Consider the following 144,179-nt stretch of genomic DNA (forward strand, 5'->3'; position numbering starts at 1 on the left):
AATAATAATTTTTTTAATAAGAGCATGTCCAGTTGTAATGGGTTTGTGCTGCAAATCCATTTCCTTGCTTTCAAGGACAGTGCTGGGTGCAGATGTAGGCCCTGCTGCTCTGCCCCCAATCCCCATGCACATCTGTCTGCTGGCACTCAGGTGACAAGACAACCCTGTTCATGTTCCAGCAACTCAGCCTGGGCTGTTTAAGCAATCACCTAGAGCAAGGTGAAAATATACCCAATTAAAAAAATCTATTGATTTCTACTTGAGATAATGGCACTACCCACCAAAAATGCTAAAACACTACCCAACTGTTAACAGAATATTTTGGACCTATTCAGTCAAATGATTTATTACTCAAAAAGAATCATCTTGGTGTTGGGAGTGAGTTTAACTCGGCAGTAGAGTGCTTGTTTAGCAAGCACAAGGTCCTTGATTTGGTCCTTAGGCAGGGTGGGAAGGGTAAACTCACAGATTATATATACCAAAGTCTATGAAATGATGTTACAGATTAATAGTATCAACTAAACAATAAGTTTGATAAGTTTGGACTTTGTACAGATGAAGTACCTGGGCATATATACATACACACTCAATTAGTGATATATAAACTTCCATACTGATAGATTCCTAAGGAAGAATTTTAACTTTCTAATGAATATCTACAAAAACAAACAACAGGGAAAAAAAAAAAGACTTCTTACCTTAAACTCCAAACCATCTATTGGCCTATGCACAATTCTACACAGCTAGAGCTGCCATTTCTGCAGCGATAGATACTTTGTTTCATTCTCAGCCATCAGAAACCAATAGTTACAAGGTCGGGGAGAGAGACAAGCTGTCAAGAACACTTGATACTCTGTTTCAGAGTACCTAGGTTTGGTTCTTATCTCCTGTCTCCCACATCTGGCAGCTTGCAGAGGTGGGCAATTCCAGGGGATCTAATGCCCTTTTCTGGCCACACACACAACTTTATGAGTCATTATGGCCTGGCTGTCTTCACAACTTTCTTTGCAGGAAGTTAGGAGGGGCAAGAGGATGTTCCTCTCAGCCAGTAGCTTTGGTTGCATATTCTGGGGGTTTTCACCAAACTTTTACAGAAAACTAAATGCACTCTCTACATTTTACAGACCTTTGGCTGCACCCTACACCTAACCCTTGACTCCACTGATGAAGCAATTCCTTATCAGAGCTGGGCGGGAACTGACAAACTCTTCCCAAACACTGCCATTTTTAAGAACAGGGCAACTACAGTCTTGAGGGAGAGGAAGAGGCCTTGAGGTCCCGGGACTTCCTGCCGAAGTTCCATTTGTTCCCCAAACAGCTCTCCCTTGCAAGCCCGAGTTTAACATTGTAAGAGCCACAAAGTCCCCTTGTTTACCTGTGTGCCTGCCCCTTCCTCTGCCTGGAAAATGGACAGAGAGAAAAATCTAGGCAGTGGTTCTCAACCTTCCTAATGCCGTGACCCCCTCATGTTGTGATGACCCCCAACCATAAAATTATTTCGTTGCTACTTCATAACTGTAGTTTTGCTACTGTTATGAATCATAATGTAACTGATACCAGCCACAAGTTGAGAACAGCTAACCTGCTAATCTCGTTTGCTGCATCTTCTTTGAACGCAAAAGCGGGACCAGGAGTGTGAGAAAACTGTAAAGAAAGGGTCCCAGGTAAGTGATCAAACTCCAGGCTTTTCCAGGAGGTCTCTCAACAAATCTTCACTGAGAGCATACTAGCAAAAACTACATATACTCGGATTGCCTTGCTCTTCCCTTGACCAGCTGTGACACTTTAGGCGAGTCACTCAACTTCTGAATATCAATTTTCAAATCTGGATTATGGAGAGAATATCCAGGATTTGGCAGCATTGGATGAACACAAAAGTCAGAGATCTAACCCAGTAGGCACAGACCTTAGTGTGGTTATTATCATTCTGGGGCGGCTAGACCTGGGATGCTCTGTAACATGATGTGGGAGCAGAGGGTGCAGGTCCCACAGATCTACCTGGGACACTTTGGTCCCCTGCAGAGATTATGAGCTGGAGGGAGGCCACCAGGTAGTCTCCTGACCGAGCCCGGGGTTCCAGCGTCTAGGAGCCACCTGGTCACCTGGCAATTGCCATCCTCGTGGAGACCGTCCCCCGGCAGCCATCTTGGCCGCTTGCACCCAGCAAGTTTCGTCACGCGGTGGTTAGGGACGCGTGGCAGGATGCGTAATGCTCCCTCCCATGGGGGAGAGGCGAGACCAGCTCCACGCGGGGCCTCCCTAGCCACACGCGGGAGCCGAGGACCCACGAGGTCCCCGGGTGTAGGGCACCCGCCCCAGTATCCCCAGCGCGCGTAGCGGACCCCGCTGGGTCCCCCGCGGAACCCACGACCGAGCCAGCCCACGAGCCCCGCAGCCCCCCCGTCACTCACCGCCTCCCCGGCAGCTACCCGCACCGCTCTGTCTCGCTCGGCGCCGCCTCCCGCTGCCGGAAGCGCCACGGTCCCGCGCGCCGCCCCCAGGAGCACGGCCCCGACGCGCGCTCACGACGCGCGGCCCCGCCCAGAGGCTCCTGCCTCTGCCTCGGTGTCACTTGCTGCCTGGGCTGCAGAGCTCCGCGGTCTATGCACGCCCCTCGTGCTCGCGCATTTGCTTCTGGCCTTGCTAGGAACGCCCAAGTTCATCCTCGCCGCGCCGTGTGGCCCAGGTCAAACCCACTGTAGTTCAATTTGATTTCCCTTAGGAGACTACCCTTCGTTATTAGTTTATCTACTACAGCAAGTCCAATAACCCGCTCCTTCATTCGTTTTGGGTCAGTGTTTCTTCGTTTGACACAACTGTCGCTCTAAGGAAACTTAGATGATAAAAGTGCCACCACCTTCGAAAGAGTCACTGACTGCTGGACTGAGACCCGAACGTGCAGACCAGAGGCCTTTTCTGGAGTTATGGAGGCTACTGAGCTTAGTCAGGTGGAAATGTTGGTGGCAGACCTCCTTGGACTAAGAAGAGGGATATATTGAATCCTGGACACCCCACCTCTCTTCCTCCCCCCTCCGTGTGTGTGTGTGTGTGTGTGTGTGTGTGTGTGTGGTGACTTTAAAATGTATATGAGAGAAACAGCTGAAGGAGTAGATTGTCCTCCAGTTACAAAATTTGGCACAGATCAATGGTAAAGAAGGGAGGAAGTGTGTTTGTACCAGGATCAATGAGGAGCTCCAGTCCAAACAGACATGCCAGACCCGGTGGAGAGATGGGAAAGGGATCACACTCCTGGCAGGAGCCTCTGCCTACAAGGCTGGTCGGAGAAGTCTCTAATAACACTGTAAAGAAAAGCAGTGTTCCTTCTGAGTGTGGAGGGCAGAGGAGTGATGTGACCAAGCCCACCGATCAAATTAGCTGCCAGAGGGTATGGAAGCGCTGCTGCCTTGGAGCCCGCTGAATGCCATGTGACCCTCTGCTTCAAGCTCTCCTTGCCTTGACTTCCCCAGTGTGATGGACTGTTCTTTTGAGCTATGTTCTAAAAAGAACCTTGCTCCTCTGGGTTGCTTGTGTCAGAATGTTAATCACGACAACAGAAAAAGAAACCAAGACAGGTCCCACATTAAAACCTGGTCTAAATCAAGAAGGCAGTTTGTCTGTGGCTGCATTGGTCCATTGTACTATATTCATTGAACATGCCCCTTCCTACTCAGTACCGGTTTGTGTAACTTCTTTTACTGCCCACTAATTCCACACCAAAAGATGTGGCTCCTGAATTGCTGTATCACAAGGCAAAGGTGAGATGTTTGCTCAATATACGGCGATCAGGGGACTCCCTGCCTTAGCCATCATAAAACTAACTCAATTGCAGGTGAATTCATAAATCAAACATGGAAAGTAAAACTCTGGGCAATATTCCATGGATATTTAGAATAGTATTCATTGTTCTCAGAACTCCTGTCTATCCTTAATCTGATTATAAAATGGATTAAAAAAGGATTGCAAAGGAAAACAAAGGCCCAATCCTTGACTGTTTTATGTCAAGTTGACACAAACTACAGTCATCCAAGACGAGGGAGCCTCAATTGAGAAAATACCCTATAAGATCAGGCTATAGGCAAGCCTGCGGAACATTTTCTTAATTAGTGATTGTTATTGGCGGGACTACCCATTGTGGGTATTATCATCCCTGGGCCAATGGTCCTGGGTTCTATAAGAAAGCAGGCTGAGCAAGCCATGAAGAGTAAACCAATAAGCAGCACTCCTCCATGGCTTCTGCATCATCTCCTGTCTCCAGGTTCCTGCCTTGTTTGAGTTCCTGTAGTAACTTCCTTTGATGATGAATAGTGATGTGGAAATGTAAGCCAAATAGATGCTTTCCTCCCCAAGTTCCTTTAGTCAAGGTGTTTCATCACAGCAATAATAACCCTACTAAGTCACCTCCCCCCTCCAGCAAAGCACAAAAGAACCTTTCAAAGAGCTAGTGGGCAGAAAGGAGAGAAGGCAAACAAGTATTTAAGACAAATGGTATTAAGCAAGTGTAAAACTTGGCAACTGTAGAATTTCTAACTTGACATCTTTGCAACAGTATCTGTAACTACGGCTATGCAAGCCAGATAGGGGCCACCAGATTGGCTGCAGAGCAGAAGGCGTAGTAGATAGATACAACTCACTAGTTTCCTGTTGCTACAGGAACCACATATCATAACTCCACATCCCCAGGCTGTACAACAGTAACAATGTGCTTTAATACTAAGTCTATGGCTGGCTGTGTGTTTCTGCTTCGTTGACCTGTTCTCTGCTAGCTTACTTCATCCCTAGATGGCTAGGGACTTTGCTCATCTCTGCATCTGAAGCGTTAGCTAGAGCAGTTGACTGCCTTTGCTCTGTTCCAGTTTCTTTTCCTGCATGGACGGTCCTGGGCATGTTTGTATAGCAAAGGAGCAGATGGCAGGGAAGACAGAAGAGGCCACTTGCACTTCTGCTGCAGTCTGTGGGTCCAAGCAAGCAACAAACAGATCACATTCATGCCAAGCAACATTGTGAAGGTGAAGAAATGGGTGTCCCCTGAATCCTGTTGTAAATGGATGTTTCCTATTCTGACTGCCCAGTCCCAAAAATCCAGTAGCCACTTCCCAAGTAATTGATTTGGAGGCTTAATATTATTTATAAATGCTCAGTCTATAGCTCAGGCTTGTTGCTAGCTAATTCTTACATTTTATGTTAACCCATACTCCTTATTTATGCTCTGCCATGTGGTGGTACCTTTATTAGCATGGTACAGTCATCTCCTGCTTCTTCTGGGTCTGGCTGGAAACTCTTTTTTTTTTTTTCTGTTTTGTTTTTTGTTTTTTTGAGACAGGGTTTCTCTGTCTAACCTTGGAGCCTGTCCTGGAACTCGCTCTGTTGGCCTCAAACTCACAGAGATTCGCCAGCCTCTGCCTCCCAAGTGCTGGGATTAAAGGCGTGCGCCACCACTGTCCGGCTGGCTGGCAACTCTTGCCTCTACTCTTCTTCTTCTCCAACATTCTCTCCCGCCTAACCTTATTCTGTTCAGATATTAGCCAGTCAGCTTGCTTATTAAATCAATCACAGCGGCAAATCTTTCTAGTGTACAAAGGGATTATTCAGCAGCACCCTGTCATATGTCTTTGCCCTTTCAGCACCTTGATTCTTCTGGGAATAGATGCTCTCCCTCTTTCCATTCAATCTGTCAGATGATCCCTTATGGGGCTTTCTCCTCTCAGATCGGCCTCAGCTGCAGGTATATGGCCCATACTGGATCAAACAGACTCCTGGCCCGAATTTGTATTAAATACTGTGGAAGACACCGATCCTCTCCAGTCTGTCTGCCACACATGAACACAGACTGAAGGTGCTAAGCTGAGGATTTGAATCAAGGGAGACAAGCAGCCCTTTTGTCAGTCAGAAGTGAACACGTTGAATGATTAAGAGGGGGATCAGATGTCACATCAAACCTTGGGCCTAGCCAGGCCTGAAACTAGGTCCATCCCTGGGCTTCTGGTTTTAGGGACAAGACATCATCTGTACCTCTCCATCCTGAGTATGTCTTTTGAGATGGATTTCCAGCCCTAGTTGACTGGGGATTCATGATAAAATCTGAGGTGAGGGGCTGGAGAGATGGCTCAGAGGTAAAGAGCATTGCCTGCTCTTCCAAAGGTCCTGAGTTCGGTTCCCAGCAACCACATGGTGGCTTCACAACCATCTGTAATGGAGTCTGGTGCCCTCTTCTGACCTGCAGGCATACACACAGACAGAATATTCTATACATAATAAATAAATACTAAAAAAAAATCTGAGGTGAATAGAACTGAATTTGAAAAAGTAGAAGGCATAGGTGGACAAAGGAGGGAGAAATGAGAGGGGGCATAGGAAGAGGAAGTGGCATCCCCACATGCTTTCAGCATTGTTTTAAATGGCTGGGCTTTGTTGTTTGGTTGGTTTTCCCCAGAAGTAGCTTTTGAGGGACTAAACCTCCTGTGCTTGGTATTGAAACAAAAGGCCCAGGGAGTTTTGCTCTCCAGCTCTGCTGAGGCTGTGAAAACTTTGCACTTGAATGGACTTTGAGCCACTCAGGGGACAGCTTCAACAGAGCGGCAGTGATGTCAGCAAAAGCGGGGGGGGGGGGCACATTTCTGAGCATCATAAAGTTTAGTGATCTGAGTGAAGATGTTGCTGAACATAGTGCAGTGTCAAGGTTTCAGGGCGTGGTCACTCATTGAGAATCCGCTCTGCACCTTTTGTGAATGAAGCCTTCCGTGAACACTTTCAATTCTGGCTTACATAGTCCAAGATACTTTTGATAATAAAAGAAATATATAATCATATAACCTTAACGTCCTAGTCAGGGTTACTATTGCTATGATGAAATGCCAAGATCAAACACAACTTGGGGAGAAAAGGATTTATTTGGCTTATACCTCCATATCTCTGTTCATCAAGCAGTCAGGACAGGAACTCAAGCAGGGCAGGAGCAGACCACGGAAGAGTGTTACTTACTTGCTTGCTCCTCATGGCTTGCTCACCTACTTTCTTGTAGAACCCAGAACCACTAGCCCAAGGATGACCCTACCCATGACAGGTGGGACCCTCTCACATCAATCACTAATTAAGAAAACACCCTAAGAGCTTGCTGAAAGCCAAATTTTACGGAGGCTTTTCTCAATTGAGGATCCCTTCTCTCAGATGGCTGTTGCTTGTGTCAAGCTGCTGAAACTAGCCAGAATACTCGAGAGGCATGGGAAGAGAACAGGTGCACGGGACCTCCCAGAATCTCCCTGGAAGAGCACAGGTGCATTTTCACCAGGACCTCCCTGAATCTCCCTGTTAGTGTTTTAGGCTCTTTCTGTAAACTAAAGCCACACCTGCGTTAAAGATTCCACATGAAACCGGCTGGCTGGTTAGAAGTTGGTAATTGCACAGAGTTGGAATGTTACAGAAACAGACACTAATTAACTTTAGTCCGGTTAATAGCACCCCATTGCTGCAGCCAGCGCAGCCTGGATAGCCAAGACTGGAGGGGGGTGCCGGGATTGAGACACGGAGGCTTCTTTTCAGGTGGAAGAACAGCAACCTTTATTTTGCCCAGCAAACTTTTATACTTCTACTTCTTCTGTGGAGACCCACCAGCCAGAAAGAACACAAACATCTTTGTCAATTACAGACCACAAGGAAGTTCCCCTGCCGGTCAGGAGGAGTGAGGGCAGCTGGATCACAACACTCGTTAGCCATAGCATAGTAAAACCTTTCAGAAGGTAAAGGCAAGAACGCTCAGATGGTTGTTGAGGCCAATAGCAGAGGCTTCCCTACCTTGCTGGGACCATCTAACTGATGTTCCCATCAATGTGTTTGAAAAATGCGGCAGTTTGTGACTTTCTTTTATTCTATATTTGTTAGAAAAATCGTGAAACAGTCTCCACATTGGAACGTGTTATTTGGGGCAAACTGTCTGTGTTTCTAGGTCATGGTGGCTCATATTTGGCTCAAAAATGAACTACCTCTTATTTCTTTTAAGGTAAGGGCTGCACTTAAAAAATTAATTTAAAATTTATGTGCATGTGTGTGTGCCTGCACAAATGTATGTGCACCACGTGCATGCAGGTACTTACAGAGGTCAGAAGAGGGTGTTAGATTCCCTGGAGCAGGAATTAAAGGCTGTTGTGAGTTGCTCAGTATGGGTGCTGGGACCAAATTCAGGCCCTCTGCAAGAACAGTTCACATTCTTAACAGGTGAGCCATCTCCCTAGCTCAGAGAATGGTGATTTTTTTAAAAAAATTATTACACTTCCTTCCAATATTTCCTTTTCTAACCCTTTAAACGTCTGTTCACTGTGCGAATATTATCACCTCTAGACAGCCATGGACTGTTCTATTCACTCTGTCTGAATATATCCCCTCTAGACAGCACTGTGCCTGCTGTGGTTTGAATGTGAACTGCCCTGTTAGGTAGGCTCACATGTTTGAATGCTTGGTCCCCAGAAACTGGTGCTGTTTTGGAAGGTGATGCAACTTTAAGGAGGTAGAGCCTTGCGGGCCGAAGTGAGTCCCTGGGAATTGGCCTCCAGGATTTAGTTCCTATCCTTTTCTGCTTCCTGAGTGTGGATACAGTGTGACCAGCCAGGCTTTTGCTACAATGCCTTCGCTGCCTTGATGGACTGTCTCCCTCTGGAACAGTAACTCAAAACAGACCCTTTCCCTCTTAAGTTGCTTTTTTTTTTTTTATCACAGTCAGGAAAGTAACTAAGTAACGAAAGTGCCTTCAGCAAGACAACCTTGCAGGCAGGCTGTCTTGGCTTCTGAGTCCACCTCTGTTTTGATGTCAATGAAACCCAGACCAGTTGGTACCTGAACCTCTCCATGCCTTGGTGTTTTCAGCCCTAGGGTGAGTTAAAGCACATATCAGGGCCTAGTGTGAAGATGACCAAAGTTGTGGACATCGAAGATCAGCAGGGCACCAGGCTCCAGGGAGTAAGGATTATTCAAAGTGTTTGTATGAGAAACTTTAAAGCACAGGGATTAGACAGAACTTAGTCCCTCACACACGGTAGGCGAGTGCTCCATTGGTAAACTATAGTTGGGATCTGTAAAATCCGTTTAAAACAAGACGCTTAGTTTTTTTGTCCAGCTTTATATCCCTACAGTCAAACAGGACATCCCTTGGATTAAACACGTACTTGTAAAATATGATGTTAGACACACACCTGTGTTTTATGCTCTCCTTCCTTTCCTTGAGTTAGAGTTCAATATAATTCTTTACTGTTCACTCATGATTTATACTCATGGATATGAACCTGCTCATGGCAAATGCATCATCTCATGGTGCATCTTCCAAGTGCTGGAGGAGCTGCCCCGGATGGAGCAGGTTTAAGCCCCTGTGTTCAGGCAGATCTTAGACTTGGAAGTGAAAACAGTATAAGCACAAAGGGAAGTGAGACGCACAGCATGCTAGCAAGGGAGCACCTGTCATCCACAGGTGAACAAAGGGGGAGGGGGCAGGAATTGTGCAGCTGGCCCCATGGGGAAGGTTCCCGACCTCCTGTGAAGAGCTGTAGAGAATCCCATCTTATCTTGGGAGGGCTATGTTGGTTGGTTGTTTTCCCTCCGGTGATAGAGCAATCTAAATGTTCTGATTCCAGCAATTCAGCAGAGCCTAACAGATAGGAGGAGACTGGCAGGAAGCAGGTGCCCACCGTGGGTGGGGCATGTACTGTGATGAGCAATTTCCTCTAGTTAAAACATAACCATTCACCAAGGTAAAGGACTGAAGAACTGGTCTATTCACAGAACTGGATTTACGCTGCTTCTAGACTTTTCTTCACAGGAAATACATGTATAGTTTGTGGATGTTAGGATAGGCTATTTTTGCTCTAGGAATGATAAAGTTGTCACTCATGCTAACTCAGTGGTAACAGATTATGCGGTGTAGAGGCATTTCATTTGTATTTTAATAAATAAAGTTTTCCTGAAGATCAGAGAATAAAACAGCTGCCCTGGTCAGCCTTACAGACCAGGCAGTGGTGACACACACCTTTAATCCCAGTAGCCACACTAGTTTGCCATAGAAACTGGGCAGTAGTGGTGCACACCTTTCATCCCAGGCCTGGAGAATATAAAATGGGAGAAGACAGCTCTCAGTCAGTCTCATTCTGAGATTCCTGGAAGCATTTTGTACTGAGGTAGAGGTAAGAGCCAGTGGCTGACTGTTTTGCTTTGCTGACCTTTAGGTTGAACCCCAATATCTGTCTCTGGGTTTTTATTAATTGTGCTACAATGCATTTTGTTATAAATGATTTTATGAAGTTTGATATTTTAAGACATAAGTTGGTATGCATATATATACTATAAAATTATTAAGCTAGAACCAGTATTTTTCATAAAAATCTAACAAACTTGCTAAATTTTGAGTCTCTATGACTATCGACTATTAGACTTAATATTACTAAAATATATGCTATCTAATTAAGTCTCTGAGCAGACTTACTATTACTACAATATAGTCTATATAATCAAGTTTCTAACAGATGCAACATGATAAAAACTCACTAGAAATGTTACTTTTTATGGTTTTGAGATGTTATTTTAAAGAAATATATAATGTTTATGTGTATAAATGATACCCATAATTTGTCTGAAGTATGTAGTGAAAAAGCTCATAAACTAAATCTTAGAGGCTGGAGAGATGACTCACCGGTTAAGAGCACTGGCTGCTTTTCCAGAAGTCCCAAGTTTAATTCCCAGCAATGGCATGGTTGCTCACAACCATCTGTAATGAGATCTGGTGCCCTCTTCTGGCATGAAGTTGTACATTTAGATAGAGCACTAATATACATAACATAAATAAATCAAAAAAAAAAAAGAAAACAAGCTCAGTAAGAAAGGTAAATCTTAAAAGAAAGATTTATATGAAGTTAAGTCAGTAATAACCAAAATGTTGTTTACAACAAATCTTAAAATGCTTTGTAATAAAGCAATTTGATGGTCCACGTGCAGTGAAATTGAGAAGGATCTGTCTCACTGTGTTAACTGTCTTTAACAGCACAGGCTCAGTCTTATACTAACCAGCACAAGCAAGGTTAATCAGTATCACAGGCTGGAGGTCAAAGGCTCAGAGGCTGAGCAGGGTCAGGATAATGAGAGCCACACAGGACATGGTTCTGGGCCAAGTGAAGATGGCACAGCCACCACCCAAGGACTGGGTGTGCACAGTGTCACCGTGGGAATGAGGGATTTGCTGTGACCACCTTTTCTGATTTGCTCCAACAGAAGCCATAGATCAGGACTTTCAATGCAAAGTTTTCTAGTGTTTTGAATGTTGGCAACTAAGTTATTATTAAGGTGATATGGCTCAAAGTTGTCACATACCAGGCTTGTGACTCTGGGCAGTAATTTGTGCCTTGCATGTAGGGTTTTCCTATATAAAATATGCATCCCGATAAACCTTATTTGGAAAGAATAAAAACAAAAATGATGAAAATAGGCTTGCTTGTAGCTATAATGCTGATTGGCCTGTATCCCAAGGCCCAAACTCTCAGTTCCTCACTGCCCCATGTCAATCATGATGTTCTAAGATGTTTATCTTAGGTGAGGCTGAGCTCAGGGTGTTGGGAACATTGGGGTGAGTTAGATACAGTTCCCCAATCAAGTTATTCATACTGAAGGAGCAAGGGATGAAAACCCAGACTAGAATCAGGTGATCTCAGCAGAAGACAGGCCTAGAGGAACTGGTCCATCCTGGGAGTGTACTGGGGAGGATTCTGGGAATAGGGGACAGATTAGCCAATGGTCAAAGGATAAACTGGAGAAGAGGTGGGGAAAGGGACCAACCAGCATGTGTGACTGCCTGAAGCCCTGTGGTGGTAATTCATTTGTATTTTAATAAATATAGCTTGCCTGAAGATCAGAGAGTAAAACAGCCGCCCTGGTCAGCCTTCAGACCAGGCAGTGTAGATTAGTGAAGGATTTTGGAGATAGACGCTTTCTTTAATCAGTCCTGCCTCTTATTAGTGAGTGATCTCAGGCAAGTGTCTTCTCCTTTGAAATAGGCTGATAAAACTTGCACCAGAGTTGGTCCATAGAGGACACTAATGGAACAATATTTCCTTCTTGCTGCTTTTTTTTTTGGTATGTGATGTGTTTCATTTTAACCAATATGAACAGTAATAATGACATTTATCACACTGGGGTGAAAATAAAATATTTTTATGCTGACTTTGACTCAGAAACCCCCATCTTCGGGAAATTGGCTTTGCTTTGATGTAGTTTCATACAGCTAATTAATTCTGTAATTTGTTCGTTAGCTTAATGACCTCTTACCCTGCCATTGAATCTTATACACTAGTTATATGCTCAATCTGGATTTAGAAATAATGTGTACTGATACGAAGCCTGTTTCGTTTCAATTTATGAATTTGTTTTCACTCTTCCAAGTAGTCAAAAAATTCTAATTAAAAAAAATGATGTTGCCTCCTTGTCCGAATCTGTGTGTTTGAAGAGTTAGTTTTGACTCTCTAGGGATTGATAGAATACTTACTCTGTTATAGTTAAGGATTGCCGCAGATATGGCTTCATTGTGTCCCCACAGGTTCATGTGTTAGAAGTCTCCAGTGCGCCATGCTGAGCCAGTAGAACCTTAAGGATATGAAGCCGAGTGGGAGGTCAGCGGGTCCTAGGTCATTGCTGTAGGAAGGGTTAACACGGCTCTTAGAGAGACTGGCTTAGTTCCTGCAAAACTGAGCTGTGGAAAAGAGAATGCCTGGGCCTCCACTCTCTCACTCCCTGCCTTCTCCTGTGACCTTTCTTTCTTGCACACACACCCGCCTTCAGACCTGTCACTTTGTGATAGAGTCAGAGGTCCTCTCCCAAGAGCCAAGGAGACAAGCACCCCATGCTCCAGAATCCCCAGGACTGTGAGAAAATTCCATCTCGGCTCTGTTTAAATATAAACCTGATCTTAGATATTCATTGTAGCCATGGAAGACGAACCAACACAGCTTCCTCTCTTCGCCAAGTGGAGATTGTGTCCACAGAGTCTTAACCAGAACTTTGTTCTGTGGCTTTGGGCAGACACATTTCCTTTTCATCCCTCCATCTTTCCATCCACACAGGATTCTTATGGAATATTATGTCACGGCTAAAACCCAAGACCTTGCAGGTCGGTGGTTTTGACTTGTTACTGAGCTGGGGTGCACACATGTCACCCAGGGAAAAGTAAATTAAGGATGCTCCTTGCTTCTGCCACATCTTGCAGCAGTCAGTTTTTCAGCTGATCTTCTTAGGCAAAAATGAGCCAACACTGGCTGCCTCAGGCCACAAGAGGGCTTCATCGTGCAGGTGACGGATGAGTCCACAGGCCAGAGAGGAGCTCTGGTCCACCAGGCCTTACTGACTAGCAGCAACACCCTGGGGGTGCAGCAACAACACCTAACAGGGGGTCACTATTGTTGGTTCAGTTCTGACATCTTTTTTTTTTATCTTATTGTGATAAAATAACACAAAATTTACCACGTCAACTGCTCGAAGCACACTCACATTGCGGTGGCCTCATCACTGCCAGCTGCCACAGAACTCTGTTAATGAGAAAATGAGACCCCCCCCCCCCCAGTATCTGTGTACCGGGGTCAAACACAGGCAGTTGATCGAGGGAAGGGAAAGACACACTGCTTGATTGTTTAATCTATTGCATGTGGTTGATGTTAAGGACGGAATTTTATAAATGAGATCGGGAAGATGTGTTAGCAGGTAAATTATGCAGGCTAACCTGTCAGGGAGAAATCCTGGGACTCTTTGTATTCAGCTTTTCTCTTTGCTGCCTAGGCAAATGAAAACAATGCTCGCAGTTCATTTAAATAAAAGTAAAACACGACATATGCCCTTCCTCCTCCTCCTCCTGATCAGAGGCTGCTTTCTGAATGTGAGCCACATGAGTTCACCGTGGCTATGCTAAGCACAGGGGACTTCACTGGATGGTCATACTAGCTGGAGAGGTGGCTGGAAATGGACCAGGAAGCAGTGAGCAAACCAGATGCAGAAATGGTTTTCAAGACCTCAAGGCCCACCTCTAATGACCAACTTCCTGCAGCGAAACTCCACCTCCTAAGATTTGACAACTTCCAAAGGAACCGTGGGAAAGGCCTGGGAACAGGAATTGCTTCCAGAACCAAAGAGTCCCTCTGGGGACTGTCACATATCTTTTGGGCCCAGTGGAAACGCTCGTAGCTTTAGTTTCTCCACAGAGCATCCATTTCCAGCCTGAAGAGTTCTGTTTCAGCAGTATGTTCGCAAGGATTCCTGTCAGGCACCATATTGTCCATAATTGGGTACAAAAGGCTCTCTGTAGGGTCTGAGACAGTTTCTGAACACAGTGTAAAAAGCTTTTGTGAATTAACATTTATTGTATCTTGTCTTAGGTCTTCCTTCTCTTTCTTTTTTTTTGTTTTTACTAAGCTCCTTCTTTGCGTTTTACACAAGAAGGACCCGCACTGTCCTGTGTGCAAAAGGTAGCTGTCGTCTAACACTAAAATAGAAACTCCATGATCATGGAGATGTTTGCTTTCTTAGGGCTGTGATCTTAGCACATGCTAGCTGGCTAGTAACAGATGCTCAATGACATTTATAGATGATGACATGCTGACATTTGCAATGGTTATATCTCTTATTAAAGAACTGACTATGCTCCTGACCCCCAAAGCCAGTCTAGGCCAAATAAGATTCTCCATCTCTCAAACTAAGGGATTTAGATGGGAGACAGAGAACTTGGGTGTCCTTACCACAAGAGGGGCCAGGGCTAGGATCTGTGTAAGAGCAGGTCAGGACCATGAAATGGCAGAGCTGTGTCAGCAGAAAAAGAAAACCCATGGGACAGCAAGACAGCTTAGCTGATAAAGGCGCTTGCTGCTCGGTGGGACAGCCTTAGCTTAACTCCCAGAATGCTCACCCACCGTGGAAGGAGAAATGTCCCATGAGTTGTCTGTCCTCTGGTCTCCACATGTGTGCTATGGCACATGAGTGCCTGTACAGGAATATATAGATGTAAAACATGTTATTAAAAGAAAAAATCCAAATGAGAACCCATATCCCCAAGCTGTGTTGTTCACCCCCCAACTCCAGTTGCCCTTGCCTGCCAAGAATCTTTTGCCTTTTTAGGTTTAAATAAAAAAAATGTCAAGAATAAAATGTAAAAGTTGAGATCTTTCTTTGCTTTTTGACATCAAACAACAGAGGACAGTAAAGTTCCTTTAGATAGGAACCCAGGGAGGACAGTGATTCCCCCAAGATGGGAGACCAGGGAGGTGATACCGGCAGACAGGTACATCCACTTCCTGCTTCAAGAGAAGTTCCCATCCCTGATGCAGTATGGAAGACTCTCCAAACTGAAGAGTCAAAGAAAATGTCTAAAATTGCAAGAGAGAGGGGAAGGGAGAAAAACAGAGAGAGAGAGAGAACCTCTTTTGAGTTCATCAGGGAACTAACCACTCCATGAGAATGAGGGAATGTAAAGGAGAATTTGATGGGCACTTACAAAGGGCCATGGTCAGTACCTGCTATCAACAGCCAGACTCGAAAACCCCTCCACTCAAGGGGCATAGGGCAGAGGGACACAGAAAAATCCATCTTGTCTCCCTTTTATAACAAAAGCCGTGGATCAACAATGGCCTTCTTCTACTCAATAAGTCTTCAATGCAAGATCTGAAATAATCAGGCCTTTTCTGGGTAACTCTAGGACTCTTGGAGTTAAAAAGGTCCAACTTTTGAGGTATAAATGTTTGAGGAGACCCGGACGAACGCCATTATAATGCCCTTTTGTATCTATGGGCTAACCTGTCAGTTGGATGTAGGCTGTTAGAAGATGGATTTCTGCATCTCTATGATGCAGACTCAGAAGGTATCACAGACATATAATGGCTTATAAAAAATAAAATGATAAAGGAGATGCAGTGACATTATACAACAACTCAGGTTTGGAATGTGGCTCAGCTGGAGTTTACTTGCCTAGCGTGTGAGAGGTCTTAGGTTCAGTCCCGGGCACCTCCAAAACCAAAATCAAACCTTAGCTAACCCTCTGAAAGAGAAAAAAAGAACGAAATAACCATAACAAAAACAATATGCACTCTAGCTGCCAAGACCTACCCAAAGGGAAGTGTACTGATTTAAAGCTATCAGATAGTCACGGAAGCAGAAAACAGACTAGGGACTACGGATCCCAGTGTCGTTGTATGTAACAAGCATTCTAGTTACTTGCTGATGACCAAGCCATCTACTCTCTTCATAGCACTGTAAGCGATCGTTTTAGGTATAAAGCCACTTTTAATAATCCCAAAGCTGCCTGCATACATCACGTGAGAACACTCGTCAGTGCAGGTGTCTGACAGTGCCTTCTGTACCCACTGACCTGTACAATCCCCAAATAAAAAAGTTATTATTTAATCTCTACCTCCTCACCATGCATAAATCACAGTATAGCTTCAAAGACATGCTGATTTGGGAGACAAAGATGCTTTTGTGTTAGTGTCTACATTCCCAGCAAGATCAAATGCTAATATCTGCGTGCATTTATATTCATGTTCTTACTGTTTGTAGGGAGATTTTTAAAGAACAAAATGGAAGCTTTGCTTCACTTTGACTCCAAGGGGGGCAGGCGGGGAACAAAGCAAAACAAAACAAAATAAAAAACCCAAATCTCTAGGCAAACTTTGGGATCCTCTGACAATCACACCTTGCACGGTGAAACCCTGAGATTCAAGCTACCCTTTATTCTTCCCTGTTCTAGTAATTGCATTCACACGTCAGTGAGCTGAGCTGGCAGGAAAGGGTCCTGGGTTTCTGTTTCTGAGTTACAGAACTATAGGGGACTAATCCAACACTCTTGTTTCCTGCAACGAGGAACAAATCACCCCTTCAGGAGCACATTGCTTCTTCTCTTCCTTCTCTGCTCTTCCCAGGCATCTTCTGTTTGCTGGCTTTGATATAGAAAAGGAGACATTTTGATGCTTTGACATGGAAAATGGCTGACATTTTCTTGTGGTAGGGCGTTACCATGAGCAAAGTGACACCCGACACAGGGTTGGGCTGCTTTTAATAACTCAGAGACATTTTAGAACAGAGATCTCTCTGAACAGCTGCCAGTGTTGAAAGAAACCATGGTTGCCCAGTGCACCACGACCAGCCTTTCTTCCCAGTTTACGTGAATGCTTTTGCCGGGGACTGGTATTGCAGGCAATGCGATGCCCCCTGAGAGTCCTGTTATGGTTGTCACCCTACTTTTAATTTAAAGAGCAGTGATCATTTCCAGGGTTGTTGACTTGGGAGCTCAAGGGCAGCCCTAAAGGGAAGTTTTACCCCTCAGATTGTCCCCATTGCCATCTCCAGCTTCTGTTGCTATACTCTTAGGAATGTTACTGTAGAGCCTCCCCTCCAAAGGAGTGTCACTGTGCATCCCCCACCCAGAGCGTCACTGTACTGCCGTCTCTTCTGCAAGTGCTAGCTACAGGAGTGCTTTCCCTCCCTAAGGAGTTCTTCCTCTTACAGCATGCTCCTCAGTCCTGCCCTAAAGGACCCCAACGCTTCCTGTGCTGTCAAAGGTGCCCTTATCTTGCTCATTCCAGACAGTGGCGGGGTAGGCAGAGTGTGAGGAGTTACACAGTTTCAGACTCACCCGGCCATCTTGGATGAGAAACATCCTAATCTGTGTGTACTGATAAGAAGGGAAGAAAGTATAGTGAACTGAATTTCCAATTGCTTAGAGAGTGACTGTCAGGGGGCTGAAACTTGGGGATGCTGCACTGTGCTGGCTTAAGGCTTTAAGGCAAATGGTTGTCAATTTTCCTGACACCGCGGCCCTTTAATACAGTTCCTTATGTTGTGGTGACCCCCCAACCATAAAATCAGTTCACTGCTACTTCATAACTCACTTTGCTACTGTTATAAATTGTAATATAAATATCTGACATGCAGGATGTCTGATATGTGACCCCTGTGGGGATCATGACCGACAGGCTGAGAACCGCTGCTCTAAAGGGGTTCTTGGGGCATCTATCTGATGGCTAGCCCGTGGAACTTGGTGTGCGGCAGCAAGGATACTGGTGGGAGGACAGAACTACGTGCCCAGGTGGAGGAGCATCTGTGTCAACCACATGGGTACTGCACCTAAACCCAAGATCAGATTTCTGCTGGCTAATTAGGATGGCTGTTTAGATAACTGAGAGAAAATGTTGGCATTCACTGGGGTGTGTGGTTCTCATGGAGACAGGACTATTCTTTAAAAATAAAAATGATCTCAGAAGGATTTCTGCCCATGAAATCCTTGTCTAGGTCTGTATCTGGTGCCCCAAGCCTTCTGGAATAAGCATCTCATTTAATACTTAGAGCAGCCCTCATCAGTAAGGATGAGAATCCAGGCAGAGTGACTTCCGGGTCCCATGGTTCATCTCTTTTCACAGAGATAGGAAGACTCTCTAATGTCTCCTCCAAGCACTGACACATTTCCTGGGGCCAGGTATTCCCGTCTCCACTTTGCCCTTGTGGTAATTGTTCAGATTTTGGATTACATACTAGACGTGGTCCTGTTGAAGAACATGCAAGCGGAGGTCAGACGGACAGGTCACTATGCTCGCTAGCTGATGTGTTAACTTTGAACAAGCCCCACATATTTCTGAGCATCGTTTTCCACAGTTGAGCTAGAGATGTGCAGGCCTGAGAGGAAGGAGTTTTGCCAGATGTTCAATGTCAGAGGGTGTGTGCACACGTGTGTGTGTGTGTGTGTGTGTGTGTGTGTGTTTGGGGGGGCACAGAGGCTTTTGAGTTTATGCCAGGTCTTTGTTCACTTGCAGAGTAAGATGACACATTGTTCATTACTGCTCCAACCCTGGCACACAGTGGGCACAAAGGCGAAATCCTGGCTCAGTGAATAACATGCTAGCCGAAGGGACGTCCTGCTCTTGTAAGTTTTAGTGGTATTTCAAGTGAAGGAGTTCAGAATGTGGAAGACCGTGCCTCTAATCTTTCAGATTCTGGTAGTCGGGGATGGGGGAAAGCAGTGTCTAAGCCCTGAATCTTGGGGATACCATAGGCTGACGTCTCTGTGATCTGCTCCAGTTAGGGCGCAGGCGGGGTGCAGGAAACCATAGGCGCCGGCAGAGGGCGCCAGATTCCCGCAGAGCATGTGGCACGGCGTTCGGGGTGCTTGCGGGGCGCGGGTCACGGGCTGCACTCGTGAGTTGACCGTAGAAGCGCCTCGGCGGGCGGAACACGCAGAGAGCGGCCCGGGAGCTGGCGCAGGTTTGGCAGAGTCGCGGAGCGTGGCCTCCCGGAGCGGTAAGCACCCGTGTCCCGGGGCTCCTCGTACCCCAGTTGCGGGGCACTCGGAGACAGCGCAATGACTGAAGCGGGCAGCTGTCCGGGGCTTGCGAGGCGTGGGTGTGGGCAGCGTCCGCTTTAACCCCGAACTTTGGATGGAACTTGGGGTTGACCTGGAGAGGCGCTGAGTGCAGGGACCCAAGTTCGGCTTACTAAAGATTTGAACGTCAGGGTTTGTCCCTTGGGTTCTGTCTTGATCCGGGGTTCCCAGGGTGGGCGAGGTAGCCAGAGGAGGCAAAGCGATCACGTAGGCGTCCCAGAGCTCTGCTCCAGCTGCGCCATCAGGGAACCACGTGTGGCTGTAGCCCGCCACTCTGCCTGTCAAGCTGAGCCCATCCCCAGGGCCAGGGGGGGATGCAGAGGCGGGTGGCCCATGCCCTTGCCTACCTGCAGCTCTTGCCACTGCTGATGGGGTGCGCCACGGGGAGGCTCGGGGGTCCTTCCCTAAGACCTAGGAGCCGAAGGGAGCCAAGCACTGGGTTCCCTCAGACAAAACAGAAAGCTGTCCCAGCCCTGGTGGTGCCTCTCTGAGAGCTCCCGGGGCAGCGATGTGTAGGTGGCCAAGGTAGCAGGAGGGCACAGCTTCCTTCGTACCTGGTCTGGGATTCCTTACCCAAATCCAGCCCAGAGAATTTTTTTTGTGCATCAGGAGGGGAACCACTTGCTAGGCCGCCTGGACTCACTTTGGGAGCTCCAGAGGTTTTGGGAGAGGCGACCCCAAAGCAAGGTAGGTGGTCTTGACAGACTCGCCCAGGAGTTGATGAACTGGTATTTAACGTTGCTAAACATGCGAGCTGTATATCATCTTGGTGAACGACTTTGTATTTTCCTTTGCTTTTTAGGGCATCGTGATACATGGGGCTCCAGGGACTTGGGGGAGAAATACATGTATTTTAGGCTGTGTCTCAGAGGAAGAGACAGCAACCCTGAAAAGTGACTATAATTGACCAGGAAGAGGCTGCAGATTCTCGAGTTAAAGGCTTAGTATATGCTGAAAAGCCAGTGCTATCCTTGGGGAATCTAGGGATCAGCCAGTGCCCGGGAGAGCGACCTGGAGCACGGAACCCAGAAGACAGATGGAAAGCAAGAAGGTCCTTTTCCCGGCATGGCTTGGGTTGCTACAGGGAAGCTCCTGATGGAATACCTCTGTCCATTACTTTGGGCAGTAATTGGGTCTGGGCAAGGGGCTGCTGCCTGGTGAGTGACCAGAGGAAGTCTGGCTAAGCCTGCTCAAGAACACAAGGACCAAGCCACCCAGAAGTGCTTTCTGTCTAGAAAATGGCTCTGAACACTTCTACCATGGATGGAGCAGGGCTGGCCGTGGAGAGGGATTTCTCCTTTCGCATCCTTACGGCCTGTTTCCTGTCACTGCTCATCCTGTCCACTCTCCTGGGGAATACCCTCGTCTGTGCGGCTGTCATCAGGTTTCGACACCTGCGGTCCAAGGTGACCAACTTCTTTGTCATCTCTCTAGCTGTGTCAGATCTCTTGGTGGCTGTCTTGGTCATGCCCTGGAAAGCCGTGGCTGAAATTGCTGGCTTTTGGCCCTTTGGGTCCTTTTGCAACATTTGGGTAGCCTTTGACATCATGTGCTCCACTGCATCCATCCTTAACCTCTGTGTGATCAGCGTGGACAGGTACTGGGCTATTTCCAGCCCTTTCCAGTACGAGAGGAAGATGACCCCCAAGGCAGCCTTCATCTTGATCAGCGTAGCCTGGACTCTGTCTGTCCTCATCTCCTTTATCCCAGTGCAGTTAAGCTGGCACAAGGCAAAACCCACGTGGCCCTTGGATGACAATGCCACTTTCCTGGAAGACACCGAGGATGCCAACTGTGACACCAGATTGAGCAGGACGTATGCTATTTCATCCTCCCTCATAAGCTTTTACATCCCCGTAGCCATTATGATCGTCACCTACACCAGTATCTACAGGATTGCCCAGAAACAAATCCGGCGCATCTCAGCCTTGGAGAGGGCAGCGGTCCATGCCAAGAATTGCCAGACCACCACGGGTAATGGCAACCCCGTGGAATGCTCTCAATCAGAAAGTTCCTTTAAGATGTCCTTCAAGAGAGAGACTAAAGTGCTGAAGACCCTGTCGGTGATCATGGGGGTGTTTGTGTGCTGCTGGCTCCCCTTCTTCATCTCGAACTGCATGGTCCCCTTCTGTGGCTCTGAGGAGACTCAGCCCTTTTGCATCGATTCCATCACCTTTGATGTGTTTGTGTGGTTTGGGTGGGCAAATTCTTCCTTGAACCCCATTATCTACGCCTTTAATGCTGATTTCCAAAAGGCATTCTCAACCCTCTTAGGATGCTACAGGCTCTGTCCTACGACGAATAACGCCATAGAGACAGTTAGCATCAACAACAACGGGGCTGTGTTTTCCAGCCACCATGAGCCTCGAGGCTCCATCTCTAAGGACTGCAATCTGGTTTACCTGATCCCTCATGCCGTAGGTTCCTCCGAGGATCTGAAGAAGGAGGAGGCAGGTGGAATAGCTAAACCTCTGGAGAAACTGTCCCCGGCCTTATCCGTCATATTGGATTATGACACCGATGTCTCTTTAGAGAAGATCCAACCTGTCACACACAGTGGACAGCACCCGACCTGAATTCTGGGTCCTCATCTCTGAAGCTAGGATTTCTCTCGAGCTTGCTCTTAAGGAATTACGGTCCGGTGGGACTGTGAGCCACCATGAGATTCCTTCTGCTGCTTCTGAACAATTGCAAAACTTTCCAAATGCATCACTTCCAGTGTGTTTTCTAGGGACATGCCAAGAGCTGCAGGGGAAGTGACTTTGGCTCTGAAATCATTTTTGAAACTTATTGTCTCTAGGATGTTACAAAAAAAGCTAGAGTCAAGAGTGAACCGTAAACAGCTTCACTTAGAAATCAAAACTTTCCTAGGAAGGAAGGGAGAGAGTTGAGTTTGCTGTGTCCAAACAGGTGCTAAAACTGTCCGAGCAGTTTTCAGATTGAAAAGGTAGGTGCACGCCTTCGTTAATTATTTCTACAATAATCGAGCCTTACAGCAAGAGTGGAATTTCTCTTTTTCAGGGTTGACAGATATTCTGTTGGTAATGGTTTTATTTATTATTTATTTATTTATTGCATTATATGGATATTTTAAATTTATCATAGTGAATCTATATTTACCATATTTAATAGAACAAACCAGTGTGTTCCGTGACTGAACAGTCCATTGTACTAGCACTTATGAGCCCGTGAAACAAAGACACAGACTCTGAGATTCTGAGTTGTGAATTGCTTCTAGAAAACACAGCAAAGACTGATGTGGTGGCTGCTTAACTCCACACGGACACGAATACATACAAGATGAGAAGTGACTAATGCCACCAATGCTCTCGACCCTAAAAATATTTTGAAAAGATTTTTTTTTTAAAGAAACTACTATTGTGTTCTGAGTGTCTTAAAAGGCAGGGGCTTTCCCGGGGTGAATTTGCACTTCTGTAAATATCTATGTAAAAGGCAGCTCAAGAAGGATACAACTTTTCATTTCTGTCTTTGGATGGTGAGGAAGAGCATATGCCACTTTGTATTTATGTAAAATAATTGGCCCTCCCTGTCGTTCCTCATTTCATGCTTGAAATAGCTTTCTGAAACAAGCAAATGGCTGTCCAGGATTAAGATCTGCAGTGGGCATGAGCTGTAAATTCATGGGTCACAGCTGCCCCTCTGCTGGGAAGCGTTCATCACTGGTTCTTCAGCTGCTCGTGTCTAACTAAGCCGGCTGCTCAAGGGGCTACTTTTGTAGAGATTTAATCTGAATTTAGTATCCCCTTTTCGAAAAAGTTCTTCAATGTTGGTGGGAAGCTAGCTAATGAATGGTGCCCCATCGTCACATAAGATGCTTCTGCTGGTGGGAGGACCAGAAGAGGCCCTTCCCCTGTGTCTTGAGCACCCCAGAGTTATCAGCATCCCTAGTCACAAATGCTATTTTTTTCCCTCGGTGGTTTTGAATCTAGTTTTCACGTCACAGCCTGGACTGCAAAAAGTACCACCAAGTCCCCTCATGTGGGGATGCAAACTCATGTGAGGCATGCAACAGTTTCCTTTCTGAAATGTTTACAAGTGTTCTAGCTAAGCAGTTGGTTCCATGTGGACCGGACTGATGAAAAGGGAAGAGCTTGCTGTCAGCAGCTCCTGCCTCGGGTCTGTGTCATTCTGTATTTCGAATGTTTTCTCAGCTCTGCTGCTTGTATGCTTTCTTACAATAAAAAATATTTTGTGAATTCAAATCGACCTCAGTGGAGCTGTGTTGCATTTGTTAAACACATATTAAAAGCTAGGCTGTTTCAGGTCGACAGCTAGGGGAGTGAGGCCGTCTCAGATACGCTTTCCTTGCTTAAGACGGGAATCTCTCTTGTATTTGCCCCAAGCTGCTTTTGGTTATTTCAGTGGAAACTAGTGTCTCATGCTTTCCTTGTGTTTTAACCGTGTTCTGAAAAAGAAATCTTTGTCCACTTGAGGAATCAGTCTGCTTCTCATTTTCGGCTCTTTCTTTTTAAGAGATTATTTGTAAATGGAGTAGACTTTTAGAAAAAGCTGGCTTGCTCTGGGTGACTGATTTCATGTCCGACAGCAGCCACTACGCATGCAAGTGGTGCTTACTTTCAAATGCAGCTAGAAATGACCTGTTCTACAGAACTCATGGGTTGCGATGCTGGGATCGCCACGATGCTTAACAGGCACACCCTTGGATTCTGTCAACGCGACTTCCCTCCTAACTCAAAGTGGGAAAGGGCTCAGCAGCTGGGGATGCAGAAATTAAGGGTTAAGTTTATAATTTGGAATATCACACAGCAGATGGCATCTCTATAGAACCCCCACTTGCTTCTCCCAGGCTCTGGCTCTCAGTGAACACATCTGGAATAAGCACAAGGAAAGCCTTGCACCTTTTCTTCATACCTCATGACTTCTGGAGGGCTTTACTCCTGGGGGCTCACCATGGTCCAGGCAGGAGCTCAGCCACAGGCTACCGTGCTCAGGCAAGGCTGTCACTGTAGAGCCCATGAAACCTGACCCAAGGGCCTCCCTTTAATAGGCTATTTAGAAGTGATTTTAAATCATTATAAAATTCAGCACACCTTGCTCGCCTTGAAAAAGATGTACTTTGGGTTTCTCTGATGCTGGATTGATCAAGACCATCTAAAAAGGCTAGTTCTGAAAACTATAGAAGCAACATTGTGGTAAGACTTGTATTCAATTTTTTACTCTAGTGATGGGTTATGAGACAATTTCAGAGTTTCTTTTTCTTCTTCATGGAAAAAGCTGCCTTCAATAAAGACACACATAGTGAGCAACAGGAGAGGAAGGAAGTTTGAGCTCCAGGCCTGTGAACGGACATAATCACTTAGGTCAGCCACTGGCTCCTTCTGGGATCTAAGCAAGAGTTACTGTGAACATGTCCATCAACAAGAAGGGTGGGGCTTCTGCTTAGGTTTCTTCAGTGAAGGCTCAGCCTAACGCCAGCTCTTTATTCTTTCTGGGGACCCCTGCGTGGCCTTGGCCCAGGCATGCACTGGCATTCCTTCTCATTTCTATGTTTTATCTCAAGCTCTCTGCCCAGTGTGCCAGTCCACAATTAGGGTCTGGGAATGCAGAAAGTCTAGGGTCTTCCGTCAATAAGGGAGTGAGCATGAGTGGGTATATTTTCCTCTCTCGTGCCCTTTCATGAGATGAAGATAAGTGTGCAGGCTGCCTGAGGGTTGAAATGAATGTGTGGAAATCTGGTAACATTGCCTGTTGGTGTTAATGGCTCTGCATGCATTTGAATTTTTGTATGGAATGGAATTGATTTTCAGCACACATGTAGTCTGGGATTCTCCCAGACACCACTGTCTTCTGCTGTCGCTATTTGCCCTTTCAGAAACAAGTGACATTTTATGGGTTCCTGGTTAAGAAAATTGCCTTAAGCTGTCACTACATGGTGATCGAATCTGCCCACAACGTTTTAATCCACCAAATCTCCTTATCTTAGAGAATTTATTTCAGGAATCATAAGCCAACGACTTGCTCCGTCTGTGCCGGTGACTATGCAGCTTGCTTGTCTATAAGGCTGGCTTGCAGGGGTCATCGGAAGGAGTTAGCATGTGGGTCACAAGATTGTGATACTCTGTGGACATGATGTAGCCCTACAGATTTGTTTGAGGTCACTGAGTAGGAAGCATGACCGGTTTATTTGCCAGAGGACCGAGAGCGCAGAGTATACAGCACAAACATACGGCCAGGGTTGCTGCCTGGCCCTTCTGTCACGTTCATGCTCATGCGACGCACAGATTTAGAGTAGTAGCATTTGGACTCTAGGCAGTTTAAGATTTTCGAGTTGTAATTTAAATAGTATTAGACACTCAGGATTAAGCTCTGGCTTAAAAAAGGGTTAAGCTTCTAATCGCTATGAGAGAAAATGTACGGGGCCAGTTAGAATGTTTCTCGTGACTGCAGAGCAGATTCCCTTGGCACTAGGCATTTGCGGATGCCTTTAGCCATCGAGGAGGACGGGCTCAGGGACCACCTTGACCATCCTGGGGGACAGAGATACGAACAAAGTGGCAAATGGCACTGGGGCCCGGGAAGACTGGGTTTCAGGGCAGGAGGTTTTGTTTCTTTTAACAAATGGATCCAGGGGGCTGGAGAGATGGCTCAGAGGTTAAGAGCATTGCCTGCTCTTCCAAAGGTCCTGAGTTCAATTCCCAGCAACCACATGGTGGCTCACAACCATCTGTAATGAGGTCTGGTGCCCTCTTCTGGCCTGCAGGCATACACACAGACAGAATATTGTATACATAATAAATAAATAAAATAAATTAAAAAAAAACAACAACAAAAAAAAAAACAAATGGATCCATTATTGCACCCCCGTAAGTAAGTTTTCATCTCTACAGCAAGGATGTGGTTTGGGTGACTCCTCAGACACATTCTGAGATGTAAGCTCCATTACAGCAAACTGACTGCGACAGGTTCCCCGAGAGAGAGAGAGAGAGTTTCTTTAAAAACCTCGACGGAGGGGCTGGAGAGATGGCTCAGAGGTTAAGAGCATTGCCTGCTCTTCCAAAGGTCCTGAGTTTAATTCCCAACAACCACATGGTGGCTCACAACCATCTGTCATGGAGTCTGGTATCCTCTTCTGGTCTGAAGACATATACACAGACAGAATATTGTATACATAATAAATAAATAAATATTTATTTAAAAAAAACCTCGATGGAGGATAGTTTTCACTAACACAGGAAGGGTCTCACACCTCTTTTCTTTTTGGCTGATACTTTGTCCCCAGTCTACTCCCTCCCTCCCCCTCTTCTCCTGCTGCCCCTTTCCCCTTCTGCTTCCCTGGCACATGTGTTCGGTGCACTAGCCCCCATCCCCACCCCCACCCCCCGACTTCTTTTCCCTTTCTCAGGGGCCTCTTTGTGGTTTCATGTCCCAGACCCCCATTCCCACCAAAATACATTCCCATATATAAACATTTAAATCTCGGATCTGTAGATGAGAGAAAACGTGGCTCTTGTCTGAGTCTGGATTTCTTAGCTTCGCAGGATAATTTGAGGTTGCATCCATTTTCTTGCAAATGTCGTGATTTCATTTTTCTTTAAGACAGAGTCGGATTTCCCTGTGGATGTACAGCACATTTCCTTTACCCGTTCGCCCGTTGACAGATGTCTAGGCTGGTCCGGTTCCTACCTGTTATGAACAGTGCAGTAGCAAACACGGATGTGTAAATGCCTCCATTGTAGACCTTCGAGTTTTTTCGGTATATGCCCAGGAGTGCTGTAGTTGGTTACACAGGAGTCCCACTTCTGGCTTTCGGAGAAACCTTCAGACTGATTTCCACAGTGCTGTACCAGTTTACAGTCCAACCTGGAGTGAAGAAGGCACGCTGCTGCCAGCCCCCGCAGCAGTGCCGGCAATTTATTTTTCAGGATAGCCATTCTGGCTGGGGAGAGGCTGACTCTCAAAGCACTTTTAATTTGCATTTCAGAAAGGTATTTTTAAAGTGCAAATGGAACTGTTTTATACCCAACCCAGCATTCTTTAATGACTCCCAATTAATTTTTAGAAAAAAAACACCAATCAAGTTCATCATCAAAGACTGTCATGATCTAGCCTAAGGTGGCCTGGTAGCTTCTGCCACCTCGTCTCTTGTCATTACCCCACCAGCACCACCCCATAGGCATTCCCAACTGCATGCAGTATCTGGAGTCCTCTCACGTTTTATACCTTTGCACACACTCTCCATTCTGCTGGGACAACCTTCCCTGCTGCCAGTGTTTCCCACCACTAGGCACCCTGGAAGATTATGCTCGGTGAAATTGCCAGAGGCCCTCCCTTAACCTTTTCTTCCATTTTTCTATAAGACTGCCTTGGTACAGTCTCCATCATTACAGTCACACCGCTGTGGGACAGTCTCCGTCATTACAGTCACACCGCTGTGGGACAGTCTCCGTCATTACAGTCACACCGCTGTGGGACAGTCTCCGTCATTACAGTCACATCTCTGTGGGACAGTCTCTGTCACTACAGTCACACCGCTGTGGGACAGTCTCTGTCATTACAGTCACACCTCTATGGGACAGTCTCTGTCACTACAGTCACATCACTGTGGGACAGTCTCCGTCACTACAGTCACATCACTGTGGGACAGTTTCCGTCACTACAGTCACACCTCTGTGGGACAGTCTCCGTCATTACAGTCACACCGCTGTGGGACAGTCTCTGTCATTACAGTCACACCGCTGTGGGACAGTCTCCGTCACTACAGTCACACCGCTGTGGGACAGTCTCCATCATTACAGTCACACCTCTATGGGATAGTCTCCGTCACTACAGTCACACTGCTGTGGGACAGTCTCCATCATTACAGTCACACCGCTGTGGGACAGTCTCTGTCATTACAGTCACACTGCTGTGGGACAGTCTCCGTCACTACAGTCACACCGCTGTGGGACAGTCTCTGTCATTACAGTCACACCGCTGTGGGACAGTCTCTGTCATTACAGTCACACCTCTGTGGGACAGTCTCTGTCACTACAGTCACATCACTGTGGGACAGTCTCCGTCACTACAGTCACATCACTGTGGGACAGTCTCCGTCACTACAGTCACATCACTGTGGGACAGTCTCCGTCACTACAGTCACACCGCTGTGGGACAGTCTCTGTCATTACAGTCACACCTCTATGGGACAGTCTCTGTCACTACAGTCACATCACTGTGGGACAGTCTCCGTCACTACAGTCACATCACTGTGGGACAGTTTCCGTCACTACAGTCACACCTCTGTGGGACAGTCTCCGTCATTACAGTCACACCGCTGTGGGACAGTCTCTGTCATTACAGTCACACCGCTGTGGGACAGTCTCCGTCACTACAGTCACACCGCTGTGGGACAGTCTCCATCATTACAGTCACACCTCTATGGGATAGTCTCCGTCACTACAGTCACACTGCTGTGGGACAGTCTCCGTCATTACAGTCACACCGCTGTGGGACAGTCTCTGTCATTACAGTCACACTGCTGTGGGACAGTCTCCATCATTACAGTCACACTGCTGTGGGACAGTCTCTGTCATTACAGTCACACCGCTGTGGGACAGTCTCCGTCACTACAGTCACACCGCTGTGGGACAGTCTCTGTCATTACAGTCACACCGCTGTGGGACAGTCTCCGTCACTACAGTCACACCGCTGTGGGACAGTCTCCGTCACTACAGTCACACCGCTGTGGGACAGTCTCCGTCACTACAGTCACACCGCTGTGGGACAGTCTCCGTCACTACAGTCACACCACTGTGGGACAGTCTCCGTCACTACAGTCACACTGCTGTTGGACGGTCTCTGTCATTATTGTTCTGAGGTCATGGGCCTTGGAGAACAGAAGTTGTTTTCTTCCATGCTTCTATATTCTTTTAATAACTTTGACATTGAACTTTATTTGGTATATATGGGTATTTTGTCTGTGTGTGCAGTACTTCTGTGCCTGACTTGTTGCAGAGAATACACTGGATTCCCTGGAACTGGACTTACAGATGACTGAGAGCTGCCATGTGGGTGCTGGGAATTGAACCTGGATCCTCTGGAAGAACAGTTAGTGCTCTTTACCACCGAGCCTCCTCTCCAGCCCCTCTGTGTAAACTGTTAAGTTTTCAGGATGTGTGTCATACAGAAGTTGCTCATCAGATCCCTACTGAATGGATGAACGAGTTGAGTCATGGAATGTTGGAGCCACAGATTTATTTATGCTTTTATTTGTTTGTGTGCATGCATGTGCGTGCAGTATATGTGTGTCTACATGTGTGCATGCATGTGATGTCAAGTGTCTTCCTCGGTCCTCTACACGGAGCTGTCTAGACCGACTTCTCCATGCCAGCTGCACTAGGGTTCCAGCTGGGCAACTACACATGAGTGTTTTTTTCTTTTTGGTGTTTTGAGACAGGGTTTCTCCGTAGCTTTGGAGCCTGTCCTGGAACTAGCTCTTGTAGACCAGGCTGGCCTTGAACTCACAGAGATCTGCCTGCCTCTGCCTCCCAGTGCTGGGATTAAAGGCGTGCGCCACCACCTGGCTACACTTGAAGGTTTTAACAGTGGTCCTGGGCTCAGTTTATGACCCTCACAGCAATCACTTCACTAGTATTTTCACAGTCCACACACTTTTATTGTTGACATGAATTTATCTGTATGTATTTACTTGCATGCATGTGGGCATATAGATGGAATACATATGCACATATACATGCATGCATGTGGAGGTCAGAGGTCAGCCTTGGGCTTGTTTCTCAGGAGCCGCTTTTTTTTTTTTAATTTTTAGATAAAGGCTTTCAGTGGTGCCTAGGCTGGCTGGCTAGTGACCTCCAAGGGTTGCTCTGACTCTGCCACCCCAGTGATGAGTTATAAACCATGCCGCCATGCCTGTTTTTTTATATGTGGTGAGTTGGGTTCAAACTCAGGTCGGTTTAATTTTCATAGCAAACTCTTTCCTGACTGAATTCTCTCTGTGTCCCCTGGAAAAGTCCTTGATATATTTACTTACATCTTTTAGGCTCTCTCTAATGTGTTTGGGTGCTTTCTTCACCTGAAGCCTTGAAGTCTGTCATGGCTGTACAGAGATAATAATGCACATGTATCACAGGAAAACTTGTGTATGTGCACACACATACACATTCGTGTAGCTAGATTCATATACATATGGATATTTGTGCAGCATGCATGTGTATGTGAACACACAAGTTGATATAGTTTCTAGTTAGTACCCTTCAAAGAACATAGTGTATGAGCAGATCCCATGCTGGATGTCAGGGGCTCGGAAAAGAGTCCGATTTTATCCCAGCCTCTGAGGAGCTTTCCACTGGGCAAGAGGGAGATGGATGTGCAAACAGAGCAGTGTGGAAAGTGTGCAGGGAGGAAGAAGTTTCCTTCCAGGTCGTGTCGGAATCTCCACTATGTGGAGCCTTGGGAATGGCGCCTCCAGCACAAGCCCTGTCTTTGGGGTCTCATTCCATCCTCACATCCACCCCACAGAGGACCCTGTTGTCACCACCATCCCCACCACAGCATAATCAATCCTCAGAGAGGGTGTGTGATGAGTTCAAGGTCACAGAGCTGGAAAAATGATTCCTTTTAACCGTGAAGCTGTTCTCTTTACCAGAAAATAGTGCTAATCGATTAACTTCTTAAAAAGGGTTCTAAATCACTTCAAGTGGGTGGAGTAGAAAGACGTTTAATTCTGGACGCGTGCTTAGGTATATACAGAACAAAACGATGCCATTACTGTAAACTAGATGGAACAGCAACTTCATCTAAGTGGTTCCATCCCTGCATCCAGCTCCAAGCTAGGACAGCTCAGGAGGTTGGGTCTTGAAACAGTTCAGTGAGTCATGACAACGAGAAGTGTGTGTCTTGGAGTTTAAGACAAGCAGATCTTTAAGACGTTGAGATTTCAAAAATCATGACCTGGTACAATTCAAGGAAATCCAGGGTTGATTTATTGACAGCTAAGATCTGCTCTGTTTGCACGCCAGCCTGATTAGACACATTAACCCAGCCTCAGTAAACATTTATTTGCTCCTGCCTCGTGGTCAGGGCTGCTTTATGGTGGGGATAGAAGAGTGGGGAGGAAAAGGGGGGGTGCGGCATGGAAGGGGTGGGGCTAATGGGGAGCTGATGGGGATGGGTCTAGGGCTGGAAGTGAGCAGCACTGGAAGTGGGCTCCAAGAATGGCTGGAATTTTGAAATTTGAAAGGTAGAAAAGGGCAGGGAGAGGGGCTGCGTGTCTTAGCATCTGCACAGGGCTGGGGAAAGGGTGCTGAGCCGGTGCTCTGGATGTAGGACGTGATGCAGAGATGAAGATTTGGTTCACAGACTGTCACATGCATCTCTCTGATGTGGTCTCACCTTCGGCAAAGCCCCGTGTTAATGCACCCGGAAGATGAACCTGATGGTCCTCACTCCTTCCATATCCACCCGGATGCTGCTTCAGGGGACGGCCCTTTGCTTTTCTTTTTTGTTGCCATTCCCATCCACAAGAGACTCCCCCTGGTCTGAACCTCTCTGTGCTTCTCCCTCAAGCCTCTCTCTGAGCCTGCAGCTCCTGATAGGACCAGCCTCTGTGCTGTCTGCTTTCTGTCTTCTATGAATTTGGGAGTCCTTGGAGGGCACCATACATCCTTAAAATAAAACCTTCTTAGTGCCCAGCACAGCCGACCACACAGTAGGTGACAAATGAATTTTAGTGGCATCGATATGTAGGGATAGTCCAGCCCCTTAGAGGGTGTGTTCGCCTCGGGCTAATGTTTACATATAAATCTGGCGAGCGTGAGCTGTTTTTGTATCTCCTGCTCATCGCTGGATCCCTGGTGTTATAAGCTATTCCTTCATTAAAATTTGCTGTTTCATATTAAGCTAGCCTGGTTATTACGCTGCCTACATCGATAGGTTAATATCTTGGTAAAAATGGCGAGGTGAGGCGCTCATTTGTGCATCTTGACTCTTTCACTGTGGAGCTGTCTCTGCTGAGGTGGTGTGGGTCGTTCTCAGCAAGGGTTTCTCTATTGCTGACACCATTGAAGGAAGTGTTTGAAACAGTATTTAAGTGGCAATGATAGCTCTTATACTTAAGTGGCTGGATACCGATTCAGGCTTTTACACAGGAGAGGGAGGAAATGCCAAGAAATGAAACACGAGCTTTCCTGGATGCCCCGGCCACATGCACACTGGGTGGAGACTGAGTTTTTAGGGCAAATGTATTTAGCATTATAAACAGGTTGGCGGTAATTAAGATAATGGTCAGTCCCATTTCAAAAACGCTTTTTCAACGCACACTGCTGTTAGCTATTAAACTGGGGGTAGGGCATGCTCACCCACAATTGTGTAAAACATCTGTGGGTTTTACTGACCTCATAGTAGGCTATCTATAAACAGACTGTTTCTGATTGACATAAGAAGATTAAAGAGGACCTACTTTTAGAGAGGACCAGGGGCGATACACTGATGGCTTTGGATTGTTTGAAAAGCTTGGTTTTAGTACTGTCAAGGCAAAAGCAAAAGGCCATTTTATGAAAGCATCCATTGGCATCAAGACTGAAGCAAAAGCTCATTTACTTGCCCACGGTACCATGCAGTTTATAATATCTCAGCTGGATGACGCTCCATCCAATAGTGGACTCTCCAGCTGGGGACTTCCCAGTTCCATTAACCCAGCTGAGAAAATCCCCCATAGACATGCACAAAGACTGACTGGATCCAGGCCATTTCTCAATGACACTATCTGCCTAGGTGATTCCAGATTCTATCAAGTGGACATCGGAAGTTGGCCGTCGCCATGACACAAATGGACTCCAGTTAATTTGAAACTAGAAAACACCCCAGTGTTTGTTCCTAGATTTAACATCTGAGAACACTTCCAGATTTAATTTTTCTTATCACTGATCCAAATAGCAAATGTTTCAGCAATATGATTTATGTTAAATGTCCTCATAGGCTCATTTTAGATATTTCTAGAGAATAGCAATGAAGGCTTTCAAGTAGAGAGTCCCAGGACTGGAGATAAAACAATTAAGGTAACAGGATAGAAATGTCAGGCACCTCCTTGTTTGGTCTTTTGAGAGGAAAAACGTTTAAGAGTGAAGTACCCGGTTCCATAATCTAGAAGGAGAAAAATGCGGAGGCACACCAGGTCAGAAATGAATTGGGGAGGAAACAGTTTGGATGGGGTTTGAGTGAAATGGTCCTCGGTGTGGCAGTTGAGAGAGGGAGCCTCTAAGGAGAGGGTCTGGGTGAAGTGTGACCTTGAGGGTGCTCTCAGCAGGGACCAAGGTGGTTCTGGTGTGACCTCCCTTGGTTAATTCCCACCAAGGTGCACTTTCCAAAAACAAGCAGGCAAGCAAGCAAGCAAGCAAACAAACAAAAACAAACCAGAGAGCTGTGGATCTCTCTGAATTACTTTGACTTCCTGTGTGTCACGTGACCTTGCCCGCACGTGACACCCTCTGCCACAAAGCTCCCAACTAAGATCAAACAACTGGTCTTGGAATTTCAAAATGAATTAAATAAACTTACTATTTTTTTTTCCTTTTTAAAAGTACCTAATCTCCAATGTTTTGCTGAGGCAACAGGAAACAGACCAGCACAATGTTAATAGTTAGTTGTAGGGAGAGGTGGTTAGTTATTTCAGACACATATTTGTAGGGGAGAAGGTGTTTGGGGTCCTTTTCTCTTGGATCGGGTCATAGTAAGCTGCATGCTTCCGAGGGACTAAGGTCGCATGCTCCTCGCCTTGGCCCAGACTTTCTCCAGCATCACACTCAGGAGGTTCAAAGTGTGAGCAGCCAGCTTGCCATTTCTTGGCTCAACTTAATGATTATTAAACCACAGATGTGCAGCTGACAGAGGCTCCAAGTTCAGCAGAGCACTCGAAGATAGAGGAAGGAGAGAATAATGGAGGAGAGGATTGATGGATGGAAGACCTCGAGGCTTGTTAAGAATTAAGGACTGATTTCTTTTTGTGACCAAAAAAAAAAAAAAAAGGTATTTTAGAATAGCTTTAAATTGGCAGAAAAATTATGAAGATAGTATAAAACCATATATCCCATTTCCCCCACTTGCCAGAGGTATTGAAAACGAACAAAATACACTGAATGAAATTCTCAAAAAAGTCAATAAAAATATTATATTAAAATAAGCTAAGTATAGTTACAATTCATGAAAAGCATTAACTGAAGCCCACAATCTGTCCAGGCTTCCTTCCTTTTCCCTTAGCTTCTGCTTCTTCTCATAGGATTCCACCCATGATACCACCTCAGATCTGGCCACCAGATGCCCTTAGGCTGGGACAGTTTCTTGGAACTTTGAGCGACCTGTCAGTTTCGATGGATAATGGTCAGAGGCGGCATTCTGCCTCTGAGTTGGGATTGGTCAGGTTTGCATAATCAGACTGTGGATGGGTTTTGAGGAGGAAGGTGGCAGAGGTCAAGGGCCACTTTCATCTGGTCACATCAAGAGAAAACACTGCCATTATTCCTTATGACCTGGCTCGCATAGCTGAGATAGCATTTGCCAGGCTTTCCACTGAGCAGCGACTAGTTCCTTACTTAAGTTCTTTGGGGTAGATGTGTGAATGCCCCAGATCTGTGTGGGAGACGTATGTTATCTCCACATCTGTGTGAGAGGCGTTTGTGTGCTCCACATCTGTATGAGAGACGTGTGTATGCCCCACATCTGTGTGGGAGACGTGTGTATGCTCCACATCTGTGTGGGAGACATGTATGAGCCCCACATCCGTGTGTGGGAGGTGTGTGTATGCTCCACATCTGTGTGGGAGACATGTGTGTGTCCCACATCTGTGTGGGAGACACGTGTATGCCCCACATCTGTGTGGGAGACGTGTATGTGCCCTACATCTGTGTGGGAGGTGTGTATGTCCCACATCCGTGTGTGGGAGGTGTGTATGCTCCACATCTGTGTGGGAGACGTGTATGAGCCCCACATCTGTGTGGGAGGTGTGTGCCCCACATCCGTGTGTGGGAGGTGTGTATGCTCCACATCTGTGTGGGAGACATGACTGTGCCCCACATCTGTTTATTCAGTTACTTATTTATGTCAACCTGGATCTTGGGAACCTAAGTTTTACTTTGAACTATAGTGCTATACTCCTTTTTGTTCAGTGTTAGCATTGACCCTTGGGAGTTCTATCATCTGCTTCAGTGCCCTTTCATGTGCCACTGTCATTGAAAGTCTCGGTGCATGTCCCTGCTTCCAGGCACTGTAAGATGCTTTAGGTTGGACTTGAGTATTTCCTAACCCAGCATTTAAGACTCACCATCAAAGCCAATGGTATACACACACCTCCATATTTGGTTCTAGATGTCTTATAGCTTTATGTTTCACACATAGGTATACAGAAAACTGTTCTGCTGTAAATTCTGTGTGTGATATAAAGCTTGGGTCTAGACGGATATGTTGGCCCATGCATTCTAGAATCATATGTCAAAAAACAAATAGCTGGAGAGATGGCTCAGTGGTCAAGAGCCCGGGCTGCTTTCCCAGAGGACCAGGGTCCAATTCCCAGCACCCTCAAGGTGGTTCACGACCAGGTGGTTCACCCTCAAGATGGTTTATTCCAGTCCTAAGGATCTGCTACCCTCTTCTGGCTTCTGTGAGTACTGCATGCCCATGGTGCACAGATTTAGGCAAAACACTCACATACATGAAATAGAAATACAATTTCAGAAATTAAAATAAAACAAAATAAATACAAACCAAAAAGAAGCAAATTGCCTTTGTGCCCATGTCCCAGATCAGCTGGCTACAGTGAAGACTGATGGGCGTCTGTGTCTGTGCCTCAACTGCTATCATGCTGCCCTGGAGCATGGTCCTTAGAGTGAGTCTGGAGATTGGGTCACGTGGGTTCTTCATCTTTGCTTTTTCAAATTGGTTTTTGTTCTTCTAGGTCTCTTTTGCTTCCATGGAGACAACAGAATATCTTCATTGGTGCTTACATTTTTTTCTTGTGCCTTTGATTTTGATTATAGTAAATATACAGACCAAGTTCAGAAACTGGCATCTTAAAAATTTGAGCACCTAAACGAGTTTTCCTTTTCCTTTGGATGAATGTGTGTATGTTTATTTATTTACTTGTGTGCAGGTGGTGTATGTGCACATGTGCATGCTGACACATGCTTACGTGGAGAGGCCAGAGACAGCAGGCATCCTGCCCTATCTCTCTTTATCTTAGTTCCCTGAGCACAGTCCTTCTCTGAGCCTGGAGGTGGACTAGTGCTCTGGCCATCCTCCTGTCTCTGTCCTCCACAGCCCTGGGGTTGCAGTTGTACACACAAGAACACCCAGATTTACGTGGATGCTAGAAGTCTGAGCTCAGGTTCTGAGCCACCTCTCCAGCCCGTGTGTTTAAATTCTTGAACATAGACTATGACGTCATGTGTGAGCAAAGACCATTTCATTTCTTGCTCTCCAAGTTGTGTGCCTTGTGTTTGCATTTGCTGCCCTGATTTACTGAATTAGCTACAGTTTCCAAGAGGTGTTGAATGTGAGCGGTGAGAAACATTCCTTGTTCCTTAGCTGAGGGGAACCATCTGCTTGGGAGCCACTGAGGTGGTGACTGGCAATTCGTGTTCAGAGTCTTACTGTTCGCAAGTTGAGGCGTTCTCAAACGATTCCTGACAAACTAAGAGTTTTTCAAGTCATAAATGCTTGGTCGGTATTATAAAATGCCTTTAGCCCATCACTCGCTATCATCACCAGTTTTTCTTCTTTGGCTGCTGGGGTGGTGTCTTCCAGCGGGGTGGTTTCTGAAGGATGGACCAGAGCAGCTGTCATAGGTAATTTTTCCATCATGTTGGGTTTGATTTGCTAATAGTTTGAGGATTTTTGCGCCTGTGTTCACGAGGGGTAGGCGTCTAAGTTTCCTTTCTTGGAGATATTTTTTCATTCTTGAAGATAAAGGCCTTCAGGATGTCCTTTTCTGGTTTTGACATTATAATAAGGTTGCCTTTATTGTAATAAACGCCCCCCCCCCTCCCGCTACTGTTTTCTGAGCAGGCACCATTTCTTCTGAAAGGTTTGTTAATTCATCCATGGATTATTTTGAACTCAGTACTTTCTTTTCCCCAAGGTTTTTGTTTGGTTATTTGCAAACCAGTTTAATGGGGATTTAATGCAGGTTGTCCCACATAGTAGGTATGCACAGACACTGAACATAGGTAGGTGTGCACCAACCCTGAGCTATCTTCCCAGCCCAATAATTATTCATTTATATTTTAAGACAGATAAAATAATATTCAGGTTTTCTCCTAGAGTTCGTGTGACCTTGACAGTTTATGTCTTTCAATTGACTTTCTTTTTATCCGGGTCAACTTTTTGGGCACTGAGTACTCAAAGTATGTGCTATCCTTTCAGTTTTCATGAAACCAGTTATAAAATCACTTTTACACTTCAGATAGTATCATTTGTGTCTTCCTCCCCTTTTCCTTGATTTTCAATTTTACTGATCCTTTCAAAGAACTGGCCAGGTGGTGGTGATGCATGCCTTTAATCCCAGCACTCGGGAGGCAGAAGCAGGTGGATCTCTGTGAGGTCGAGGCCAGCCTGGTCTATAAGAGCTAGTTTCAGGATAGCCAGGGCTACACAGAGAAACCCAAAATAATAAAAAATTATATTCAATTACATTTACAAATTTTCCCTGAACTTCTGTCTTTTCTGTAACCTATTTTTCTTTTATTAAGATAGACTTTTTTTATACACTATATTCTGATTATGGCTTCCCCTTCTCCAACTCCTCCCAGATCTTCCCCACTTCCTCTCCTATACAAATTCATACCCTTTATTTCTCTCCCTCGTTACAAAGAAGACATCTAAACAATAATAAAATAATATAAAACAAAATAAAGTGGAATAGGGCAAAACTAACAAATAGAAGAAAAAGAACAAAAAAGAAAATAAAACCAGCACAAGAAACACAAACAGATTCAGAGACACACACTTTTGCACACAGAAATCCCATAAAATCACAGAGCTGAAGTCATAACATATACACAAAAGATCTGTAAGGGAAAAAAATCCCTGACAGAGCATTATTCAACAAAGAAATTCCAAAAATACCATTGAGTTTGCTTTATGCTGGCGTGGTACAGCAGGGCATGAAGCCTGCTGGAAGAATGGTTTGGATACTCAGTGAGATGCCATTGGAGAAAACTAATTTTCTATTTCTGAGTGGTTACCAATTGGAGATCACTTCTGAGCTATGAATGGGAGCTTGTGTCCACCTCTCTCAGTGCTGGGACGCCAATGCCATAGACCAGCAGGCCCTGTGCTTGCTGCATCAGTCTCTGGGAGTTCATCCGTGTGCCAGTCCTGCTGTGTTTAGAGGGCCTTGTTTCCTTGGTGACCTCCATCCCCTCTGGCTCCTACACTGTTTCTCTCTCTTCTTCCACAGGGTTCCTTGAGCCCTAAGTGGAGGGATTTGATGGAGACATCCCATTGAAGGCTGAGCGTTCCAAGGTCTCTCATTTTCTGTGGAGTGTCTGGCTGTGGGTCTCTGTATTTGCTCCCATCTGCTGCAGGAGGAAGCTTCTCTGATAATGGCTGAGCAAGGCGCTGATCTATGAGTATAGCAGAAATCCATTAGGAAGCATTTTATTGCTGCATTCCTTACCAGGAGAGTTTAGCAGAACTGTGTAGCAGAACAGTAGTATTTATGTGACCTGCATGTGTTGACCACATTTTCCCTTTAACTTAAAGTGTATTTAACTTTGATTGAGACTTAATCTTTATAATAATTTAGAAATGTGCTCTTTAGAAATATTTGAGGGATTATATTTATGTTTTTTAAATTTCTAATTAATTTCCTCATGATTTTAGACCATTATTTCTTTTCTAATATAACAAAGAATGATTCAAGACACCAAGTATGATCTGTTGTTTTTCTCCTGAGACAAACTAGCTGCTACATACAAGCTGACTCTTTTTTTCCTGTCAAGAGCATGAGGGATGAGTGGGAGTGGGAGACGAGGACAGAAGGGGGGTTGATGGTGTTTAACAGAATGTGGGAGATGATGACAGAGAGCCACATTTGTCTGTATGTCTGACATAGACAACAAAAACCACACAAGTCAGGATTGAAAACTTCAGTGAGTTGAGGGAGAAATGGAAAGAAGAGGCAGAGCCAAAGGTTTGGAAAGGGAGGAACAAGTCAGACTCTTACATGTGACAAAGTGCACTCCACTTGGCTCCTGATCTATTTCTTAGCCAGACAGAACAGAAATTCAAGTCCTATGGTGCTGAAGGGGATCAGAGGGCGGAACCCTGCAATGTCCATCTGGCCCTTCAGTTCCCTACAGACAGCATCCTGGATGTGCTGGGAGTGGTCTGTATTTATGTCAAACTCAAGGAAAAATACCAGGAAAGGTTGCTGTGTGAGCACACTGCTTTCAAGGTTGAATTTGGTCACAAGACTCAAGCATCCCTCACAGTGTTAGAAGATGACAGAGCAAACAGGCCACACTTTGACCATAAACTTCACGCACCTGTCCTGTGAGAGCAGGACAGTGATGGTGTGAAATGCGGGTGGCTCCAGAAGCAGATCGAGCTAGTTAATGGGGATGAACTACAGGCCTGTGGTCTACAGTCTTCTGCTTGGTCCCCTTGTGGCCAGCACCAAATTCCTTTCACGGCTAACTGGAAGGCCAGGGAAGTGGATGGTTTTGATGTTCTTTGTGTGTGTCTGTTTCCATTTGTTATGGTGTGTGCTGTGTTAAGTAAGTGTGTATTGTTTTCTTGTTTTACTACCGTTGTGGGTATTTTGAACCTGTATGAGAGCTGGTGTGAACAGAATTGCAAGCTGGCCTGTCTGTATAGGCACTCTTAATCTATGTCAGCCTTCACCTGGGCACCAGGCTTTGTCCTGGGGATGTCTCGGGGAGTAATTTCCATTCTTATCAGTCTTAAGAATTAGGGTACAATGAACAAGCAAGCTGCAGCACGAAAAAGTAAAATTACTTTCCTTAGGCCTTTCTGCTGTTAATGTCACCTTCTAGAGCTGACAGCGACAGAGCTACGCTTCCCCCTGAATACCATCACAGCAAATTGCTTCGTCTTGGATGATTGATTAATTGGGGTTTTATGGAGGAAGAGCCCTCTTTTTCAGTCTAGCTGAATTCATCAGTGTAGGAGGCAGCAAGACTTAAACAGGTGGGAAGAAAAGTCATCTTCTGTAGGAACAAAAGGAATGTAGGAGGATCCAGGCGGGGAGGAACGAGTAACGGGGTATGGGCTAGAGGCTGTGACATTGGAAGTCAAGGGCAATTAGAAGAGAAGTTTTAGTTTCAAAGAAAATGAAGCCATGAGAAGTACAGAGAAGAGAGCTGACGCTTGCTGGCCCTTTCATTTCAGTTAGGCATGGTGTCGGACATTTCAGAAACCATTTCCTTATACAGTGCCCAGAATAAGTCTTTAAAATGTCTCCATGAATTCCCCTCTCATACTCCTGTGTCACAGATAATGACTCAGGGTCCCAGAAAATAATGTTGTATAAAATTAGGACATGATATTACACCATGGTGTGTCCTAGACAGCAGGAAACTGGCCATCATCAGTCTCTAGGCAGATACAGAGTAAGAATGTGGGAATTCTGACTATGAATAATCCAGGGATCAGGAAGTAGTGGGACTGAGGCCTGGGAAAAGGCACAATTTCCTGTGTACCAGCTAAGGATGAGGTCAGAGGCCAAACGGAGGTTCTATAGGTGCTATGATCTCCTCGGTCTGTAAGGCACCTTAGAATCTGATGCTGTGACCCACCCACTCCTTTGTAAATGCTATCCAGGTAGGATCTAGGGACAGTTAGTTGAATTCTTCCTAACAGACTTCAGGTCGTAGTTGACTAATAGAAGTGTGGTGGTGGGCGCTGAGAGGATTGAGTCCCCAGGGACCTTCATGACAGAAGATAGAGACTCGTTGCACCTTCCTCAATGGAGAGAAACACATAGGAAGAGTTCCCCCTATTCTCTTTCTTATTCTGCACACAGAGTGACTATTCCAGGACCAGCACTGGAGATGAATGTATCAGGTAGATGCAGTCTTAATATAACGCCTCTCAGAGACACAGCAATGTGGCCTCATTTGCCCAGACAGCTAGATACCTGGTTGCTTATGCTGACAGTTGGGCCAATCAGAACTATTTATGTTTTGATCTTTTGATGGTGCTTACCTCATTCACCTCCTTAGACTGGATGAACACCCTACAGGTACTTAGGGCCACCCTGTGATGGAAGAAAGACATTCTCTTGATGAGTAATATGTCAGTCCATTTGGGCTACTATAGTAAAATACATACTAGATATCTTTTGAACAACACGAATTTATTTCTCACAACCTGGAGACTAGAAAGTCCTTGATAAAGGGCCAGGAGAGGTGGGGTTTGATGGGGGCTTGTTTTCTCACAACCTGGGGAGGCTGGGAAGCCCTTGATAAAGGGCCAGGAGAGGTGGGGTTTGATGGGGGCTTGGTTTCTGCTTCACTACTTTCTTGTCCTATGCTCAGGTGGTAGAAGAGGGAAGGGGCTTTTTTTCCCCAAGGACACTGATTTCATGAGCCCTAATCATCCAGTCACGTCCCAGTTAAGACTCTTGGGGAAGAATAGCAGAATTTAGACCATACCATGTTGTATGGGAGGGAACTGTTTCATTTAAATTCCAAGAAAAAATACATGTCTATTAAACTAGTGAAGTTAGATTCACTGGCAACATAAGCAGAAAGTCCTTTGCTTTAGAAATTGAAAAATATTTCACGACTGATTATTTTTCCTTGGGGAGGGGTGGGTACCAGAAGTAAATGGTGAGTGTATTCTGAATTGCAAAGCTAAAGGATGCACATTTGTGGTAAGAGTGTTGTGGCCCTCTGGCAACCAATGCGTCCTCATTATAAAGACTGTGAGATTTCATTTAAAAATTAAATGTTTGCTAGCAAGTGATTGAATAAGTGAGCAAGTCGACAGATGAACAGATGGGGGGGGGTAGCTGGACTGACAGATGGAACGTAGTGTCCAAAGCAGAACTGGAGATCACCAGGCAGTTTCGTGTTTCCGGTCGTCAGTAGCCTGACTTTCTGGGCTTATGATGATGGAACTTTTGATTTTCTTCTTGTATTATTCATATTGCATATGAATCTTGAGTGTGGGCACCATACTTGTAAGTTAGAGGTGAGGAAGGGGAGTAGAGAGAACACTAGCCTGCCCTCAGCCAGACTGACCATGCTCAATTCTCCCAGCCACTTCTCCAGCAGGAGCCATTTTCCTGCTCTGAGCTCTAGTGCTCCCACCCCTATTGGAAGATGCGAATCCTTATTTCACACGGGTCAAGAGAGGATTTTTAAAAAGATAACAATTATAGTTAATTTTTTTTTTTTTGCTTTTTTTCGAGACAGGGTTTCTCTGTGGCTTTGGAGCCTGTCCTGGAACTAGCTCTGTAGACCAGGCTGGTCTCGAACTCACAGAGATCCACCTGCCTCTGCCTCCCGAGTGCTGGGATTAAGGGAAAGAAAGCTTGATATGTTGGGAATTGTATTAAGCTATTAACCCACACCACCTTGTGACACCCCAACGAGGTAGGTGCTGTTAAAGCTCTTAATTACAGAAGAAAAACAAACCTCGAGAGCGCAAGGGCTTCGATGGAATTTCCATCCAGGAAGCAGGCTTGGGGTTTATGCTCAGTTGGCTGGTTTCAGAGAGCAAGTACTTAGCGATGTATCCTTTCAAATACACAAATATACAAGCCTATCCCTGGCTTGTGGAGGACTTCCAGTCTTCTTGACTTAGATATTTTTCAATGACAATGGTGGCTTTTCCCTTGTGGCCAGTGATGATAGAACACTGAAGGCACCGCTGGTATGTTCAGTCCTGGTGAGCCAGACGCAGCTCCTGCATGTCCTGCTGGGCTGCCACCTCACCTGCCACTGTCAAGAGCCCGTCTGCAGCTTGTCAGGAGCCACCGTCGTCTGATTCCGCTGAGCCTCTGCTGGTTATCACACAGAGGATGCTCAGCAAACGCATTTCTGAGACAGTTCTGCCTAGCATTTACACAGGGAGGCAGGGGAATATAAGTTTGACTTTTGAATGCACTTTTCTGTTCACCCACAGCTGAAGAGCTCAGATGGCTGCTTGAGTTTCACTCGTTGTTTAAAGAGGCAACAGTGCTCACTTCATAAGGGCACTGTGAGGATTAGGTGAAGGTGTATGGCTAGGGCTGGGCAGATGCTGCAGTGTGTGTGTGTGGCTTCTCTCTGACTCCGCCTCCTTTCTTCCAGCATTCAGTTTAGTTTTCCCAGCCTACCTAAGTTCTGCCCTATCAGCAGGCCAAGGCAGTTTCTTTATTCACCAATGGTATTCACAGCATACAGAGGGGAATCCCACATCAGGTGACAACAACAAAACTGAACTCAAATGGGTTTATGTGATTTGAGCAACAGTTTAGTTGGTTCATTTCACTGCACGTAACCAGGCTGGAGGACCTCAGTGCTGGTTTATAGTGCTGCTAAGTGGCCATCAAGCATCCAGGGTAGTTTTCTCTCGTGTTTCCTTTCTGCTCTGCCAATCCCGTCCCAAGACCATTTCCCTTTCTTGTTAGCTGCGAGGTAATTGCCAGACTCTTCTGGGGTGTGATGCAGATGGCTGCTCTTCTACATCCCAGAAGATGAAACTCATGTTTTCCTGAAGCTTCTTGTGAACATCTACAATCTCATTGGTGCTAAGTGAGCCACGTCTTCATCAGGGAACCAGGGGACAGTGGTCAGGCAAGGAGGTGCTGGCTTGTCTTGAAACCTCCCCCTCCCCGCATCCCCGTCCCTAGACCAAGGTTGCAAGGCGAGAAAATCCAAACGTGGAGAAGAAGGGTAGAGTGTTAGAGACAAGCCGCCTTCTGAGCTTTGGAAGGAATCTGTGACTTACTGTTCTAAGCAGCCTGCAGACTGGGGACACACTCTGTGCTCTAATCACTTCCTCATCCTAGTGCTTCAAACCCTCTTCCTGGATATTTTGTCCCCTGACTGCAGCAGTAGCACAATGAAAGCAGAATCACATGGGTTTTTTTCATTATTTGCACTGTTGGAAGCCGTCCACATTTTCACACCCGTTTTCTTAAGATACCCTTCTTATAATTATTAGAGACAAACATTGCTAGATCTTTATAAATTGAGAGAGCACACTGAAGCCCAGAAAGATCAAAGCAAGTCTCTCATATTTGCACAACTTGGTGCTAGACTAGGATTTGGTCCAAGTTTGTCGGATTTCAAAGCCCATGCTCTTTTGAGTCTCTGTACTATCTTTTTTTTTTTATTCTAGAAGTCAGGTGAATATCCATTTGAAAATAGATAACATTCAGCCCTTCTGTTTTGAAGTCAGACAAAGCAATAAGGAGAGCAGGAAGCAAAAATTCAAATGACTTTGGTGAAGCTAGGAGAAACATGGAGGAGTGTTTTGTAAAGACCCCCAAACCATGCAGACACTATGTGAAAGGAGCTAGCCAGAAGCAGAGAGAATTTAGTAAGGAATAGGGGATGTAGAAAGGTAGATAAAGTCTCCCACACCAGACTCGGTTAGGTCAAGAAGTGCAGACTTGAATGTATCTGTCAGCTCTTGCTCCATAACAAACATCTGCAAACTCTACCAATTCAACACAGTTTCTTGCTTCTATGCCTCCCAGATGGCTGGAGCTGAACTCTCTAGGCTATGCTAAGTTTCATTAGATTCCCGATGGAGGGGTTGGGTGCAAGTTAGCTTCATGTGGACCTAAACTTCCTTAAAGCAATGGCCACTCAGCACATGTTTTTCTTATGATGATATCCAAGAACCAAGGGCTGAACAACATAATGGCAGCTCACGCCTCTGGTCACGCCATTAGCTGAAGTAAGTTGCAAGGTTGAGTCTAATACCAAGGAGTGGGCACTACAGTCATCTGTTATCCATTTTATCACAGTGACGGTATGGACGTATGACACACGGCAGCAGATGGAGAAGGTACAGACACAAACGGGCACTCACCCCAGGTCTCTTGTGGAAGCATGGTCAGACTATCTACTTAGAGAAGCAGTGGTCTAATTTTGTAGCAAGTGAAAAACCAGCCTCTGAGTTAAATCAATGGCAATCTGACCCTGGCCTCTTGATCTACAGCCATTTTCCAAAGCACTTGACTCAGACAACCGCTGCGGTGGGGGGGGGGGGCTATGGCAGTGGACGGCATTACATAACAGACAACAGGGAGAAAACTAGTACTAGAGTTTTGCAAAGAAACTATAAGGATAAAAAAGAAAAGGCAAAGAAGCAGCAGATTTTATAAATAGCATGGAACAAATTATAATTACAAACAAACGTCCTACCACAGACTATATATAAAGGATGCAGCAACATCTATGAACAACCAATGTGAGGCCTCTCAGAAGTGCAGCTACAAGGCAAGGAACAGAATGGGGTGTGCCAAAAGCCAGAGGGGGGCAATTAAGCTACCCTATGTATAAAAACTGAAAGAGAACAAATGTTAACAAATAGCACAACCCACTGAGGATGGGAAGACTGGAAGAATAAAATGTAAATAAAGGGAGTGTCAGATTAAACGTTAGACAGTGATTGATCTAGAAACAGACCAAATACTCACATGCTGGGGCGGAGAGTGTGGTTCGGTGGTCCAGCAATTTTCTGGCATGCACGAGGCTGTGGGTTAGATACCGCACAAAGTTGGAGGCCTTTAAAATATATCAAACAAATGAAAAGAAACCAAAAACAAGTGGAAAGTCAAGAACATCCTCCTGAAGTAATAGGTTATTCCACATTCTGCTCCAGACAAGTCTGACGTGTAAGAAAGGGACCCCGAAGGCCTGTGCCGATAAGCAAAGACATGTAACTAGGGAAGCCATGCGTGTCACTTGGAGAGACTGCTGCTTTATTACATGCAGGAGCTTGCTTCATTTGCCTTTTGGCTGACTTTAGATTTCTCAAGGGCGCTTAACTTCAGGTCATAATAAGACAACATTTAAGGAAAGCAAACATGAACCAGTGATTTTTAGAACTAGTAAAACCAAAACAAAACCAAAAACCAAAGACCAAAACCAACCAACCAGCCAAACACAAACCCTCCTTACATAGAAAAGCTATAGAAAGACAATTTCAAAAACACAAGAGCCCCAGAGTCTACTCATTGATTCCTCTGGTAGGAAAATAATAAAAAACACAAACACAGTAAACTTTAGCCAACCAAAACATTAAAGAAACTGTCTGCCAAGTGTCCTAGTGAGAATTAAGCAGCCCTGATTGACTGTGGGATGAGGATGAACAATAATGTGATTATTTAGTTGGCAGAATTAGTTGTAAATGTAACTCAATAAAAATGATGAGACCTACTGAGACCAGGAGAGGAAGATGTAAAGAAAATAGGGGAAAAACATTTCTTTCATGTCATAGCTGGGTGTATATTTGGAGTTGGCTAAAAGTAGGAACACAAAAATAGCAGCTGACTTTTGCTGTGTAAGAGCCAAACTCAGAGCGTTCATTCTCGCACTGACCCATCTGTCATTGGTTTGAACTCATCCAAAGCAGAGATGTTGGGTCCCTTTGCCCCAGGCGGCAGGCCATCTGGATTGCATTGTCAATTGTGGGCCGAGCTTGGATATTCACATCCATTAGTTCTGGACCCAGGCACAAGGGCATCAGTCACCCAGAGGAAGGTCCTCTGACAGCACAAGGCATGGACACAGGAGATCAAGCCAAGCAAAACACACTTCTGGTCTCTCATGCCCCACTTGCTAAGATCTCATCGGCCAAATCAGTTCACACTTCTAAGACCATCATCAAGGAGGTAAGGAAAATCTGTCCCCTTGCAGTAAGGAATTCAAGGTGATACTGTGATACACATAGTTAAATATGTGCAAATATAAACACAAGCGAAAGGTAATTGTAGTAATTGGAGCGGCGGGGCTGCGTTCCAGCACCCCGGCCGCCTGCTCGGCTAGCTTATGCCCCGAAATAACAACACACAAACTGTATTCATTTAAACACTGTTTGGCCCATTCTCTTCTAGGCTAATTCTCACATATTAATTTAGCCCATTTCTAATCATCTGTGTGTAGCACCCCAAGGTGCGCTTACCGGGGAGATTCTAGCCTAGACCATCCTGGGTCGGAGCTTCATCCCGGGAGCGGGGCATGGCTTCTCTCTCTGAGGTGTCTGCTCCCGAGAGAGCTGTGGAGTCTGAGCTCACTTCCTCTTCCTCCCAGTGTTCTGTTCTGTTTACTCCTCCCACCTATCCTCTAACCAATAAAATGGGCCAAGGCAGTTCCTTTATTAGCCAATGACCTTTCTCCATCATTTCCCCTTTTTCGGTTTAAACAACAAAAAAAAAAAGGCTTTAACTTTAACATAGCAAAATTACATATAACAAAACAGTTATCAAGTAAAAGTTACAATAATCTTTATCATAACTAAGGAAAACTATAACTAACTATTCTTAACTCCATCAAAGACTCCAGAAAGATACAATACTACCTAAGCAAACAAGAAAAAAGCAACTTTTAAAACTCTAGAAATTACAGAGACATCTTGCTGCCTGGACAGTGACCCAAAGTTCCTCTGTACTGTTGGGGCATCCATCTTCAGCCTTCAGGCCCAAGGTATCCAGCAGACATTTCCATAAAGCAGGAAAATTCAAAGTCAGTTCAGTCACTATCTGTTGTGTCCTGCAGAATGTCTCGCAGACTCTTTCATGAATCAGGAACCCCAAAAGATCATCTCACCTTAGGCAAGTTCAGTAGTCCTCTCTCTGTGGGTTCTCTGTGTCCAGTTTATGCAATCATCCAGACAAGAGCAGTTTCTTGCCCCAATGGCTATCAAACACCATAACGAGCCTCTTCGATGCCCATCTTCCTCTTGAAGTAGATTGGTGCTGCCAGGAGCAGAGTGTCTCAATGTCATGATAAGTCCTCAGTTATTAAAACATTAAATGTCCTATTCTGTAATCTTTGAAAGACATGAAGAATGTCTATCTAAAATATATCTCTATATATCTAGAAAATCTAATTAACATGACTACAAGCTTTACTATTATCAATGATTATCCATTAACAACCTATATTTCTTAATTATACAGTACATATTTAAATGAACTACACAATCACAATACCTTAATCAAAATCAGAAACACTTATACATATAACAAAATTGACCTTAAATCTCTATCAATAAAGCAAAATCTATACTAATGCAAATTATTCATACCTATATCATATCCCCCTTTAAATGTAAAAGAACATTATTTGGGAATATGGGCACAGTTATTTCTCTCCAAACTGCTTCCTGCTGAATGGGGGCGTCGTTAATTAGGTCTTTCATGGTATAACCTGTGTGCTAGTTTCATCTCAGTTGGCAGTTGAGCGAAGCAATTTTCTGAAGGTGTTCACACCAACCCTCAGGAGGGCGTGGTCCATCATACCAAATCAGAATAGAAGAAATGAACAGCATCTCATCCTCTGTGAAAACAAAATAAGAAACTCCTTTCCAAAGTATCATATCCTTAGATCCAAATTCAAAATATCTATGTTGGATTAGTTCAGCAGCATTTATAAACAAATATCTTTTAGCAGCTGTTGCTCCTTCCTCAGCATTCAAATAATTCAAAGAGAGCGTAATAGCATACAGTATCAAGATTCTCTGTGTATTTTCCATCTTTGTACAGCTTTGTTTTAACCTCTATTTCATTTATTTTTACTTTTAACTTTTTGCTTTTTGAGACAGGTTCTCTGTATCTTTGACCTGAAGTAACTCTGTAGACCAGGCTGTCTTTGAACTCTCAGAGATCCGTCTGTCTCTGCCTCCCAGGCATTGGGATTAAAGGTGTATGCTACTACACCTTGAACTCACAGAGATCTGTTTGTCTCTGCCTTCTAGGCACTGGGATTAAAGGCATGTGCTACCACACATAACAACTCTCTTCCTTTTTCTTTTGTTTTTTTACTTTAAGAACTTCAACTTTTAGTCTGCATATATTTTTAACACACTTTAAACCATTTAGAAATTTTCTCTGTCTTTGAATCTCTCTTTACTGTATATCTCTCTTTTTCTGACCACATGAATCTTTAATTTACCAAGCAATATCAGTAGGATTAAAGGCGTGGCTTTGTCGGCTGGATCCAGTCCATTCCTTAGCTTTCCAGCCTCATGGCGGATATACAGGCTGTAGCCATGTTTACTGCCACAACTGTATGGCATTTCAAGGTCCCTGCCAGCAAGTCAGCTACAACAGACAACACTCAAGTCCTCTCTCGGTAGCCGGCCCTCCTGCCTCAAACAGTCAGAGTTTGCCCTGGCAGGATGGCCCAGAAAGCCAGCATTTTAAAACAACACAGGTTTTTTTCCTGCTGCTGAGTCAGGAAAATTTCAAAATGGAGGACGTACCATTTTGTGCTAGCTCTGGGGCCGCCAGGTAGGAGCGGCACGCAGCACTTTAATTCTGAGACTGAGCGTGCAGCACAGAAATTCTTTTCATCCAACTTACATCCAAATCTGACATGCAGAGCACTGCGTAGTCTGAAAACACGTCTCTATATGGCGGCAGGAATCTGCCATGCTCTCCGGCCTGCCTAAGCCTGATTCGGCCATCTGCCCAGGTGCAGGCGGGGAGTGCTGAGCCATCAGCATGTCTCAGAGCACTCTCCTTCCGATCCCAAGTGGGAACACAAACATCCAGTCCCCTAAAAAGCCTTTGAAATGCTTTAAAGCCAGAGGTCATGCTGGCAGCACAACCCCAGGAAGCCATGCTTTAAAAGCTTTAAAATGACACAGCGTTTTTTCTGCTGCTGTTGCCGAATCAGGAAATCTCTCTACAGCACGCCACCAACAAACAGCAAAAATCTGTGTTAAACTCTCTCTCCCTTATTTTTAAGCCTTCTCAGGTTTTTTAAGTGGGTTTAGTCCATCACGTGGGGCGCCAACTGTAGTAATTGGAGCGGCGGGGCTGCGTTCCCAGCACCCCGGCCGCCTGCTTGGCTAGCTTATGCCCCGAAATAACAACACACAAACTGTATTCATTTAAACACTGTTTGGCCCATTCTCTTCTAGGCTAATTCTCACATATTAATTTAGCCCATTTCTAATCATCTGTGTGTAGCACCCCAAGGTGTGCTTACCGGGGAGATTCTAGCCTAGTCCATCCTGGGTCGGAGCTTCATCCCCGGAGCGGGGCATGGCGTCTCTCTCTGAGGTGTCTGCTCCCGAGAGAGCTGTGGAGTCTGAGCTCACTTCCTCTTCCTCCCAGTGTTCTGTTCTGTTTACTCCTCCCACCTATCCTCTAACCAATAAAATGGGCCAAGGCAGTTCCTTTATTAGCCAATGACCTTCCTCCATCAGGTAATATTAACTAAAACTTGACATGACTAATAGAAAGCAAAAAAAAGAAGACCAAATATGACTTTAAAATGCCTTGAGTTAACCACCAGAATAAAACCCAACGCAGCAGGCAGCAAGGAGCCAGGCCAGTTCTCCTGCTCTCCTGCCCTTAGGTGTGGCTCGCCCGCTTTCACATCACCTGGGTCAACTTTACTGTTTTGCCCAGGTGAGGTGCAGGGCCCGCATCCCATATTGTTGCCGTTGGTGAGGGGCAGGGCTTGCTCTTCTGTTCTCATGCCCCTGACCGAGGTCAGCTCTCCTGCCCGCCATAGGTGGTTTAAGGGTGTGTGTGTGAGAGAGAGAACATATTTCCCTCACCCATTCCGCCACATGGCATACAGGGAGGGAGAGGGGCAGGGGCAGCACTCCTACTCCAGGACAGCTCACCTGAAGCCCTGCCAACAGGGTGAGCTCAGCTGTGCTGCCTTGGTGAGCTGCAGGGCCTACTGTCCCAAGTGTTGCTGCCAGTGAGGGGCAGTGCCAGCTCTCTCTCAGGGCCAGCTCTGCTACCCACTACGGGTGGTGAGGGGTGGGTACAGGGGGGAGGTCATCTCCCCTTCACCCACTACATTGTATGGCAGTTGAGGGGTAGGGCCAGGTGACCCATGCATGTTTTCAGGCCTGGATCATCTGCACCACCATCAACAGGGGCAGCTCTACTGTGCTGCCCAGGTGAGGTACAGGGCTTGCTCTCCTGAGTGCTGGAACTGGTGAGGAACAGAACTTGTGACCCCGGGGCAAGGGGTGAGGAGCAAGTGGTGAGGGGGCTATCTCCCCCTCCTGGATTGGTCCAGGATGGCAGAACAGGCCATCCCTCCAACACAGACATGGTCACAGGTGGTGGCCCAGACTCTGAGTGTTTGCAGGGCCTTCAGTGGTAACAGGAGCCACAGACATCAACACAAATCTCCCCCACAGCTGTGTCAGGGCCATGGCCCACATGGCCCTTGGCAGCAGCTCAGGCCCAGACATCACCATGGACCCAGATGGTCAGTAGGCCATCTACATCAGTCCATCCCCCCACTTCACCTCTTCAGATCTGCCTCTAGCACATTTCCTACCCTGTACTGGCACACCAAAACAGTGCCCAACCGCCCAGTGCCCTGTTCCATGCCCACCTGGGCCTAGAAACCCGGAGCAGCTCATGGCTGATTTCTGTCCACTCAGGCCAATCTCAAATATAAGTTTTTAAAAGTATTTATGATTCTCTGAATTTCCTGTGTCTGTCATAGTGTTTTCCTTTTCATTTATGATTTATCTTGGTCTTTGCTCTCATTCTTTTGGTTAGTTTGGCTAAAGGTTTGGAAATCTTGTTTATCTTCTCAGAGAACCAACTCTTTATTTCCTTTGTTTTGTTTCTGTTTCTAAGTCATTCATTTCAGCCATGATTTTGATTATCTGTTGCCAGCTTCTGTTTGAGGTGTTGTTTGTTCTTGTCCAAGATCTTCAGGTGCGTCAAGGTATTAATTAGTTGTCTCTCTCTCTCTCTGTAGGAACTTAGTGCTGTGGCCTTTCCTCGTAGGGCTGTCTTCCTTGGGCCACACATATTTTTTGATATGTTACATTTTAATTTTCATTCAGGAGCTTTAATTTTTCTCTTTGATGTTTTTCCTGACCCAGTTTTTATTCAGTGTGTGCTGTTTAGTTTCTCTGAATCTGTGTCCTTTGCTGATGTCTAGCTTCCTTGCATGTGGTCAGCTAGAATGTAGGATGTGCTGCAGTTCTTCTGATCTGTTCACTCTTGCTTTGTGTTCTAATAGGTGACTGATTTTGGAGAAGGCTCCATGCCGAGAAGAATGCGCATTCTTTGTTTTTGAGTGGAATGTTTTGTAGATGTCTGTTCTGTCAATTTAATTTATGATGTTATTTAACTCCAATGCTTCTCTGTTTAGTTTTTGTCTGGATGACCTGTTTCTTGGTGAGAGCTGGGTATTCAAGTTATACACTATTACTATATTGGGCTTAATCTGTGTCTTTAGATCTAATAGTATTACTTTTATGAAATTGGGTACATTTGACTTTGATGCATAAATATTTGGAATTGTAATATTTTCTTGGTGGGTTTTCCTTTAATGAGTATGAAGTGAACTTCCTCATCTCCTTTAACTAGTTTGAAGTTTATTTTGTCAGATATTAGAATAGCTATACCTCACTGTTTCTTAGTTCAGTTTTCATGGACTATATTTTTCCATCCTTTTATCCTAAGGTTATATCTATTATTAATGTGTTTCTTGGAGGCAGAGAAAAAAAAAGGAACCTATTTTTCAATCCAATCTGCTGATTTGTCCCACCACCTTACTTTTGGTTTTTCGAGACAGGGTTTCACTGTAGCTTTGGAGCCTGTCCTGGAACTAGCTCTTGTAGACCAGGCTGGCCTCGAGCTCACAGAGATCTCCCTGCCTCTACCTCCTGATTGCTGGGGCTAAAGGCATGCACCACCACCACCTGACTTAATCTGTGTGTCTCTTAATTGGGGGAATAGAGGCCATTAATCTTAAGAGTTATTATTGAACAATGTGAATCAGTTCCTGTCATTGTCTTGGTTTTGTGCTATTTTCTTAAACAATTCCAGAACAGTTAATCAATACAGGTCTATTCATTGCCTGTAACTTCTTGGCTGTTGCTAACTTTTCCATACCAAAGTATTTCTCCCAGCATCTTCTGTAGAATTCACCTAGTTATCATAAAATCCTTTAATCTGTTTTTATTGTGGAATATTTTCTTTCTCTTTCAATTATGACTGAAATCTGTGGTTTATTCATAACTCCACTGAAAACCAGTGGTTGTCTGTGGGTTCGCCTTTGGGAGTGACTTGACTTTCTTTCCTGCAGCTTTCAATGTCCTTTCTCTGTCTTATACATTTAGTGTTTTGACTGTAGTATGTGTAGGGTAGTTTTCTTTTCACGGCCATGTCTCTTTTTGTGCTCTGTTTTCCTCTCAAATTTTTCAGTGACATCTCTTTCCTTAGGTTTTGGAAATTTCCTTTTAGGATCTTGTTGAAAATATTGTCTGTGCCTTTGACCTGGGTTTCTTCTCCTTACTTTGTATCTAGTGTTGTCAATTTGGCCTTTTAATAATTTTCTAATGTTCCTGCATGTTCCATTCACATTTCGTTTTCATTTTGAAGGTTTAACATTTCCTTTGGCGGAGTGACCCAGCTCTACCTTGTCCTCAAGCCCTGACATTTCCTACTCAATCTGCTCCCCCTAATGATGAGGCTTTCCATTGAGCTTTTTATTTGATTTATGAAAAATTTCATTTTAAATTTTATTATAGTTGGACTATTGCTCAGAAATTCTACCATCTTAGTAATTTCTATCTTCATATGTTGACCTGTTCTGTTTCATTCAATGGTTTTCATTTTCTGTGATCTTCATTCTGGCATTTAGTCACATCCTCTGAATTACTTGGACATTTTATAATAGCCATTTTGAAGTCATTGCTTTGTATGTTGTTTAAGTTGATTTTCTCAGAAAATATTCCTATTTGTGGATCCACTTTTGAAAAAGACATTTTGTGTTGGTTATCTGTGTTCTTTGTACCTTTTGTGATGAGATCTTGGCATCTGGAGTTAGGTCACTGGCAGCACTTCCTGGAATGAATCTCTGCCCTAATTTCATTGTGTGAGCCTTTGAGTATCTGTTTTCTATTGTCACAACTTCTCATGTTATGGTCCATGTCTTAGTTAGGGTTTCTATTGCTGTGGAGAGAGAGACACCATGACCACAGGAAAAACATTTAATTGAGCTGGCTTACATGATCAGAGGTTTAGTCTATTATTGTCCTGGAGGGACATAGAAGCATGCAGACAAGCATGGTGCTGGCTACATTTGATCAGAAGGCAACAGGAAGTGATCTGTCTCACTGGATGTGACTTGAGCATATATGAGACCCCAAAGTCTGCCTCCACAGTGACACAGTTCCTCCAATAAGACCATACCTCCTCCAACAAGGCCACACCTCCTAATAGTGCTATTTCCTTTGGGAGCCATTTTCTTTCAAACCACCACATTCTACTCCCAGCTTCCCACTGCTTATAGCCATATCATAATATATAAATGTCCAAGTTCTAAAGACTCCATAGTCTATAACAGTCTCAAACTTGGTTTAAAATCCAAACATGTCTTCTGAGACTAATGGCAACCTCCTAACTACAATCCCCTATAAAATCAAAATATAAAAGCAGGTCACATACTTCAAAATCCAATGGGATAGAATATACATTACTGTTCTAAAACATAGGGAGGAGAGCATAGCAAGGAAATACTAGACTAAAACAAGACTAAAAATGAGCTGGGCAAACTCCAAACTCTGCATCTCCATGTCTGAGGTCAAAATGCTCTTCAGATCTGCTGTTTCTCCTACTCCTCCCAATTTTTCTGACTGCAGCACACTTCTTTCTCTCGGGCTGGTTCCTCCTGTTGCTAGACTATCTCTTCAGAGGTATCCCACAGCTCTGGCATCTCCAACCTCTTGGGGGGTCTTCAAGGCAATTCAGATTTCACCTTTATGGCTTCATACAATGGTGTCTCTAGGTCTTCATTCAGAGAGACCCTTGCCACATGCATGGCCTCAGCAGCTTTCATTAGTCACAAACGGAGATTCCATAACACTTTTCTTCATCCTTGACTCTAAAGCCAGACCCACGAGACCAAGCCTCCCAAGTTCTGCAGCTTGCTGGGGCTGGAATATGGCCCCCTTGTTCAGTTGCATCTTCACCAACTTTCTGTTTTTGATGGTTTCCTTCACTGCCTAAGGTTGACATTTCTGGAATTTTCTCTGTAGACTATGCTGGCATCAAACTCAGAGATTTTCCAGTCTCTTTCGAGTACTGGGATTAAAGGCATGCACCACCACTGCTCTCAACTTTTCTAATTTCTTTTCACAAGGTGGAAACTTAGCTAGGTGGGATCTTAATCTGAGGTCACCACCCCCTTTATTCCATTTCTTAATCTGTTTATATCCCTGAACACAGAATTTAACTTGATTCCTGTTTCTCCTTTTCTCCTCAAATTGTACATTTTGTAATTTACCCTGCTCATTTTGCTCCTTTTCATTATAAATCTTCATCATAGTCACTATTACTAACCACAACAGAGTCTATATTAGGATGCTTTGAGATTTCCTCTGCCAATGGAATTAGTTTAAAACTCTTCACTTTAGTTAGTCTCAGGCAGACTCTTCCAATAAGGAAAAAAAAACCCAGCCACATTTTTCCAAAACTTCACACGAATAATCTATAGGCCATATATTAATATTTTTCTTCTCTGTGACCTCTTGAGCCAGCCCCCCCCCACAGTTCATCAGATCATATTTGGCACCACTGTCTTCCTTGATCCTACTAGGAGTCATGGGAAGCATGATGCTTCATGAGAAGCATCACCAAAACCCTTGAATTGCTTTTCTAATCCACAGCCTCAAGTTCCATATTCCTTCGAACAAAAGCATGGTCAGGTCTATTACAGCAGGTCTCCAGTACATGGTATCAACTTCTATCTTAGTTAAGGTTTCTGTTGCTGTGAAGAGACACAATGACTATAGCAACAGTTATAAAGGAAAAACACTTAATTGGGGTGGCTTACAGTTTCAGAGGTTCAGTTCATTATCATCATGGTGAGACATGGTAGTGTACAGCCTGATGTGGTACTCATTACATCTTGATCAGAAGGAAACAGGAAATGGTCTGTCTACTGGGTGTGGCTTGAGCATATATGAGACTTCAAAGCCTGTCCCCACAGTGACACACTTCCTCCAACAAGACCACACCCATTCCAATAGGGCCATACTTCCTAATAGTGCTACCCTCTTTGGGAGCCATTTTCTTTCAAACCACCACAGTCTGATTCCCCTCTGTATGCTGTGAATACCATTGGTTAATAAAGGAACTGGTTTGGCCTGATAGGATAGATAGATGGAGAAAACTAAACTGAATGCTGAAAGAAAGGAAGCAGAGTAAGAAGAAGCCATGGAGCTGCCGCCAGAGACAGACATGCTGAAACTTTGCTGGTAGGCCACAATCTCATGGTGATGCACAGAATAATGGAAATGGGTAAGAGTTAGCAAATAAGAAGCTAGGGCTAATGGGCTAAGCAGTGATTTAATTAATACAGTTTATGTGTGATTATTTTGGGGCTAAGTGGCTGGGAACCAACAAGTGGCCTCCTCAACAACTGACCATCCAAATAGTGCTCAGAGTTTAGTCTTGAGACCACTCAGTGTTGATGTGTTTGCCAATGGGGTACCAGAAGTGGTCATGGCTCAGTGAGGGCTTGGCAATGCATTTGAGCATAGGAATAAGTTTTCTGTAGAGTTAGGAAGTTCTTAACGTTGATCCTCAGTAGTCTGAGGGTGGTGTCCTGGGTGTGCAGATCTCAGGAAATGGAGGTGAAGGTAAATATTGGGGATGAGCCTCAGGAGGTAGGGGTGGAATGAATTTCTGAAGGAGGTGCTCAAAACACACCAAACATACTTACCTTTATAAGCACAAGCAGATATGCTAGTGGAAGTTACCTGGGTGTAACGGTTTTGAGTAGATGAACTATATTCACAAAGAAATGAGCAAACAATCCCAGTCATTGTGGTCAGTAGTTGCATTACTAGACTTTATAGCTGTGATCATTTAAACACCATATGAAGTAGCCTATTCTTTGATGAACTGGACTCAAATCTGAAAAGTATCATTGGTCTGTATGGATGCCTATGTAGAACATCCTTCACAGATGCTGTGTATGTAATTGCCCATGTAGAGGAACATCCTTCACAGCGGCAGACATACAGAGAGGACAGTCATTTATCAGGGAAGTTTGGAAGTGTTTGCATATAAAGGAAATTGCTGTGAAAATGCCCTGTCACAGAGTCACAGCTACAAACACACATAAAACAAATTAGAAGTCTTTGCATAGTTTATAACCCTAGGATTGAAAATGACGCGAAGATGAAATACATAGCACAGAAAATTGTACAAAATAATTTTGATAGTTTAAAAGGATAAGGAAAATTGCCACAAAGGAAACAGAAACAAAGGAACATTTAAAGAAGCACTTGGCACCTGGAAGTTTATCCAGGGCTAGACCTGCAGTGTGGAGGAGCCTAAGGGAGTGCACAGCACTCGCTGCAGTTTGAGGGCCCCAGGTGGGAGAACACTTATGGTGTTTCCCTTTCAGACCATGACTCTCCTTACAGAGTATGTTCATGTGGTGCTGTACATTTTGAAATTCCATGATCTGACATCTGCTCTTAAGAATACTCCCTGTTGCAATTGCTTCTCTCCTGTGTCATGCTTCTGTGTTGATTTGGGTACATGAAAGTCCACTCCTAAGGCGTTCATACATGGATCACCAATTTGGCAGAAAAAACTCTGCTACTGGAATGGCAGCACCACCAAATACCCCCTTTTTCTACTGTGTGCACAGAGATTTTGAATCAGTCAGTGATGTCATTGGTTTCATACACACACTTTGGACTGAGGAATTGAAGGAAACCAGCTGGCACTGACATGGAAGCCTCCTTTCCGAGGGCTGAACTCATAGAACTGGAAGAGGCTATTCATGCCTGTAAGAGAAAACCCATCAATAGTCCTCCTCAATTGTAATGATCAAAACAATGATCAGAACGGCAAGCTAGACCTAAAGGGGTAACAGTAGCACTTACATTCTGGTGGAGGTGGTGGGGTAGCCAACAGCCATCTAACTGGACTTATGGCCCTCTACATAGGAGAGAATTCATGTCTATTACTGCAAACACATCCTATTACCCATGGCCGTTGATACATGGTACCCATGGCCATGGTCCATGTAGAAGAACCTACTACTGCCGTTTTCCTCAGTGTAATTTCTAACTGTGTTTTAAAGGCCCAAAGAAATACAGAAAAATGATGCTCTTTTGTTTTTTGTTGAGGCTGGACATGAGATCTTGCACATGTAGAGACATGTTCAAATCTCTATCAATAAAGCAAAATCTATACTAATGCAAATTATTCATATCTATATCATATCCCCCTTTAAATGTAAAAGAACATTTATAAACAATATTTTGGGAACATGGGCGCAGTTTTTTCTCTCCAAACTGCTTTCTGTTGAATGGGGGCGTCGTTAATTAGGTCTTTCATGGTATAACCTGTGTGCTAGTTTCATCTCAGTTGGCAGTTGAGTGAAGCAATTTTCTGAAGATGTTCACAACAACCTTTCAGGAGGACGTGGTCTATCATACCAAATTGTAATAGAAGAAATCCATAGGGTCTGGTCCTCTGTGAAAACAAAAGAAGACCTTCTCCAAAGCATCATATTCTTAAACCCAAATTTTGAAATCATAATACCCTTATATCCATTTTGGTTTAGCTTAGTAGCCCATGTAATGAAATGTCTCTCTGTAATTAGCTCCTTTATAGTCAAAAATTTTAAAGAAAGCACAATGTACATAATCCAGACTCTCTGTGAATTTTTCATTTTTACGTGGCTTATTTTTCTTTATTTCTTTTAATCTCTTAACTATCTGTACTCTGTCTCTTTAAAGAGTTTACCTTTTTTTTTAAACCATTAACTTTATTCTCTATATTTTTTTTCTTCTCTCTCTCAAGCCTACGTACATTCATCCAACAGTGTGGTCTTTTATGTCTGAATCTGTTTTATTGTGAATCTGTAACATTTTTTTACTATCCAGGAACATTTCTTAAAATGTTAAGCAGTTCTTAAAAACTTAAGTTGCGCCATGTACAGGTAATATGGTACCGCCTGTGTCCTGCCCAGTTGAAACCTTAACTGTGCTGTTTTTATGGTAATTACGGTAGTTCCTGCCTGAGACCAGCACAGTTCAGCATGGCAGAGCCTAGCCGCTCCTGCCTCAGAGCCATTTGGTGCCCCTGAGCCATACACAGTTCCAGGCACACAACAGTCCACGTTGCCATCAAGTAAGCCGTAGAGCTTTACTCCAAATGCTCCATTCAAAAGCTCTGTCTCCCACAGGAGCCAGACAGAGATTGCAATGGCGGCACAGCCCAGAAAGCCGGCATTTTAAAACAGCCAGTTTTTTCCTGCTGTTGAGTCAGGACAATTTCTTTGCGGCACGCAACCCACAAACAGCAAAAAGCTGTCTTAAATTCTCTCTCTCTCCTTTTTAAGCCCTCTCAGGTTTTACGTGGAGTTCATTAGCATGTTGGGTACCACTCTGTTGAAATACGGAGCGGCGGGCTGTGTCCCTGTGTCCTGCCACCCAGCTAGCTTTACCCGAAATAATTACACGGAAACTGTATTCTTTTAAATACTGCCTGACCCATTAGTTTCAGTTTCTTATTGGCTAGCTTTTACATATTGATCTAACCCATTTCTATTAATCTGTGTAGCCCACGAGCTGGCTTACCAGGAATGATCTTAACCTGCATCTGTCTGGAGTGGGAGAATCATGGCGACTCCCTGACTCAGCTTCTTTCTCCCAGCATTCCGTTCTGTTTACTCCGCCTACCTAAGGGTTGGCCTATCAAATGGGTCTAGGCAGTTTCTTTATTAATAAGAAATCACTCCCACATCAATGTTCTACCACTCACCTGCAGCCCTTGCCTAACTTAAACCTTGCTGCTGTCTTATTGAAACCCAATTCCTTTTCCAGAACACAGAGCTGTAGCCATCTTGGGTACTCTATCCTCTGACTGTGTTCTGGTCTTAGGGGTTTTGTTTTTCAGGATTTCAGTATTTGAGATTTGTAATCCGTTGGAATTATAATAGTCAGGATTTTAGACTTCAGGGACTTTTACCTTATATTCAGGACTGTGGCTTCAGGGATTATGCATTTTGGGATTATGACTGGAATGGATCCCTCAGAGCTATCGCAAGGAACCCAGACCGACCAGACCCTCAGTTTTAACCTCTCAAGAGCTATTCAGAACCAAAAGACAATTTTGAGTTGTTTCAGGCTTTGAACCTGTTGCAGTAGCATCAGGAAACTGACGCTACTCACTTATGGGTGGAAAAGTGAAAATGGATGGGTCACTAGTGAAGATCCACACCACCATGTTCATGATCCCCATGTAAAACTGAACACTATACTGAGCTGAGAGTGAAAAATGGGCCCATGGCATGCACTCAGTTGTAAACTGGGCAGGAGTACCAGCACTGGTTAACAGAAGATAGCAAGAGTTACCTGAAGAGTGAAACAGACACAAGACAGGATCACAGGGCTCGTAGGGACTTTAATTCAGTTCACTCTGCCAGTGACAGGTCAAATGGACACAAGATTAATTGATAAGACAGACATAATTAGCAGATATTAAATTTGTTCTTTATGAGCCGTGCATAGAGTTTCTTTCTAGGCACCCCAGAAAAAAAGTATAAAGTATTATTACAGATTAGTCTACAAAGAAAACCATAATACATGTCTAAAAGCAGTATTGAAGAATTTCCCATTTTTAAACATTATAAGAATAATTTTTGAAACAGGAAAACACATCTCATAGCATGAAAGCAGAGACTTTGGTGACTGTCCAGGTAACCAGCTGTTTCTGTCTTTTCTTGCATCTTTTGGAAGTCGCTCTCTCCCACTTCCTGCTTACTCAGGTAATATTGTTTTTCTTCTCAGGTCTTTGATGGGGTGGAAGACTAGACAGTCACAGTTACTATGCTCTCATATCTTAGCTAGGGCCTGTTAGGTATAAGACTCAGGCTCTTTAGGATAGGACAGCTATTGGAATAATCTGTTAGTTGCCAACTGCCTATGGCCTGGACACTTAGTATGTGTTTCTTGCTTGATGTTGTTCTTTTTGTTTTAGTTCCATTTTTGTTTATGTTATTACCCTTTCTTTCTCCTGAACAATACTTGAGAATTGTTCTTATTGTATATAGTTTTGCATTGGGTTTAGAACCTTCTTATTTAGACAAAAAGGGAAAATTGAAAGGATGCCTGGGACCGTCATGCACTGATCACAGCACATTCCCTCTGAACTTAACTACTCCAGCTGGTGAGGCTAGAGGGCTGTGAGGGACCGGCCCCCAGGAAGTCAGAGAAACTGAAGAGGAGGTGTGGAGTTGACCCAGCTGCATACACACACAGGAGACTTTATCAAAGGGGTCAAAACTTAATTCTTTCTTTTATTTTCTCTTTCTGTGGTTGGTTCCCACTCTGTTCTGTTTTTTACCCTGATGTTTTCCTTCTGCACCTTTTCTTCTATCTCCTCTGTTCCTTTCCCCTTATAACTTATACACCCTAGCAAAATCTTTCAAATAATATAAAAAGTACGATGTGGTTAAATTCTGCTTTTTTTTTCAAGTGAGCAACTACAATGAATGCAAGCAGAAATTAGCATGCTTCCCATTACCCTTACATGAAGAAACATTTTGTGTATTATAGGTAAAAACGAATTATTCTTGAGGACCTGCATATATTCATGTCTAAGCAACTTGTTATAGACTAACAAAATGTAAGCAGGCAAGATATTTTTCTCAGCTAGTTCTTTTTACCAGCAGGCCACTGTTTGGAGTTGCAAAGAAAGTATCAATTGGTTTGTTATTTATCTTAAAATACAAAAAAATCTTAAAAGAATCACAAATATAAACATTTATGTATAAAAAACAATCATTCCTCTCTACATTAAGTCCTCAGAGTCCACATCCACTCATCAACAGCTTTTTATTAAATCACAGCAGGAAGCCGAGGACAAAAATGGGTACAGGAAATTAAACATCGCCTTTGATCACCAAACCAACTTTAGCAAGAAAGGCTCATGACCTCACTCAGCTATTAAAAGTATGCCTTTCTAACTTTAGCTTGTTCCCCAAGATCTTCTATATCAAAGCCATTAAGAAAAACATCTTAACCTAAATTTACTAACAATCTCTATCTCTAAATGCTTTCTTAGAGTGGTGATTGAATCATTAATCTATTCCAGCAGCAGTGTTTGGAAAAAGTCAGTCGCTATGATGGTATCAGGACACTGCCCAGCAAGGGGCTAGAAACCCCCTCAGAGTTTTTATATCACTCACAGATTACCAGGGACATTGTGACGCGCAAGAGGGCAGTAAGCAGAGTTATGCTCCATAACAGAATAAGGGCCTCGGAACACATGGTCCTTGTGGTCTTCAGGGTTCTGCCTCTCTGAGACATACCCATTTTGTGTTTAAGTTGACTGGGGAGCCGCTTTCTATGAGTTCCAAAGCTGCTTGCTGTTCCTCTTGTATGGCCCCCAACAGAGGATGCAGAAACTGTTCCCCAATTCCCTACACACACACCCTGTATGCACCCCTAGTTTATAGGGCCAGAGGATGTGTGACCATGGTGTATACTGCCCCCACACCATGCACATACAGGTGCTCGTGTTGGGGTACACACAACCCTGTCAGCACATAGATCTGCTGTACTCTGTGACTCCCAACTGATGAAGTCAGAGGCTGTAACCTCGTAGAAGAGCCAGGGTCATGTCAGCTACTTCAGTCATGAATCAGCACTATGTGTCCTCAGGACAGAACTTCAGAAAGAATTGAGCAGAGCCAAAAACATGCCAAGGCAAAGGTAACATCAAATACCAATCTAAGAGATTAATCAAAACACATGGGCAGAAGGATTAAACAACAAACTAACTCCAGTTGCGTAAGTCCCACTGAAAACAAGTGACGTGAAAAGCCAGCTGAACATGTCTCTTCCCCAGATCACCAATTCAATAGCAACGGCACCAACGAGAGCAGTTTAGACAGAGTTTCAGACAAAGAATTAAGAAGAATGATAGAAAATATGCTCAAAGAACTGGGAGGACATGAATAAACTTGTGGTGAATGAATTCTAAGACAGCATGGCTAATCTCTTGAATGGATTCCAAGACCACATAAACAGATGAATGAAATAAGGAAATATTTCAGGATATGAAAATAGAATTTATCAAGGAGAGAGAAATATTAATGAAAAAATTAAATGATGCTGAAAATAAAAGATTCAATAATTCAAATAAACTCAATGGAAAGTCTCTAGTAGAACAGATCAATGTGGAGGACAGAATGTCCAGGGCTGAAGATGAGGTGGACGAACTGGATCATTTGGTTAAAGTATGAATGGAGCCTGTGAGGTATTTGGGACACCATGAAAAAAACCAAAATGTACAAATTATGGGGGAATAATAATAGTAGTAGTAATAATAATAATAAATTCCATGCCAGCAGTGAGGGTGAGGTTGTACTAATAGAAAGAGGAACCTTCCTTCTCACTCCAAAATAAGGTTTACTCTGCATTTAAGATTAAACGTGTTGTACCAATACAGGTGGTTTATGGCTTATGAAGAAATCAAGCACAGATCTTATTAGCCCTCTCACCACTTATATCAAAAAGAGAAACTCCCTTCACCTTCTCTGTTAGTACTTTAAAGAGTGAATGGAACCAAAGACGCAGCTCCTATTATTCTTGTTTTTCAAACAAATAAGGACACTTATTTTATGTGTGCAATGTAGCTACATATCTTTTAAAATTAAAATTATATGACTAAATACAACACACAGTTTCAAAAGCTAAACGCTGTGTAGTCTCAACACAATGGCTCTGGTTTTGAAGTTCTTCTGAGCACACTCTACATAGCTGCTATCATGCTGGGATTAAAATCTTGTACCCTCATTTATTTTCATAGATGCCATTGACACTTCTATTTTGTCATATGTCCTAATAACTCTGATTTTTAACAACATAGTATTTCTGTGAGTGAATAAACTATAATTTGCTAGGCTGTTTTCCAGTTCTTTGACAGCTACATGGTTGCTATATTTTGCTACTTTTACAAACTGAGTCAGGTAGGGTGAGCTGAAAGAAACCAGCACTGTGTAGTTTAGGCAACACAAGGCTAGAAATGTGCTCACAGTGTGTGAGAGGTTCAAGAACTACAGGGTTTGGGCAGTTGAAAGGGTCTAAATGCAGGAGTAACTTGACAGTCTGCTCTGATTGGTGCTGCTGGAGGGGATCAACATCAGCCGGGGTTCCTGTCCTTGTACAGTTACTTCACAAGACAAACAGTCTCAAGAGAGAAGATGTGCGCCAGATAGAGGAGAAATGAAGGTTATATGCCTAGATTCACAGTACGGTCGAAACTATACACAGTAGGGTTGACACTGCCCACAGTAGGACAGAGGTAGAAACCCTTCAACGAAAATAAAGACACAGGGATTGGGAAACAGTAAGTCACCTTTCCATTGTATGAGTAAGTCTTAACACACATTGCTTTTTCTAGGTCTTGGAACAATTGTTTCGAGTTGAACTTTCTCAAGGTAGAATAACCGAGTAAAGAGGTAGAACTCTTGGGGTGGTTTGAACCATACATTTTTGATTATGTAGATGTGTGCATATGTATGTATATATACATATCTGTGGAAGCACAGAGAAACCCTTGTCAGAGGTTAGCACTCCTCATTGTCACAGGCTCTGTATCCATATATCCAAAATGACTCAGGATCAAAATATGCTGAATATGTATGGATATTTCCCTCCCCATCATTCTTTGATAATGCAGTATAACAAAAATTTATACAGCTTTTCCATTAAACAGCAGAAGCAATCTCAGGTGAGTGCAGATGATATGCAAACACTACACAATGTATATGAGGATTTGATCACCTGTGGATTTTGGTATCCATGAGGGTCCTGGAACCAATCCCCTGGGGGTATTAGGGAGTGGCTATAGTTGAGAATGGTAGTTAACTGAAATGAGGAACTGGGAACTATGCAGCCCTGGTAAACATCTTATTCTGACAATGTCTGTATCTAAACATTGTGCTGGTGATCTTTTGGTACAGGGCCAAGACTGTTGTGAGTGTCACGTTTTTTCCTGCGCAAGAACTGACTGGCAGTGTGCTTGTTCTCAGTTCTCAGTGTGGACCTCCGTGAAAGGGATAGTTCTAGAAGAATTAGCTTTGTAAAAGCCTCTGGATCCTTTTTTATACTTCCACCCCCTCTTAAGCTCTCCCTGTTGGTTTACCCACACCCAATTCAACATCTATAATTTTACATAAGTAATTTTCTTTTTTGAGCCTTTCCAAAGCCCTTAATTTAGTTGCCATTGAAAACAGCAACTCTCTTATTTATCCCACTTCTATTTAATTGGTTTTCATACCGTTTATTTTAATTATACAATTAGAAAAACAGCTCAAGGAGCTGTAGTGGGCTTGGGAGCTAATAAAATTCATTCTCGGTAAGCAGACAGCTCTGCTGGTGGGAGTGTGAGAACACAGAGTGCTGGAGAGTACCCCAAGGAGGTGAGTGGCAATGACCCAGTGGGCATCAGCCTGCCTGCCTTAGAGCGACTGGCAAATAGGCTAAGTGGAATGGCTTGGGGGAAATCTGTGTTGGTTCAAACGAAATTTCCTCATGTCATGATAACAGCACACTCAACTCTCCGTATCAGCTGGCTGTGTACATATTCAACCCATTACACATCAAAAATAAATATTTAAATAAGTTGCATCTGTACCGACCGTGTAAATTGTTTTGGTTGCTATTCCATAAACAATGAAGCACAACTGTGACTTACACAACAGTTGCATTGCTGGATATAAATAATCTGGGGATGGTTAAGGTACCCAGGACTGCCCAGTTTCTGCTGCAAACACTGCCATTTAATTCCAGGGACAGATTTGGGTATCCTCAGGGGGTTTTGGAATCAATAAGCCAATGGATGCCAAGGAACAATTGCACAGTACAAAAGCCCTGACTCCAGGCTGGCAGAACATGTATGTTAGCCCGTTGTCATGGTAGGATGTGACTTCGAATACAGAGCATCTCTTCATGCTTCTGCCCATCTTCTTACTGAGTAGTAGCTTGTTCCATTGTTGCACATGCGTGCAGCTATTTCTTTACTCTTTATTCTGATGTATTTATGCTTTTAATTCTACCAATAATCCATTCATAATTTCTATAGCTTCATAAGATAATAAATTTGAAACTCAGGGAGAACAGGTAGCCCACTTTATTCTTTTATAGACTTATTTAATGTAATCTAGTTTTTTACTTTAATATGAATTTTACAAGAATCCTCATCTCTATTTTCTTGACTTTTCACATGTACTTTAGACTAAAGTTGTCTTTAGTTATATAATCTTGACACATTAAATCTGGATATCAATTTAAGGAGAACTGATATCTCTATTTCTTAAGTTTTCCAACTCATGAACATAATATCTTAGTTTCTGAGATTTTTTTATCTGAAAATGTCTTGATTTTTCTTAGTTCCTGGAGGATATGTTTATTGGTTGTATGATTTGACAGTTATAGAAAGTATTCCCAGGTGTTTTGACGAGAACCCACTGCCATTCCACTGTCCCCAGCAGATAAGTGTCTTTACAGTTTGCTTTTCAGTTTTCAGAAGCTGGAATATGAATTGTTATGAATTACTTAGAGTTAGGCTTTTTTTTTGTTTTTACTTTTCTTTTCCGGGAAAAAAGAAAAAAATGATTGTGGTTGTAGTTTTAGAGGGATAGAGTCTGTTATGGCAGGAAAGGCATGGTAGCAGAAGGAAGCTGGCTGGTCACACTTCATCCACAAACAGGACACACACACACACACACACACACACGTGCCACACCACAAACAAATACACACTTATACCAAATGGAGAGAGCAGAGAGGAGAGAGAGCAAGCAGGAAGAGGGCAAGCACATAAAACCATAAAGCCCTCCTCCAGTGGCGCGCTTCCTCTGGTAAAGCTCTACTTCCTAAAGATTCTGTCACTTCCCCCAACAGTGCTCTCACTGGGGAACGTGTGTTCAAGGGTCTGAGGCCTGAGGCCGAGGTGAGGGCGGGGCAACTTTCAGTCAAGCCCTCACGTTATACAGCTGCCCTTCATGGGTGCGTGGCCAGGTCATGACGAAAAATGCATTTAGTCCACTTTCAACGCTCACATAGTCTTTAACAGTCTCAACAACACTCAAAAGTTCAATGTCTTCTCTGAGACTCAAAGCAAGTTTTTAGCTGTCATCCCCTGCACCATAAAATCAAAACCTAAATTCTATACTTTCAACATACAATGCTACAGAATATCTCTTCTCATTCCAAAATTGAGAAATGGGGCACAGTGAGAAAATGTCGAGCCAAAATAAGACCAAGGCCCAACAGTGTAATTCCCCAACCATTTAGTTCATGCCTGCTACACGGGGCTTCAATTTCAAAGAACTTAGGTGACTCTGCCCATCTAACTTTGCTGACTGTAGCAAACGTCTCCCTCTTGGGGTTGAGCCACGCCCTCTGCACAGCTCTTTTAGCAGATATCACACAGTTCTGGCAACACCAACCGTTTTGATCTCCACCACAACTCAAGATTCAGTTTTCCACAATGGTCTCTTAAGGCCTTTATAAGGGGCTCTGAATACAGTACACATCTCTCATCCTTTCGCATCGTGGAGGAAGAATTTATGGCCCCTCAATGCTGGGAGCAGAAAAGGTCCTGAGTGATGTAGCTACAAAATTTCTCCATCCCACTGGTTCCCCAGGACCAGCTTTTTCCCTTTCATGTGTTCCCAAAGCCACTTATAAAATAGCCATCTGAGGCTTAATATTAATTACATACTCTTTGACCTACTAACTCAGGCTTCTTATCAACTAAGTCTTACATCTTAAATTAACCCATTTCTATTATTTTATATTTTACCATGAGACTCGTGGTTTGTTACCTTTGGCTTCTTGGGCGGCTACATGATGTGTTCCTGGCTCCACCTTCTTTCTCCCTGCATTCAGTTTAGTTTTCCTGCCTAGCTATATTATGTTCTGCCATAGGCCAAAGCAGTTTCTTTATGAACCAAGTATAATAAAAATATTCACAGCATACAGAGGGGAATCTCACATCAGAGTGAATGTATATTTTTGGCATGAGGACAGTCATGTCAAGGGTCCCAGTGTTCCATGCCTATGGGAATGTCAATGCCTTCCCCTGGTCCAAGTACAGATGCTGGCAGTGTGCACAGAAAGCAGAAAGCCACATCTTCATCCTCTCAGATAACTGCACCATGAGACTACTCTTCCACAGAGACCCCAACAGGAGCAGCTAACCCTCTCATTCAACTGTCTGTAATAGCACTCGGGAGGCAGAGGCAGGCGGATCTCTGTGAGTTCGAGACCAGCCTGGTCTACAAGAGCTAGTTCCAGGACAGGCTCCAAAGCCACAGAGAAACCCTGTCTCGAAAAACCAAAAAAAAAAAAAAAAAAAAACTATTTCCCTGTTCACTCTGAAATAGAAACCCATGACAGAGCCTGATTTTTAATCCACAGTAGCTGTCCTGGTCCTCTTCCTTCCTAGGCTGTACCAATGCCCCTGCGCAGCACCTGTCTTCTTCTGCCACTGAATGGACACCACTCTTCTGGGTGAATCATAACCACGCCCACCTACACGCATGACCATGGACAAATGCAGGACCATGTGTTACCCCACTGCCTGTTCAACATGCGTTCATTTTAATATTGTTAGTTTTAGGCATGCTCCCGATGAACAGAAGTTTAGAGATGCTGATTAGTTTAATAAACTTGTCAAAATTATGCTAAAAGAATCCTCTAAGCCTAAGAAGTTAACAACAATATCTACCACCTAGGTGGCTGAATAAATACTCCATTTTATGTTTGCTTAATTTTCTAGGGGTCTATATTAGTCCATTTAAATGAGACTCATCTCTATCGTGGTTGAAGCATACAGATGATGGGTGCTTTGTTTGAGATGTCAGCCCCCACCCCGAAATCTCAAACCAGATGCACTAAAAGTGTTTTTTTTAAATATTTATTTATTTATTATGTATACAGTATTCTATCTGTGTGTATGCCTGCAGGCCAGAAGAGGGCACCAGACCTCATTCCAGATGGTTGTGAGCCACCATGTGGTTGCTGGGAATTGAACTCAGGACCTTTGGAAGAGCAGGCAATGCTCTTAACCTCTGAGCCATCTCTCCAGCCCCTGCACTAAAAGTGTTAGAAAACTTTACAATCTTTAGCCCATATCAAGGTTATTAAGAAGTTGAGCTTCAGTCAGATTTGGGGAAAATTTGCCTGGAATTTTTGAATGAAACTAGAAAACAACTTTTATCAGTCATGTGAAGGACTGAATTGCAAAGAAACTGCATTCACGGTGTTTCATTGGTGAGAGAAAGTGTGAGCACTGCCCATGGTTTGGATATATGACCTGGCAAAGGGGGGAGGAGAGATGCAGGGTGTGGTGTGCGTGTGTGTGTGTGTGTGTGCGTGCGTGTGAGTGTGTGTGTGTGTGTATGTGTATGTGTGTGTGTGGTGTGTGTATGTGTGTGGTGTGTGTGTGGTATGCGTGTGTGTGTGTGGTGTGCGTGTGTGTGTGCGTGTGAGTGTGTGTGTGTGTGTATGTGTGTGTGTGGTATGCGTGTGTGTGTGTGGTATGCGTGTGTGTGCGTGTGTGTGTGTGTGAGTGTGTGTGTGTGTGTGTGTGTGTGTGTGTAAGAGAGAGAGAGAGAGAGAGAGACAGACAGACAGACAGACAGACTTGTCATTTAGCTTGCAAAGGTTCCAAGAAATATGCCTGACATCAGGATGTCTGTCTAGGGATAGAGTCAGTATTTGCAATCTGTCTTATTAAGACCATACCAATATCTGTGACACAATTTCAAAAAAGACTGCCCTGGGGTGGGGCCAGCATTCAAAACTGGACTCCTGAAGGGCCAACAATCAAAGTCCAGGAGGGTGGCAGGCCTTGGGGAGCCCTGGCAGGAATGTCTACAGACTCAAATCAGGGTTCCTTTTTGGGTTCTTAGTTTCATTAATAAAAAGAATTTAGAGGAAGCTCAAGGACAGTTAGACCAGAGCAGAGCTTGAGAGAAAAAGAATAGGGTGGGCGAGCTGCTAATCTAGGCAGCTTCCTGGAGGAGGGAGACGGGGAAGAGAGAGCTTTTGAATTAGGATTCAGGAAAGAAAATGTAGTGTGTTCAGCAACAGGGATCATGGAGCAGCTTCAGGGGGAGGGGAGAATGCTTCAGATGGAGAGTAAGAATGTCAGGGCCAGAATGACCACACAAGTGATATGAATATATACCTGAAGCAATCTCTTAAGAGCCAGCATGCCCCACAGGTTCTGACGCTGAAGAACAATTGGCTTGGGTACCATCATCTCCACTTTGCAGGAAGTTGAAGAATGTGCAGGCAAGCTGCTTACTCGAGATCTCACAGGCAGAAAGTAGCAAATTCAGGCTACATCTGGGCACAGCCTTTGACCTCCTCCACCTCTCATTGCCTCCCTGAACGTGACTGTCAGTGAGGAGGTGATTATGGACCGGGACTAGCAGGTGGGGCTTGTTATCGCAGGAGGGTTTGCAGGTTGAAAATGTAAACTGCTCCCAGCCGTGCTTTGACAAACGCAAGGGTGAAAGATTCGCAGAAGCTTATGAGCACCAGGGGAATTTTCAGTAATGTTTGTGAGGTCTGGTAATGGCTTTGTGTCAAGTCAGTTCCCTCTGTAGCTCGCAGCATGCTCTCCTGGGTGTGGGAAGTACGTTCTCTTGTTTGACACAACCCACTCCGTAGCTGAGAATGGGTGGGAGTGAGGAGCGAGAGTGCGTGCTAATGCCTGGGGTGTGCCGGGAGATTTATACATATTACCAGAGTCTTCACCGCAGTTCTGGGAGATAAATATTATTACATAAATTTATTGTGGAAGAAAACAGAGCTCTGAGAGCTTGCCAGGGCTACCCAGCTTGGAAATGGTGGGGGCAGGTTTTCAGTTTTCTGTATAGACGTTTATCTCCTTGCAAGGATGCAGAATGTGTAGATTTGGGGTCATGTTACACAGGCGGAGATGCTGCCCCCCCCCCCATTTCCCATGATTTCTGTGAAAAATGAAAAGGAGGGTAAAGTCAATGGAATTGCAGAGATACTATTTTCTCTTGTCTTCTAAGGTTATAAATTTTGGGGATTTGTTTATTTTGGGAGAGGGGGTGTGAACACCAGGTTCCAGAATTGTGACTAAGGCCAGCCTTGTGATCATCTAGTTCGGAGAGTCTGAGAGGGCAGAAGCGAGCAGTTGCTGGGCTTCTGCAATGATAGGAGAGAGAGAGAAAGAGAGAGAGAGAGAGAGGGGGGGGGGGAGCCAGCTTAGCTCCCGGCATCTGAAGGATGCCTTGGCTGCTGTAAACTTAGTACTTCTGAATCACACTGTGCGAACTGCTGCGGGCACATGGAGGGCTGGCTCAAGGAAGGGCTCACCATATGCAAGTGGAGTGATGTTTTCCTCTAAACTAAATATGTGTGTGTGTGTGTGTGTGTGTGTGTGTATGGGTGTTTTACCTGTAACTATGTCTGTGCCTCACACAAGTTGGTTGGAGCCTGTGGAGGTCAGAAGGTGGCATTCAGTCCCCTGAAACTGGAGTTACAGATGGTTGTGAGCTGTCACGTGGGTTCTGGGAATTCAACCTGGGTCTTCTGGAAGAGCAACCAGTGCTTTTAACCACTAAGCCATCTCTCCAGGCCGCTTAACTGTTCTTATCTTGAGTTTGCTAAAGTAAGGATCCACCCCAACCCTTTATAGATTCCAGTTACAAATTTGATAGCCTTGGCTTTGAGTTTATTGAAACTAAAGTGAGAGATAAAGTTATCTAGATTTTAGACTCAATAGAATTTATTTATTAAAAATGAATTTAAAAACCTACCGTGTTGCTTTCATTCACTCTTCTGATATTACGTGCTGGAATAAGTGTATCTAAAGTTTAGCTCAAACCTGAAACCACTGGGGAAGGGAGTCTCAGTGAGGGGCTGTCTAGAAAAGATGGCCCATGGCATATCTGTGGGGGAGACTGCCCACTGTGGGTAGCACCATTCCCTGGGTAGGGCGTCGTGGACTGTAGGAGTGGAGAAGCTGAGCTGAGCTCTAGCATGCATTCATTGATTCTTTTCTTGCTGTTTCTTTATGTGTGTAATGTGCCAAGATGGCCAGAGGCCCTGCTGCTATGACTTGTCAGCAAAGATGGGTGGTGGCCTGGAGCACGAAACTAAAATAAGCCCCCTCCCTACAATTTATCTTTGTCAGGTGTTTTATCACAGGAATGAAACCGAGACAGAGACTACCTGAGCTCTCACAGTCTGGTGGAGGGCAGGCTGCTAATCCAGTATCGTAGTTCTGAGCTGAGAGAGAGTTTGTCCTATGATTCTCTACTTTGGAATATCAAATGCCATAAATTTCTATGCCAAGACAGTCAATGCAGCTAGACATCTCAATTATTTATAAATAATAGTTTACTACTGCCATTTTTGTATTTCTTCATGTAATACCATACCCTGTTATTTTATTGATTTAATAAATTATTAATTAGAACTAAATATTAATTTAATGATTGGAATTTTATAAGTAAGTAAAAATGAATTAGCAAGATAAATTCATATGTCTGGTGGGAAATGTATTCACAGCTCAAAATTTGAAGTTCAAAGTTGCCTTCTTAATAGTTGTCCCCTGGGGTCTGTTACAAGGACCCCACATGAATACCAAAGTCCACAGTGAAGGCTCCTCATATACGATAGTGCTGTGTTTGCATATAACTTATGAACATCCTCTGATACTCCCAATCAGAGTGTCTAACCTTTTGGCTTCTCTGAGTTTACACCTGATCAAGAATGGTCTTGAGCCACACATAAGACACAAACACCAACAAAACCTGGTGCATTGATTGTCCAGCAGAAGTAGATGCGGTTCTCAGTGAGTTCTCAATATGTTGATTAGACGTTTTGTCTCTAACTTTACTCTTAGTGTTTGCATTCCTAGAAATGGCTGATTTCTGGGCTGTGAAGAAGGCTCTATGGGCAAGGGCTCTTGACACCAAGCGTGAAGATCTGCATTTCATTCCAGGATTCCACATGTGGAAGAAGAGACTCAACTCCAGCAAGCTGCCCTCCTACATCCAAACCTGTGCTGGGGCAGGTGCATGTCCATAGACAAGTAAATATGTTTTTAATAAGTTAGAAAAATAGTTGCTCACAGGTACAGGTGGCAGAAACAGTATGGGATTGTAAATCAAGGGGTGTCTTTCCCGGGAAGACAGGTCTGCAAAGATACAACCAAAGCTTTACATGGCAGGTCAGTAGCAACTTTCACAACTCCATTTCCTTCTTCACACAGGAGCAACCACAATAGCCAGGAACTTGATAAGGGTGGTGAATTGTGTTCTATGGTTGGAAATTTGCAAGAATTGTAAACTAAACTCAAAAATGTAGTCTAAAGGGGAAGTAATGGCGGGGCGACAAGAACAGAGGAATTCTGGGAAGAGGAAAGACGCAGTCTGCAGTAGTCATCCAGACATCGAGGAAGCAAGATGAAAATGCCTTGCTGATGAAAGGTACCAAGCCACAAGTCTAACACAGACAAGAATTATGGGCTAATATAGGTTATAAAAGTGATAAGAAAGCCGGGCGGTGGTGGCGCACGCCTTTAATCCCAGCACTTGGGAGGCAGAGGCAGGTGGATCTCTGTGAGTTCGAGGCCAGCCTGGTCTACAAGAGCTAGTTCCAGGACAGGCTCCAAAACCACAGAGAAACCCTGTCTCGAAAAACCAAAAAAAAAAAAAAAAAGTGATAAGAATCCTATTAAGGCTAACCAATTTATAATTAATGTAGACCTTTACATGTTTCTTTGGGACTGAATGTGGGATCAGGGAGCAGGGGACAGAAACTTCTGTCAACAGAATGGCACCCATCCACAGAAAACCTGGGAGAACTTGGGAAGTAATTCTAGGCAAAAATAACAGTGTTAAGCATGGCTTCTTTGTAGCAGCAACTTCTCGGGTTTGCTCTGTTTGCTAGAGGCAAGTGCATCTCATTAAGAGAGGTTTCCTGACTCAACTTTATCTGCAAAATCATTGCAGCCCTTTTAAGAGTCTCTGCCACAAAGCACCTAAATGGTGTTGATGAATAGCCTACAGCATGCTTCTTGGTAGTGGCAGGACCTTGAAACGCCATAGAGTTGTGGTAATAAACATGGCTCCAGCCAGTACCTCTGCCATTAGGGTAGACTCTCAGAAAGCTAAGGAATGGGCTGGATCCAGCTGTCAAAGCCACAGCTTTAGTCCTAGCTATATGGCTTAGCAAATTAAAGACTCATGTGGTCAGAAAAAAAGATATACAATAAAAAAAGATTCAGATAAAGAAAACCTTTAAATGATTTACAATGGGTTTAAAAATATATGTAGGCTTGGGAGAGAAAAGAAAAAAGATAAAGTCCTTAAAGTAAAAAAAAAAAATAAACAGAGTAGTTGGCTGTGGTGGCGCACACCTTTAATCCCAACACTTGGGAGGCAGAGGCAGGCGGATCTCTGTGAGTGCAATGACAACCTGATCTACAGAGTGAGTGCCAGGACAGCCAAAGATACACAGAGAAAACTAGTCTCAAAAAGCCAAAAATTAAAAGTAAAAATAAAAGAAATAGAATTTAAATAAAGCCACACAAAGATGGAAAACACACAGAAAATCTGGATACTGTATGTTATTATGTTCTGTTTGAATTGTTTAAATGCTAAGGAAGGATCAACAGCTGTTAAAAGACATTTGATTATAAATGTTGCTGGATTAATCCAACATACATATTTTGATGCTTTAACTTCAAAATTTAAGTCAAAACATAGGTTATTTTGGAGAAGAGGTTTTGATTTTGTTTCCACAGGAAATGAGAGGCTATGGATTCATTTTGGGATAAGAAAAATCAGGTTTAATCAAGGAAGACCACCTGGGACATCTCTGATAGGAGCAGATGGCTCAGATGATTCAATGTTTCAGAGAACCTCTGTTGGAGTTTCCACTGAGTTCTACATCCATAGCAGTTTCAAGACTGCTAGCTGAGATGATCAAGCCTCACAGAATTTTCCAGTCAGGACTTGACCATAATTCTAAATTTTCTTTAGATCCCTGTAAGATTATCAGCATCCCTAATCAGCAGGAAGTTGCCTGGAAAACTATGCCCATATTCCCAAAAATGGATTATGGATATTTATCTTTGTTTAGAGTGTTGGTTACGATATGTTATATATAATGGTCTGAAAAAAAAAGCTATACAAAGGATATTAGATTCAGAGTTCTTGTTTAAAAAAAATAAAAAAGGGGAAAGTGCTGTTCATATTGAACTCTGTGTGTGGAAATCAAAGAGACACGAGAGTCAGAACAAGGATGATATGACACGTATCATGAACCACAGCATAGTTCATGGTGTCCACATGGACAGCTCAGGTGTAGGGTACTTTTATTGTCACGGTCATGCTACCTGGACAGTTCCTGACCTGAAAACTCTGAGAAGAGTAGAATTTGCCTAAGGTCGTGAAATTTAAATCCGAATCTGTCTGATTCTGAATTCTGTGTTTGTGTTACTTCCCTAAATTGGAAAAATAAGAGAGAGCTTATTTCTTTCAACCTGTTTTTAAAACCATAAAGTGAAAATAAACCCCTCAAAGAGCTGCACTGAGGATTAATGAGGTCATATGAAGCCAATCCCATAACAGAGTCAATTGTTGTTTTCAATAACTTTGGTTTCCTTCTCCAGCCTCTGTGGGGTTGGGAGGGACAGCGCAGGATGAAAACATGCTTTCTTCTTCAAATACTGTAAATCAGAGAAAGCGGCTTGAAAGCAGATGAAAGGCCCCTCTCTGGTTAACACCAATCCTTAGATACCAAGGGTTAACTAATTCAACTCCAAAGCCAATGTTTTGGCTTCAAAGATAAAAGTGATTTCAGATGGAATGGGGGCTTTCCCCTAAAAGACACGGAGATTGTATCCATCGGTCAGTATCCATCGGTCACTTATAACTGAGAGAGGAGCAGGAATCCACCAGACATGAAACCCCACATGCAATAGCCAGTGGTTTTCTCAATGCTGCCTTTGAGATTGAGAATGACAAATGTCTGAACCGCATAAAGTTGGGGTGCATAGGGAAGTGCCCTGGGTGACGGGGCATGGGGGTTGGGTGTAGGATGGGTGGGTATGGGTGTGAATGTGGGGTGGGCGTGGGTCGGTGTGGGATTGGTGGGTGTGGTGTGGGGAGGGTGTGGGTGTGGTTAGGGTGGAGGTGCTGGTCAATATTTTCACTTCTGCCCTGTGACTTTCAAGACCCTTTCTTCTCTGAGGTTATTCCCTTCAGAGGGGAGAAGGCTAGACCAGAAGGCAATATGAACTTTTTGCTTTTGATGATACAAGATTCTTGAAAACCTGGAACTGTCTTTTGAAAAACTAGCAATAGTTTGCTTTGTCTTTGTAATTCCCAGGACCCCAGTATATCTGTGAGGGGTTTTGTGCCATTTGTCAGTTAAGGTACTATGGGAATCCTCTCTTTCCTTTTTCCCTCCCTTCCCTTCTCTCTCTTTTCTTTTTAAAATTTAAAACACTTCTCATACAATATATTTTGCTTATGTTTTCCTTGGCTCTTTCCAGATGCTCCCCATCTCTCTACCCAATACCCCCTCCCAAACAAAAACACCAAAAGAGAAGAAAAGAAAATCAAAACCAAACAAATTCAATAGACTCAAAAATTTCAAAACAAAACAAAATGAAATAAAACTCCTGCTCCTCCAAAAGCCCCTTGAAGTTTATTTCGTTTTGCTAACTATTCCTGGGCATCCAGACTGCCCTGGAGTGTGGTTGACATACCCAGTGACTCTCCATCGGAGAAAACCGACTTCCCCTTTCCCAGCAGGTGTCAATTGCAATAGCTCCTTGATTAGGAGTAGGTCTTAGCATCTATATCACTCAGTTACAAACCATGTAATCTTTCTTTCTTTATCTACTTTCAGACCATCGCAGATAGAAAGCCAGACTGACCGTGAAATAATGTTCTTTCCTCTAGATTAAAAGAGAAGGTGATACTCACTCGGAATCATGTTAGAGTCACTTATGCATCCATTCATTGACCGACTCAGCAGATATTCCCTGAGTGATGTCTCTCAGGCAGTGGTCCAGGCCCAGGAGACTCAGTTCTGAGAATGTGGACAGAGTCCTTTGCTCAGAGTGTGCACATACTAGGGAGGGAAGGTGGTCTTCACCATAACACACTCCAAATGCAGTCTGCGGGGGGGGGGGGGTCCAAATGCCCTTCAGAAATTATGAATCAAAGGAGGCTGATATAGGACATGGAGGTGTCTTAGATCAGGTGATCAGAGGGTTCCTTTGGGAGATGGCATTCAAACAGATGTCTTCATGTAATTAGGATGTGAGCTGGGTGAGGATCTGGCACAAGAATGTTAAAGAATTCATAATAGTAAGATTGCATGATGGGAATTTTACACCTAGACCGGTATGTGTCACAAGGAAGGAGAGAGAGACAATCCTTATGGATTCCAAAGTTTTCTTTCTTTACTTTTTTTTTTTTGTGACAGGGTTTCTCTGTGTAGTTGGAGCCTGTCCTGGAACTCACTCTGTAGCACTCTGTAGACCAGGCTGTCCTTGAACTCACAGAGATCAGCCTGCCTCTGCGTCCGGAATTCTGAGATTAAAGGCATGTACCATCACTGCCTGGCTTTTAAAAATAATTCACCACATAGTGGGTCATTGGTAGATTGGGGCTGCAGGACAAGGACTCGGGAGTCTTGTTTCTCCTGACAGCCCTGAGCAGGGGCAAAAGTGGGGTTTATAAACATAAAATCCACAAACATTAATTGCCGAGTTACAGTTACAATTTTCACCAATCAGGACTTAGAGATTAGAGGCTTCCTTGAATGTTCCACCATTGTCAACTGGCATACAATGCAAGCCTTGCAGTCCAACCAATAAGATTCATTTGTTTCTTCTGTTAGCAACAGCTATAATGTTTCTAGAGAACTAAAGATGCATAAGGACTGTCTCTATGCTTTAGGGAGGAGGTGGGTCAGCCATCAGAAGGTTCCTGCTCCCCTAGGGCTTGGGAACCTGAACTTTATTTCACCCTACAGGTAAAATGGAGTCTGAAGTCACCATGGCAGGACACAGGCCGTGATGTTTTTGACTGTTTCTTTCAGGAAAAGGTTTTACATTATAGAAAAATCAGGAAAAATTAGTGTCAGCCCAGAATGGGAGCTGAGCAGACAGAGGATAGAGACAGTGACAAGGCCAAAGGGAAGTCAGGGACTACTAGACCCAGCGACATCAACCAGGACCTGTGAACTGGATGGCTGGGGTTTTAAGTAGTTTTATTGGAATGCAGCCATACCCATTCATTTGCTAGTGTCTCTGAATACTTCATACAGTAACAGGAGACATGAGTTGCTGCAACAGTTTTATAGCCGGATATTTATGCCAGGCTGCTTCTTCTTTCTCTAGCCTTCATTATTATTTGGCTGGGGAATCTTGTCCTAAAACCTTTTATTTATGGCCTTGCTATTTTATAAAACGGAGCACTTTTTTTTTTTTTTTTTTTTTTTTTTTTACCTCATGCAATACGGTCTTCTCTGTCTTTTAAATGGCAGAGTTAACTCTTTTGATCCAGCTGAGGAGGCACACACCTGCAACATCAGCATTCTGAGACCGAAACTGTGCATTTCCGAGTTTGAGACCAGCCTGGGCTGTATAGTGACATAACCCTTCTATATAAGAGTGTGATTATTTTTACTTTTGAACACACAGGTACCGTGTTGCATCTGGCTTCCTATTTACCTTAACCCTTCCTCTCTCCTCTCTCTTCCCCTCCTCCCTTCCTCTCCCTCCTGTTCCTTCCTTTCTTGAGATAAGATCTTAGCTTGTAGATGATCTGAACTTACCATTTAACCTACACTGGCTTTTGTTTTATCTGTTTATTGACAAGATCTTCTCAGGTGACCTAGAAGTCATTATATACACCAGGTTGGTCTTGACCTCATAGAGGTCTGCCTGCCTCTGCCTCTACCTGAGGGCTGGGATCAATGGAGCATGCTCCGTGCCTGGCTCACCTGCACTGGCTTTAAGTCACTGTCTTCCCATCTCAGCCTCGCCAGTTCTGTCAAAATGGGTACATACTCCTTTCACTTATTTTTATTTTTCGGATGTATGCCTCTCATTTTCAATGAAAGCATTTCTGTAGTCCCCTTTTCTCTTTTAAAGTCTTATCAATAAAATCTACATATTGTAATGGCCAGACTTTGCAAATTTTTTTCTGGCCCAATGACGTAATATCTAGCAAAAAGTTTCTCCCCTAGAGGTAATTGTGTCCCTATTTACTTCTTTTTCAGTATAACTAAGTGTGCATTATGCTTAAACTTATTTTCCAGCTTAAGAAGTTTTTCAAAATGGTTGCTCTCATCCAATAGTGCTCAGGTCTCCTCAATCAGTCTCCCTGGAGTGGCCTCTCCCACTGTGGTCCAGCATTATACAGGGGTACACACACACCCTCTCTCCGTTTTTTTGTCCATTCTGAGGGTTTGCTTCAGGCTGCTTCCATTTCTAGTCCCTGCCTTCCTGATGCTTGGCTTACCACACCCTTTTAGCACAGCACACGCCAAAGCAGTCTCCTCGGAAAGGGAGCACGGTGGTGCTGAAAATATCCTGAGTCTATATTCCTGCCTCATTAGCATCTTGGCTGACTCTAGAATCCTACATAGGATTTTTTCCCCCTTCAGAATGCTAAGGCATTTGCCATTGCTTCCTAGCACGCACATAGAAAATCCAAAGCAATTCTTGTACCTGATGTATGAGATGTGACAATTTCCTTGTAGATGTGATTTCTCCCCACCCCACCCCCGACAGTGCTCTGAAATCTCACAATTATTTGCCTCGGTGTTAGACTATTTTTATACAGTCTGCTGGCTTTGTATTGGTGCTTTTGATCTGTACTGTCCACCTGGGAATTTTCTCCTGTATGTTTTAATGATGATTTTCTCTCTTCTACTCTCTATTTCTTTCCCTTATTTGAATATTGGATTCTGGGGCCTCTTATTTATTTACTTTTTTGTTTTATGATGAGTAGGCTTTCCAATGTTATCTGCCAATCCTACTGAGTTGATCACTTCTGCTTTTTTCCCCAGGGTTTTAAAAAATTAATTGATGCATTGACTTTTTCATACATGTATATAACATATTCTCGTGACACCACAGCACCCTCTCCTATCCCTCTTCAGCAAGTCCTTCCCTATCCCAGAGAATCTTTCTCCTACTTTATCTTTTCTGCTTTGTGATTCATTGAGTTTAACCAGGACAGTCTTACCTGGGCATGGGTGTGGACCTATCCACTGGAATATAGGTAAGTCACCTATATCACTATAGACAATGGTTCACAATGACTGTCTAGGGAGGAGATGGGACTCCTGAGTCCCTTCCCCATCTGATGTGTGATGTCCTTCAATATTGTGTTTATTGGTTGATGAATAAAGCTGTTTGAGCCAATGGATTAGCAGAGTAAAGCCAGGTGGGAAATCGAAGCAGAGATAGATAGATAGATAGATAGATAGATAGATAGATAGATAGATCGATCGCTGGAACCTTACTTACTGTTACTGGTAGGTCAAAGCCTCATGGCAATACACAGATTAATAGAAATTTCTGTAGGCAATCTTTCAGCTAGTAGCCTTTAAGTTACCTGCCCACTTGGGTATGGCCTTTTATACTATAAATGCCGATGTAAAGTATGCACTCTCTCTCTTCTGGCTTCTGGATTCTCTGTTCGAGCAGAGGACTGTGATCTGTGAGTCTACCCCTAAATAAATAACCCTTAATTATATTCAATTCTGACCTAGTGTGGGATTTCTTTTTAGTATCCTTCTTCAAAAAATGGGTTGATTTAAGATATAAGAGTTAATATGATATAAGAGGAATATGCCTGAGTCATTAATTACAGTGTTGTAATTAATATAGTTTCTGTGTGATTATTCAGGTCTGGCAGCCGGGGAATGAGCAAGCAGTCTCCATCTACACCCATCCATGACTGAACGTTGATAACTTCTATCCTAGAAAGATCCTGTGTAGGTAACCATGGTTGCTGTTAGCCCATGAGTAGACAGACACATGGTGCCTAGAAGTCAGCATTTCATGGACACCTCTCCATGGCTAAGGTCTTACATGCATTCTATCTTCTCTTCTTTGATGTTCCTTGAATCTTGGAAAGAGTGGTATGGACTTTACTGAGTAGTCACCTTTTCTTAGCATCTTGACTAGTCGTGAGTTTGTGCATTAACCTCTGACAAGGCTGAAGGCAGCTCTAATCAATGGGTATAAACAGAAATAAGTTGGAGATGGTGTAGCACCATGCCCATTTCTCAACACAGAAACAGAAGGATCCTGGACAGGATCTATGACCTCTCCAGCTAAGGACCTTTGACCAGATGAGTAGTACCAGACATGAACTCCTTCCTCCTGAGCAGGCGTTAGTCCAATCAGAATGCAGTTGGTTACTCTTACAACAGCCAGGACATTGCATCATGTGTGGCACCTTTTGCTCAACAGGACAGAGGCATAGCATGCAACCCACATTTGTGTTAAGACCTTTGATGACTCTTGTCCCCAGTGGCCTGTATAACAACTTCTACCACCATGGGAGTTAGCCAGCAGGAGAAGGCTTTCTGCTCAGTTTCAGCTTGATTTCTCTATGTTCTTTATCCAAAGTGTATGGCGTCTTCAACAATAGCATCTTACTGTCTGGTTCTGATAGACCATCAAGAGCTATGGCAATAATCTATATTACTTTGGTTGCCTCTAGGGATTTCCTGGACAACCATTTCTAGGTTAGTATCCCAACCTAGCATTGGGAATTTTGTTTAATAACTCATGACTTTGTGGTTCAGATTTATCCATTCTGTCTATGCAGGGTAGATAAATAAAAGAGAAATATCTGAATTAAATGACATAGTAGATCAAATGGACCTAATAGGCATCTACAAAACATTCCATCCAGACACTGCAGAGCACACTTTTTTTTTTCATAGCAGCCCAAGGAACTTTCTCTAAAATAGAACATACACTCAGGCACACAGCAAGCCTTAGTAAATATAGGAAAGTGAAACAATTCATTGTCCTCTATCTTATCAGAAAGGAGCAAGACTATCAATCAACAACAAGAGAAGCTCCAGAACACACACAACTCATGGAGGTTAGACATACGCTAATACACAATGAGCAGGCCCTTGTGAAATCCTGAAGGAAATAAAAGTGCTTCTGGAATTGAATGAAAAGGAGAACAGAGCATGCCAAAGCCAATGGGATACAATGAAAGTAGGCTTCCAGGAAGTTTATAGCTCTAAGTTCCTACATTAAGAAGCCAGAGAGAGTTCAGATAAAAGATGCATCTAGTGCCCTGAAAAAGAACAATCCAGACCACAAGTCAGCAGAAGCAAAGATAAGATTAAGACCAGAGCAAAAATTAATAAACTAGAAATGAAAAGAACACAAAGAATTGAAACAGGAGCTGGCTCTTTGTGGCTAAGCAAGATCGATAAGCCATTCACCAAAATAACCAAAATAAAGAGAAGAGCCAAATTAATAAAATTGGAGATGAGAAGGATTCTGTTACAACAGATTCTGGCAAAGATCCAGCCATTGGCAGCATCCAAATTATTAGCTGGAAGTGAGAGCTGAAATCAACCCTTTCCTCTCCCTGGTTGCTTTTGGTCAGTGTTCTTATTACAGCAACAGAAAACAAACTGATAGGAAAACTGTCTAGTGAAAGTGGTTCCTTACTGACATACCCTTCCCTCATGACAGTGGGGTTCCCAAGTGACAACTTAGTAAAAACCATGTCTCCATAGGACACAAGGTGGAAGGGGACTATATGTACAATTTGTCCTTTCATATTGGGCAAGGTATGAGAGATAGTGTTTCGTCTTCTGATTTTCCTTATGCTTTTTGATGTGATGGATGTGTAAGCACAGGAAAAGAAATGTGCTTGAAAAACCTAATCTCTCTCAAAAGCCAGCGTTTCCTTGGCATGTCAGCAAGATGCGAGATCTCTAGCATTTATAAACAAAGGCAGGACAGGCTGTCCAGCAGCCCCTGATCCCTGGGATGAGTAAAAGGTTGCGCAGACTTGGGTCTGCAATGGGATTATTTTCTAAATCACCAGACCTCTGATGTGTGTGTTATCTCAGTTCCCCAGAACCGCAGAGACCAGCCTGCCCGCTCTGCAGCAGGCTACCCGGGATATGATGTGGCGTCTTCATTTCTGTCTTCACCGCTCCAACACTCAAGCCTCAAGTACAGGGTTTTAGAGAAACAAGACTTCCCCTCTAAAGGCTCTTTTATCGGATTTAAAAACTGGCTTCTTAATGTAGGAACTTAGAGCTATAAACTTCCTGGAAGCCTGCTTTCATTGTATCCCATTGGCTTTGGCATGCTCTGTTCTCCTTTTCATTCAATTCCAGAAGCACTTTTATTTCCTTCAGGATTTCACAAGGGCCTGCTCATTGTGTATTAGCGTTGGAGGGTGCTGGAGGCCTCTCTGACAGGATCATATTCCAAACAGGAAAAGGCTGCATGTGGCTTGAGGAAGAATTTCTGCTCAGATGTAGTGAAGAACATCCTTACCCTTATTGTCCTTCTTGGGGATCAGAAAAGAAAAGAAAACAACAACAACAACAAAAATGACTCTAAAGTTTCAACACTTTTTTTTTAAAACACACAAGATCTCTGCATGTAGCCCAGGTTAGCCCTGACCTCATGATCCTCTCACCTTGGTCCTCACAGCCTTGGGGCTGGTCTAGGCTGGGCACTTTGAAAGACAATCTGAATGTCTTAGAAGCTGCTGTGGAAATAAGCCTTGAATCTTCCCTCTTTCCTCCCCTCCCCCCAAGCCCCTATGGGGCTTTCTCTGACAATGCCTTTACAGACTGGAAGAAATACATTAATCCTTACCTTCCCTTAGACTCTCATTGGTCAGAGACTGGAGTAGGTCCCGCCCTCACTGACTGCATCTCCTTTAGGGGGCACTGATGAGAGACTCACCTGTCCACTTCACTCCTAGTGCACCCCCACTTTGCCCAGAACCCAGAGGAACTTGGTCCCAGGCTATCTTCTGTTATTCCGTCCATTCATATCCTCTAACAACCATTTCTTCCTCTCCAGAGTGCTTATTTTAAGCTGGAATAAACACAAGGAACAGGTGTGAGGGCTTTCAGTCAATTCTGTGAGTTCTTCCAGCATGCTTTTTAAAAGGAAGAATCTTGTGGAAAAGGCTCACGCGTGTTAAAGATGCCCCGAGGCTGGTGAACTGATGAGAGTATAGAGAGTTGGAATGTTACAGATCCACAGTCAAATTATCCCAGGCTACCTTTAGGTCCATTGAGAGGCCTTTGTTGTTAGCATCTGTCTGATCTACATCCCTTGGCCCTGTAAAATGCTACTGGCACACAAGAGACAGCGTCTGAAAGCTACAGCAGGGAGTCCCTTCCCTTCCTGTAACCTATATACCTAAAGTTCTCACCAATGCATTTGTAATTAGAATCCCCCCCCCATTTTTTAACAATTGTAAGAGACTACATGAAATCACTGAAATGTTGGAATGTGTTATTTGAATGTGAATTTACATTTGCTGGCCGTGGCAGCTCATCTTTGTCTCAAGAACAAATTATCTTCTATATCCGTGAAGTAGAACCTGTGTGCATTGACAATAAGATTTTAATTATCTCCCCATAATGTGTGCAATGAAAACAAAACAAAACACCTGGCTGCCTAGGGAAGCCCGTTTGGGCTGACTGATTATGCAGGGCAGTGGTGCTGAGGGGCAGTCTCTCGACTCTGTCTCTGTAATGGCCTGTCCTTCCTTCAGTCTGCAGTGGAGGGAAGCAGACCCACCCAGCTCAGCTGTTATTAAAAAAACAGGCACTGCTCTTCTGGCACATAGGAGCTTCATCCTAACACGTTCCCAGCCGGTGTCCCACTCTGACTGCCCCAAAGGCAAGAGTGCAGCCGATGGAGTGACTGGAGGCTATCTCCCCTCTACCTCCTAGGTGTCCCTGTCAGGGACAGGAGCCCTGGCCACCCTACCCATGAGCTTTTGTTTGTTTTCAGTATGTTTAGATCATATGCTTTCTTGATTTGTATACCTTAGAAACAATCAATATTTTAAAGCGAGAAAACTGGCTCGTGTGTTTTTCCCACTGTTGATTTAGTTTCATCAAGTGTTAGGATCCTCCCACATAACACTTCAAGGAAGAATAAATCTTAATGCATCCCCAGTTTGCTTCAACACCTGGGTGTATCTGACTTTTGTGGTCACTGAACTATTAAATAACTTTCTGAATTACAGAAAGCAAAGGGGAAGACCAGACACTCATCTCTACATGAAAATGACTAATCACTGCCACACACCGATGCCCTCTGTTTGCTTAAATAAATTGTGTGTGTGTGTGTGTGTGTGTGTAAGAGAGAGAGTGGAGGGATTTCATTTGTGTGTGTGTGTGTGTGTGGTTTCTTTTCAAGCTGTTTTTTTCTTCTCTTCTGCCTCTTGTTTGGTCTCATCAATAGAATAGTTTATTGTTAATTTTCTAACCTCCACTATCTCTTATTTTAGCTATGCATGCCAGCCCACCATTAAGCTTCTTTATAAGCATGCTCCTTATTTGTGTAGTCTTCAGCAGAAGGCAAATTATTAGTGAGTTTTATCTCCTTGCTCAGAAACTCCTCCTTGTGTACCACACTCCATGCTGCCTTTGCTGGTCAGTTTCCTTCTGCACTTCTGCTTATTCCTCAACATCTGTCCCTTCTCTTTCCCTCCTTTCAGTTATTCTAGGCAGCCCAAGGCACACACAGCCTTCTGATTAAAATACTAGATCATTTCTAAGGTATACCTGAGTGCTTCAGTATGATGATACTTAAAGTGGTCCCTTCCAACATCACACTCCATCAGATCTTCCGACAGCACACTCCTTGAGTTCTCTCTTGCAATGCAGGCACACACACACACACACACACACACACACACACACACACACACAGAGAGAGAGAGAGAGAGAGAGAGAGAGAGAGAGAGAGAGAGAGTAAATAAAGGTTAAAAACAGAAAACTACTGAAGAAGAGAATGTTGTCACCCAACCAGACATTGGCCATCCACAAAAGAAATTGTCCAAATGGGTTCTGATGGAAGTCCCTCTGGGTGACATTCCTGTGGCTCTGGATGGCTCAGCTGGTAAGGTATTGGTGATAAAGTCACAGGGCTATTCATAAGGGTGTGGCCACCAATAGCGACAGCCTTTCAGACAGAGCAGTGGAGAATAAGGCTGTCAACAGGAGGGGTCCAAAGTACAGGGACTACTAAAAGGTGCGCTATCTCGGCTCCCCTGTGTCTCTGTGGGAGAGAAAGCTCTCTGACACCAGTTGTCTCCACTACATGTGGGCTCATAATTGCCATGTGACTCAGCCAGCCAGCTGTTGAGGAGGCTGTAGCTAGGAACAGGCTCAACTGTAGCCCAGCAGCCTAGACCTCAGAGCTGGGTCCTACTTTCTGGTTTGAGGCTGTGTCTAAGGTCTCCCTCCACCTGGCCCACCAGAGGTCCTGTCCCCAGCGTCTTTCCGTGTCCTCATTGCTGCCCTTAAGGGAGGACAAGCGTGCACTGTTCAGAGTTCCATGGGGTTTCTCTGTCCATGTGTTTGCCATGTCTGTTACTGCTCATGATTAGGTACTTCCCCCTCCCTCCATGTCTCTGGTCTCTCCCCTGAGGCAGCCTGGCACAGGGTCCCTGTGGGTCCTGCATTTGATTTTGTGGTTCTGTTCTTCTATAGGTTGAAGAGGGTGTGAAATCTCCATCAACTCTCTAGTTGTATTGGTCCTTATCCCCGTGCAGTCTCCATGAGCTGCTCAGTTTGGGTCACCCTCAGCTCTAAGGAGTGGCAAACACAGAACCACATCATACTTATTTAAGGAGTTTGTAGACAATAGATGTTCTGGCTCATGGCTGGATACCAGGCAGATGGTTTTAAATTGGTGAGTGCACTTTTTCCTGCCTGACTTAGATAGGGTTTTCTATTGTTGCAATGAAACACTATGACCAAAGAGTAAATTGGAGAGGAAAGGGTTTATTCAACTTACACTTTCATGGCTCTGTTCATCGTTGAAGGAAGTCAGGACAGGAACTCGACCAGGGCAGGACCCTAGAGACAGAAACTGTTGCAGAGGCCATGGAGAAGTGCTTCTTACTGACTTGCTCAACATGGCTTGCTCAGACTGCTTTCTTATAGATAGCACCCAGGACCCTGGGTCAACAGCACCACCAACATGGGACTGGGGTCTCCCCCATCAATCACTAAATGAGGAAATGCCCTACAGGCTTGTATACAGCCTAATCTTATGAAGACATTTTATTAACTGAGGTTCCTTCTTTCAGATGACTCTAGCTTGTTTCAAGTTGACATGAAGCTATCCAGCACAACTGGCCTCTTGTCAACTTGACACACAAACACATCGCTGTTAAGCCATAACCTTTCCTTTCTCATTCATCCCAAAGATCTCACATTAAAAATATAAATAAATTAAAAATTCCTCAGTCTTTACACTTTAAAAGTTCAGTCTATTTAAAATATCTGATCTCTTTTTGAAAATCCAAAGTTTAGTTTAAAAGATCAAAGTCAGCTGTGAGCTCCTGAAAAATGTAAAACAAGTTCAACACTTTCTTACTTCAAGACAGAGGAAAGAAGCAGGGCACAGTCAGGATCTAAACAAAGCGAAACCAAATTTCAACAGGGTAAGTAACTCAATGTCCAGTGTCTGGGAGTCACTCTGATGCTCTGGGCTCCTCTAGGACTTGGGTCACATCTCTGGCTGTGCCCTCTGCAGCACACACAGATGTTTTCCAGGCTTCAGCTGGCTCCACTCCACTGCTGCTCCTGTGCTTTGTAGTCATCCCATGGTAAGTCATCTCCAAATGCTGGGTCTCTTGGTGCAACTGGACTGCACTTTCGTCGGTAGCCTCTCCTATGCTCTTTTCACGAACTCCAGCATTGCCAAAAGTGCCAAACCTCAGCGGCTCTCCACAGTCCCATCATGCTTTCAAACCCAGTACACTCTGTGAAGCGTTTAGACTACCAAGTCTGGATGCCAGCAAAAAGTACAGCTTCAGTGTGTTGACTCTCAGGAAACTCTTTCTAGAAGATTTCACCTTAACAATAACAGTATCTTCTTAATCACTGCTAATTTCTCAGCCCCAGCTGACCAGCATCAAGCATCCCAGGAAAGCAAAGGACTCACTTTAGTATTAATTACAGCTGGTTCCTCAGTCCCAGCTAACCAGAACCATAGATTATTCAGTCAAAATCTTTGGGAGAGTCGTTGCTTCCCTCTGAAACTTTACAAGCCAGGCCTCCATTATCTACACACTAGTTCACGTCTCCATCATCTGCACATCAGTTCACGTCTCCATCACCTGCACATCAGTTCACGTCTCCATCACCTGCACATCAGTTCACGTCTCCATCACCTGCACATCAGTTCACGTCTCTATCATCATCTACACATTAGTTCACGTCTCCATCATCTGCACATTAGTTCACGTCTCCATCACCTGCACATTAGTTCACGTCTCCATCACCTGCACATTAGTTCACATCTCCATCCTCTGCACATTAGTTCACGTCTCCATCACCTGCACATTAGTTCACGTCTCCATCACCTGCACATTAGTTCACATCTCCATCCTCTGCACATTAGTTCACGTCTCCATCCTCTGCACATTAGTTCATGTCTCCATCCTCTGCACATTAGTTCACGTCTCCATCATCTGCACATTAGTTCACGTCTCCATCCTCTGCACATTAGTTCATGCCTCCATCCTCTGCACTGCTCTCAACATTCTTATCTTCCAAGCTCTTACAGAACACCTCAGTAGGCTCTCAACACTCAATGGTTCTTCAAGTCCAAAGTCCCAAAGTCCTTCTACAGTCTTTCCACAGACAACATGGTCATGTCTGTCAAAGCAATACCCCACTCCTGGTACCAACTTGTCGCACTGAGGGTTTTTATTGCTACAACAAAACACCATGACCAAAAAGCAAGTTTCTGAGGCAAGGGTGTATTTGGCTTCTGCTTCCATAGCACTGTTCATAATTGAAGGAAGTCAGAACAGGAACTCACACAGGACAGGATCCTGGAGGCAGGAGTTGATGCAGAAGTCATGGAGTGGTGCTGCTTACTGGCTTGCTCCTAATGACTTGCTCAGCCTGAAATCTTAAAGAACCCAGGACCACAGCCCAGAGAGGACACCACCAACATTGGGTTGGGGCCTCTCCCATCAATCATTAATTAAGAAAACGCCCTATAGGTCTGTGTACAACCTAAGGTTCTGGAGCCACTTTTTAAACTGAGGTTCCTTACTTTTGGATAACTCTAGATTATGTCGAGTTGACATAAAATATCCAGTAAACCGCCTTTCCTCACAGACCTCACTCTGCTGCCAGAACTCACTCTTTGCTACTTTGCTAGGTTCTTGGACAGGATGGCTCTTTTCAGAATATTTATTTATTTTATTTGAGTGTGTGCATGTACTGTGAGCAATACATACGTATGTATGTATGTATGTATGTATGTATATATGTATGCACTTCTGCATGTGTGAAGGACAGAGACCCTATCACTGGAAACCTTCTTTGGGAAAGGCTTGTTCCCTTATCCTGAACCTGGAGCCCATGGAGGCCTAGAACATATTATGTAGTTATGCCTGACTTCCAAGTCACAAATCCTTCTGCCTCAGACTCCCCTGTGCTGGGATCCAAGCATGAATCCCCATACCTTGAAAGTGTTCCTTCTGTTTTGGAACACCTGATTGACTATGTATGGCTGGGTCAGACCCTTGTGTCCTGGCTGAGAGTTGGGGCTGAGAGTTGAATGATGCTTCCCGCACACACCTTTTTTATAGTTAAAGGTACTCACTGCTGCAAGTAACAACCTGGGTTTGATCCTTGAAGACTTTATCAGTCAGCGTTCTCTAGAGTAACAGAACCTATGGAATGAATCTCTCTCTATATATATAGAAGGGGATTTATTATAATGACTCATAGAGTGTGGTCCAGATAATCCAAGAATGGCAGACTATGAATGGGAAAGGTCCAGAATCCAGTAGTTGCTCAGTCCACAAGTCTGGATGCCTCAGCTGCTTCAGTGTACGCTGGACTCCTGAAGTGCACGCTGGACTCCTGAAGTGCACGCTGGACTCCTGAAGTGCACGCTGGACTCCTGAAGTGCACACTGGACTCCTGAAGTGCATGCTGGACTCCTGAAGTGCACGCTGGACTCCTGAAGTGCACACTGGACTCCTGAAGTGCATGCTGGACTCCTGAAGTGCACGCTGGACTCCTGAAGTGCACACTGGACTCCTGAAGTGCACGCTGGACTCCTGAAGTGCACGCTGGACTCCTGAAGTGCACGCTGGACTCCTGAAGTTCATGCTGAAATCCTGAAGTTCATGCTGAAATCCTGGCTCTAATGCCAGTGAAGGAATGGAGTGGCTAGCTTAAGTAAGAACAAGCAGGCAAAAAGCAAAAGCTTCCTTCTCCTAAGTCTTTGTCTAGGCTTCCAGGAGAAGGTGTGCTCAGATTAGATCTGGATTAAAGGTATGTCTTCCCTCCTCAGGATATGGATTAAAAGGGGGTCTTCCAGCTTTAAATTAAGCAGAAGTTTCTCAAAGTTGTGCCCTCCATTTTTGGGTTTTAGTTAATTTCAGATGTAGTCAAGTTGACAACCAAGAACAGCCATCACAATCATATAAACAGTGGACTCCCTCATGAATGTAGCTAGTCTGTTAGTTCTCTAGGGATGCTGCACAAAGAACCACACTCTGAGTAGCTAAACAAGAAGAATTGGCTTTCTGACACTGATGCTGGAAGTCTGAGCTTCTGAGATGCTGTAAGGGAGAGTGTCCATTGCAGCCTTCCTCCTGCTTTCTGTGGCTTTCTGGAAACCACTGGGATTCCTTGACTCATAATGAACCATTTGACCTCTGCCTCCATCTGCACAAGACACTTTTCTATGTTTACATCAGTGTCCAAATTCCTTCACAGCAGTGCACAGCCATTATCCCGTGAGGCCTTAGCATAACTATTTCTATGGTGATCCTGCTTCTCCAGTTTAAGCTTCTGGAAGTTAGAGCCCAAGCACATTTTGAAACAGACACAATTAAATTCATAACAAGTGTATTAATCAGAGTTTGGGGGCATCTAGCTCAAATGGTATCCAGAGCGAATTCCTTAGAAATCTACAAATTTCTAAAATGGGGTGGCAATTTAGATCCTAGAAGACAAGTATGACTGTAAAACCTTGAAGATTAAAATGATGATGATGATGATGATAACAGTAATAATAATATTAGGATTTTTGCACTTCACCTCTCTGAGCAACAGAACATAACCCCCCCCCCCCCTTTTGCAATTCACCTCCTTTGGGTCTCTTCAGAATACTCCATTTAAATTTCATATTATCTAGCTATTTCTTTTTTTTCTATCCACATACCGTTGGTTTATAAGAAATTCAATGGAATAATATGCTTATAAAAGTGAGTTTGCCTCTACAGAAACAGACATATCGTTTAGGGAGCACCGAGGCTCCAGTGAGTGCACAGGTTCTCGGGCTGACATGAGAAATCCTGCCTGTGGGGCTGTAGCGATCAGTCTGCTTCACGCGTCAGGGAGAGGGAAGTCAAGGCACAGCTCCTTCTCTTTGCTTCTCTTCCCTTCTAACCATGTCTCAGAGGGACCTTTCTATGAGACTCTGCTCTTTGTCAGCCACCTAGGACTCTGTCACCTTTGATGAAATCCGAACACGTTCCTGAAGCATAGCTTTGCCTCATTGCGGCTCTCAGCTAGGATTTTAGGTTCATCTTAGGGGCTACTGTCCCTGTTCCTGCAGTGCAACCTTCCAGACTCCCGATCTCGTCCGGAGCTACCACACCATCGGACCTGACTCGTGTCCTGCTCTGGCTATAGAACCTTTCTCCTGCTTAGTGAATCATCTGAAGTTCAGTATCCCCTCCCCTGGGAAGCCTGTGTGCCTTCACAAACAGAAGGAGTTTCTCCTTCCTTAGGGACTTGGATCACCTTTCTGCTCTTGTAATAAAACACTCCAAACTAGATAACATGTGAAGAATATAAGTTTGCTTGTCTTATAGATCCGCGTTGGAAAGTTCATCCTCCGAGGGCTCAGGGCTGCCCCACTGTGTAATAGAAGAACTTGCAAGGCAAGGCAGAGCAAGCTTCCTTCCTATGATCTTCCCTTCTCTTTTCAGAATGCTACAGACACCAACATGAAGGTCCTAACCTAAGACATCATGCAATCACCCCCCCCCCCAAACACCTCCTCTCCCAATGCCACAAGCCATTGTTGAAATAATTGAATGACAGAATATAAGTCATTCTATATCTATAGAGAGAGCATATTCATGACTGAGCAAATAATAATGTAAAAATGATAGTTTTAAAGAGCTGGAATGTCTCATTAGGTGCCTAGGAAATTCAGGGTGAAGATGGAGAAAAATTCTTCCCAATATTCTAGTGTCGAAGACCCACAAAGTTAAGTTGGAAAAATTACTGTTTCAGGAGTGTGTGTGGCAAAATCTGTCTGGACAGGCCTTAGTGGTAGGAGGACTCAAGACAGTTCAAAGGTGCTTGGAACTTCAGTACTTGTGGTGCCAGGAATTTGAGAGCAGCTCCTCTCTGCCCCAGCTCCTGCTTCCAGCAGGAGGTCATGTTTCTATCTTCTCACTTGCTTCCCTTTCTTTCTTCTACTTTTTTTCTTTGTCTTTTACAAGCTCCAGTCAGTGAGACTGGACAGCAGAAGGGCTGGAGGCGAATGTGTGCCCAGTGACAAATGTCATTTTCTCACAGCAGGTTTTCCATCAGCAGGGCAGGGCGTGGACTTCTGGGTCTTGTCACACCACTTCCCAAGGGGCTTGGAGTCAGGCAAGAATGTTCTCTCTCATCCAAAGGAATGGGCCCTAATTTGTCATGAAGATGAATAATCCATGGGAAGCCCCAGGCACTGCTAAAATTTCTATTCTAAGCACACACACACACCAGAGTGTAGCCCTTTTATTTTTTGATACCACTGTAGCATGCTCACCACATGCATTCCTCAGTGGGTATTGGGAGAGTGGAAAAGGCACGGTGTGATGCTGGAGGTTCTTCTTGTGAGGAGAACAGACAAGAGCAGAGAGCAAAACCAAGTTAGCCAGCTATCAGTCACCTCTCCCTTAGAACATTCTCAAGGGCCAAAAACATCGACATTCTGCTCACACTGGAACGAGAGAACAGACTCAGAGGCAGGAAGGATGTGCTCAGTTACGAGCCTGTGTGTTTCTGACCTGAGTCCATCTCTGTCTTCTTGCTCCCTGCCCCTACCAGGTTTCTGACAAAACTAGGCACACACCCTGACATCCTAAACAGCGCATGTGTCTTGGCATAAAGCTCGGAAGGCCAGGAGTCCAAGATTAGGAACTGGCAGCATCGGTTCCCTCTGAAGTCTGTGCCCCTGACTTGCAAATGGCCCCCTTCTCCTGTGTCCTTGCACAGTCTTCCCTGTGAGTCACTGAATGTCCCCAGTGTTACTCTGGATATCTATCCACATTCCCTCTTCATTTTCCCATATGGGGATTGGTACATTTCCTCTTCCGGTGATACAAGTCATATTGAGTTAGGCTGCAAGCTCGTGCAGGCTTTCTTCTCAATCACCTTCCCATCTTCAAACTCAGGGACTTTCCGGGGAACAGCAGTTGAATCCTTCACTCTACAAACTTGGCAGGGGCAGACAAAAGTACTCCTCATGATATCCAGTATGTATTTATTCCCTGCAAAGGTCTTTTTATTCTACCTTGTTCAGAATTTAAACACTTTGGATTCCAGACACTTAATGATGCTAGCCTGCCCCAGGCAAATGAGACAAGCCAGGGCATCTGCAGCTATGAAGGTAGAAGAGAGAAGAGATCCTCACTAAATGATCTGCTCAGGCTTGATCAAGCTGGAACAAGGAGCCCCACGTCTCTGACTCTGAAGCCCTAGGCCTTGCTCACATTTCCAAGCTTTTGTGGAAGTGCTGTAATAATGGATTTCTGCATGTACATGCCTTTATTCTTTATCTTCGAGGGCAGTGGGTTGCAACCTTCATAATGCTGTGACCCTTTCATACAGTCCCTCAGGTTGTGACCCCCAATCACAAGATTACTTTGTGATTACTTCATAACTGTAATTTTGCTAATATTACAAATTGCAATATAAATATTTAATATGCAGGATATCTGATATGTGACCTTCAAAGGGGTCATGACCCATAGATTGGGAATTTCTGTTCTAGGGGGTATCCCAGAAAGTCAGATGGTCTGAACTGACCTTTCATTGGTGAAATTTCCAGCTAGTTGGGTAAAGGCTACCAATGGATCTGGTTGAAGCTACCTGTGCTAGCCCCAAGTCATCTTGAGTAGGTGACTGGTGCCTACCTACCTCTCTGTGATAGTTTAAAAATAATTGGTCCCCAGAAGCTCCTAGGGAGTGACTATTAAGAGGTATGACTTTGTTAGCATAGATGAAGCCTTTTTGGAAGTGTGTCACTGTAGAGGTAGGCTTTGAGGTCTCATACACGCAGAAGCAAAAGCCACACCCAGTGTCTCATTTTACTTTCTGTTGCCTCCTGGTCAAGATGTAGGACTTTCAACAACTTCTCCAGTACCATGTCTGCCTGCACACTGCCATGTCCCACCATGAAGATAATGGTCTAAAACTCTGAAAATGTAAGCCACCCAATTACATGTTTTTCCTTTGCATGAAAGGTGCAGTGGTCATGGCGTCTCTTCACAGCAATAAAAATCCTAACTAACACACTCTTCAGAGTGATTCTCACCTCTCTACCCATTACAAGTGAGCTTTCTTGTTCCCATACTGTGAGATCCGACATCTTCAGCACCCTGCTGTCTTTGTGGCCTTCAGCATGCTGTTCCCTCTGTACAGAACACCTTTTCTGTTGACCTTCAGAGTAAGGAAAGAGCTAGTTTGAGAAATCTTTAAAAAGTTGTCCAGATCACACCCAGAAGGTCAAAAGACTATTTATTAGAATCTAGGTTCACTTGCAGACAACAGAGAGCCTAATTCTAGCGTGATAACTCAATTCAGTGATCTCAGTAGCTTCAGGGAATTGGTTCCTGTGAGTATTAGAGTTAATGAGTACCGGCATCTCTTTATAAAGTGGTAAGTTTTTGTACATAACTTAAGCACACCCTCCTGTTTATTAGATCGCCTCTATATTATATGTATTATAACATCACTGTGATATGAACACTGTAAATAGTTATTACACTTTATTGAGAAGGAATGGCAAGGAAGCGGTATCCACATTTTCTTTTCAAATATTTTGGATGCTCTGCTGGTTGAATCTGCAGATATAGAATGTGTGGGTGTGGAGGGCTGGCTGTAGTTAGTTTTCTTCTTCAGGAAGAACCCAAGCTAGGAAGTGGCTCTGATGGATGCTGTCCCTGGAGCTCCGGTTGCTTCTTTATTGTTGCTCTGTTATTCTTAATACACCACTCCTATTCCTATGGTTCAGAATAGCTCACTATTATATCTGTAATTCAGCCATTGGACAAGGGGAGAAAGAAAAGCGAGGCAACATTTCCTCCCAAGGAAAGAGTTGACATTGTACATATTCTTTTTGTTTGTTTCCTAAGAGTCAGGGTCACTCACAAGGTCACTGCTAGTGGCAAGAGAGGGAAATTACAGGCACCTAGGGGAGATGGGCCTTCAAAAAAATCATCTTTATCACTAAGTTGCCCTCGTTTCAGAGATGCAGGGATGGGTCAACATGAGGAAAGCAATAAATGTTATCCAGCCCATTGACTCAAAAACAGAAGTCACACGATCACCTCATTAGTTATAGAACAATGTCAGAATTGTTACGATTTGGGGGCCCTATTTCAGATGAACTAAATACACTCTGTATTATGAGAAAGTCATGAAGCTGTGGGGATCATAGGTAGAATTTTATGTTAAAAGAGATGTGTTCATTGTTAAGGGGTGGATGTGTGATGGCTAATATTTGTCAGGTTGGCTGGATTTTTGAGTCACCTACTAGATACATTTCTGAGCATGTCTGCTAGGGAGATTTAACTGAGATTGAAAGATCTACCCTGAATGTGGGCCACACCATCTCAGGGACTCCAGACTGGCATCTAGGCTGAATAAAACGGGGAAAATGAAGAAGACAGCTGAGGAACAGTTTTCACCTCTCTCCTTCCTGATGACAGATAAAATGTGGCAATGTGCCTCACACTGCCGCCGTGCCCTCCCTCCTCACTGCGAGCCAAAGCAAACCCTTCTTTAAATTGTCAAACAGCAGAAGTACGATCAATATAATATCCGACACCTTCATGCTAGATTTGTAAAGGACAAAGGATATAGAAAGATAAGAAGGAGAAGGAGAAAGAGAGAGAAATAATATCTCCTAAGGGTACCAATTTCATCATGAGACCTTCAGTCCCAGGACCTGATCACACTCCAGCAGGTTAGTGTTTCAACATATGAGTTGGGAGAGGAAGGGGATGCAGATACGGGGCTCATAATAACGGGATGGTCAGGTATTGCAAGCTAAATGGCTTTGGGGTTGACCTGATTGGGGTGAAGGAGAATGAAGAGATAACTGAAAATTTGGAATTGGGTGGATATTGTGATCTGATGGCCATGAACCAAAAGGCTGGATTCTTGGTGTATTTACTATACACAGATGAATGGGGAAGGCAAGCTAGCTAATCAAGGTAGGCAAAGCCTTGCCATTACCCGTGAGCCTGACCTAGGGAAGTCCCATTGGTGTAGGGCATTGGGGAGTCCTTGACATGTGTCTTTGTCACTACTCTAGTTCTGTGAAGGGATACTGTGCTGTGGGATATTTTGATCACTCTGAACTCCTGAGACTATGAAGTTTATCTTGAATCAGAGGGCAGAGCCAGCTGCCAGCTGACCAGAATCAGCCATAGAGGTTTTGGAGAACCCAGGACATAGAGAAATAGAGGAAGTAGTAAGGAGAGGTTAGAAAGATTCATGGGGCTAATGGATCAAGGAAGGAGAGAGAAAGGAGGTCATTGGTCGTTTCTCTGCACTTTCCCAATCAATCAGGCTTTTATCCCAATATCTGACTCTTGAGTTTTATAGTATAACAACTATAAACAATATAAGAATCATTTCATCTGGCCTGCAATAAGGGCATTATTAAACCACACCAAGGTTGTGAACCTGGCCACCTCTCTACTGCCCATTGGCACTCTGTGTAAGTCTGGGGTATTCTGTTGCCATCTTTCTACAGCAGCTTCCAGCTTCTGCTCATCCCTGGCCCCAAATGCCACTGGAGTTAGCAACCCATAGATTGTCAGATCTGTCAATCAGGCAGCCACATGCTCTCAATTCTCACGGCACAAACTTTCCGTGGTACCCTAGACCAGCCTGGCCCCCTTGACATCTGCTCATACACTTGGGATTTTACTGCTGCTGCCGCTGCTGCAAGCTGCCGAGGGTCCCAGCTGTGACTGCCTGTGTCCTCTGCCCAGCTGTGCTGAGTAGTGACAGCTAGCCACGCCCTCTCCCAGCTGAGTGGCATAGATGCAGCTGATTATCATTACACAGCTCCAACTTTACTGTTATCGTCAGCAGATGGTGAGACCCTGGGAATTCTTAAAGGGGAATCAGGTTTTTAAATAAGGAAAACAATCATTCCCATGTGAAGAATTGGAAACTTCACAATGCAGGGAGTTAGGACCCTATTTAATGCTACTATGAATGGCTTACAAATGGAAAAACAATGAGGGGATAAAGCACTTAGCTGGGATTGACACAATACTGATTATAATTACTATCAGTTTGGTAATTCATATTTTATCTTTAAAATGTGTGTTAACTGTGCCAAATGAAAATTTGACTGATAAGATACAAACCCTAGAAAGACTTACTAATGAAAATAATAAACTAATGACTGATTAATAAATAATAAAATTATAAAACTAATAAATAATAAAATAATGACTGATAAGATATAAAATGTAGAAAGATTTACTAATGAAGATAAAAAAGTATTCAGACACAAACAGAGGAATTTAGAGCAGAATCTACCATATCATTACATTACGAAATTGAAGAGAGGCATTCCAAGGTTATTAGAAAACCAATCTTGGTTTATACAGTTACCATACAAGAATGATTACCAGGTATCAACATTCCTAAGGCTATGCAGAAGTTGACTGGACTCCTGTAGACGTTTTAGATTTGAGGAGATTTAAAGAAGCAGTCATTTGATATGGTATGCAGTCATCCTATGTGAAGCATATTCTAAAGTCATTGGCAACTTGAAACAGAATTATCACACAAGACTAGAAAAATTTATCTATAGTAATATTGAAAGCTGGTACTCAGTTACAATGGAGAACATGGTGGAAAGAAGCCAAAGTCATAAAACAATGAAGTATGGCTAGAGGTATTGATATTTCCCAAGACCAGCTTCTTGGTGAAGGCCCAGATTTGCAAAGACAATTTGAATTTGATGATCACACTTTGGCCCTATGCTGCACTGCAGCTTTGAATATTTGGGACAGGACTGAAGAATCAGGAAAGAAGAATGAATCATTTACTAGTAAATGAAACAATTTTTTGCATATTATAACATAAAGCATATTACTGGTATACCACACACCCCTACAGGACAAGTAGTTATAGAAAGATCTAATTGCACTTTAAAAGATATGCTTATATAAACAGAAAGAGATAGTAAAGACCCCCCAGAGATAAATGACACAGTGTTTTTATTAACTTTGAAATTTTTAAAATGCTAATAAAAAGGAGTAAAAGCTGCAAAGAGATATTGGATAACAGAAAAAAACTGCTGAATTAATTAGCCTATATATTTTAATGATGTGCTGACCTCAGAATGGAAAACAGGATATGCTTTACATTGGGAAGGGGGTTTTGCTTTTGTTACCGCAGGAGAAGAAAAGTTATGGATATTATCAAAATTGATAAAGATTAGATTTGAATGGAGAGACTTCTTGATTAGCAGAGGCAATAGTTCATCAAACAGCTTGCTCCCAATCCAAACTAACTTATAAGACTATCAAATACCTTTCATTTGATTAGGTACAGAAAATTATTTTTATTATTAAAAGATAATACTTTTTCTGTTGCCAAAAGCCATTTTATCTTAACAATGATATGACCTGCCAAAAAAGGAGCTCCCCAAAGTTAGAGCTGGAGAGAGGTTTTGTTCCCCATTTGTGCAGAGGACTATGATCTGTGAGTCTGTCTCTGAATAAGGAACCCTTTATTATAATCAGTTCTGAGATAGTGTGGGATTACTTTATAGCATCCATCTTCAGAGAGAGAAAGAGAGAGGGGAGTCACTGATTGCTTCTCTGTGCTGTCCTCATCAATCAGGATTCTACCCCAATATCTGACTCTTGAGTTTTATTCAATAATAGAACAATGTAAGTAATCACTTCAACACTATGACCAACTCATAAGAGAAGACATTTAATTGGAGGTTTATTTACAGTTTCAGAGACTCAATCCATTATCATCATGGCAGAGAGTATGGAAGCAGGCAGGTATGGTTCTGGAGGAGTAACTGAGAGCTACATCCTGATCTACAGTCAGGGAAAGACAGAGTCACTGAGCCTGGCATGAGCTTTTGAAACCACAAATCCCACCCCCAGTGATACCCTTCCTCCAACAAAACCACACCTCTTAATCCTTCTAATCATTTCAAAGGATTCTATTCTCTGGTGACTTCAAATGCATGAGCATATGCCTTTCTTATTCAAACCACCAGAACATAGGTGTGTTCACAGCAACAATACACATCACTCAGGACATCATCTGCTCTGCACAGTCAGGGGAAGCCACGTCTATGGAGTTGAAACCTGAAGGCTGAAGCTTCCAGTTAAAGAGTAAGAGTAGGTCAGAGAAGGTACAAGCAGTGCTCCTGGCAATTGTTATGTAAGGGTCAGATGGTAGAGCGGGAAGAAAGGCCATCTCCTCAAGGAGGATGGTAAGCTAGAGGCCTGGAGTACGGGAATGGCTGCCAGCATGGAAGGTTGGGCAGCAGAGTTCGGCTGGGGGCAGGTAATGGTGTTGGAACAGAGAATCATGTGGAAGGCTCAAAGCTGAGGGGAGGGACTCAGGACATGCTCAGCTGATTTTCTAAGAGCTGAGCTAGGCTGCTTTTGCCTGGGACTACACAGGGCAGTTGCTGTTGATTTTAATGGAAACAGACATAAATTATTCACAAGTTAAGCTCACACTGTTCCAAGATATGTGAGGACTAAAGAAAAATCCTGTTTTCTGAGTATTGACCAATGCCTCAGAAGGGGAACAAAGCTCCGCAACCACACAGCTGTCTCTTAGGCTCAGGAATGTCTGGCTGCCTCCTGTCATGCTGTCTAGACACAATGCTATCCCCTTATCCAGGAACCTTGTTGATGGCAATTCCTTAGTTTTTGCTAACTCTGCATGCCTGGGCTGAGCTGCACAGTGAGGCTCCCCTGAGTTCTCATGGTATTCTATGCTCTTTCTCTCGTGGTATTCTATGCTGTTGTTTTGATACTTGCTTTGCTTATAATTAGTGGTGATATTTTCTTTTTTTTTTCAATTTTTTTTTTCAATTTTTTTTTAGTTTTTTTGAGACAAGGTTTCACTGTGCAGCTCTGGCTGTCCTGGAACTCCTTCTGTAGGCCAGTCTGGCCTTGAACTCACAGAGATCCACCTGCTTCTGTCTCGCTGAGTACTGGGATTAAAGGCCTGTGCCACCACCACCTGGATTAGGTGTGCATAATTCATCTTTACTTGTTTCTTTTTATTTTAAAAATTAGCTTCTTTGTTTTCATGACTGAATCTAGCCTTGACCCTCTGGTCCTGTTGAAGACACTGGTGTCCTAATGGAAGTTGTGTTTATCCTCCATGAATCTTGTGAGCTTTGTAGGCCTCACTTTTTTACTCATCTCTGGCTATAAGACAAAGTTTTGTCAAAGGGCAAAGTGTAGATGGAAGTTTCTGTCCTGCCCAGTCCCGCAGCTGTTCAGTCCCAAATAAACATATAGAGATTTAAATTAATTATAAACTATTTGGCCTATTGTTTAGACTTATTACTATCTTTTACAACTTAAATTGACCCATAATTTTTATCTGTGTTTAGTCACATGGCTTGGTACCTTTCCTCAAAGAGGCATTCTCATCTTGCTTCCTCTGCATCTGGCTGGTGACTGACTCTCTGTTTTTCCTCTTCCCAGAATTCTCCTAGTCTGGTCACTCCACCCATACTTCCTGACTGGGTACTGTCAATCAGTGTTTCAGTAAACCAATACAAGCGACAATTTTGTACAGTGCACAAGAGCATCATCCTACAGCAGGAAAGATGCTGAGGAAATTCAGAGCAATGTGATTGTAAGTACTGACAGTTACGCTTTGCACATTACAGAGTTGATTATAAATGTGCCAAGGATGATCTTCTCTCAGGGTAACAGGGCAATGCTGATGTGCCGATTGACTTCTCTCGGGGTAGCAGGGCAACGCTGATGTGCCGATCAACTTTATGTAAAAGAAAAATTACTAGCACAATGACAGACCCCTGGGATCTTCAGATGCTGTGCATGCAACCTTAGCTAGTCTCAAGACCTTGAAGATAGGACAGAGATCACATGTTTCCTTGTCAACTGTCTGCATATTAACTTCCCATGCCGTGCTTAATAAGTCCTTTCTGGATCCTTGTTTTAGAAAAGATTTTGCCTTAAGGATCCAATTGCGAGCAGTGTTGCAAAGGCACAATTGTTTCTGGGGTTTCTGAGAATCACAGACACAGAGAAGAGCGAGCATGAGACTTTGGAGGCAGTGGTGAGATTCAAATGATGGTCTCAGCTCACAGTCCTTTCCATGGAAATCCCAGATCCTCAGAAATCTGGAGTGGAAAGTGTCACGTGACACAATAAGCCTCCACTCAGCATCCACATCCCTGTGACCAAGCCTAAATGCTACCCACCTGATCCTTCATAAGAATGTTCACTAAACTGCTCTCAGTGGCAGACCTAGAATTCTGTGGAATCTCTTTATTCCACCTAGGGTAACATCTACGCACTTTTCTGTAGACCCATGTCTGTATTCAACTGTGGGAGAGGTCTAGAGCTCTCCACACTATTGCTTACTATATGGAATAACACACAATCTCTTACTGCACTAATATTCACACACCTTACATAGTGTGCGTGTGTGTGTGTGTGCGTGTGCATGTGCTGTGTACCTGTAACAGCTTTTTTTTTTTGCACCAGCTCAGTTTTAAGTATCTGTATGTCAACTTTTAACCTCTCACAACTCTTACATACACCCCAAACTCTAATTCCATTGGGGAATGAGAAGAAATGGGGACTTTTGAAGCCAGGCACACCTGCTCCTCTCACCTGTGAGCACTATGACCTTGGGCAAATACGTGAGGGCCATAGAAAGTTATGGGTTTTTCTAGGCATTACTGTTCTACTAAACGTGGACACTTCCATGTTTCTAGAATCCACCACATGCCCAGCACAATTCAAAGACGCTCACACTTACTCTTCCTTCACTGTCAGTCCATTAAGCAGCTTCTTTTGCTATTCCAATTGTATCATTTAGGAACCGGAGAGAAATATTTGAGAAACAGTAAGCGGTGAGGCAGTATAGAAATGGCACTCCTTGTCCCTGACAACCGTGTTCTACTGACTACGAGTCACAAAACTGGGCTGAAGATTTCCTGTCTCTACAATGGGGACTATTGCTCACTGACTGTGCTCAACCAGGACCCCAGGCAGATCAACTGGGCACTCTCTCTTGGCTTCTCTCTTCCAAGGATCTGTGGAGGAGGCAGCCATTCATTACAGAAAGGCAATTCTGTCACTTTCAAAATAAAAACAAAGAGCAAAGTGCCTGGGACTGACAGTGCTGTATTCTAAGCAGAGGAAACAGAAGTTTTGGAATCTGTAGCTCACTTGACAACACCCACACGTCTGGCAGGTTGGAGTCGGTGTGAGTGAAGTAGCTGCAGTGATATTTATGCCTCTGGCAGGCAAGCAGACTGGCTGATGTAGATTCCCAGGAGAGGCAGCCTGGTTCTGGAGCTGGGCAGCCACTCTAGTAGTGACTGCCATCCCTGGCATCATGCAGTGTGAGGGTAGGGAAGATGGCTTAAGCCAGTATGGAGGTGGGCTTTAATCGTGTTTGATGCAGAGTTGGTCTAGCATGGCTTTGGGAGTGCATCGGATCTACATTTGACTTTCAGCTGTTCTCCTCTGATGACCTTGGGCAGTCACATAACTGTTCTGAACTTTGACACCCATATCTGCAATGAAACAAGGGTCCTGCTAATGAGGCTTCAAGAGATGAATACATATATGTGACCTATGGAAGAGGTCCTTAGAGGCTTGATTACATGATTAAATAGTATTTCTGGGCCTGGAGACTGAGGGAAAGAGGAGCAGACTTAAAACTTTTGCTAGTTTTTTTGTTGTTGTTGTTGCTGTTAATACCAAAAAGACTATACTTAATTAATACATTTAGAAAGTAAATTTCTGTACTGAACACTATGTGATATTTGTATATAAAGATGCAGACACTCACATCCTCCCCATACTCACACATCTCCTCTCATACAAACATTCTCTGTCCACACCACACACGCACATGCAAGCATGCACACACATGTGCGCACATGCACGCACACACATACACACACTCCCTATATAGTAGTTTCCTTTACAAGACAAATGACAAACTAAAGCTCAAAGGGGTTAAGTAAGCTGCCCAAGGTCACACATTTAGTTCTTGGAGGAGACACTGAGGTCTGCTTTGCCCTGCTCTCAGCATTCCCATCTGTGGAATGCAGGCAGTCTAACCTCAAGTGCATAGAGATGTAAGATTAAGTCAGAGCACTATGGGGCACGACTGTCATGTAGGACGCAGAAGCAGATGTGTGCCTCCTTCGCTGCACCTGGCTGAAAGAGACTTCCTGTCTGTAAAGTCTGCTGCAAGGGAGTTCTGTGTGGTTCAGGTAGATTTGCCTGCAGGGAACTTTGTCATTGCCTAGGGGACACTCACTGAGCTGCTGCATTTAAAACCTACTCACGTAAGGATGGCGGGGAAAGTGGCATGACGGTAGAGTGATGCTGTGGGCCCTGGGGGCTTGCAGACTCCCTCCTCCGATGGTGATGGACTCTGGTTATCACGTGACTTCACTTTTGTGACTATAGCTGCCCACACAGGGGGATGTGTTCATACACAGAAAAGGGTTTTCAAGCTTCCCTCTACAACAGATCTTATGTATGTAGCTATTGGCGTCATCTAAATGCGACTTGCTCTTAAGAGGCCCATGTCTGCTCTTCTTGGGTAAAGAAAATTATCTTCCTCTTGTCCATGTTTAAGTCTATACTAAATCTCCCCGCCTCACTTTTCCTCAGTATTTATATATTGTTTAATAAAATTGGGCCACGTGTAGAGATATACACATCTCTTAGATTTTTCATTACAGCCACAAGGACATCACTCTGGTCCTTCATCTTTTTTTTTTGTTAAGCATCTCTACAAAGCCTCCGTGCCCCCCCCCCCCCTTTCTCTTTTCCCTCACCCTCAGCCCCATGAAGAGGCTTCTAACATTATTGAGCTTGACTCCAAATGAGCTTGCTGAGCTTGCTGGACCCCCTTGACACTTGACTGTGGTTGTCTGAGGGAAAGGAATCTGGTCTCAGGTCTGTAAGTGCAGAGGCCACACTCTCCCAGGCGCTCCTGGAGGTGGGTGAAGGTACCTGGCTTCCCTCTGACTTGAAGATTCTGCCTCCTCAAACAAAAGTTAGCAAGTGTAAGATCTGGTACCTTTGTTTGCTCTGTGGACTTTAACTGGAGGTTTTTCTCTCACCCGCCCTTTCTCAAATAACCACTCTGAGCGGCTTGTTACTTCACCTCTTGCTTTCCTGGCAGCTGCTGGTCTCTCTCTTATTCTTCTTTTTCCCTTTATCTTTGCTTGGATTTCCCACCTGACTCTATTCTACCTGTCTATTGGCCAAATCAGCTTCTTTATTAACCAACAATAATAAAACACATTTTTACAGCATACAGAAGGGAATCCCACATCAGGCTTGCTATTAGGCAGTTTTTAAAAGGCTATAGGAAGTGGCTGTGTGCCTTGACGTGGATCTGGGGAAGGAAAGCATTTGAGATTGTTTGATGCATTGTATAAACCAAGCCCTGCAGACTGCTGCTGTAATGGGGAACACCAGATCATGTGACCCTGGGCTCATGTGAAAGTGAATGGAGCCAGTGGGTGCCTGTCAAGGGTGTGGCTTGGTATTGTGGAATTACAAAGGCTTGCTAATCCTCTGCAGATTCTGCCTTGTGCTCACTGTCTGGCAGAGGTAGATAAGGTCATAAATATCCAGACACTTCCAGTGTCAAATAAGCCATGAAAAAGGTCTGCAGAGGGCACTGGGGAGCTCAGAAGTGGGTGTCTGGGGAGAAAGGATTGGGGGTGGGGCAGGTTGACCTCAGCACCAGCGATATATGTAAATAAGCATAGGTTAAAATCATCTTCAAAGCTATTTATTGCACCTAACCTTAATATATTAAGATGTATATATTAATATGTTTACTTTAAACTCCACCTCCCTCCAGGAAAACGCTGCATTGTACATTAACTGGTTTTGAGAATTTAAAACAATTGTCTGTTCAATAGAGTTGAAGTTTACATTTTCTTGTCTTTCTGGTGATAAACTCTTGACAACTGACCTCTGGCTACCAGCAGCTTCAGTAAGAAGTCTGTATTACCAAGGCTAGCCAAGAGATTTTTACAGCTTCCTGTGACCTGGCAGAAAAGCCTGGGAGCTGTCCTTAGTGCTGAGACAGGCTAGGGAGAACGTAATGGAAGATGATTGGCTAGGATTAGCCTCAGCCCTGCAGGATCCAAAGCAAGGACTGCCCCCCTGCAGCTCTGAGAAGTTTTGACATTTGGTGGAGGATGGACCAGAGGCGACTGGCAGCAAGATTTACCCCAAAGAGGCCTTTCTGTCTGTCTGAAACTCACCCCCAACTATGGAATCCTCCTGAGGGTCTCATGCTTTATTTTCAGGATGTTTATTTAAATATTCCTATGATCCATGGAAGGGAGATAGCATATTTATTTCAAGGTCTTAATATCTGTTGTGCCTTCAGCATTCTATTCTGATGCGTCTGATTTTTTTCTCCATCAAGACAATAAACACACTTGCCTGGGAGCATCTTAAACGCTCATGTGTTCTTAATGTTTATGAATTTTCTCAGTGCACATTTTTGAGCACTCTACCTGTGCCCAACTTTGCATAACATGCTCCTTTCATGGATACAATTGCTCTGAGCTAGGCTGCTGATATTGGGGCTCCCCAGCCCCGACACTTATCTCACATTCCCATCAGATATCTATGCTCCTATTGAATTGGATGTCCTTGAAGGTGGGGTCTTGTAGGAAGATCACAGAGGATGTAAATGAACCCGAGTTACTTGGGAGAATTCAAAAATTCTAACTTTGAGTGAAAAGTCATATTATAAAGGAATATGCACAGAGAAGCTAATGATTGTACTAAAGTTTTACATATTAAAGAATATTGCTATATCTTAGGAAGAATCAACATGTAATTTATAGTAATGGTTTCCTGGGGAAGGGAGACGGAACATATAGTGGGAGATAGTGAAGAAGAGGGAAGCATCTAGATTCAGAAACCTTAGCATGTTTTTTGTTCGCTTGTTTTTTTTCAAGACAGTGTCTTGAGTTGACTCTTCCTACTAGACTAAGTCTGAATCACTAACTTTTCTGTTTGGGTTTAAGAAGGAATATCCCTGTAGAAAGGTCTGTTCTTTCTAGACCCAGCATCATGATTTAGGTTAAAGAATGGCTGGCCTTGCCTGTTCTCATGTAATACTCTATGCTAAAATGCAAAAATTCTGTTAAGGGACACTGCAGACATTCTGCCTGACTCTTAAAGCAAAGAGACGCAAGCTGTTCAGGGCTATTATGGTTTTACTAAATGTGTTGCCACTGCTTAACAAGGACTCCCATTGTTCTGGTCTCAAGGGCAGCTTTCTGCCTGCATGCCTTCCTTTCTTCCTTCCTTCCTTCCTTCCTTCCTTCCTTCCTCCCTCCCTTCCTTCCTTCTTGCCTGCCTCCCTCCCTCCCTTCCTTCCTTCCTTCCTTCCTTCCTTTTCCCTCCCTTCCTTCCTTCCTTCCTTCTTGTCTGCCTGCCTCCCTCCCTCTCTCCCTCCCTTCTTTCTTTCTTTCCTTCCCTCCTTCCTTCCTTTTTTTCTTTCTCTTTCCCTCCCTTCCTTCCTCCTTTTTTGTTCCCTCCCTCCTCCCTCTCTCTCCTTTCTCTCTGTGTGTTGTGTGTGCACGTGCACACACACACACACACACATGCATGTGTGAAAAAACCCATTTTGGAAACCAATTTCTTTAGGTAGAATAGGCTGAATATGTTCTGGAATAACAGGTACCTTCAAATTCTTAGTGGTCACCACCCACAAAGTTGTACTGCCTGCCTTTGCTTCAAGCCTCAGGGCAGTTGCAATTTCAGCCTCATGCCCATGATGTTGGAGTACATAGTACCAGATCTGTGTCAGGGAGGGAAAGAGGTGCAGCTAATCTTAAGGGACAATTAGTTTTGACCATACTCTATTATCAAAACAAGCTAAGTGGGCATCCTTAAGTTAACCAGATAGAAAGGTATAATTCTGCTACAAGGATGAGTGGGTATAGGAAGAAAAAGTCAGATTCCTAAGTGAACAGTGATGCACTTGGATGTTCCCACTGGTAATCAAAAGGCATTTCCACCCTCATGGGATCATTCTTCTACCCGTATAGTAATAAGAGCGGCCGGGCTGCGTCCCCAGCACCCCAGCCGCCCGCACGGCTAGCTTTACCCGAAATAACAACACACAAACTATATTCATTTAAACACTGCTTGGCCCTTTAGCTCTAGCACTTACAGGCTAATTCTCACATCCCGATCAACCCATCTCTAATAATTGGTGAGCACCGGTCTTACCGGGAAGATTCTAGCCTAGTCCATCCTGGGTCGGAGCTTCATGCCGGGAAAGGTTCAGCATGTCTAACCTGGCGGCTTGCTTCATGGCGTGTGTCTGCCCGGGAGCGGGGCATGGCGTCTCTCTCAGGCGTCTGCTCCCGAGAGGAGAACCGTGGAGTCTGAGCTCACTTCCTCTTCCTCCCAGCGTTCTGTTCTGTTTTCTCCTCCCACCTATCTTCTAACCAATAAAATGGGCCAAGGCAGTTCCTTTATTAGCCAATGACCTCCCTCCATCATACCCTACTATCTGGATTCCCTCTATCTAGTCTCTCAGTGAGCCATTCTGTGAGGAGAACCAGGAAACATCATAAAGAAGAATTAGTTTAATCTGTTTGGGCTGGCATTTCTCATCTGTGCTCCCCACCCCCAACTCCCACCCTGGTCAGCATTAACCCTTCTAATGTATATAGTCACTTAAAAATAAATTTTAGTAGTATCTTATATTCTTTATCTTTCTGCTTGATATACTTATAAGACTTAGGTAATTTGAAGATTGCAAGAACCAATGACTTTACTAGAAAATACTTGAGCCTAACAGTCCCTTCCCATGGTTTAATGCAGCCACAAACCAGCCTGGTTGTTCTGAGCTGGTGAGTTTGATTTATCTCACCATGAAGAATTGGAGCATGAATGACATGTTCCATCTGGGAGGTACAGAAAGACGACAGGTTAAATACAGACAAATTAGATACAAAGACAGTACTCGAAATCCAAGAAGTCTCCTCAATTGCCTGTATTAGCTCTATGCTGTATCACAGCCTGGCGGATATTATTTGGTATCTTTAGGTAACGACATTGATCAGCTTACAATCTCCCCTGGGCAGCAATCTAGCAATCACAAAGTCAGATCCTCTGCTAAAATTGGGGTGGTTGATTGAGCATCATTCTTGCCTGGAGGCATGAATGGGGGGATCAACTTACAGACTGTTTTAGGCTTCAGACAGAATCGATGTCCTTACAGTTATGAGATGGAAGTCTCCACTAAAAATGTTGCCCTTGTTGTTGACTATCTGCTGGTGGTTAGTCCCGGCTCCTTGAAAGCCACCAAACTTCCTAGCAGTTTCATTCAGGCAGTCACCACCTTGTCCTCTCTCACAACAGTTAAAAGCTGCCAGAGTCTCCAACCCTAACGTATCAAGATGAAGTCTTACACAGTCAAGGTGGTGACACCTGTAACTTCCGTCAAAATCAAGTCATAGCTTCGGCCGTGCTTGAGAAAATGGTGTCATCTAAGACTGTGCCTTGCTGAGAGTGGCCTCCCAGCACAGTGTATAGGCTCACAGAGATGGACTATAGCTGGTGCACAATGCCGCTGGAGAACTGAATGAGAAAACCAGATATAGTGGGATAGAATCTGGGAGAACCCTCCATGCAGTGATCTCCAGGGACATGTGTGCCGGCTTAAAGATCCAATAACAGAACAGAGTCTGTTGTTTGAAATCCTAGTTCTGTACCTCTCTCGGATACAGGACGATTGTGCATGAAATTGAGCAAATTGACCCTGAGGTGCTGAGTGGGTTGGTAAATGCAAACAGCCTTGCAAAATGGTGTCCCATGGAGGGGGGTAAACCTCCTAATGTCATGGTTTGTGCTCTGTGAAGTCGGTACTGTTTCTGTAATGAGGATGGTAATTGAACTGGAGTTCCTTAATTATCCCATCAGCCCTGCCTGTTGAGATGTGAAAGGCCAAATGCTGTGGGCGACCCAGTTCCTTATGTCACGGAATTATTTCCTTCTCTACTCCAATGAATTTTCTCTTTTTAGGCTTTTCCTGGGAAAGTCAGTTATAATCTGAGATGCCATCTGTCTTTCTGGCCCTAAGCCAACTGATTTCATTTTTTTTTTTTTTTTTGCTTTCGCCCTCTGAGTTTGTGCCATGGCAGGCAGTGAGGAGCTGGCAGGGAGGAATGTCGAAGAAGAAGAAGAAGAAGAAGAAGAAGAAGAAGAAGAAGAAGAAGAAGAAGAACAAGAAGAACAAGAACAAGAAGAACAAGAACAAGAAGAACAAGAAGAAGAAGAGCAACAACAACAACAAGAAGAACAAGAATAAGAAGAACAACAAGAAGAAGAAGAACAAAAAGAAGAAGAAGAAGAAGAAGAAGAAGAAGAAGAAGAAGAAGAAGAAGCAAGGATTTGAGTGCTTGTAGTATGGGGTAGATGGTTCTAGGATGAACCAGTAGGGAAGGGAGTGTGATAAGGGGAACAAAAGTGATATAGAATGTGCTGAGAATAGGCTATCTTTGGCTGCCACTGAGGCAATCCCATTGGTGACCCCGGGAGCCACAAAGGATGCCCTATTATTGTATCAATTGGTCACATTGCTGGGCAGCTGGTCACATTGCTGGGTGGCTGGTCACTTTGCTGGGCAGTTGATCACATTGCTGCTGTAGTCAGGAAGTAGAGGAAGATGAAAGAGGGTGCTCTGTGCGCTTTCTCCTTCGTATTCATTGGTGAGCTCCATCAAATGGTGATGCCCACAGGTAGGGTGTGTCTTCCCACTTCAATTAACTGAATCTAAAACCTCCCCCCAGACATGCCCAGAAACTCATCTCCTCAGTTAGTCTCGATCTTGTCAACTTGACAGTCCTAATCATCACAAGTGGTATTGCTGGATTGTATGGTAGTTCCGTTTTCATTTTCTTAATGCTTTTTGGCTATTTCCACAGTTGCGCACTGATTTATATTTCCACCAACAAGGAATAAGGGGTCCCCTCCGCCAGCATGCTCACCAGTACTTGCTAGTTTTTATATTCTTAGTGATAGTCGTTCTGATTGGGGTAAGGGGCTGTCTCAATGTAACCTGGGTGTGTGTTCCTCTGATGGCTACAATCACACAATCCTTGCTCATTTGTGTTTTTCTGGAAAGTGTTCCCTTTTATTGACTGAATGGCTAACTTGTTCTTTCAGTGTTTGATTTTGAGTTGTTTACATAGCATACATCTTAAACTCTGTGAGGTAAATGACTAGAAAGGATTTTCTCCTTTTCTGTTGGTCACCTGTCCATTTGCTGTGTGTTTCTTCACTCCTTTGTTGGGCAGAAGATTGTCAATTGGTCCATCTCATTTGTCAGATATTGCCACCGTTCCTCTAGTTATCAGAGTCCCATCCAGAAAGCTCCTGCAGTCTCGGGGTTTCAGGTCTTTTATTAAGGTCTTTGGTTTATTTTGAATGATTTTTTTTATAGGGTAAGAGGCAGGGATCTATTTTCAATAGCTGGATGCATGCATCCAGATTTCCTAGCGCTGTTTGCTGAAGAGGCTGTCTTTCTTCCAACGTGTATTTTTGGCACTGTTGTTGAAACCAGATGGCTATAGTTGCATGGATTTATTTCTGGGACTTTAGCCAATCGTAATGGCTTATGAGCCTGTTTTATGCCGTACCATGCTGTTTTTGTTATTATGATTCTCTAGTATATTTTGAAATCGGACACTGAGCTGTCTTCAGTATTACTTTTTTTGCTCAAGGTTGTTTGGCTATTTGGGGGTCTCTGGCACTTCTGTGTGAACTGAGAATTTTTCTTTTCTGGTCCTAGGCTTGGGACAAAGATAGGTCTTACTGACAAAGTATTTGCCTAAGGTGTTCAATGCCCTGCATTCAAAAGCAAACACTGCAGCAAGCAGAAAAAAAAGAACCCATGTTATATAAAGGACAACAATGTCTAGAAGCTCTGATGGATGATTAAGAAGATGGAAGCACAGGCTACTGTGATTTGATCATTACACACTCTCTATGTGTGTTGAATTATCCCACTGTGCCCCATAGCACCCAATTACAAACTAGAGGTTACCCAGCTCCTCACTATGTTTCTGAGCTAGCCACTGTTTTACTATATTCAGGGCTTTGGTCTCCTCGAGAGATCAGGAAGCAGGGCAGATTATATATGCAGAACAAACATCCAAACAAGATTTTCTCCTCCAGAGTGCGCTTCTCATGACCCAGGAGAAGCAGGAAGCAGGCATACCCACTCATCTTGTAGCAGCAGGAGTCTAGGGGACCTGCTCTTGTCAGCTAATAAGTTGGCAGGAGGTGGACCTCTCTTTACATTTAATTCTTTGCTTTAGCATCTGGAAACCTGTTGAGATAGGTGTTCACGTTGGAAGGGAAACATCATGGGAGAGAGAGGAAAATGGCCTTTTCATTTTGAAGGTTTTTTAAAGACTGCGAGAGGAAGAATGATGAAAGGTAAAAACAGCCTCAAATTTATTTTTCAAAGGGGTAAAAAGCCACATACTTTCTGTAGTGCATCAAGCAAGCAGACAGCGTTAGCTGTCAAGAAAAAAACTCAAAAACTTTCAGTATGTGATTATTGAAGTTTTTCTTCCTTTGTAAGAGTAAAACTTGAACATTGAGGAAACTTGGGACTATTACAACTTGTTTGATGATGTTTGAGAAAATCAGATCTGAGGTTTTTTTTTTAAGCATACATATTTAATACAAGCTATATGCCTGTACATCATAGCCACCTGGTTGATATGATGCCATGATTCTGATAATGCTACTTTAACATCAGTTTTGTGTACCAGCTGCTCAAGATGATTCCAACTTGGCTAGCTGACATGGTGCACCTTCTTACAACATTCTGGCCAGAACTTCATATAAGAACTTCAGAAAAACCCTGCCGATAAGATTATCTGCAATTATATCAGACAATAATCTTGAGACTTAACCATCATTCTAGTTAATACAGGATCCAATAGAAAAAAACAACACCCCCATGACAGCTGAAACTAACTCTAGAAAACCCCCTCTCCCAACAAAGTTTGTTCTCAGGGTTAGGGACATATATTAGGGGTTAGTTATAAGTGGTATAGGGTTGGGGGTGGCAATGAGTAAGTTCAGGGATCTCTTTTGATAAAAAAAAATGTTTGAATAGGATGGGATAATAGGTAGATTAGATTATTACTTGTGAGCTATTATTTATAGACAATTTACATTGGTATAGATTCTTGTATATTGATACAAATTCAAATTATATTTGTTATATTGTATATGCTCCTATTTCTTTCTACAATATTTGTGCACCTATGCAAAGTTATTTTGTCATGTTTATGTATGCATGTTTCTACCTCTGCTTAAGTTAATTGTATATTAATGCAATTTTAGGATATAGTTATCATATTGTGCTATTCATTTATACCTCTGATCATGATATTTATATATTGTTTACTTTTTGAGGTCATTGTCCTCATTTGCTACACATTTGTTGAAAGATTGTTTAATTTTTAAATATGAAGACTTAGTCTTTTAGGTATTAAGAATTACAGGTCAATAGTCATCCATGTTTGTCATACTTACAGTTAGACTAATCAGGTTCTTTAGATGTATGGGAGATCATATTCTGCATAGATCAGTAATCTTCAAACACTACAAAGAACTGTAGAATAAGGTATTTAAATAACTTAGGATTCTGTTGTCATGAGACACGATTGCTTCTGGCAGCACTGATCTATTCCTGAGAGAATGTTGGGCACTGAAGACACTCTACTTGGAGATTGTTTTCTTTTTGGCAAAACTGGTCTTTGATCAAAGAACTGCTCCTGCTTTGACCACTTACAAAATGCCTGGTGTCCAGACTGGACAAGCAGGATACAAGCCAAAAGACTGCCAAACCTTGCCAAGACAGGGTAAGATGATTTTTCAAATTTTCCTGTCTCTGAAAATGGTCTGACAGTTATGCTAGGTCTTAGCCAAAGTTGGTTGCCACAATGTTGCAAATGATACTTTGGGTGATTGCTCAGGTAGCTGGTTGTCTTTGCCATTTCTTGCACCTTTTGAAAATTGTTTGTACTTCCTGTTTACTCAAGTAATATTATTTCCCTTCTCAGGTCTTTGATATGGTTCAAGACTAGATAATCATAGTTACTTTTCTCTCATGACTTAGTCTAGCCATTTTTAATATAAGACTTAGACTTCTTAGGATAAGATAGCTATTGAAATATTTAGCATATGTTTCTTGTTTAATGTTGTTCATGCTGGTTGTAATTTTAATTTTTTATGTATGTTTTTGCCTCTTCTTTTTCCTGGACAACACTTGATATTTTTCTTATTGTTTATAGTTTTGTATGAGGCTCAGAGCTCTCTTATTTAGAAAAAAGGGGGAGGTGCTGTGGGAACACCATCAGTCACTAGCTTTTAAGATATTGGCCCATTTTGGGTGTGGTCTCATACACTATCAATGCAGATGAAAAGCATGCATGGGCCTCTTGGCTGTTGGATTTGTTTCCAGTTTCCAGCACATGCAGAGGGCTGCAGAGTGCTACTCTTTCTGTGAGTTTATCCCCAGATAAATAAACCTTTGTTGTACTCCATTTTGGGCTATTGTGAAACTCTTTTGTATGCCAACAACAGTGTCTGAGGGTATCTGATAACTGCATGGTAGAACCAGCAACTACTGGACTGATCATGGGTCAAAGCAACTACTGAGCTGCTCATGGATCAAAAACCTTATGGGCCATGTAGAAGAATCATCCCTTAGCTGTGGTTTGTAGTGTGGGTTTTGTGATTACACTATCAGAATAAGAGTGCAGAGGACAGCTGCACTCAGGAGCTCTCATTCCCTTGGGCCTATGTAATAATGCACAGAGAGAGGCATTGCCAATTCTCAACAACTGGAATCACCCAACTGAGGGTCAAACTGCTTTTAAAAAGACAAATATAAAACAACAAGTTCTTGAATGTTCCAAAGGGCAAAGTTATAATCTGCTGTGCGCTAGCTAAGTCAACACAGATGAGGTGGTGCGTGTATAGTGCAGTGGGTGGCGCTGTCAGTCTAGAGGGGTTTAATACATGTGGGAAGGTGTGTATAGGTTACATGTAGCTCTTAAATCATTATATAAGGGGTTTTGGTGTTTAGGGGTTTTGGTATTTATGGAGAGGGAGGTCACAGAACAGATCCTCATAGAGTAAGAAAGGGAATTTCAAGATTGAATCTACTAGGTCATTCCGAATATTCTACAGTGCTTTCAAAAATACCATTTTGCAAAGGCTTCCTGGAGCTGTATCAGAACTGACAGGAGGTAAATAAGGAGGGATACATATGAAACTCTCAGAGTTGATTTTTATGCATAGGTTCTGAACAAAAGACAGCTCTTTTCATTCATTCCCACAGCCAAGAATAGCTGTGGTTACAGCTGTATAAATCTCATGATAGGGTCAACTGCTTTGATTGACAACTAGGAGACTATTTCCCTCCCTTCCTTCCCACCAAGAAGGCATTCACAGCTGAGCTACCGAGAGACTAAATTCTGACTCTTGTCAGAGAGCCAAGCCATCGAGATTTGAAATACGTATAAATCTTGCTGTGGTCTTTGGTACACCGGGGCCTGTAAAGATGGAATCTTCCATATTTTTGTCACATTGACAAAGTATCATAGGAAAAAGGGACCCTAGTTTCTCAATGTCAGCTTTCACAGACAAGTGTGACTGAGGGGTGTCTCGAGGGAGTGCTGATTCTTGGGAGGGCAAAGGTCCTGACAGCTGGATTACTTTGTCTGTGATGAGCATGAGCGAAGAGCCTCAGGACAGCCAGTCTCTCCAGGAAGTACTCTGTCGCCGGCTCAAACCTCTTGCAGTGCACTGGACCAAGTGCATGTGCCACAACCCCAGTGGTCTGCAGAGGGAAACAGTGGTGTAAGTGGTCCTGGGACATTGGCACAGAAGGTGATTTGTATGAATTAGGTCCATTCTCAGATGGCCCGCTTGAGATTTGCTGTCACTATTGTGGGCGGTGTGTTGAGCGGACACCAGCTCTCCATCCTGACGTTGCTCTGATGTCGTTGTGAAGCTGCCATGTTGAGGGCAAGATCATTCTGGGAAGAAGTGATGTTCAATATTCTTTCATAGAATGTGGATTTTACTAAAGTTGTTAAGACCCGGAGAAAAGTCAATCATGGAAAGCTGTCATCTGCTTCCTGGGGCACAGAGAAAGGCTGCGGTTGGGAAGGGCAGATATCTTTTGGGGCTGCCTAGGAACCACGTGAGGATTTTGGAAGACACATCAAAGCCCCAGGCTTCACATTTGCGAATTCTGATCTAACTTGGCTGGGTGCTTTTCAGGCATCAGGAATCACTTAAGCTTTCCGGATAACTGACTATACTCTGAGGACTGAGGGTGACAGCATCCATCCTAACATTCCACTACGGGTTCCACACAACACCCCAATCGCTTTTTGTGTCTTCTCCTGTAGGGAGGCATGCTATTTGTTCTCAAATTATTCCCACGGCCAATCAAGTACCTCCACAGCTGGCAGGGAGCCACTGCCACCATATGCCATGCCATGTGGCCGTGTATTTCCTTTTTCCCCCTGTTGCTATCTCTCCAGCGCCTTCCTTTACTCTCAGAACAAGATGGTTGGCACATGGCCTGAATGCCTTGAGGAAAATATCAAGTCCCTCCCTCTGCCAAGAGCCAAGCCTGGCATTCCCCAGTGTGGAGAGACCACAGAGAACACTCATCTGCTTGTGTTTCAGGAATAGTAGCATCTCCTGAAATGAAAACTCATGGGCAGTGATCCTTTTGCCGCTCCAATCTCCTTAAAACAGTATCAGATGGCAGAAGAGTTACATCTGGCCATAGGTCTCCCTACACCTACCCTTCACACCCTAGCCATTCAATAACTATGCTCTTAACTGAGCTCCTAGAGAAGGCATTTGCCTCAGCTGGTGAGAATCAGGAAGGTGGGGAAGACGACACCTGCTGTGTTTTTGAAGGAGGTCCTACAGTGACTGGGGTGTTGGAGGCCATGTGAATGAAGGCAACTGGAGTGACTGTCATGAGCCAAGAGCACGGTTGAGAAGTCACACTGTATCTTAGGAACCCCTGTGAGGAAAAGGGAGCTGGAGGCTGTTAGTGAATAGGTTAGGATGGGCTGGGTCCTGCCGCAGTAAGTCTCCAGGTTTCGGTGGCAACTCTCTATCTCCCACTGTGTGAGAACATGGGGACTAAGTAGTAAGTGGGGACTCCGCTCTATGCTGTCCCGACACAGAGGGAGAGGCCTCCTACCACCTGGGTGAGCCACATCTACTGTGGCAGCGAATCAGAAAAGGAGGCGGGGCTTGACTTCTATTGGCTCCCACTTAGGAGTGACACCTCACTATGGTTCACATGTTATTGAGCTAGCTGCATGGCAGGGCCTCTCCTAAAGCACAGCTCTCTCACAGACCCAGAGGGAGGGAAACTAGAAACCCTGGGGAAGGGAGGCCTTAAATATATCTCCAGGTACCTTTAATTAAAGCTTTAGTTGACACACTGTTTGAAATGGAGTTATAAGGAAGCCAGAAGAACGCTTACTCCCTTGCCTGGAAGAACCTTTTATGTCTTTTACAAAGAAGGTACATTTCTCATCTGCTGTCTGCTATGGCATAAATTTATTGTGGACTTCTAAGCACCCCCCCCATTTGCCCTTCAGTACTGAAGGTAAATGCAAACCAGGGGGTTACTGCCCACCTCCTTGGCTCAGATCTAATCTTTGGGCCCTGGCCTACTATTGTCAGGAAGGAACCTACTGTGCTCACCCTCACATGAATTCTGAACCCATTTCTCAATCGATTGACTCCCAAGAGAAAGGGCAAAGAAATGGGATTTCTGCACAGACTGTTTCCCACCCTGTGGAAGAAGACAGGGGTGTCAGGCTTGCTGGGGACAGATACAAATACTGGAAAAGAAAAGAATTGTAAGAACCAGGAACATGGCTGCTGGATGTTCCAGTGGGTAAAACCACTTACACCTAAGTGTGACGACCTGAGTCTGGTTTCTAGGACACACCTGGTAGAAGGAGACAATGACTCCTTCATATTGTCCTCTGACCTTCACACGTATGTCATCACATGCACACCCTGGCCAAAAGGACAGGTGCACTATAGCAAGACACACAGAAAGAGAAATGGCACATAACCTTTACAGTATAGAGTTGACAAGGTTCTTTACGCAAAACATCAGTTATTTTGGCTTATCTCTTCTTGTGTTTATGAATTAGTCTTTAAGCACACATATGCATAATATATGTAAGGTTTGCCACCTTCTTTGCTCCCAGGCATCTGCTGGAGGTGTTTGAGTGTGTCTCTCAATAGCAAGTGGGCACAGGTGTGTTGCTGAGGGATAGGGTGCAGTAGAGGAGGGTCCCACTTCAGCACCCTCAATTACCAGCAGGATCTAGTGTAGAAGCAAGACCTTGACAGTTCACCTCCGTCTGCTTCATCTCTCAGCTCCAGGATCTGAGACCATCAGTAAATCAAAGTCCTGGAGCTCCCAGGACAGATAGACGAGTTCTCCATGGGAAATGCTTGATCCTGGCCAAGTGAATCCTGGGTGGTTTGATAATTATAGCTTCCATGGAGAAGTTATTATCAATATGAGCTGTGTGCACAGACACCTAGACTTCTTAAAGTCTGAGAACTACATACCGCCTTCTTCCTGTATTCCTTTCTTTCCTTACATGTCCCCAATAACCAGTTCTTCATGATATAGATTTGGTGACTTCACTTTGGTGCAAGGGGCTAATATATTCCTTCATATCTTTCTGTCTTTAGTTCCTTGTGAAACTCAAATTATATTTGACCTGGGATTTTTTAATAAACTTTTTTTTATTATTTTCATTCTCACCAGTCTGGCTTTTATTGGTATTATGCATTCCAATTTCTCAATTTCCTCAGGGTTCCCTGGGTCATATCCTCTGCATTGGTTTAGAGATGATTATTATGACCTTCATAAACTGTGCTGATTCAGATAAAGCACCATGGTTGACAGGATGATGTCACACCTTAGGTTGGGGTGTGCCTGCATTTTCTAAGAGTGCCTTAGTATTGGTGGGGCTAGTTTAGTGTTGTAGAAATGGTCAGAGTTGCCATGGTCATGGTGTCTCTTCACAGCAATAGAAACCCCAACTAAGACAACAACTATCATATGCTATGTTTCATCTGTGTATTCTAGATTTCATATAGCTGCATGAACATGCACACATGCACACGTGCACACAAACACACATGCATAACACGCACCCAGCAGAAATGCCTTGAATTGACAAGCTGTCTTCTGCTAATCTCTATCAATGAACAAGAAGCCGCTAGGTAAGAACAGCTTTAGAGATGAGGACAAGACGTTGGCAAAGTAACTGTTTTCTGTCGCGCTCAGTGATGGAAGAGAGGTACCTAGAAGTCCTCAACAAGTGATGCTCCCAAGCTGAGGAAGAGGGGAACCCATGAAGACGTACCTGCATGTTACACCCCTGCATTGGGTGTATTGGTCATTTCTTATGTATCAAATCATTAGAACTGCTGGAAAAATGCCTGGAGTCTTTTCTAGACAATGATCATAGAAAAATAGTCATATCTACTTTCTAGGGTTTCTGTAATGGCATGCCGTGGATTTATTATTTCTCTCATTGATGTGTCTAAATATCTGAGCAAAATCAACATAAGACATGAGGGGCTCGTAGTACATCCCCCACCCTGGTGGGTGATGCATGGTTTGAGGCTACTGCTGAAATTGCCCAAAGATCAGGCCACATAATTCCTCCAATCCCAGGTCAGCATGGAAAGCTCCACCCATAAGAAACATTCTATAAACCCTGCTTTCTGTTCCGTTCTATGCTGCTTCTCTCCTGAACATAGGCAGCCACCCTCTTGAGTTTTCCCCCCTAATAAAATCTCTTATGTGAGGTTTTTGTGCGACTTTGTGGCGTTCCTTGACTCCCAACTGTCAGGATAGCTTTCCCATCCTAGCTGTAACACTTATACAGAGGACAGTCTAGGGTGTCTCCAGGCATTTTCCATGCTTTGTTTGAAACAGGGTCTCTCATTGGTGTGCAGCTTCTTCAAGAAGGCCAGGGTAGCTGGTCAGTGGGTTACTCAGGGCTGGGATCACAAATACATGGCACTATTCTTAGCTTCTTACATGGAGTTGGGGGATATGAAGTCAGGTCCTGATACTTGCAGGACAAGTGTTTTACCAACGGAATCATCTTTCTATTTCATACATTATAAATGATTCTCTGGTGTGATAAAAATACATAATAAATATCTGCTGTGTGAAATTTGAGGTCCCATATGATCTGATCTAATATAATAATATGTTCCTTCTGATCCATGTGGCCTCATCTATGGTTGTGCTTGTGCCTAAAAATTTCAATTATTTATGAATGCCTAGAACATACCACACCATCAATAAATGCTCTAGATTACAAAAAAAGAATGTATTTCCTATGATCAAATAGAATTCTTAACCACTAGCCAGTAAAGACATGAGACCCACGCTAAGATCTCTGTCATCACAGAGTCCTCTCTGATGAGTCAGGTCTGGCTTTCTGCTTGCAAACTTGACCTTTCATTGATTTAAACTCATTACAAATTTCTCATATCAATTACGGAATGGAGGGAAAAAAATGCCCCTTCTGTTAAGAAGAAGCAGAGGTAATTGCTGATGAAAAAATAGATTTCCCCCTTGAAGCCCTCTAGTAGAATACAGTGCATCTGGGCTGTGATGCCCCTCTCTCTTGTTCTCCCTCCTTAGAGGGCAGATGTGCATCCGTAACTCACTGCACCAGACAGGCACTGCTGCACCCAGGAACTGAGGACGGGTAAGAGCCTATGCCCGCTTCTTCAAGATACAGCTGTGTGAGTCAGAGGTGCTGTACCACCAGTTACAGAGGTTTCCATGGCAACCCCATCCTTCCTGAACAGCATTGCTAAGTGGTGACCTTGAAACAGCACCCATCTGGGAGAGATTCTCAGCTCAAAGGTTCAGCTCCCTTTTGGACTTCATTTCTATATCTCCAAGTAAAGGAAAAATGACGGGTGTCCGAGGGAACAGAAACTACAACCTTCTAGCTCATCTCCACAATCCACTTCTTCTCAGTACCTAAATAATCCTGCACTTACTTTATATCTTGATTTTATTTTTCCTTGGTAGAAGTAGTTACAAGCACTTTGCCCACAGGGAAGAAATTTTCTGTAAATTACTTCTGGAGAAACCAGGTCAATGCCACCCAACACAGGAACTATAAAACATGGCTGTTTTTAGTTGACCAGGAGAACACATATCTAGAAAACCGGAGTGAGGATAGATGTCCTTTGGAGTGTGGCATGCTTCACATTTTGCAGGTGGCAGGAAGGGGACAGGATGGAGTCTACGTGAAACTAACCCCAGAGTCTCGTAAACTGCGCATTCTTTGCAGAAGCAATATAGGAGAAAAACTTGGCAGTAGGCTTTGCATTGATAAAGGGGTTCACAGAAGTCCTTTCTCTTTTAGGGAAATGAGTACTTTCTTTTCTTGAGCGTGCATTTTCTTTTAAGATGGACCATTAAGCTGATAGTACCTTAGAACTCATCTGTAGCCACCAGCCTCCAATTGGGACAAAAACAGCAGACAGGGCCACTAGGTCACCTGCTTCCTTATCTATAGATGAATGCCCCCAAACGAGGGGGCAGGGCATCTTCTTTTCACTCACGGAGACTTTCCATTGCTGTCATCAGTGGGCACATCCCTGGCTGGAATCCCTCTTGACCGTGACCACTGGAAGATTCCAAGTTGACGGAACCTGGATCTGAAGGCTCTCAACTCAAACCATGTTAGTGACTTACCAAAGCTATTAGTCAGATAAACCAAAAAGATATTTTCAAGTGTAAGATTGCATAAAAGTTTGAACATTTGTCACTACTAGCCAAAGCTGGAAGGGATTCAACTTCTATTACATTTAATTAATTTGCTTTGACTCGTCCATATGGTGTTCACAGTAGCCGCCAGCACGCTCCTGGCTGGGGAGGGATTGTTTCGTGGGTGGGATGCAGTTGCTTCCCAGGCTCATAGCTCAGTGCTTTATAATGTTTCTTTTCATTTTAACTGCAGTTCAAGGTAAATGCTTTCATCACCTATATGATCAATGGATGGACTGAGCTCAGACATGTCTGACAGTTTCTCAGGCTGCACAGGAAAGGCAGGAGTTGATGTCTGCATTCACCTCAGCCCAGTTTCAGAGTTTTTGATGTTGTTAACTGATGTTTCCAGAAAAGAGTTACACCTGAGGAGATGGCTCATAGATAAAGTATACATTCCATAAGCATGACTGCTGGAGTTGGGATATCTAAACCCGAGGCAAAAGCAGGATAGGAGTGGGGGCCACTTACCATCTCAGCACTAGAGTGTCAGAGACATGAGGCCTCCCTAGAGCAAGCTAGACGAGCCAGAATTGATGAGCTCTGATTTCAACAAGAGAGCCTGTTTCCATAAACGAATGGGGAAGCAATAAGGGAGGAGGACAGCCAATGTCAGTTTGGAACTTCCCCATAAATGCAGACACACATGCATACACAGACACACAGACACACACACACACACACACACACACACACAGAGAGAGAGAGAGAGAGAGAGAGAGAGAGAGAGAGAGAGAGAGAAAGAGAGAGAGAGAGAGAGAGACAGACAGACAGACAGACAGAGATACAAAGAGAAGAGAGAGAGAGAGGACTGAGGGAGGTACGGAAGGAGAGATGGGGAGGGCAAAACAAGAAAGATGCAACATGTATCATTAATTCCACAAGGGCAACCGACTAATTGGAATGTTGACGACTCTGAGAGAACTGGACTTTGGTATACCCAGAATTATCTCGGGCTATCTCTACTCTCCGAAGAGTCATTTATTGACTAGCTCCGCATGTGACCTGACATCTGTCTGTCTGAAACCAAACCTAAGAAACTCTGCTTCGCCAAGCCAGACTTCGGTGGCATCATTTCTTTGACTAGCCTGTCATATGTGCCTTACCTTGGGGGAATAAGTATTTTTTCATGATGCCCCAGCCAAGATAACCCAACCGATTGGTAATGACCTTGGGGCCCAACAGTTTACCAAGGAGGTATGGGTAATCCTCATTTCATGTCCACTGTTGCAGAGGAAGGAACTTCCCTGATGGTGTAGCCATGGTTGCCTGTAGGTGCAGACGATGTACAGTGATTGAAGGTCTCATGTTTGATTACAGATTTATTGGACCTCTTTTAATGTGCAGAATATGTGGACCTGAATGGATGCTTGGGCCAGGTGAATCCTGGCTTCTGGAAGCCTCCAGGAGCATCCACTTGGATAATTATATGTAGTATGTGGTGGTGTGCTGTCTTACTATGGTAGCAGCTGCATGGACTTTGATGTGAACAGTTGAACATCTAACCAAGGCTGAGCCGTCTGAAGGAAGAGTGTTCAAAGGTGTCGGGTGGAGTGGAAAGCTTATCTGTGGACCACTTTCTGGAGCATGGCTATTGGTGACTGTTGTTCAGCATCAAGATAAGGCAATAATGATGAAGGTTAAAATTGTAGCTGTAGCTGGACCCATCAGGTCTCCAGCTTTGCCTGTTCCTAGCTCCATTTAGCTTTTGGGAGAGAGGAGAAGAAGCAGATGCAGGAAGACTGATAAGTGTGAGAGTTTTTTTTTGTTTGTTTGTTTTTCTTTTTTTTAAATATTTATTTATTTATTATGTATACAATATTCTGTCTGTGTGCATGTCTGCAGGCCAGAAGAGGGAACCAGACCTCTTTACGTATGGTTGTGAGCCACCATGTGGTTGCTGGGAATTGAACTCAGGACCCTTGGAAGAGCAGGCAGTGCTCTTAACCACTGAGCCATCTCTCCAGCCCAGTGTGAGAGTTTTGTAGGCAGCTTGGGGGACCAAAGCAGATATACCGGACTTCAAGCTTAAAGAGGTATCTGGAGATTTGAACAACTAATTGGAACTATCACAGAAATGTATCTATTTTTATCAGCAATTCCATGGTTATTACACATAAAATTTCAATGTTGTCTCGTCAGACTTCACAGATATTAACTCCAAACCCTGATATGATGTACATACCAGTTGGAGGGACTACTTTAGTCAAACAACATCACACATGTCAGCTCTTTTCTGTCTCCGCTGTTTGAAAACCGACAACCAGAAAACCAAGAGTCATTAGAACATGGGGAACTATTGCTCTATAATAATTTCCCATGGCATAGGCACAAGAAAGAATGGATGTATCTTAGTCACTGTCCCACTGCTGTGAAAAGACACCATGACCAAGGTACCCCTTAAAAAATGGAACATTTAGTTGGGGGCTTGCTTATCTTTCCAGAGGGTTTCTCCATGGTCATCATGGTGGGTACCAGACAGACATTAGCCTGGAGAAATAGCTGAGAGCTTTATATCCTGATCCACAGATGGTTGTTAGAAAGAGAGAACTTTGGAAAACTCAAAGCCCACCCCAGTGACACACCTCCTCCAACAAGGCCACACCTCCTAATCCTTCCCAAACAGTCCCACTAACTGGGAACTAAGTATTCAAACATAAGTGTCTATGGGGGGGGGCATTCTCATTCAAAATATCACAGGAGGAATGAACGTGGACAGAAATTAAATGGAAAAACTTCAAATCTGGTTAGATTTCTATTGGCTGTTTTTAAAATGTTATGCAAAATGTAACAAAAGGAATATGACCTGCAATTTCATTTTAATTACTTCAATTAAAACTGTTGGGCTATTTGAAATACGATGTTGACATGCAAATTATTTTTGTCAAAGTTCGCCAGCACTAAAACCCACTTACTTCAGATACCAAGAGAAAGGTGTTTAGCTCCAATCTTTCTCTTTGAGAAAGAATTATAATTATTAAGACAAATACAGTGTGGCTCATAATTTAAAAAGAAGATGGGAGAATTCCTCTGCTCTTCCTTACCAACACAACTATGGTTTGTTGAGTGTCTGCATCATCTGAACTCCTGACAAGGGGCCCAGAGAGGGCTGGTGCGTATGGACCCCTGACTTTAAGGGGCTCCCAGTCTGGAGGAGGAAATGGAGGCATATGCAACAGCCTGAAATACATAACGTGTTTGAAAATACATGTTTTCCCAAGAATAATCAAAGGAAGCTTCATAAAATGAATCTTGAGGAGTCCATGGGCTGTTCACAGGAGCAGGAAAAGGTTTGGTTATTAAAAACTAGTTGTGTTTATTGCTGTTGTTAGCATGTCGCATGGGCTGTGCTTTGCAACACACAGCAGAAGTTTTCAACAAAAAAGTCTTGTCCTTGTAACTGACAGTTGATAAGTTCAGGGCTGACGTAGTTTTAGTCTTGAGAGTGTCACAGTGATCTTCAGACCTGGGGCCCGTGTTCTAACAATTCCTTGGAAAAGCTGTGCTGCACTGGGCTAATTGGTCCTCAGTGACTCTAGGCTTAACCCAGAAACAGAGAGTAACTCTTCACTGAAGTTTCTTAGAGAACCACAAACTACATTTTTTATCTTGACTTGACTACCTGATGGAGGAAGGTCATTGGTTAAATAAAAAGAAACTGCTTGGCCCTCATTGGTTAGAAGATAGGTGGGAGGAGTAAACAGAACAGAATGCTGGGAGGAAGAGGAAGTGAGCTCAGACTCCACAGCTCTCCTCTCGGGAGCAGACGCCTCAGAGAGACGCCATGCTCTGCTCTCCCGGGCAGACACGATTCAGCTCCGACCCAGGATGGACCTAGAATCTTCCCGGTAGGACCGGTGCTCACAGATTATTAGAGATGGGTTGATCGGGATATCAGAATTAGCCAGTAAGGGCTAGAGCTAAAGGGCCAAGCAGTGTTTAAATGAATACAGTTTGTGTGTTGTTATTTCGGGCATAAGCTAGCCGAGCAGGCGGCTGGGGTGTTGGGGACGCAGCCCTGCCGCCCATATTACTACAACTACCTGCATTCTCCCAAACCAGTCACCCTAGCCAGGGGACAAATGATCATTTTGGTCAGAGTTGAGTCAAACAGACAGTTACAGAGTCAGCAGTCAACCCAGCTTAAACCGAACTGATTGACAGGGAGTCAGACATGGCTTTGCATGAGACACTGGACTTCCAAGAAATGATGTCCACTCCTTTCTTGATCTCTAGCTAAGAAACCCTAACCTCCCCTTGCCAAACTCTTTCTCCTTCTCTCTTCACGGCAGCTGTTAGGGCTCTAGCTTGCCATCACTCTTGTTTTCTCTTCTCGAACTCCAGGAAAGTTGTCCTTAGGGAAAAAAAAGCCCATATCACAAAAATGTGGGACTTTATAGATTTCAAAATTGAGGCTCAAATCAATCTCTAAATGCACAAAAAAGCCTTTTCTACTATGATTGCAGAGTAGAATTTCATGTTCCATAAAAGATCTAAAAATGAAAGCTGAGTTAGATTGCTAGATTTTATAACCTGCCATTTTCAGACAATGGGTAAGTGCTAATTATCTCTCCCACAGCCCTTTAAAAGGCAGAGTGTTATTTAAATAATTCTTCCAGAGATTCAAACACAGAGCGGGTGTGACAGCAACTATTCCAGAAGAAAAAAATGAGATTGTTCTTGATGGTTTTGTTAGGAGGACTGGAACCCTAAAGCCTGGGTTGGAACCCTTATTTCATCTCTTCTGGGACATGTCACGGAGAATGAGCAATAATGGGTGTGTCTCCCAGGGTCTCTAACAAGAGTCAAAACATACTCCTCAACTGTAAGACTGGGTGGTAGCAGTATTCATTTGTCCTGGGGTAGATATTAGAAAGAGAAGTCCCTGTCTAGAGGAAAAGGAACCTAAGGTTGGTGTAAGTGTTACTATGAAATATGAGGTGATGTCTGTCATGGATTCTCTGAAGGAGGAACTGCTCCCCTTACCAGAAGTGGGAGCTGGTTCACAAAGCCACTGGCTGAGGCTTGCCAGTCACAGGATGCTTGCCATGGGAAACTGGCAAGTGGGATCTTGGGACAGAATTTGCTCAGCTCAAAGTCCTTCTTTTATATGCTGACACTTGGTGTCCTGTTTACTAATGCATGGCTCTGTCCCTCCCTGGCCATGGCTGACCCAGGAGACATACTGCATTGGCTTAACAGAGAGACTCAGATTCTCCGTCTGGGGACAGCCTGTCCCCTCAGGCCAGAGCAAATGCTGAGCACTCAAGGTCATGCCGGCTTGGGAGTGACCATCAGGGTGCCTTTGGATTTGGTGCATTGATGGGCGAAGGGAGGTGGTGTGTGGAGAGATGCATGGGTGATAGAAAAGCAAAGCGAGATTCTTGAGAGGTCCTGTGGCTGAGATAGAGACCCCCACAGCAGGAGAACAGCTCTCTCGTCTGAGGTGCCTGAATGGCTAGCCATTTGATTTTGTTTGTCCCTAATAAAACATCCTGCACCGAGCACTCCAGTCCACTGGACAGTCGCAAAACGTCCTAGAGACACAATGTCCTCACTCAAGTGATTAGTCCTTCATCCCCTTTCGTCATGCTGACATTCAGTTTTCCCCTCCCCTCCCCTCATAATGTTGTATTTTTTAAATCTTCTTTAACCTCCTTGGGAGCTTTTTCTGAAATGGCAAAGAACAGTTTCCCACCGCCCACCTCACCACCTCCTCCACCCTCTCATCCACCTCTTCTCCCTCAAGGATTAAGAAGACATGTTTCTGTTTCCTCACTTTCCTTACTCCCGATTCAGTGTGATTTGGAACCTTCATCCATCTGGTAAGTGAGAAACAGCCCGAGTCTCTGCTGGGTCAAGGATCCATCCAGACTGGCGTTGCTCTGTGGGGAACTGCCCAGCGTTTGGGTTCTGTCAGTCTCCTTGGGACCCCTCCAGCTTGATACTGTCCTGAGAAGCAGTTCCTTTCTCTCCTCCCGACACTCCTAAGGGACTCTAATTCTGGAAACAAATGTCCAGAAGGTGAAGACACGTGTTACCCCCTCATTTGAGATTGCCCTTTCAGTTCTTGCTATGGGTTCAGTTTCAACTGTACTCTGCAAGCAATGACCTGGGTGTCTTTTTAAAATAAGATATATTTATTTTGTGTGTGAAACTTTTGCCTACATGTACATTTGTACCTCTTTTGCTTGTCTATGTTCCTCATGCACATGCCTATGTTCCTCATGCGTGCTCCTATGTGCCTCACACGTGCACCTATGTTCCTCATGCACATGCCTATGTTCCTCATGCACATGCCTGTGTTCCTCATGTGTGTGCCTATGTGCCTCAACGTGTGCCTATGTGCCTCAACGTGTGCCTATGTTCCTCATGCGTGCACCTATGTTCCTCATGCGTGCACCTATGTTCCTCATGCACATGCCTGTGTTCCTCATGCATGTGCCTATGAGCCTCAGGTGCATGTCTAGTGTTTGAGGGCACCAGATCCTCTGGAACTGGAGTTACAGACGGTTGCAAGCTACCATGTGGGTGCTGGGAACCAAACCCTGGTCCTCTGCAAGAGCGGCCGGTGCTCTTAATGGAGCTGTCGGCCCAGCCCCCTCCAGGTGTGTTTAAAGGCAGGAGAATCCTTCTCGGCTCTTGAGTGAGTTTAGCTCTGGGATATTGCTTCTGAGAAACTCAAAGGCCACCAAAGTCTCTCTGAGCCAATGGTTTTTAGATTCTAATTTTGAGAACTCGAAGGATGGCACAGAGAGTGAGTTTTATGGAGAAGTATTTTATTATAGTGAGCATAAGAGAAAGAAAATAGTGAAAGTTCCCAGACATTGTGAGGGGTCCCTGCGCTGCCATGGACTGTTATTGCCTGGAGGTTAATCAGACTTCGCTGGTTGAAGGGTGAGTTGTTCAATGAAGTTTCCAGGTGTCATGGTGTCGGCACTTTCAGTCACATCCTCACTATGTTTCCAGGAAGGGGTGCTCTTATAGGGGGAAGAGATAAAGGAAAATCAGATTTGCAGTCCCGCACTTTCTGGCAGTTCTGTCCTCTGGCCATAGAGGAACCAGAGATGTTTGGGTTTAAATATGTCTGGCATCTCTGGCCTCTGGCAAGGATATGGCTACTATCTGGCCCAAGGACATTTCAGGCTCTTAGCCAAGAAAGAAACTGATCCCCTTTCTTGGCGTCTTTTCACCTTTAACTGCCAAGCCAGTTTCTGCCTCCTCTTCTCATCAGCATTAAGTGAAAACATCTTTAAATCAATTTCTAGAAAGAATAATTCTCAGATGTGTTTGCCAAGCCTACAACCACAGTAGCTGCTTCTGTTATCACAGAAGAGAAGGGACAGGTGAGGGCCACAGACAGCTGGCTTCCTCAAGAGAGATTTATCAAATACCAATGACAAGACCCCATGGTCATAGGGAATGCAACGCTCATTTTGCAAGTTCTTAGTCTAACCAATAAAAGAATCTAAAAGCAGGCTTAGGAGGGAACTTGGAAACAATTTTATCCTCTTAGCATCTTGGACGGTCACATAAAAAATTTGGTTTTGGTTTGGCAGTACATGACTTCAGCATGAAAAAAAAAATCAACTTTGATTGACCTATTGGGCCTAGTTCAGGGCCTCATTCTGAGCTCACAGTTTTCTGTCTATTTTATGTCAGTATATATAAGCAGGCTACCAATACCAAGGAGCCAGAGATTCCAGGCTACACACCAACAATAAGGACCTCACAGCATTGAGGGCAGGTGATGAGTTTTTCGAAGCGCTTGGTAAAGGTGATTAGTCTCCCCTCTGACCATCATGCATACCATCTTTTGCACATGTCTGTTGCACCAATGCTGGGTGCTTGGACAGCTCCCAGAATCCCACCTTTCTTCAGAAGTAATTGGCAAACCATTACCAGGATTCCCTCTGTGGCTTTGCTAGCATCACCAAGTCTCTAAAATCATGGAGTTTATGGGAAACCCTGCTCCTTGCTGGGAAACGTCACAAGGAACCTCCAAGAGTGACTCCTGAGAGTGAAGAAGGAGTGGGTAGAGGGGCAAGCTGTGCAGACAGGGTGGGCGTCTGCTTCCTCTTGGTCTGCCAGCCTTGCCTTCTTGTTGGATAAGGGCAGACAACCCCTCCCTACGTTTCCAACTCCCCCTTCCCTTACTTGAGTTTCTTCATTGTCAAATATGGACACCCAAAGTCCGGGTCTGGGCAAACTGAAGCCCAGAACAGCGGGGAGAAAAGCCCCAGGTTGCAAACCCAAGAATAGGAAGCAGACCTGTCGCTGCCGGGTTCTGAAGCTGCCCTCCCCATTCACACTCTGCCTTTTGGTTTCTGTGCTTCACTCTTCCTTTGCTCTTTCGAGCTGACAGGGATGAGTCAGGGTACAGCTTTGGGATGGAGGCAGACCGTTTCTGGGTTCTAACGATCAACTTATGTAAGGATGCTCAGCTCCTTCAAGGGAAGCTGTGTGCCTGTTGTGACACCATTTGGTGAGTCACACCCTCGCCGAGACTCTTTCATTTATGGTCAATGAAGGCTGCACAGTTCACTCCTCTCTTAACGGAGGTGATGGATATAAAGAACGTGGAATAATTTAATGTAAACATCCCCTCCCGCCTTCCCCTTCATTCTTTCTTCTCTTAAGCCTTGCCAATGAGCATCAAATCCCGTGCTTCAGGATTTTCTAGCGGCCAGCAGAGCTGAGTGTTCAGAGAGTTGTGGCCTTGGTCTGGAGCCCAATTGAGTGGATGTGACCAACAAGATCAGACGTTTCTGTGTTCTTATTTTGGGTCTGGGTGGCTGGAAACGAACAAGCAGCCTCTGCCAACACCTACCCCCAAAGCAACACACTTCCTCCTTCAACAAACCTATACCTCTTAATAGTTCCACTCCCTATGGGCCAAGCATTTAAACATACGAGTCTGTGGGGGGAGGAAGATGCTTATTCAAGCCACCACAGGGGTTATAGCCTCACCTCACTTGCAGTGTGCTTTCTTAACTCTTCTTCTACGGGGTTGAGACGGGATCCCCTTGGTTTCTGCTCCTGATGTCACATCTCTCTGCCATGACGAACTCTTATCCCTCAGGATCTGTAAGTCAGGACAAAGTCTTTGTTCTGTAACATGCTTCTGGTCATGGTGCTTTATTGCAATAACAGAAAATCAACTAACACACTGCCATTCTTCACAGAGTTCCTGCCCTCTTATCTTTATCTGGGAGACATATATCTATCTGAAAAAGTAGTCTGTGAGGTCCCATGAGCTCGGGTGAGCTGTCTCTGTAGGTTTCCCCATCATGATCTTGACCCCCTTGCTCATGTAATCCTCCCTCCCTCTCTTCAGCTGGGCTCCTGGAGGTATCCTTCTTTTAAAAGCAGAGAGGAAGTGATACCAGCTTCTACCAGTTATCCTACAACTTTACCACCAAGAAAAAGAACTTTTGCCACTGGTTAATCTTTTAATCAGTAGAATCTCTACTTTGTCACTGAGATATGACCAAGGGATGAAAATTATATACAAAAATCAAGCATGGAAAAAACACAAATAAATATCCAAAAGCTTTTCAAGACAGGGTTTCTAGAAGAAAGATTAGAAAAAAGATGTGATATCTTAATTTTGAAAGTAATTAGCCGGGAGGTGGTGGTGCATGCCTTTGATCCCAGTACTCGGGAGACAAAGACAGGCTGATCTCTGTGAATTCAAGGCCAGGCTGGTCTATTGAGTTCCAGGACAGGTTTCAAAGTTACAGAGAAACCCTGCCTCGGAAAACCAAATAATAATGATGATGATAATAATAATAATAATAATAATAATAAATGTCCATTTGGTGGTAAGAGAATAAAGAATATGCTGAAACTCATTCTTTTATCATTAAAAGCCATGGGCAATATGGGTCAAAGTTTGCAGATAATTTTTAGCCAGTGTATATACTCTGTAAGAAGCATTCATGATCATGTTTTGGATGCTAAGTGGATGTCTGTCTCAGTTAATGTGGAAAGCATTGCCTTGGTTTGACAGACAGAAAACTGGGGTCCATGGTAAAGATGAAGGCAGTGGAAAGCTATGGGTGCGGGGCTAGACAAGGCCCTGCAGGTCTGACACTGGAGTTGGCAGGCTGAAAGGGTTTTACCTCCCAATGAGTCACTCAGAAAAACTTTTCAAGCAGAGAGAGGGGCTGGTGAGGGGCTGAGGACACATGGAAGCTGTGCCTAGAACAACAAGACCAGCAAGTGAGGGGAGGCCAGCAGGCACAAAGTGGACACATTCGTTCATTAAGGTCTGCAGCACTCAGGAATCCATATGTAACTCAGACCAGTGGGAGACTCTTTTTTCTCCTGTGACCCTTCTCAAAGTGCAATACAGTCACCACGGAAAAAGAATCTTGATTTGTCCCTTAAAGGCTCGTGCAATCTCAAGCAGCCTCCTAGAACAGAGATGCTGTCTCCGGATCTGTCACTCAACTGCAGATGGAAGAGAGGGCTGCGGCTCAATCTGATCGTTTTCAGAAACAATTATGCATTTTTACTGATCTCCATGGAGACCGCTCTAATACCAGCACTGTTCCTTTCATGCCCTATTTGGAGCTGAAAGCATAATTATTCCTCCTTCAGATTCTCTTTGGGACCTGTTACTTATTTAGGGAAATTAGACTCTTTGGACCAAGTAGTAATCAGACCTTCATTTTAGTAATTGTTTCAGCTCAGGAACAAGTTGTCAGGCAGGTTACAAAGGGTGATGGTAAAAGCCTGTGATCTTAGGTTCAAAGGGTAGAGAAGAGCAAAAGTTTAAGCTTTTGGCTGTCTTGAGTTCAGATTCTCCTGGGTGATCTGGTCAGGTTGCCCATCTCCTCCAGCTTCAGCATCCTTATGAACAGCACAAACTCTAAGACAGTGGCTGGCCCAGCATGGGTCCCAAATCATGCTGCCTTTCTCCTCCTCCCCCTTTCCCTTCTTACACTTGCTTGCATGAAAAATACTCTTCTAGCCTCACATATCCTGGGCCATATCACTCTGCAAACCGAGTTTGCGGAATCTGCATTATTATTTACTTGCAGTGATCTCACTGCTGCATTGCTTTAGCAGAGTTTAGCAGAAAAAAAACATTAATTTTTGCCGTTGGTTCAATACAGAGTGTCATGATAACAGTAAAGGTTCATTCTGATTGTGTATTATATTTTAATAATATGCTGACATTTTTATAAAAAACATCTTGCTTAATCACTTTACCCCAACATTGGCACTCTGCCCATTTCTAGCAGAGGTACTGAGCATTAAGAGAGAGGAAGTGAATTGCCTAACACCGTAAATCAGGGGCTTGACTCACTCTCCCCAAGGACTCTATTTTTACTACTAAAGGACGGGGGTCAGGGATGGCATACTTGGTCCTTGAGACAGCCTGTCATCCAAAAGGTCTTTCTTGGACTTTCAATACTCAATCTTTTAATCTAGAAATTCTCTCAAATAGAGAATAAACGTGTTGAACATGAGATCAAACTATATGTATCAGCCCAAAATACCTATTTTTCTTTTTAAGCCAGTTGCATAAATATGCTGTATCATTTTGGTGGAGGCTTGCTTATGAAATGTCCCAAATATTTTATTTTAGGGTAGATCTATGTACTGCTGAAATATTGTTTGTTGAGGATGTTGTTTGAAAGTGGGACTATAGAGGGTCATGCCTGTCACTCAACTCCTCCTTGTTCTACATCTTCTCCTTCATCCTTGACCTCAGATGAGTGCCTTACGATGTTTCATTCTCCAACACCATGGTGCTGATTAATTGAATCAAGCAAAGTAGAAAGCATGCAAACGAAGCTTCGTGTCTTTGCCCCGTGCTGGCCAAAGCCACAGACACATCTGACCTCGTGTCTGCTTCTCCAGTCATGCTACCAGCTCTTCTAACCCTTGTGACTACCAAGCCCATTATCTCTAGAGGTGAAGCCCACACAGTGTCTGTCAAGGGAAGTCATGAATGATTGACAAGCAGGCTAAGATTACACATGACTGGAATTGTCTAGTTGAGTGTCAGACGAACGGGAGTTCAAGCTTCAGCCACAGCGAGCCACTTGGCCTTGGACTGGTGACTCCAGCCTTTTAACCCCAGTTTTCTGTCTGTCAAACTAAGATAATGCCATCAGCATTAACTGAAGCAGACATCCACTTAGCATCCAAAACATGACCATGAATGCTTCTTACAGACTGCATACAGTGGTCAGAAATTACCTGCAACCTTTGGACCTCTTTTGCCTATGGCCTTTAATGATTAAAGAATGAGTTTCAGCCGATTCCTTATTCTTTCTCCACCCACTGGACATTTATTATTTTCAAAATTAAGGAATCACATACTTGAGCTTTCTTCTAGAAACCCTGTCTTGAAAAGCTTTTGGATATTCATTTTCTTCCATGTTTGATTTTTTTGTATGTAATTTTCACCCCTTGGGTATATCTCAATGACAAAATAGAGATTCTACTGATTAAAGGAAATAGCCAGGGACAAAAGTTCTCTTTCTCGGTGGTAAGGATGCGGGATCACTGGTAGACGCTGGTATTGCTCTGTCACTGCTTTCAAAAGCAGGAGGATAAGACTCCAAGGTGTTGTCTTACTCACCTCTGGGTCTGTGTACCGCACTAACAAACTGTCAGGAAAGACTGTCCACTAGTGCACTAGTGAGCTATTAGAGGGGTAATTACTGCTTCCTGATGGGCGTTGAGGCTATTGCACAGGACAGAATTTTCATCTGATATTGTAAATGTCGTCCAAACCCTGTGAAAGGGAAGGTCATAGGTCCTGACGGGAAGCTATGACTCTTGTGTTGCTAAATAGATGTGCTATGCCTATCAAATAGCCTTTTAAATAGTTACATTTCTGGCACTTATTAATGCCATTGTTAGTTTTGTCATAAATGGTGCTTTTCCTCCTCCTCCTCCTCCTCCTCCTCCTCCTCCTCCTCCTCCTGTTTCTTGCAGTGGTAACTGCAGACAGAGTATGATGAAAGTGCTGACAACAAGTGATGGGTGGATGCTCAGCCATGAAGAGGACATCTTTATGGCTCCATTCAAGGTTCAGAAAGCATCACAGAGACAAAGGCAGAGAGAATGTAAGAGCTTGTGGATGGGGTGGAATACTGTGGTATGCTATCTTCTGGGCTTGTCATGGCCATTGTAGTCTTGAACTCTTAGGGCACCTATGAGCACCCGTACAAGACCTATACAAGAAGGGATTCATCAGCTGTCATGAAGGACTGGGGAGGGTGCATGAAGCCCTGTCTTCCCTCCTAGAAGGATTCTAGGTGGTTAATAGTTGGTGGAAAGCAGAGAGACATTTTCTTCACTGGGATAGCCATTGGTAAGAGAACCATACATACTCCTGTAAGTCACTAATGAAACTCAGGGGGATGCCCACGGTCTACTACAGGGAAAGCCTGAAGACGTTTCCAAAATAGAACTGGAAAGCTAACAGTTGGTGCAAAGGAACGTTTCTAAAGTGTTGGTCTATGTTGTATGTTTCCAGTGAGCTAGAGTCTTTTTCTATTTTCCTAATTCTTATTCTATTCGCTATTTGATAGTTTCATATATGTATGTAATGTATTTTGATCATATTCATTCTCCATTTCTCTCTCTTATTCCTCTACATGGATTCTTAAATGTGGGAACAGAGATCCACGGGGCATCAGGCCTCCCTTCAGAACGCTAATCCTATTTTGTTTTCCACGATTGTTTTCTACACCTTTCGAGGTAAGACAGAGATGGAGAGGGCACCTACTGGAGATCGTTCCAGATGCCGACAGCCTTGGCATCAGTGCTTTCTGTGCTGAACACAGAGATCCTCCTCTTCAGCTCCTTCTGTCTGGGCCCAGGGCCCCTGTCTCCTTGGATGGGTAGCTGCAAGGGGACCAGCTGCTAACACATACAGTGTGCAAGATTCCCCGCTTCCTTCCTTGTCACTAAGTGCTGGCGGCTGCTGGTGCTGAGACCGGGGAATGCTGCCTCCTTTCAGTTCTTCTTCCAGATTCTGACTTACTGCTCAGACTGACATCCCTGCCTGCAGCAACGGGACAGTCCTATCTTGTCTTAACACTCCTGCCCTTGTTATGCTGTGTGACAGGCGTCACTTGGTTGCTTGATTTTATTTTTTTAATGACAATTTACCATGACTGTCTCTTTTTTGTTTTATGCTACTTTTTAAGTTAGTCACTCTGAGACAGTCACCTTGAATTCATCTCCCCAAACCTCAGTCAACCAGTCAGATGCACACCTACCTGCCCAGGCACTTATGCATCGATTGGAGAGTTCCTGTATGCCAGGCAGGCTCCATGCTAGAAGTCAAAGATAGCAAGGGAGATGGGGTGTCATGTGGGGATTGCCATCCGTGGCCCCAGGTTTCAGGACCCAAATCTTTCATTTCAGTGGGCTAAAGGGGACGGGAGGAGAGACAATGGCAAGAATGTAATTGACCCTTCTTCCGGCTTGGAGAAGGGTAAGACAGCACAGCAAACAGGAGAATGACTGGGACTGGGTCTGGTCCCTGAAGGAACACGTTGGCTTTTACCACAGAGTCTCCGCTCACAGATAAAACTAGCTGATGTGGTTCTTTGCAGGCCGAGGCAGACTGGGGGCCACTCGGCTGTCCTTCTCCACATTCTTTTGACTTGTGCCTACTGCCATGTGTCTCTGGTTAAATCTCCTTGGAAACCATATTAGTTCTGCTGCCCCTGTAAATGACATTCTTGCCCCTCAACTTCTTTCTGCATGCTCACTGACTTAAGTCTCCCCCATTACTTATTCCTTGACACTGGTTCAATGCCCAACATTGTTCGCAAATCACATTTCTCTGCTGATGGTACAGGGAGGTTTCCATCAGAGAACAGCATTCTGTAAGTGTGAAGAAGTAGTCACAATGTCTTCAGCATATTGTTATAGAAAAAAGAAAAGAAGAAAGGGTTGATGCCTTAATTAGGGTTTCTATCACTATGAAGAGAGACCATGACCATGGCAACTCTTATAAAGGAAATGACTTGATTGGGGCTGGCTTGCAGTTCAGAAGTTTAGTTAATTAAATCATGCTCTATAGCATGAATTCTAGATGTTCTTAATAATAAAAACTCAGAGTTGGATATTGGGGCTAATGCTGATCAGACAAGCAGAGAGGCCAGCCACTAGAGAGTTCTTTTACCTCTACCAGTGTTCAGACAGAAGGGATGATCCTGTCCTCAGACCGCACCTCCAGATTCCATCTGTCTCCACCAAACCTCAGACTGCACTGAGCTTCTGTCTCCTTTTGTGTTATATTCCTCTCTCCACCCGGCCATACAACTCCTGTCTCCACCTGTCATCCACCTTCCTAGTGCTGGGATCATCTTTGTGTGAGCTCTGTTTCTCTTTTAGACAGATTCAATCTTGTGTAGCCCAGGGTGGCCTTGAACTAACAGAGATCCCTCTGCTTCTGTCCCCCGAGTCCTAAGATTAAAGGGCTATGCCACCACTCCCTGACCGCTAGTGGCTTAGCTCTGCATTCTGACCTTCAGGCAAGCTTTACTTGTTAAAACATAAACAAAGTATCATACAGTGGTGGGAAGCAGGGAAGCATGCAGGCAGACATAATGCTGGAGAAGTAGCTGGGAGTTCTGCATCTGGATTGGCAGGCAACAGAAAAAGAGAGAGTGATATTGGGCCTTACTTGGGCTCTGAAACCCCAAAGCCTACCCCTACACTTCCTCCAACAAGGCCACACCTACCTCAACAAGCCAAACCTCCCAATAGTTACGAGTACTGGTGAGCCCTATGGGAGAAGGCGTTTTCGTCCAAACCACCACATTTGATTTCTCATCTCTTCCTTTATGCCTTAGAGAAAACACAATACAAAACTTCTGGACAAAGATAATTTGAAGACAGAGCACCATATTCTTTCTATGTTTGAAAGCCTGGTCTTTGGAGTCATCAGGCCTGGAGACTTGGGGTGGGGTGGTCATGATTGCATAATCTTTCAAGGGTTCAGGAACTTAGAAATGATGGGTAACAGTGATGGGATGAGATCTGAGATATCAGCCAAAGCTCCCCCCACCATTCTGTACATGGTCCTGTCTCTGCTCTCCTAGGGGCCTATGCTGTCAGTCATAGGGACCATCCCCAGCTTAAGCCTCTCCACTCTCCTGGGAGCCCATGTTATCAGTCATAAAGACCATCTCCAGCCTAAAGCCAAGACAAACAACTGGAATGAGACACTTAACATGGTGGCTTTGCATCGAGAACTTAAGTAGAAAGATGCAGACATATTCACTGTATCATGGATCAAAATTACATATCAAAAATGTGCATATGAATGTTTTGCCTGCATGTCTGTGCACCGTGCGCAAACAGTGCCCATAAATACCAGAAAAGGGTGTACAAGACAATAAACCTGAAAGCCATCCACTCAGGGGGCCTTTGGTGTCTGTCAGTCATCTGACACCCTAGCTCCCTGGATGAAAGAACAGCCTAATTAATATGAATAATAGCCACTGTTTAGTAAGTATTTGATCTGACTGGCATTGAGGGATTCACATATGTCAATTACTTAATCTTTGCAATAATATTTAATAAAATTGTAATCTTTTCTGTTCTGGCAAGGCAAAGTGATATTTATAGAAGTCCTTGTTGCGGGTCAGACTGTCTGTGGCTAAACTGGGGTCTATCTTGAGTCTAATTTCAGAGCTTGGCTCGTGCCCCTAAGCAGTGTCCCCATGCCACAGAGAGCTGACTGCTATTTACAGATTCCTCTGCCTTTGGGGTCCTTTTAAATCAGTGCTGTGGTAGTTTTCCAACTCTGTGTCCCCAAGGTCACTGCAGTCTCATGTCCATTTCTGATAAGAGCCGGCTGTTGCTAAGTGATGTGTTTTCCAAGTTTTTGGTTCAGCCCTGGAGAATAGACTTCACACCCACAAAAATGCTTGAGTCATATTCTGCTTCTCAAAGCCGCACATCCAGTTTGTCTCCATAGGATCTGCCTTACAGATCTTACCTTCAACTGTTAGCTTGGCTAAGCAACCTGAGCCCAGGGTTCCAGTCAAAGCCAAGGTGGGCAGCGCTGTACTCTGAACCACAAGACTGTGGCAGCAGGTCCATCCAAGATGCCACACATATGCATTACCCGGCCCTTACCTGCCTGTATGATACAAGATGAAGAAGACTGCAGATGCTCTCAAGCGCATCCTAGTTATCCAGGTTGCAGAATGCCTGGAATCTCTAAGTCGGTGGTCCCATTGGCCTCATCATTTGCTGTTCACAGTCTTCACAAATGACAGCCCTGCTGTGAAAGTCTTCCACGCATGATCTCATCTCATCTCCGAAATAAATGACTATGGTGTCCATGTTACAGGTGAGGAACAGTTCACACAAAAAAGATGCAATTGTTGGCTGGGGGCGTATTCAGAGAGTTGAACAAAATTTGCACTCATACTTGTGACTCCCGTGTAGGGTCCAGTGATTCTGCATGGCGGCTTTGCATGCCAACAGGATGGGTAACGATGGTAGCAGAAGGTCATGTGCATGGGAACAGGTGTATACAGACTGCATTAAGTAGAATATGATCCTAATTCCAATAGGCCAGAAAACTTCAGTTAATTCTACCAAAAAAAAAATCCCTATGCTGCCCAGGGAGGAGCCCCCTCATTGGTTATGCATTAATCATGTGGCCAGCCCTGAAATCATGTATGTATAAGCAGCACAAAGCAGGCTTGGAGGGTTGAATTTACATATTTATGTGTACTTATATATGTAACAATAATAATGAAAGAAAAAGAGGCCAGAGATTTGAGAGGGAGAGGGTGGGGTGGGGACATGGGAGGAATTAGAGACAGGAAGCTAAGGGGAAATAATGCAATTATATTTTAAATAGAAAGTAAATTTGAAACATCCACATGACTGAGAAAGACGTGAAGAGAGCAGAGAGAGGTTGGTCCAGGGGCAAAGGGAGAAGCTGGATATAAAGAGTAATTTCCAGTGCTTTGTAGCCTGATAAGGGGACTCTAGTGGAGAACAATTGGTAGAGAGGACTTTGAATGCCCCCACAACAGATGATATCTGATAGATACCCATTTGATATATATGCCAACCTTCCCGCTTTGAGCACTACACTGTGCACACCGTGTGTGATTCTTAAGTGTCACAGTTTGACGTGACCGTGTCTAGGCAGAATGTAGGGGTAGAGCTGAGTTTGTTCTTGGGCTGCAGGTGGTGGGGGTAAGCCAGCTGGGAGGCTGAGAGAGCCAGCAGCCACTTGAGCAGGGCAAGGTGCCAAACTGGGGTGAAAAGGGCACTGTTCAATCCCACGGTGCACCCTGACCTGCCACTAATGTTGTCATTCACAGGGTGCATCTGCTTAGAGAAGCCTTGCCCCGCTTCTTTGAGTTCAGTGGAAAACTCCTGACACTTAGGGTCTGAGTTCCATTTATGGGTTCCAAGAGGAAGGTATAAAAACCATACACACAGGGTATAGCGCATCCCTTCGACACCAGCTGTATCAAGGCACATTTAAAAGATCACTGAAGAGACCCTGGGGGTGGGCAAATGTCTCTGATAAAACAGCAGCTTGTCAGAAAGCAGCACATCAGAAATGCGTGAACCGGGATCCTCTCAAAGTCCAGATGTATTTTACGATTGAGAATGAGGAACTGCTTCCTGAAAAGCCAATGGAGCCAGTTTTTGAAAGGCAATTTCTGTAGGGGTCAAAGTGCCCATTAGAAGAGTGTTTGAAAACCTGGAAATCATGAAGTCGCTTTGGGAACCTTCGGAAATCAGCTTGAGCGTTGCCGTTTGTGCCGTTCTTTTGCATTACGTTATTTTCACTCAATCAAAGCCTCAAAGTGGAATCCAGAATTCTGCAAAGACAACCCTCCCATGGCGAAGCGAACCAATGAATCCGCTCACAATGAAACTGTGCCAGGCAAATGGCTCCTGACATTGTGAATGGCCTCCTCTGGTGTGTTTATCCGCCAGGGCACAACTTCACAAAGACCCGAGTCTCAGGGACGGCTGTGCTCTGTAGTTGGTGTCCTACATAGGTTTGAATGATGCCACAGTGACTGTCCCAGGATCAGTCTTGTTTGCTCCAGCCTCGCAGCTAAATTGACTGCCAGCAGGACTCCCTTGGGGGAGCTGCAAAGCCATTGTCCCCAGGAACTCTCATCGCACCCCTGATGCTCCACTGCCAGGGTTGTGGGGTCCAGACTGTACAGTTGGGGTGTGTGTGCAGAAGAGCTGAACGAGCTCACTGTTCAGCCAATCCTTTCCTCTCTTGTCAGCAGGGAAGGGAAGCTAGGTGAAAGATCAAAGTATCCCACGGACTATCACTGACCCCAGCTTTAGTTCATTTTTGAATGCTATTCTGTTTCGCTTTCTTAAAGGCACAGAGCAATATAATTATCCCCACTTTAGAGTAGAAAACTTGAGGTGAAGGGAAAGCCATAATTTGTCCAATAAATTTATCTATCATATTGCCTTTCAGGGTCAATGTCAGGGAGTATTACACATGTACTCCTGGAAGATGGCCATGCAGTCAACATATCAGTGTGCTCTCTGTGGGGAGAAAGCGTGTTTCCCCTTCATGTTTCATGTGCCGCTGTTCCAAGGGATTCTTTCATCCTCAAAACATTCCAGTGATATCTTTCTTCACTCCAATCATTTTTTTTCAAGATAGAACTGTTTTCTCGTAAATTCAAAGAATCAATTTTATTTATTTTTCAGTTTTATTATACACGTGACTGCTTGTCTGCATTGTGCCCCGCTGTATGCAGTGCCTGCAGAGGCCAGCAGAGGGCGTTGGATCTCTTGGGATTGAAGTTACTATAGGTGATTGTGAGGCACCATTGTGTGTTTTGGGAGCTGAACCTGTGTGCTCTAAGTGTAACAGGTGCTCTTAAACACTCAACCATCTCTCCAGTCCTCAGACAACTGATTTTTTTTTTTTACTGATTTTTATTGAGCTCTACATTTTTCTCTGCTTCCTTCCCTGCCTGTCCCCTTCCCCCTTCAACCATCCTCCAAGGTCCCCATGCTCCTAATTTACTCAGGAGATCTTGTCTTTTTCTATTTCCCATGTATATTAGATCTATGTAAATCTCTCTTAATGTCCTCATTGTTGTCTAAGTTCTCTGGTGGTTTGTAGGCTGGTTTTCTTTGCTTTATGTTTAAGAACCACTTATGAGTAAGTACATGTGACAATTGTCTTTCAGTTTCTGGGTTACCTCACTCAAAATGATGTTTTCTAGCTCCATCCATTTTCCTGAAAAATTCAAGATGTAGTTATTTTTTTTTTGCTGTGTAGTACCCCATTGTGTAAATGTACCACATTTTTCTTATCCATTCTTCAGTTGAGGGGCATTTAGGTTGTTTCCAGGTTCTGGCTATGACAAACAATGCTGCTATGAACATAGAGCACATGATTTTTAACAGTGAATGGTATCTACAACTAACTCTAGAAAAGCCAACACAAAGCTTGTCTTGAAAGTTCAATGCAAAATATTAGAAATTCATCAATTATTTTTAAGCAAATACTATTACTCAAAAAAGCAAATTCTGAGTAGAAGACGGTATCGGGTTCCTCTAGGCGTCAAATGTGAAGACAACTTGATCGAGAAAATTCCTTTCTGTCTTCTGCCTGTCCCGATGGTACTAAGAGGGACACACAGAATACTGAGCACAGTTAATAGTGACAATTAAGTATGGAAACATGAGCAGGATCAGCTTTCCCGAATGGGAGAGACTCCAAGGATTCATGTGTTCAGCTTCTTGTTTGACTTGTTTCAAACAGGGGCAGGGAGGGACCTTGTCATTGCTTGCTTAACTCAGAGGGCTTGGGTTCCCGACAGTCATCAACCGCCAAAGGCACCCAACGCCAGTGGTTTCTGGGTCCTTCATTGCAAAAACTTGAAAAACAAAATTTTATGGACAACACGAGGGAAGAATGAGTTTTCTTATGGAACAGAGCACAGGAAAAGGAAGCACAGAGGCCCACACAGTGGGGAGGGCACCAGGAGAGGGCTGCCCCTATGTCTAGGAGTTAACAAGGCTCTGCTAGTTGAGGCATGAGAAGGTGAACTGTGAGGTCCAGTTCATGAGGCATCCATCCTTCCTTCCAATCCAGTGTTTGGATTGGGACTTCAGGGACGTCCCCACAGTCAGTGAAGTACCTGACCATGCGTGGCTTCCAGGCAGCTGTGCTCAGTAGGCTGTTGTGTAAAACGGGGACGAGGTAATGAGAGATCAGAGCAAGAGCCAGGCCCTAAATATTTGTGACATTTGTGGCCTCTGGCCAGACAGAACTACATCTAAAACCAAAGACATTTCCAGCCTCTGTCAGACTGGTTGCCAAGGACAACAGGCAGAGCCCTTGATTTCACCCCTCCCCCGACCAAAAAACCAATCCTGCCTGCGCAGTTTCTTCCTCCTGTTTTCATTATTTACATACATCACATAGTTAAGCAGCAATGTCTACAGTCAACTGACACAATAATAGAATGCCTCACGTGTAGTTATTATCAATGTCTGTGAAACATGTCTTTCTACAAATTCCACAAGCACGGACATCCTTCCCAGTGTGCGAGAGCCTCAAGGCAGCATCCTCCCAGGGTTAACTCACATCCGTAACTGTTCTACATTTAACTCAGATTGGAACTCCATGGTTGACTGAATTTCATGGGTCTTCCAAACAGGCCCTTACTTACAAGAACACAGGTATGCACACTACAGTCTGTGGAGAATTGCAAATCATTGTTTGAGAGTTTCATACCTGCATTTAATGTTTTAAAGAAAGCCAACCCATCCCTTTCCCTCCCAACCTCATGTTCTCTTTTATACACCTACTGAGTCCACTTAGTTTTGCCTGTATGTACAT

At 44.0% G+C, this 144,179-nt stretch overlaps 1 protein-coding gene across 2 annotated transcripts; it reads left to right on the top strand.

Moving 5' to 3' along the window:
• Positions 1 to 19,152: 19,152 nt before the first annotated feature.
• Positions 19,153 to 101,899, top strand: LOC121444491 (D(1A) dopamine receptor). 2 transcript variants are annotated; one of them, XR_005973789.1, is made up of 3 exons: positions 19,153 to 19,287; positions 20,172 to 22,316; positions 101,839 to 101,899. XR_005973789.1 is itself a non-coding variant. In XM_041646301.1 (2 exons), exon 2 carries the CDS (start codon positions 20,608 to 20,610, stop codon positions 21,943 to 21,945), a length of 1,338 nt encoding a protein of 445 aa, XP_041502235.1. In that variant the 5' UTR covers positions 19,153 to 19,287; positions 20,172 to 20,607; the 3' UTR covers positions 21,946 to 23,586. The 2 variants fall into 2 exon arrangements, 1 of the variants encoding a protein (XP_041502235.1); XM_041646301.1 differs by lacking the exon at positions 101,839 to 101,899 and having other exon boundaries at positions 20,172 to 23,586.
• The last annotated feature ends 42,280 nt before the right edge of the window (positions 101,900 to 144,179 follow it).

Source organism: Microtus oregoni, unplaced genomic scaffold, assembly GCF_018167655.1.
Source record: "Microtus oregoni isolate MIOR12 unplaced genomic scaffold, Mior012 000128F_ref0000496, whole genome shotgun sequence".
Classification (NCBI taxonomy): domain Eukaryota; kingdom Metazoa; phylum Chordata; class Mammalia; order Rodentia; family Cricetidae; genus Microtus; species Microtus oregoni.

Bases quoted from the DNA above. Each gene is read 5' to 3' on its own strand.
- LOC121444491 (XM_041646301.1), top strand. From the start codon at position 20,608: ATGGCTCTGAACACTTCTACCATGGATGGAGCAGGGCTGGCCGTGGAG.